The 144,179-nt window shown below is 42.1% G+C and overlaps 2 long non-coding RNA genes across 3 annotated transcripts in view; one reads left to right on the top strand and one right to left on the bottom strand.

Moving 5' to 3' along the window:
• Window positions 1-10,022, bottom strand: part of LOC141569366 (uncharacterized) — a 15,544-nt gene extending 5,522 nt beyond the window's left edge. For both annotated transcript variants that reach the window (XR_012492924.2, XR_012492921.2), the window contains exons 1-2: window positions 9,687-10,022; window positions 7,371-7,482 (exon numbers count right to left, since the gene is read on the bottom strand). This is a non-coding gene — a long non-coding RNA (uncharacterized LOC141569366). The remainder of the gene's footprint in view (window positions 1-7,370; window positions 7,483-9,686) is intronic.
• Window positions 10,023-37,582: 27,560 nt separating this feature from the next.
• On the top strand, window positions 37,583-126,748 carry LOC141568250 (uncharacterized). Its single transcript, XR_012491342.2, has 3 exons — window positions 37,583-37,710; window positions 40,272-40,376; window positions 126,216-126,748. It is a non-coding gene; the product is annotated as an uncharacterized LOC141568250 (long non-coding RNA).
• Window positions 126,749-144,179: the final 17,431 nt, after the last annotated feature.

Below are 144,179 nucleotides of genomic sequence, written 5' to 3'. Positions count from 1 at the left end.
AATCTCTCCAAAGGCCAGGGGTCTCTCAGTCTCAAAGGACTGGAGCCCAGAATCAGGCCGACTGAAGGTTTTCATTGATAGATATACAAATACAAGACAGTAACATTGCTTCTTACATGGTCTGTGAGACTCATACATCATAGTAGCAAAATGTTTATTCCAATCACCCTTTGTTTGTCAACAGCCGAAGCACAAGGTCCCATGATGTCTTAATTAAGGTATGTACCCTCTCAGGGTCAAGTCTCTCATATTGTAACAGTTCCACTGAGATAAGTGGAGAGAACTGATCTTTATTGTTCTCATGACTTCTCTCACAAACAGGTGTAAGAGAAAAGCCAGAGCCAGCAATGGCTTTTCCCAGGCAGGGGGAAGGGGAGGCAAGGCCCCTTCCCATATTTTTCTAAGGCAGCTCATTGGGGGTCCCCACTTGGTTCGGCCTGGCTTAGGTTGTATCTCCCGTGAGATATGTTACCCGTCTTTGGCTGCAAACCATCTTTTGGGGACCAGACAGACAGACATAAGGTGTAAACACAAGGATGGAATAGAGTCCCAGAAAGGCACAGTCTCACAGACTCTTCTTTCCTTAAGGAAAGACACGGGGGGACAGTTGGCTAGGCTGTTGTGTGACTACATCTCCCCCTTTTTTGTTTTTGAAGTATGAGAGACACAGACCTGCACTGGACATGTGATTTGAATGAAAAATAAACCTTGGCTGTCTTAAGCTATCATATTAAGCTATTACGGCTTCTGGGTCATTTTGTTACCAGGCATAACTTAGTCTACCCTGACTCATGCAGTGCTTCTATACAGGCTGTTCCCTCTGCCGACCCCACTCCCCTTCAGCTTCCCGGGGAAGTCCTACTGATTGTTCCAGCCCCATGGTCTTCATTCTGCCAAACTGATCTAACCCATTACCAAGCAGAGTTAATTATTCCCTCCTGTGCTCCCACTGAACCTTGTATATAATGCCAATATCATCCTTATCACCTGTTATCATAATAATTTAATATCCACTGAATCATGGAAGAGTAGACGGTAGGTGCCTTGAGGGCAGAGACTGTGTGTCATTCAGCTATCAAGTTTGTATCTTCAGCACCCCACAGGGTGATTGGCATAAGAGGGTATCCTACCAAATAAATGATGAATGAATAAATAAATGAACTGACTAACCATAATCTGTATAGGCTGTCAGTGGAGGGTGATGGAAAGGGACTGAAGGAACATGAAAACACTGTGTGGGACTCTATGGCTCAAACACATGAGGAGCCAATGATAGCAATTTAGAGCTTATATAGAGTTCAGCGTAATATTGGCCTTTCTAACGTATATTGCCAGGGCTCAAGTAAGTGAGAGGATTACAGAAAGTAAAACTGTCATGCAGGCAGTCAGGAAGGAAAGTTTAAAAGAAAATTCAAAAATTACTTTTAACTCATGAGTGAGTGGACGAGGGTGGAATAAAAGTGTGTCCTGTTAGCAGAAAGTGATGATTTAGGAAATAACAGAGCACATGTATGACACAGCCAGAATGACTATCAAAATTATGTGTAAATGGCACCCTGAAAAAGCATGAAATAGGGATTGTGAATAAAATGCAACTCTCTGTCTCTCTCCCTATAAATAATCTATCTGCCCCATGAGAGCAGTAGGGGCAAATCCAAGTATTGTGGGATCTCCCATTGTCTCTTTAAATTTTATTTGATAGCAGCAGAATCCCTCTACCCCCAATGATGACTTGCGCAAGCCAATGAACTAACTTTCATGTTCAGGCAATAAAAAAAAAATCCTTTGAGTTGCAAAAAAGTAGCGTCACTTCAGAGCTTCACATTCCAAGTCCCAGGTAATAGTTAAAACTCTGAGACTGATTGAGCTTTAAATCTTCTCTCCTTCCTTGGCTCAGATCTGCCTCATCCTGGAAGCCTGCCCTGGGAAAGGGGCATGGTCCTTTTCCTCTTCTCTCCCTCTGCTCACCTCCTCCCCCTTGCTAGCTGCTATTTTCCTCCATGCCTGGAATGAAGCCCAGAAAGAGAGGTAAGGGAATAATATAGTTCTCACGTGGCTGGGTGGCCTAAGCCCTTTGGGCCGGCAGCTGGCCTCCATGGGGTGGCTTGGCAGATGATTAAAGCTGGCCCTGTCATGGGCTCTGCTGAGGCCTCCAGCTGGGCCCCTGTCTCCTGTGGTTGCCTTGACCCAGGCTGAAGGTCTCCATCCCTCTGGGTGGTCTCATGTGACTCTTTCCCCATCTCCTGGGATTCCAGAGGTAGAATGAGCAGCCCTTTCTGCTGAGGTCTTCTGTCCGTGCCTACAGGCCCCAAGACTACCCCACACCTGCTGCCTTTCCCACAGGGCCCACATCGGGTCTTGGGACACTCCACTTGCTCTGCCACCAAAGCGGTATCCATCACTAACATTTCATTGTCACAATGTTCTAGCGCTGTCCTATGCGCTTTACGTTCATGATCTGAATTAATGCTCGCACCACCTACGAGGTAGGTATATCTGGCAGGCCATATCCATGGGGGTTTATTTTAAACCTGCCTTACGTTTTGTTGTCCCAAACACTGTGGGCGCATTTCACTTGTCACTGATTTTCTTACTGCAGACACAGGAATTGTGAGATTGAGGCTTTTTCTTAGCTTGATACTATGAAGCTTAGGGCAAGTCAGCAATATTTCTGGAATGGACTTATCAACACCAAGCTTCCTTCTTAAACGAAAATTCTGTGACTTAAGAAATAATTATAGGATAAGGAATTGCATGTAGGTGTTTAAAGTGGGAGGTGAAAAAGGTTAGTTAGGACCTAGGACATAAAGAAGCCCAGACAGTCCAGCTATAAGTAACCCTTAAAAGTCTTAAGCATCTTTAAACTTTCAAAAAATGACATTTAAAATGCCTCAAAACCTAAGTCTTTATCACTGCTTCTTTTATAATCCTCATGAGCAGTCTTAATAAAAAGAGCGGGGTCAGCACTCTTTCAAGAATCTTAAAAACATTTGTCCCTCTGACTCATTAACTCCACCACCAAAAATAATTTCTAAAAAATAATCAGAAGCCTACACAAAGATTTGTGTATAAGAGGATGAATCACAGTAGTCTTTATAGTAGTAAAAAGTAGGAACGATTCCCTTTGTTCAATTTTTGCTCACATTACACCCCGTCAGAGAGGGTCTCAAACGACACTAAGTAGTGTTCTCTCCCCTTACCTTGCTTTTATTTTTTAAATCTGTAAACAAATCCAAAACTCACTGGAGCCAAAAAACGAGAGACTACTCAGGTAAACAGTTTGCAAAGTGGGGAGACACAACCACCTAAAAGTGTGCTCCTCTGAGACAAAGGAGAGGCTGTTTTTATACAGAAAGTCCCCACCCAGATTCCTGATTAGGTCCATTTTATAAAAAACGAAGTCTCCAAATTAGTATGGTTCTGATTGGTCCAAATTGTGCAATTCTTAGCAGTTGGTATTACGCGTTCTGATTGGTTGTTATGGAGCAGTTCTGATTGGACAGGGCCTGGTGTCAGTCCATTGGCTGAAAGACAAAACCAGGAACTCCTTTATAAAGATGTAAAGGAACAGAACATGGTGTGGAAAACCGAGAGTTCAGTCAGAATTCTTCCTGGTATACAGAATAGAGGAGAAGCATCTGCCAACAGATGGCCACTAGACTCTCATTATTTATAAAATTTGGGCCCTTGGTTGACCATGGGGAGTTCATCTCAGCAGGTCAATTCTTTCTTCAGGTTCCCATCAAATCAGTCTTTCTTCTCGGGGTCTACACATCATAACACATTACCATCTGATGTGGTATATGTTTATTTATTGTTTACTTTCTTTCTCCCAGCTAGGATGTTAGCTCCATGAGAGCAGTAGGGGCAGATCCAAGTCTTGTGGGGCTTAAAGTGCATATAAATCTGAGGTATTTTTAAAGAAAAATAAATAAATAAGAATATAAGATTAGACATGAATATAAATATTGATTTAGAATGAAAAGTAAAGGTCTTTGGAAGGTTCCTCATTAGCATCACAGTGAATCTGTGTTAGAGAGGAAGGGCTTGGTCTGTCTTGTTCAGAGCTACATCTCTGTCTAGGATCTAGAACAGTGACTGGTACATACTGTGTTTCCCCGAAAATAAGGCCTAGCCGGACAATCAGCTCTAATGAGTCTTTTGGAGCAAAAATTAATATAAGACCCGGTCTTATTTTACTATAATATACGACTGGGTCTTATATGACATTATAATATAATAATATAATATAATATAATATAATATAATATAATATAATATAATATAATATAATACCGGCTCTTATATTCATTTTTGTTCCAAAAGATGCATTAGAGCTGATGTCCGGCTAAGTCTTATTTTCAGGGAAACACGGTAGCAGGTCTTCAGGAAATACTTGTGGAGTAAAAGAGCTACTGACAATAGAGAGCTGGTTAAATAAATGAGCAAAAACTTGCCCCCAAGCACAATTAGTAATGGAAAGAAATGGACTTGAACATACTTCTGCTCTCCTCTTCTTTTTGGGTTCCTGGCTGCCCAGCTAGACTCCTTTCCCAGTCTCCTTTGCAACCAAGTGTGACCATGTGATTCATTCATGCAAGTTACATTTGAGCAAAAATCATGGTGCCACTTCTCAACCTGAGCTGTAAGATCATGGGTATGTCTCCCCCATGCTCCCTTCCTTCTACCTGCCAGCTAAAATCTGGATGTGGTGATTCACTTTGATGAGATCCCGAAGGGGATGGCAGAGCAAGAACAGAGAAAGAACCAGGGTTCCCAAAAGACTGTAAAGAACAGAGCTGCTTTACTGACTGGCACAGTCCATATCCAGATTATTAGGTGACAGAGAAATAATCTTTGTTCTGAAAGTCATGGTATTTTGGGACCTCTTTGTTACAGCAGCTTAGACTTACACTAACTGAAACATCTTCTAATACCAGGCTTTTTTCATTGCACTATACTGCCTCCTAGCAACACTATTAGAAATAGGGAGGGTGATTTATTTATAGTTAAGCCTGGGAGATGTTCTGTGGCTTTCTTCTGGTAGTTCTCTCATGCTTCCTTTCCCTGGTACTAATAATAGCTAAGTGTCAGGTACAGTCCTAAGTGCTCTCCATAACATGACTCATTGAATCCTTATCTTTTGAATATATGTTATTATCATCTCCCTTTTTAAAGATGAATAAACCGAGGCACAGAAAGTTTAAGCAACGCAGCCAGTAAGTGTGAGAACTGGGATTTAGACCCATGCAGGCTGGTTCCATCGCTTACTTCCCCAGCCACCGTGCTATGTTCTTCTGACGCTCTTGCCTAGTTTCTTCTGCTCCCTTCCCACCCTTCCAATACATTCAATTATCCCCCATAGCAAATAGGCCAGTAGGTGGTCATAAGTATAAAAAGTTTCTGCCCCTCCCTCGCTGTCAACTGTTCTACATTTATATCTCTTTGGTATCTTCACATGATGTGGTGAACTCTAGCATTTGGGGGATGTCAGGTGGTACAAATCAGGCCAGCATTTTACTAGGTACATTGGGCACATCTGAGAGAGCCCTGAACTGGGAACCAGAGGTTTGGCTCTTCCTGGGTTTCTGAACTGACCTTGACCATGGCGCTCCCCTATATACAATGAGAAACATTGATGGTCTCTAAGATTGTTCATAACTCTGAAATCTATGGTCTGTGATTTTTCCCCCCTTCCTAACCCTCTATCTGTCTGTTGACCTGCCTTTTGGCAGGATGCCAAGGAGTAGGCATCAGCTCCATATTTGGGGTATGGGAGGGGCATCACCTGGCTTGTCTGGATTGAGATGCAAAGGGAGAAAGTGAGGATAAGTCAGACTCTGCGGGTCTTCTAGTTGGTCCTGCTATCCACAGGCGCAATTATCTCTCAGATATGCAGATGTAAATGAAACAGGATTCACGGGTCATAGTGGGGACAGGAATGTTTCCAGGCTTGAAGAGGGAACTTGAACCCAACTGACTGACCAATGAGGTGATGATCCCCAGTCTGGAATTCCAGTTTACCTGCTCATTGTGATAGATTGCCCTCCAAGAGACTAACAGATAAATTTAGCTGTGGCAAGAGAAGTATCCCCTAAAAGAGCAAGGTTGGGCAAGAAGAATAATTTGAGGATGGGTGAAGGAATAAATGAGGGATATAAGAATTCTATTCCTGTGAATGTCGGGCAATCAAACAGAAAAGGCACTGGGCTCCCGCGGATGGCTGATGTGGATCACCCTGTCATCACTCCATATCGAGTGGTCATGGTTGGAACATGCCAGGGTGCAGATGGCCATAGAAAGCCTTTAATTCTGCTAAAATCAAACTTTCTTCTTCCTTATTTTACCACAGTCCCCCGCCTTGGGATTACTTGCACATGGTTGACACAGTATCAGTTATGGGTTAAGACAATGGCAGCCAGGAACCATTTGGTCATACCATGAACATGACAGAAAAAAACATGGAAGAGATAAAACCGTAAGCTGTAAGCAGGGTGTGCCCCTGCCCAATGGAGGATGTCCAGTGCTCTTTTGCTTTCTCAACAATATTATGAGAATGCCTTGATTTGCGTAGCTGAGCAGATGTTCTCTTGGCCACAAATCTATTGGGTCCTTGCCCACTCTGTTGAGTGGGTGGTACAAAAATAAGAGCTGCAAGGAAGGGGCCAGCAGTGACAGGAAAGGATGTGAGGGACCCCTGACAGATCAGGAGTTGAGGGACCATCACCCAGAATTCAGAGGAGAGAGGCATCTGAGGAAGCAACTCTGCTTTGTGTTCAGTTAATTTTTTTCTAACAAGGGTGAAAATTTGTGCAGCCACAGATCATTTGCAATTCAAAGAGCAAGGGCCAAATGGAGTTGAAAACAGTCTGTGTGGGAGGCATTCACAGTATGAATGACCCAATGACGTCCCACTCAAGGGAAGTTGTCCGATACATTTGAGAACTTTTCAATGGCATGGGTCCCTTGTGCCAGACTTTTTGTCAATTCTCCTCTTTCCCCTTCCATACTGGCTGCATGCTTGTCACTTCAACATAGGCTGGCCATCTGGAACCTTCCCTACTAGATAATATTTCCACCTCAAATTAAAAAGGGTCCCTTTCCTGCTTGTTCTGAGCCTGGGATGGGAATGGTTGAGGAAGATTGTTGAAATGGTAGTATGATGTGGAGATTTCCCGGGGATTTCAATTACCCTGCTCCCCCTATTCTTCACGATAAAAATTAATCATGAGGGGGAAGAAAACAACACACAATCTTATGAGAAATGAAGGTTGAGTCAGATGGAACTCACAGAGGCTGGCTGAGATTTCAATTTTCTTACTGTAATGAAAACTGCATTGCCATTAACTGCTGCAGTGGAAATTACTTACCAACGGTCCCCGGTGGCAGCCTTATCCAGCGGGTCCTGTGGTGGACTGGTCCTGCTAGGGATGGTTGTTGAAGCATCTACTCACTATCACCCTCCACACAGTCCTGGGGTTTCTGCAAATGAGCAAAGATGTTGCTTTTGTGCAACTGAAAAAGGAGGTGCCAATATGTAATATCATGGTGACTTAAAATATTTTCTTCTCCTACCCTTTTTCTGTGACTTTTCCTTGCCTGATTTGAATTTATGACTTTCTGCATATGTTTCTCCGGGTGCCAGATTTGGGTCAATAATAAGAAATAGCACACAATGTTATTTTCCAAGAACCTGCTATGTGCCAGGCCGTGAACTAAGTGCTTCACATACATTATCCCTCGCAATTTCAATAACCCTGTGTGCCAGAGATTGTCCTCCAGTATCTGTGCTTTTCTTCTTCCTTAATAATACAGTCCCATGTTTTTAAGCGAGGCACATGACTTCCTGCAATAAGATCACATTGCCCAGCTTCCCCTATGCATGCCCACATGGTCAATGGAATGTAAGCAGAAGTGTTGTGTGTAATTTTCAGGAAACGTCCTTAGCAGGGGGAACATGCCCTTTTTTGTCTATTCCTTTCTATGCTGGCTGGAATGTAGGCATGATGGTTGGACATGAGTAGCCATCTTAAACCATGAGGTAGAAGCCACTTGCTGACAATGGTAAAGCAACAAGACGGAGCTGAAGTCCTTGATGATTGTGAGGGATGAGTTTTTTTGTTACCTGCAGCTGAACCTGTCCTACCAGAAACACCCTGCATGAAGGTAGTAGAATGAGGTTTTAGAAAGTGTGGGCTTTAACCCAGAAAACCTGGGTTAAAATCCTACCTCTCCCACGCTTGCCAGCGTCATGACTTTAGGCAAGTTACTTAACTGTTCTATGTCTGATTCTTCATTGTAAAATCAATATAAATTAAACCTTAATGGATTTTAGGACAAGTTAAATGATATAACACATCTGAAATTTTTAGCATAGTGTTTGATAAGTGGTAGATATTGTTATTCTAACAGTATCGATGAGGAGAATCTCGTCAGACCTCAGAGAACAAACCTAAGAGAAGTAACTTCCCCAAGGCCACACGGATAACTGATTTAGAGAGTTAGACCCAGAAGCCCCAGAGACTTATAATTTTTCCATGATATTGGCCACCATGGATGCCCAAATGTCACCACTAAAAACAAGAAAAAAAGATGGTTAACTCTCATACTTGCTTTTCTCATACTTGCTAGTTAACACACACACACACACACACACACACACACACACACACACACACACACAGAATCAAAGCTGAATTTGAACAGGCACTGCAGACGCCTGCCCTGAGCTGTCCAGTGTCTTCTCCAGATGCTCCACATTCCCACACTAGATTTCTAATCTCCAACGGATTCTGATGTGCGATGAAGTCTTTGAATATCCCCAGCCCCTTTGTTTCTTTAGATAGCTGGCAAGCAAAATTCCAAGAGGAATTTCACTGATAATTTTTGTCTTCACTGATACATGTAAGTATTGTTTGGTAAATTTCCAAATGGCAATTTAGGAGCAGTAGAAAGAAGTTGTACAGTTAAGGCCAATATTTTTCAATTTGAAATATGGAGACTGAAGTAATTGGAGAAGGTGACAGTGTCTGTTTCTGAAGTGATTATTAGGACCAACTATCTGGCATTGAAAAAATGGGAGAAAAGTGAGTAGAAGACTGGCTCTATGGCTAAATATGGTGCCAACACCTAATTTTACAATTGCTGATGCATTTTGCTCATCAACAAAGAATGTATGTTGGCAGGTTTCTCTCCCACCTTCTCAGAGTGGTTATAGCTCTGTGGCCTCTTCACATGTTGCAATGGTTCTGGGTCATTTTCTCAAGTTTGAAACTGTGCATGTTTCAATCGCTGTTTCCAGGCAGAAAACAGTGGAATCCTGAAAAGAGTTGAAGAAACTGTGTTTTTGCACTTTGACCTAACTGAATTAAGAAAGCAGATCCTTTGGGTTTTACCAGCCTCTCATGTTTTACACTATGAGAGTTCTTCTGTGAAAAGAATGTGCTTTCATTATTTCAATTATATCAGAAAACATTCATATTGAATTTTGTGGGTTTTTGTCTTTACATCTTGAAAAGAATGATTTTGAGAATCAAATTTCATATAACCCAATTTTAAGAGTGTAATTCCCATAGGGTAATTAGCTTCTTTCTTCTTCATGTTTTTTTGAACCTACTGAAAAAGAAAAAAAAAAAAAGGCAAGGGAGAAAGGCAGATGGAGACCAAAATGTCTTCACCTTACTTACGGATAAAGCTGAGATGGAAGAAAGAGGAATGTATCTGTGGCAAATGGACCTCCTAATGCTGAGCCCAAGTATTGGTAGGACTTGCCCATTTGCCCATGGGCAGAGTCACCCCCTCTCGCCTCCACACAGGGCGGGCGTGGAGCGGAGCTTTATTGCTATGCTTTCCATGGGTTTGAGAGCCATCTAGAGCATGTTTTCTTGCTGTTTCCTAAGAGGAGACAGGAAGGGGCCAGGCTACACATGCTGTTTCTCCTCAGACTCACCAATCAGGTTAGTCCCTCCACTGTCCTGGGGAGGGGTGAGTGAGGGCTGAAGGGAGACTATTATGCTATCCAGTCTCACACCACAGGGAAGGGAGAAACACAGTGGGAATAAGCACTTGTCTCACATGACAAATTGTATTGTAGTACGCATTTTCTACTCATCAGTTTTGGTTTCTATTCCTCTTCCTCACTGTCCCTTGAACATTCTAATTTGAGCAAGAGAAAAAAACTACACAGTGAAAAGAGCACTGGACTGGGAGTCAGAAGACATGGGTCCTGGTTGGGGCTGGTGGGTTAAGTCATACGGGCTTTCTGGGTCTTGTTTTCCTGTAGTCATTTTGGGCTGCAGTCTGAGGGTGTAGGAGAGGTTGCTCCTCCTTGCTCACGCCAGTTCCGTGGTCTGGGTCCCAGCCCTCTTCCTCTGGGAAACTTGCCCTCTCCTCTTTATACCGTTCTTTTTTTTTTCCCTTACCTGGGTTCCTTCCAAAGGTTTTTAGACACCAACAGGTCTTTCGCACTTAGAGACAATATTCACACTTGTCCCTCACCCTTTCCAGCAACTCCCCTATCTCTGCACCTTCAGTTTTTTAATAGAGAAACTTCTTGAACGTGCTGTCAGAGCGTACTGTCTCTGCTCATCCAACCCACAAAGCAGTCTGGTTTCTAGCCTGCGATAATCCCCAAAGGACTCCACTAGGGTGGCCAATGATCTTTCACAGCTCAGTCCAGTGGACACGTGCGTTCTCCTACTTGACTTCTCAGCATTAATTGATGATGCTGACCCATCCCTGTTTTTCAGAAATCTCATTTCCCTTCATTTTCCTGACACAACATTTTTTCAGTTAGCTTTGAAGGCTCATTTTCTTCTAGTCGGCGATATCTTGGAGTTCTGCAATACCTAGGTCCTCTCTAGTTTTCACTCTATTCTCTCCCAGTGAAAGAATGATTAGACAATTTGTTTATTTATTCAATACATTTTTATTGAACACCTATTTATTGAGCACCTATTATGTGGTAGGCACTCTCCTAGGCATGGAAAATTCAACAATGGAAAAAAAAATCCTTGTTCTGCTGGAGCTTACATTTTAGTGGGAGAAGAGAGTCAATAAATAAATAAGCAAATAATATATCAGGTGGTGATAAGTGCTATAAAGAAAAATAAGTCAGGGTGAGGGAATAAGTGTGTGGGGGGAGGGTCTGGTGGGGGGGAGTGATGCTATTGTTATATAGAAGGGTCTGGGAAGACACAGTCTGGAAAGAAATGAATGACAAATTTTGGTATCGGAGTAATGCTGGCTTCATACAATTAGTTAGAAAGTGTTCCCTCCTCTTCTATTTTTTGGAAGAGTTTAAAAGGAATCATTGTTAATTTTTCTTTAAATGTTTAGTAGAATTCACCTGTGAAGCTATCTGGTCCTGAACTTTTCTTCATGGGGAGGTTTTTGATTACTGATTCCCTCCCTTTACTTGTTACAGGTTGGTTGTGATTTTCTATTTCTTCTTGGGTCAGTTTCGGTATTTTGTATATTCCTAAGAATTTGCTGTTTCATCTACATTACCTAATATGTTGGTGTACAATTGTTCATAGCATTCTCTTCTAATCCATTTTATTTCTTTAAGGATGGTTGTAAGGTCCCCACGTTCATTTCATTTTCTTTCTTTGTCAGCCTGGCTAAAGCTTTTTCAGTGTTTGAAGTGACTGACTGACTGGCCTATGGAGTTATCTGGTGGCACACCATCCCAGTCAGGATGACAGATAATAATACCAGCTCACATTTACTGGGAACTTCCTATGCACCAGACATTTATTCCAAGTGCTTTACCAAGATGGTGAGTGTAGCAATACTTATTAGGTTGGTGCAAAAGTTATTGCAGTTTAAAAGGTGAAAAACAATTGCAAAAACCACAATTACTTTGCACCAACCTAATATTATTCTCATTGTTTAACTGAGGAAACGAGGGCACACAGAGGTGAATGAACTTGCCCGAGAACCCATGGCTTAATGTGGGCAGAGCCACGATTCCAGCCAATAGTCTGACTCCAGGGTCCCTGTCTGCACCTCTGCACGTTTACAGTCTGTGAGTTTAGGAAAAACAATTACTATCATAACTAATATCAGAACAAAGACAATGAAACAAAACCTTATCTCATAGACCTCAGTATAGCATTTTTCTTTTTTAGAAATATACAAGAAATCTGTCATTTCCAGCTTGGAATAACTAACAATACAATCATTTTACCACCTAATTTTACTCTCCAGCTGGTTCCAGGATATTAATAACTAGAGTTGGACCATCCCTGCTACATCTGGCTTTCTAAAAATCTCCAGCTATTTTCTAGTATATTCCATTTTATCAAATATATTTTCCCCAAGTATTTTGTGCTTCCCGGGGAAACAAAAGCATATTTTCACAGCACACAATCCATATGCTTCTGATTTATGTGTTCTCAAATCTCAAAAATGTTGCTTTGTAACAGCTATTTTATTCCTCTTCCAACTCTCTTGAATAAGAATTTCTTAACATTTCCTTCCTCTCGAACACTGAGTGGTATTTTGTTAAGGGAAAGAATATCCTGATATCACCATAACTGGATCGGTTCAAAACCAAAAGCCAGGGCTTCTAAAAGGGACCAGGAAAAGCATGCTGCCTTGTCCACAACGAAAGCATGGAATGATGGAACCTGTAGGCAGCGAATGGCACACGCCAAGGATGATGATGGTTCCAAAGACACAAAGGAGCTGTCAATCATTGGCCATTGCTACACACCTCACAGGGGAGCATTTCTTCCCCCCCCCCCATATATATTTAAAAAGTGGTGAGCAGGAGAAGAAATTTCTCCTGTCAGCTTGAGCTTTAAAAAGAAGGAGGAAGTATGGGGTGAACGAACGCTTTTATGCTCAGGCATATATTAGAGGGGGAGGAAATGAGACTGAGTGAGAAACAAAGTGCTGACTCTCAGGATCCTCCATGGCCTCAGAATGACCCAGAAATCTCACCAGTTCCTGTAACAAATGCCACAAAATATGCCTCATGCTAAGAGCAAACTTTGTCAAGGAAGCATTGGCATTGAGTGAAGTCAGCAGAATTAGGAATGGTGCCAACCAAGGCTCCTCTGTAAGATGGGAACTCAGTTTCTTTTCATCCATCCATCCATCCATCCATCCATCCATCCATCCATCCCAGAAACACTGGGGAAGGCAGGCAGGAAGGATGGAAGGAAATGGAAATTAAATTCTATCGATCACTTGCTATGTCAGTAATGACAAATAGGCTTAATCTCAGGGCAACACTGACTGACTGGTAGTAGCTAGTCCAGGAATGCTGTGTTGAGGAGGATTCTGAAGTCCAGTCTGTCTTCTGTAGCAAAAAGTATTGGAATCAGTTCAGGGATATCAGGAATGGACATGATTGTAGTGAGAGTCAGCAGTCACACACATTCTCAGAAGCAGCATACTGTCGTCCCATGCCCCCAGCACAGGGCTGGTTAGATGGAGGAGACAAAGGAAGGTTTAGCCTGACACCCACCCAAAGTGGGCAGGAGTGAGAAGGACTGGGCATAGTTAGGAGGCAGTGGCAGGATTTGAGGAATGAGGGCTTGGCCTGGGTAGTATATGCAGCTCTGCCAGGAAAAGCACTAACGACTCTAGCATCTGAGAGTCAGGAAGAGAACCTCTTTCTGCTCTGGACCCAGCCGTGTTTTACACGGTGTGGCCTGAGGCCTTAGATCCCTGTCACTGTGCTCAGTAAGTAAAGCTTCCATGTCTCATTTGCCGAAATGCTGGGAACTCCAGATGAAGAGCACAGCTTTGTCAGTCAGACAGTCCTGGAATCCTAACTCCACCACTGAGAAGCTGTTTACACGCCCAGAATCCTTCTGAGCCTGAGTTTTCTCATCTGTAAAACAGAATAAAAACACCTACAGGATTGCAGTGACAATTAAGTGTGACATAAAGGGCCTGGCCAGGAGTAACACTTTCAAATGATTCATATTTTTATAAAGATGCCCTTGGTTTTAGGCTGTCTAGGCTAGTATTAATCAATATTTCTTATACCCAGTAGGTACAAAAGGGAACAGAACGAGATCTAGGGTGATAGATCAGACATATATAGGATAGAAGACCGAGGAATTGGGGACAAGTGGCCTATCTCTACCAGACACCTGCAAGAGGTGGGCCATTTAAACTGAGTGAACATTTGAGGACAAAGAACAGTAAAGTGACTTCCCTTTCCCAGCTATCGATTTGGGCTATTCCTCTCTTTTCCTGTGTGGGCTTTTGTCTTCTTCAGAGAAGGGATCTGCAATTCCGAGGAGTGGACAAGAGGAAGTCCAACTGCTGCTCACAAAACCATGACTCAGAACCCTGAGTCTTTTCTGGATTTACCTACATTAAAACAACAACAAAACCCTATGCCCCACTGAGAAGAGCTACTGAGAGGCAGTGTGAGGGGCTGGGGTGGGGGGTTGAGGGGTGCACCTGGCTAATGACGAAAGCAAGCTGAATATGAGGAAACCCTGCAGGTGAGGCCACACCACCAGAAGGAACCAAAACACCAGGAGAAACCCCATTCACCAGACCTCGGAAAAGGCCTCTTTGTTGTTTGAAACTTTTATCTTGTTTGTGGCAAGTCTAATGATTTAGCACCGACCACAGCTGTGTTCAGGCCTACGGTTTTTCTCAGAGGCTTTCCCCTCACTTTAGAGCAGTAACAAAACCAGCTGGTCAGGCCTCTCTTCCCAGCTAGCTCTCTTTCCAGTTTCTGAAATGTGTTTGGGACAAGCAGAGCTTGGAGCAGCCGTCTGAAGATGTTATCAGACTCTTAGGAATCTAATTCCGGTGGGAGGAAGCAGAGGAAAACTAGCTCTTGAGGTTCACGGACAATACATTTCTGGGCATGAAATTCAGTTCTCTTTATCCTGCTGTTGAAGTGAGTTCTAAAGAGTCAAATGGTTTCTCATTTTTGTCTTCTCCATGGTAATGACAGAGAAACACAGAGAAGATTCAGATTTCCCAGACTCTGACAGGGGGACAATTGGCATCTGTCAGCTACTACTTTCTTGCCTCTGTATTTCCCTGGTCACTATCTCCCTACTTCGAGCATGGGAAGAGGGGACCTTGAGCCGGGGAGCAGAAAAAAGAAGGGAAAGCAAGGCAAAGTGGCATGCTGTCCCAGTAACTGCAAAGTGGCTCGGGGTGGGGGCACTGCATGATCTCAGCACACAGCTGCAGAGTGGCCTGCAGCTGGCCTGGGTGTGGCTCCCAGGGGAGGCCCTACTCAGGTTCAAGCTCACTGACATGCTAGTGTCTGTTGGAGCCTCACTTTCCTCACCTAGGGAATGAAGGCATTATGGGGTGTGGGGGGTTTGTTCATTCATCCATGGATCTGTTTATTTATTCACCCATCTAACCTTTTTTTTTTTCTCACACACTGGCTATGCTAGGTGCTTGGGGCTATAGAAACAAATATGATTGGGTTCCTACCCTCCTGGGCTCGCAGTCTTGTGGCCAAGATAGATCAATGTGCAAATAAATGTAAGAAAGTCATCTGCATGATAACGGGAGTGTGTAAGGTGGCCAGGCCGACCCTGGAAATGTTGAGAAAGCGGATCCTGCAGGATGAGTAAAGGGTGCCAAGGAGGTGGAAGGGTATTCCACAGGGAAGTCTAGCGCTTGTGAAAGAGCTTTGCCTGAGGACAGTGGCAAGGCTGAAGCAGATTTTAAGCAGGGAGTGGAATGCAAAGAAGGTAGTGTGGACGGACCAGTTCTCAACATCCAGCTGAGATTCCAGTCTATGGAGAGAGGCTTGTTTTCCTTCCCCTGGACTCAGAGAAGTGCTGGGGTCTTTGTATCAGCATTGCTCAACATGATTTGTATACCACAGATCAAGCCAGAGATACCTGTTTTCCCAGGCCAGGCAGGGGAAGATAGTTCTCATTGCTATTTCTTGCATAGACCCTTGAAAAAGCCTGAAGACTTTGTAGACTGTTGTGATTCTGACCCTTTATGGGGTCAGGGTGCCTTGAAGAATGGAAAGAAAGCAATAAATCATCTCCCCAGAAAATGCACATAATTTTGCATGAAACTTCAAGGGTTTCCAGAACCCTCTCCACTCCCAAGCCCCTGCATACACTGCAGGTAAAACACTTCCCACATAGGCTGTGGGTCGGAAGACTGGAATGACCCAGCATAGATGCAGAACTTCACGGCACCCTGGCCTGAGGTGCCTGCAGTGTACATTCGGCTCGAAGAGTCTTCAGAAGGCAATGTTACAAGGCAGACCTGCAGCGTGCCCTGGCCAAGGTTAGGTGAGGGCAGGCACTGCTGACAAGGGCCCTTGCTCAGACTTGTGGACCAGTAGACATGGACCTAGCAAAAACAGAAGCAGCTTTTCAGCTTGGCACATTAGTGGCCTGTTCAAGAGCGGTCATCTGCGATGAGATCAGTGATTGGTGCAAGTTTGTTGGTCAGGTTATTCACTAGTTACACTGAAGTGGATACCTGGTTGAGGCATTTTCTTTTGACTTAAGTTGGTGACTCAAGTAGGAGGGGCTGTGGTGATACCACGACCGGCCTCTGATGGGAAAGAGTGAAGGCAGATGTGTGTGGGGAAGCGACAAGAGTTGTGTGTAGCTTACCCATAGACAGACCTTTGAAAGGAAACGATCCTTTTGCAGAGGTGAAGCAAGTGAGGCATTTGCAGTGGGTGTAAAATGTAATGGGGGGGGGCGTGGCAAAAAAACTCAGTAATCAAGATAAATAATATTTTAATGCAATTTTAAAGAGTAAAAGTAAAGGCCAAAATTCATGCTAAATAAAATTTTAACATTTGAAATAAAAACAGGATGCAATCCTGTGCTTGGATGGCTCTGCCTCACTCAACTCACCCTAATTCCAGCCCTAGGATTTGCGGCCAAGAATGCATGTCCCAAACTTGTATTTGAGCAAGGTTTTGAATTCCGGTAAGTTAGTGCTTGGACACTGCTGAGTTATTTCTGTGGCTGTCGAGGAAAGGTCCCCGGCAGAATGAACACTTCTCCTTGTCCATCTCTGTTTTGCTTTAACCAGCCAGGCTGCCCACCGTTGCCCAAGGCATATGTGTTGGCAGTGAACCAAATATTCCACCAGGTGGCACTCTTGCTCCAACCAGGTGCCCCAGAAAAGGGGCATCTTAGGCAAAGTAGAGATTTAAACTTGTTGCTAAATTGTTGCCAGTTGTTTTTTGAAAGACCAGAAAGAATCCTGAGCAGGGTCTGGGGTAAGCAGAGATGAGCTATGAAGAGGATTGGAGGAATTGTCTGGAGAGCCTGGAGCAAGGTAGACTCCGATTAGTAACAACAGGCTGTGCTGCTCTTTAGCAGGTGAAAAAAAATGAGAATCTTAAACTTCCTTTTGTTCTCAGATGCAATATAGACACACATGACAGGGGTGAGAAAGGAGGGATTAATGGGTTTTTGTGAAGCATAGCCTGGTGGGAAGAAGCTTCCCTGACACACTCACCTGCCATCTGGCTCCACCACTTACATCTTGGACAAATGACTGGACTTTGCAAGCCTGAGATTCTTCATCTTTAAATGGGGATTATTGTAGCTGCCCCCTAACCCCCGGCTGTTAAAGGATTAAATAAACTGATGTACATATGGGTATTTATTTGTATGGTGCCTGGCACCATATAAGTGTTCAACAAAGGAAAGGGGATATGATGGGCTTTTCGGCTGAGCACTTAGATTTTGTGGCCTCTCTCGGCTGCTACATTAATTAAGGAGATGACCTCAGAGTGACCCAGAGAAATAACTTGATAATGAACCGTGGTTTCAGCGAAGTCAACCCAAAGAATTTCCCACCTGGATCGAGTTTCACAGGTGTGATTTTTGAACCCGGAAATTAAGCTGGATTCTCCAGCAGAACTGTCTCACCCTCTGTGACTTCTGGGCACACCTGACTACCAGGTGACCAGCCCCACTTAAACTGTGCACGGTTTTGGAAAGTATCTATTTACATGTACGTGTATCAGAACCTTTCCATTCTTACATTCTGTCTCCTTACACTTCTGAAATCCTGAACTCACCAAGATGCACCCAAATGGACTGTTCTTCCACCAGAATTATATTGGTAGGGGTTCCTGTTTATCGAGGCTTACTTTATGTCAATCACTTTAATAAGCACTTTACATACAACGCTGTTTCATTTATGTCTTGAAACCATCTGGAGAGGTAATCAAACCCATTTTACAGATAAGTAAATTTAGTTTCAGGAAAACTTAATACCCTATCAAGGCTCCTTCAGCGAGTAATTTGTATAAACAGATCTATCTGACTTCTAAATTTATCTGTCTATCTATCTATCATCTATCTATCTTCTATTTGATATGTTAAATACAAAATATTCTGATCTATCAATTAAAGCAAGTTCCTTAACGAACTCTAGGGTATAGGCCTCCGTCGAGGTTTCTTTCTTGAAAATAGATCTATGTGTAGCTGTATCTTTGCAGATACACACATACCTTACACATACTTGTGACTTTCTAAGTAGCACGCTCTTAATCAGAGGATCCATGACCCAGGTGATGATCCACCCTTGTGTCTGCCACACGTCTGAGAGTCCCTGGTGAGGGACTTTTGTGCTGTATCCTCTCACTTGGGAGGACGATCAGACAATGTCATGCTCTACTCTCTACTGGGTTCCCTTTGCTGTCACAGGAAAAGCTAGTTGACCAGAATGGTCTCACTTGTCAAGAGGAAGCTCTTGGGCAAGAGAGGAAGTCTCAGAACAAGATCAGTTTGACCTGGCTGCAAGAAGGAGCAGAAGGGCAAATGCTGTCTTCCTAAAGGAAAAACATCACGAGACATCAATGAAGGGAATTTGCTTTTCTTGTTCCCAGCTGGAGAAGAGAACTACCTGTCAAAGGGTGTGGAGTCCATTGGGGAGCCAGTGTGGATGAGTAAGAGTTCCCACTTGTAGTATATTTGTCCTCCACCCCCCAAAAATGTAGTTTATTTCTTCTAAGTTCACATTGTAGCTCAACTTGGATTAATAAAATTTTCTCTATTATAGGAGGTTCATGGAGAATGTACTTTATTAGAATAAGTGGGTTTTAATTAGTCAACTAGAGAATGAGTTCTTCTCCAGGACTTAAACATTGTTTTGTCAAATTATTTCAATGAAAATATGATTGGCTGTATTTATTTAGTAACTTAAAAAAAAGTCACTTCCTGTTTATATTATTAGAAATGGATTCAAGCTTAGATGCCAATGAGGTTTGTGGATTAAGATAGGAAAAGTGTTCTTTGGCACAGGAAATTGTTTATTAAAAGAAAAATGTGGCAAAGGAGGATAATACAATGTGGAATTACTACAATTTCTTAGGGAAATAGAGGTATTGAAAGACGTTCTGCATTCTTCCACAGCTGCACGCGGAGATGCAGAGAGGCTTCGAGGAAGGGACTGAGACTTACTCTTTTCTTCCTCCTTGTCCATAGTGCAGGGCGGGCAGGCGGTCTGCACTCAGCACATTTACTGATTGGAGCTAAAGTGTGGCACAGACTTTCTTTGATTCCCTGAAATGAAAAGGACGAGTCTCCTGATCTTGCGTCCTCTATTAGCACTAGCACCGGCCTCAGAAGACACAGCACAGGAGCCTGGACTCTGAGCCACCTCTGATGGGTGAGGGTCAGAGGTCAGGGTCAGGGGAATAGAGAACACTGGTCCCATCCCCTCTCCTTTTTCATATGGATGGGCCAGGACCTCCACTGAGCTGCAGGCCAGACAAAGTGCAGTCGAGGCGCTTTTCTCAAGCACCTACGTCAGTGTATCAGGAGCTGTGCTTATTATCTATCCGGAGCATATGGGCAGTCTTATTCATTTCTTATTCTCCTACCATAGTATATTTATGATTTCATATCAATTTATATTGTGTACATTTGCTATTTGATCTATTTATAGACTTATTTATTATTCTCCTGATACAGTACATCAGGTGGTGTGTGTGTGTATTGTGCTGCTTTCGCTGGACCCTCACAAGGAGGCTGTGGAGCCACTCATATCACTCATTTCATCTCCAGTCTTGGACGAGGAAACTGAGTCCAACAGAGTCAAATAACCTGCACAAGGGGACCTGGGATTCAAATCTGGGTCTTTAAAATGGAAGCTCTTTGTAAGAGGCCAAACTGCCTGTCAGCAGCAGGGACGCATGCTGCCAGTAGAGGAGGAAGAGCTCCAGTTAGGATGGGACCAGGTGTCTGTGACTTTGTGAACAAGGGCATTTCAAGGGAACTGGAGGACAAGTGATAGATTAGGCAGGCAACTCTCCAGGGACTACAGTGTTTCCCTGAAAATAAGACCTAGCCGGACCATCAACTCTAATGCGTCTTTGGGAGCAAAAATTAATATAAGACCCGGTCTTATATTAGATAAGACCCAGTATTATATTATATTATATTATGTTATGTTATATAAGACCTGGTCTTATATTAAAATAAGACCGGGTCTTATGTTAATTTTTGCTCCAAAAGATGCATTAGAGCTGATGGTCCAGCTAGGTCTTATTTTCAGGGAAACATGGTAGAAAATGAAACTGATTGGGGATTGAACAATCAATTTCATGTCTGAATGTTTCTTTTTTCCTTCAAATGTACCCACTGAAAAGTCCTGTAGTAGGAGGGGACCTGAGAAGAGCTGCCAGGATGGAAGGTACTAATTTCTTTCTTTTGCATTTATTTTAAAGGGCCTTGTTTAAAGCTCCCTCGATCTGCTTATCTCTTATCTAGGAAGATGAAGTGTCTCAAGCTCATCAACTAGCAAACTACTTCCATCAGTCAAAAGAACCAAAGGACTCTGAGGTTCTATTTACATCTTCAAAAAGAAAAATTCATTTCTAAGTTTAACACCCATTCTCCTGTCGCTGATCCTAATTAAACTTCCATTTGTTATCTTTTTATTTGGCTTGTGCGATCCTGAAAACTGCCCCGAATGCCTTGTTAAGATGCTCATTTCCTGCCCCCCTCCTCCCCCCACTGCATCCCACAGAGTCTGTGAGCTGTTATCCTTGTCCCGGTACAGGAGTCAGGTAAGGAAGAACCCTCTCTGTGCCCAAAAAAGGGTGAGGGAGGAGAATTTCATGGAACAGTCATGAAAACAGGGCTATGGTGAGGTGTGAGGGACAGTCCCTCTCCCTCAAGGTACTTAGTGTGTAGTGGGAGATGTACAGGCCTCTGTTGTCTGGTACTCCTGGACACCCCAGGTTCCTCTGCTGGGGGGATTAGGGCCCACTGGAATCTTCCTTTTAGACCCGGAAGCTCTCCTGGTGAATCCAACTCCTGGCCAACTCCTAATTCTAAGGCTTTCCTACTTGCCAGGAGACCTCAGGTTTTTAACTGATCAAAGAGAAAGGCTCCTTTGATGCTAAAAAGGAGAGCATTTAAGTTTCCAGGTGATTTAATGCAATTATCTCTCCTTAGTCTGACAGGCTGAAATGAGCAAGGGGGTGAAAGAAGTGTAGGAGCTTACACAAAACAAGCCAGTTATTTTCTCACCAGCTATCAGCAGATTGGGAATGCTCGTAGAGGAGATTTATGATACTTCCTGGGCGGTGTTAAATGCATCAAAAAAACTCTGAGTTTCCAAATAGTTTCCAACGCTTTCGCTACCTGGAGAGATTCTGTTTTCCATTTTTTGTTTTTTGTTTTAATCTATTTTGGATCTTTGTGTATTGAACTTCTATTTTGTTCCTTTGAGGAATCTCCGCCTATTAGTTTCCTAGGGCTGCCGTCACAAGGTACCACAAACTGGGTGGCATAAACAACAGAAACTTATTGTCTCACAGTTCTGGAAGCTATAAGTCCAGATCAAGGTGTTAGCAGGGTTGATTTCTTCTACGGGTGGTGAGGGGAGGGTCTGCTGCAGGCCTCTCTCCTAGCTTCTAGTGGTTTGGGGGTATCTTTGGCATTCCCTGGCTTATAGAAGCACTACCCTGATTTTTACCTTCATGTTCACATGGCACTCTCCCTGTTTGTGTGACTGTGTTCAAATCCTGCCCCCTCCCCCCTTTTATTTTTTATAAATTTCATTGGGGAATATTGGGGAACAGTGTGTTTCTCCAGCGCCCATCAGCTCCGAGTCGTTGTCTTTCAATCTAGTGGAGGGCGCAGCTCAGCTCCAAGTCCAGTTGCCATTCTCAATCTGTAGTTGCAGGGGGCACAGCCCACCATCCCATGCGGGAATTGAACTGGCAACCTTGTTGTTGAGAGCTCCCGCTCTAACCAACTGAGCTCTGTGGCCGTCCCAAAGGGCCGTGCCCTTCTATAAGGGCACCAGTCATACTGTACTAGGGGACAACTCTACTCCAATATGACCTCATTTTAACTGGTTGCATCTGTAATGACTGAATATCCAAATAAGACCATATTATGAAGTACCAGGGGTTAAGAATTCAACAAAGAGATTCTGGAGGAACACAACTCAACCTCTAAGTTCACCTGAGCCACCTCTCCATTCATTGCTGGCGGAAACCAGAGGCGTGGAAATCCACCTCTTTGCTGTTGGTGCAGGAACCGTGTGCTCTGAAGTCACCTGGGGAGCTTTTGAAAACAACAACAAAACAGGATGCCCACCAGGACTGCTGCCAGCAGACGCAGAGCCTGGGCAAATGTTGTTTGATTGGGCTCCTGTCTATGAACCAAGTTGATTACAAAGTGTATTACAGAATTCATGGGCCCACAATGAGTTACAGTGATTTATTGGAGAAAAATCAGAAGAATGGGTAGAAAAGAGCTACTTACGGATTTATTTTCGAGTATCAAACAAGTTGATTATAAAATGTATTACAAAAATTCATGGGATCACATGAGGTATAGTGATTTACTGAAGAAAAATTAGAGTAATGGGTGGAGAAGAGCTACTTTATGTATTAAGTCAGTGCACACAGATTTTTTGTAGGGTCCAGACACCCTCTCTTCTTGTTCTTTATTGTCCAATGCACCATTCCTTGTTAATTTCACATCTCCCACGGTAAGAAGGAAGCAACATTGTTATTACAAAGCCAGGGCTCCTCAGAGCCAATTTTTCTTGAAACAGAATACAGTAGTGCACCCTTATCCGTGGGGATACGTTCCAAGACCCCCAGTGGATGCCTGAAACTGCGGATAGTACCAACCCTTATATATACTATGTTTTTGTCCTATACATACATAGCTATGATAAACTTTGTAAATTAGGCATAGTAAGACGTTAACAACAACAATAATAAAATGAATAGTATACTGTAATAAAAATAATGTGAATGTGGTCTCTCAGCAAATGCACATGAATTTCTTTTGCCTTCTTCACAATGTTAACGGATGGAAAATTTGTTCTTACTGTAGATGTTACACCCTCAGCATGCAATTGTTTCTCTTTCCTTCACTTGAGAACTTTTCACCTTTTCACTTACAGGAAGCACTTGACAGCATCTCTGCGGCATATCGGAATTGCCGCATCACTACTCTTGGGCTTTGGTAGCATCTAGAGTGTGGATCTGCTGGACAAAGGGATGATTCACATCCGGGGTGGGAAGGAGCAGGACGCTGCGAGATTTCATCATGCTACACAGAACGGCGTGTAATTTAAAACTTATGAATTGTTTATTTCTGGAATTTTCCATTTCATATTTTCAGGGGTAACTGAAACCACAGACAGTGACACTGCAGATAAAGGGGGGACTACTGTAGGCGTTCTCGTGTCAGCTTTTCCCTAACACCATGAGATTGACGTTTGTTGCATCGTTACTGGTGAGCTGCTCATCACTGCTCCAGGGGAAGGTTGGCTCCCCATGACCCTCTCAAAGGCTGTCCTGTACTTCCCACGTAATGATGAGCACTAAATGCCAGTGTGCCCTGGTATGCGAGAAAGTGTGGAGGATAATTCTTTTTTGGCGACGTTAAATGGCTGTTTGAAATTTTCTGCCACAAATGTGGAATTATCGTCCACTGTGTTCCGAACTCATCACGCGGTAATCATTGCCTTCTCAGAATGTGATGTCTTTCGATGTGGACCACACCCTGGCCTTACATGGCCACCACACCAGAGAGGGTGATGGCCTGTGGCAAGAGTGAGAAGAGCAGTCCCATTCCTGAAAAAGCTCCCCCCTCATCAGGCACGGCCGAAGATGTCAAGGACAGCATGGAGTTACGACCAGTGGGAGACGAGAGGACATTGGCTAATAGGATCCTTTGGTATCGAGAAGGAACAGCCTGGAAAGCCACCTGAGAAAACTGCAGTGCCTGCTGCGGGGGTGGATGGCCGTCGTGGGTGTCTGCCAGGGGAAGAACCAGGCCAAGGTCCCCCTCGGTACTGTGGACTTGAATGGTCTGAAAGCTGAGGCACAAGAACCATGCAGGACCCTTGTGTGCGACTCAAGGAGGATAGACGGTGCGTAGCCCAGAGCCTCCAACATGCCTTGTGTTGGATGTGTGTGGTCACCCCAAATCAGGTGTCAGTATCAATGGTGGCCTCGTCGCTCCTGCAAGGAACAGGGTGACAGGCATCAGGAGTGACCCAGGCCACCCTCCAGGAACTGGTTGGGCCAGGTGTCCTGGAGACTTCAAAGGCATGAGTCTCTGAGCTCTGAGAGCACCTGCCTCCTGTCCCTGCTCAGGGCACCCCAGGGCACCACTTTGACAGGTCCTGTGGGTCCAAGTACCCAATGCTGGACTTGAAAAATTTTGAGGAAGGCACCTCAAAGTGCAGCGCTGGGGATGCTGGCTCCCTTCATAGGTCTAAGGGCCATCTGGATGTCAACACCTCAGCGGTGGAGATTCTGGCCCACTGGGCTGGGGGCCAGGCTCCCCCACCATATGTATCCAAACCACCCCAGGGGATTCTAATGTGCAGCCAAGGCTGAGATCCAGGTGAACCAACCCACTGATTCACAAACAGGTGTTAATAAATTCCAACGCCTGAATGCTATTCCCAGACTTTCCCACTTAATTGGTCAGGAGCTGTGACCTGACATTGGGGATTAGGGGGTCATTACCTTTCACCTGAGGTGGCTTTTTAAAATCTCAGGTGGTGTCCTGCGTCTGATTGGCTGTCAACTGCACACTCAGCTTGGAATTGCTCTAAATGCTGGTTTTGTGTGGGGAGTCCACTCGCTACTAATGCTTCATTGGCTCCCAGGGCACCCCCGCCCCCAACCCTTGGTATTTTCCTCATATCAACCAACATGGCAGTGAGGGCTGAAGGGAGGCAGGACAAACTTACTTCCAGAACAGTGTTTGGAAAATACTGCAGCTGTGGTCAAACTCGGTCAACATGCCTAAATAGGAGTCTGAAAAATCACTTGTACATTCAGAGACAAAGCTCTGGCCTCCAACCTTCTTTTAAAGGTTTTCTGGTTCTCATGTTGGATCCAAACTGCCTTTCTCCTACCCAAGGGGTCAACATAGAGCTTCTTTCTCCATGGAGGATCAATTTTATTTGACAATGTATGTTTGGAAAGTCAGATAATCTCACTGACTAGAAATTAAAAACATCATTTTAATATCAAAACATATGCGACTGTTATAAATCATAATGCATAATTTGTACAACTTTTAAAAATGAAAATAAATATCTAAGAAATTTCATGCTACCTAAACTGATAATGTTACATGTTAATAAAAAAATTTTTTTGAAGAAGTTTCATGTTTGTCCTGGATGCTGCAGACCAGCCCTCCATTCACTTTAATCTGCTGTTAGGAAAGTTCGAGACCCATTGAAACTAGTGGATTCAACCTCTTTCTCCATAATTTAAATAACTTTGATTATGCCTGTCCCCTGCTAGGGATGTTCTTTCCTTGCTAGGTTACCCGATGAACTCCTATTTGGGCCTCAAAACCCAATCCACATCCCCCATCTTCCAGCACACCTTTGCTTCCCTACCAGTTAGAGGTTATCATCATTTTCTCTGTACTGCACACAGTACATAACTCTATACTATTCCATGTTACTGTAATTTATTTGTTGATACTTTTTTATTTATTTATAAGACTGTATACTCTTTGAGGGCAGGAATTACTTTGATTCACTTTTCTTCCCAGTGGTTACCAGAGGGCCTGACGTAGAGCAGGTCTCAGTAAGAGTTGGTTGATTAAAAGCAACGTTTCCTTTACTTCTTAAAAAAGTAACTGAAAAATGCCAAGTGCTCCAAGTTGCTGCTACTTGAAATCCAAAAGGAGATTGTTCATGTTTTTTTCTGAGTAAGCTGTATGACTCTGAGTGAGTCCAGAAAACACAGGAGCTGCCCCGGCAGGGGGTTCAGAGAGGGGTTGTCACTAGATCCCAGCCCCTTGGGGGAAGGGAGAGAGAAGGGCATTGAAAGAGGGACAATCCAGCACCTGGCCCAGCTGTAGGGCCTGCCGTCTCCACCCTCCTCTGTCCCCTCGAAGTCTCTTTGAACAGCTCTGTACTTAACAGCCACTTGGACAAGCCCTGGCATTGTCTGCCTCTAGTGTAGGGTCAGAGGCCTTATAGGAATGGCATGATTCTACTTCCTTAAATAGCGGCTTGGGAATGAAATGAGTAACCATGTCTTTAATTAGCCATACCCCAGAGGCCCGGAGGGGCTGGTAAATGGTGGGCTCCCAGCCAAGATCAGCATTGCACGGCTGGTACTCAGTCCAGAGAGACTTGGTGGGATGTTTTATTTGCCTCTCTCCCCCGAGCTGTCCTGTCAGCCCAGCTCCTTTCTGCCATCATTTCAGCGTGATGGGTTGCTCAAGGTTGACAGAAGGAAAAAGGGGAGGAAAAAGCTAATCATCTCTGAGCATCTCTCATGCAACAGGCTCTATGCCAGATACTGGGAACAGCAAAGGGAAGGATCAGAGACGCACAAAAGTGTAACCCACTGAAAGAATAACCCATGTAGTCCAGTCCCAGAGCAGCGACAAAGAGGGTCCCAGTGACCAAGAGCTATTTCAGAATAATGTAAGTCCTTTTCTTGTATTTTCAAACTCTAAATACAATCCTCTTGGACAGTCCATAGCTACCCTTAGTACAACCTCTTCCCTTTCCTACTCACTTCCTCACGGCCTGAGCTGCCCTGGCTCTCTTTCTTCAACCCTCCCTCTCCCCCTGCCTGCCCCGCCCCCCACTGCCCCCAAGCCCCCCACCTCCCACCCCCCCCACGCTCCGGAAAATTGCCCCAATCTATGTAACTTTTCCTTTTCTATCCTAGAGAAAATATCTTTCCGGCCCTGGTCCACGTGCCCCTCATCTTTTCTAAACATCCTTCTTTCCTTCTGTCTCTTCAGTTTTCTCTCCCCTGCTGTTGGTTCTATATCACAGAAGAGAAAAGAAGAATTCTGACAAGGAAGACCTCTATCCCCAGAGAGTGATAGAGTGGTGGGAACCAAGTGGGAAGAGCCTTTCTAGCTGGTGAGGAGAGAGGAGACAGGCTGGGAATAGTTAGCGGTTGACAATTTCTCTCCTGTCACTCGGACTCGTAAACAATATGGGAACATGCACGCAGTACTGCAAAAGCCTGGTGGTCACCTCCCAGAGACAAAATGCCTGAGATGAGTTTTGAAAGACAACTAGGAGTTTACCAAGAAGCCGAGGAAAAAGAGGTTTCAGTTCAGAGGGAACACCATGGATGAAGTCACCTTGGATAAGACAAGAGAAGGCTCAGTCTCTCAGTGGACTGTGTCGGGTCCCCATTCTATTTTCTAGCTCCTGACCTTCAGGCTTTCTAGAAGTGTATGGGATTCCAATGAGGGTCAGGATCCCTTCCTTTCCACTATTTATATTGAAATCCTCGAGTTCAACGAAGACCTTGAGGAGCAATATGTTAAAAAGCTGCTAGAGCAAGGCAGGCAGATGTCCCCATCTTCCCCAGGGAAGAGAATGTAAACGTTACCATGTGCCATGGCCGGGAGTTAAATTTATTCTCTCTCGAGGAAGGAGAGAACCTTGGGCAGGTCTGGGCTGAGCAGGGCAGGGCAGGGCAGGGCCTGTTCTGCTCAGACCAACTTTGGTACTCTTAGGAATGAGGTGGAAAGCCTGACTATAAAGAAGACTTTCTCTGCAAGCCCTTTCTCTGCCAGCTTTCTTTTTATTCAATCCCACTCCCCTACCCCCATCCTGTAGGGGTTTATTCTTAAATTGCCATTCAGCCTGGGCCCACCCTGTCCTAATGTCTTCATTCCCTCTACCTCTTCTTCCCTCACACATATTTGTGCTTCTGGGGTTTTAAATCTCATGTTATGCTGGAATTGTGTTCTGAGCTGCGATTCATAGGAATGGTGCTGCTGACGCTAACACAGCACCAAGGATCCTACAAAGGAATCTCTGAAGACAGAAAGGAGGGTCATGGACCAGGAAGAATCAGCATCACCTGGGAACTTGTTAGAAATGCAAATTCTTGAGCCCTATCCCAGACCTGTGGACCCAGTGGAAGGGCATTACAGGACACAGCAATCAGTGTTTGGACAAGCCCTTTGGGCATACTCAAGTTTCGGGCATGCTCAGTTGTGTCAGAGGGCTGCTTAATGTCATGGGGTTAACCTGTGATGAAGAGAACTGAGCCCCTAGGTTTGTGGAGGTTCCGGTGCATGGAAAACACTGTTTACCTAAGGGCCTCTTCTCAGAATGGATATAAAAGCACTATGCCCTTTTCCACGAACATTGTCACCTTGACAAAATGCCAGACGTTGCATCAGAGGCAGAATTCTGACTTCTCAGCAGGCAAATGAACCTTTGCTTTCCAAGGGTGGGGAGGATTGGGGGCTTCCACTAGGATGTAAATAGGGCTTCCAGGGGCTGCAGGTGACCTCCACTGGAAGTGTTTCAGTTCCGGCTATAATGAATGCCTCTGTCTCTTCCATGCTGGCTCAAGGACAGTCCCCGCCCCTTCCCCTTCTACTTCTCAGAAGCTGCCACACCTCATTCTCCAGCTCCCCGTGGAGCTGAGCAAGGGGAAATGGACTGGAACAGAAGTAGATGAAATTCAATTTCCTATGAGGGACTTTCTGAGGGCAAAGCCTGCAACCGGCCTTTGTGGCAAATTGCACAATCTTTCTTGGACATCTCTCATGGGGGCCGTGGAGTACAGCAGTTACAGCTAGACCCTGAACTGGGTTCAATCCTGGCTTTTCCATGATTCAACTTGGTGATTTTAGGAAAATCACTGAACTTCTCAGTGCCTTTATTTTCTTCATCGTAAGTTGGAAGTCATAATGGCAAGACGTTCATAGATATTTGGGTGGATTAAATTAGATAACATATCCTGAGTAAGCCCTAGCCCAGTATGTGGCTTGTACATGTCCACTAAATATCAGCTATTGGCTATTGGAAATGCCTAACACAGTACAGGCACTCAATACATGCTTGCTGAGAGAAGGACGGGATCCACACTCCCCATCTAGAGCCAGTAGACCACCAAAAATATATTCCACTGCTATTTCAGATCCCCTTACACGACAAACAAATGACCAGCGAGTGGTCGCGCTTCCTAAGGCTTAATGAGACGCTAAGCAGGTATTTTTCACAGCGGTTTCCAATCCTGGAATGTCTTCTCTTTTCGGGTCTGTTGTCATCCAGTAGGCTGTTAGTGGAGAATCAGAGTGACTTAAATTGCTCCCACGGACAGAGGGAGGAAACAATTTAAAAGAAATGGGAAATGAGGCTTCGTGGGTAGAATTATAAGGCTTAACACCAAGTAGCATTTCCTGACAAGACCCAGCTTGGAAGTCTCTTAGCAAGTTGGAAGAGTGATGCTTCTCATCAGCCTGACCCCTCCCTCCCTGCATTCCCAGCAGGAGCTGCTCCTACCTCCTCTTCCTGGGGTCGAACTTAGGTAGGGGCTCCATTTCTTGGCTGGGCTGCTTAGAGGAAAAGAGACTGGGGTTTTTAACTCACACTTACACTCACAGAGAAAGGGACACTCAACAGCACGTCAGACCTGGGACCAAATAACTACCTGGAGCTTTCTATATACCTTTATACCCACTTAACGTAGGTGGTTCCTCCCACCGTGATTCTGGCCATTTTAGAGTGAGGCTGTTGAGGAACTCCAGAGCAGGGGTGAAGGGTGGGGAGCAGGGAGATTTGGAGAGTGCCTTGGGGTCCACTCGCCTGTGGACTCCTCCAGCCTGCTGGGGGACCAGGACTGAAAGCCAGGCAGCAGCAGCCATCTGAAACGCATGCTTCGGATTTCGCCCAAGTTGCCTGATTTCCCCTGTGGGTTTTCCCACTTCCTGCAGTAGCCTCTTCCCATATCACCTCCCCCTGCAGGGACCTCCAGATCACCCTGATGGCTGGACATTCCTCTGTGGCTGCCACTAGAACTTCCGCTTGTGAGGTGAGCTTTTAAGAAAATCCAACATTTAAAAACAGGAACTCACCAAGCAGATAAACTGGGGAAGTGGATGACTCTTTGTATTTGCTATATATAGGAAAGAGTCAGTTTATAACAGAATTATTTTTATGTGCTATTTTTTTCCAGCGCTCAGAACAGCCATCCAATTTCATTATGCCTATAAGCATTTATTTTTATAGCATCTCCTCTCTCCCTCCTGGGGTCAGACATGAGCTCTTCCAGACTCTCTCTTCTACTACTTTTATGACTTCCCCCAGAGCTTGGCATGAGCTCTGCACTCAGAAGTTCCAACAAGTGATCTTGACTGCCGGTTGTTATGCTCAGGCCTGAGCTAGGGGTGCTCTAATACGTGTCTTGGAGCTGTGGTCCACACCTGGTCGTTCCAGGAATGTGCTGCTTGAACAAGCCATCCTTCTTTCTCTCAAGGTGTCCTAGAAACCAAAGAGTAAGGCAGGTATGTTCACGCCACCTGGCCTTCTTCTGCCGTGGCTGGAATAAACTGCAAAGGTGGAAACAGCCTGAGTGTGTTCTGTGTGTGTCTGCATGTGTGAGCCCATGCCTCTGTGACTTGAGTACAGGCAAAGCATGAAGAATAAAAAATCTATGGGCTGTAAAGAAGAGAGCGCTGTACGTTCCTCCCGCCTGACTTTCCTCCTCTTGGGTTAAGTCAGATTTATTGGCTTTGATGGAGTCTTACTCGTATGTCTATATCTAACGGAGATATTTTTAAATGAAGCTTGGACCTCTGAGGATTGTAAGGGTTCAACAGTAAGCAGCGGCTGCTTAGCCATGGGTTCTGTGTTCTCCAGGCTTGGTGCCCATGGTGCCTTCCAGCTTTATCCCAGGAAGTACCCCTCACACCCAGCTCTGCACCTTCTCTCAAACATGACCTCATGCTTCTGGCCCTGGAGACTTTGTCCACACTGTATATCTGAGCAGGAAGCCCTTGCCCTCTGTCCAGGTTGCCAGCCCCTGGAGGGGTTGGAAACTTTCTTTTCTTTATACCTCCTGGATAATGCTTGGCATGAAGAATATACTCAATAGATGCTTACTCAATAAATGGAGGATGAATGGCTGTCTCTCACCACACCTGTCTTGCCTGCCTGGCATTTAGGGAAATTTATTGAGCACCTACTATGTGCCAGGCTGTGTTCTAGGTACTTGGGACACATCAAAGCAGACAAAAAACTCTGCCCTTATGGAAAGAGCATACATTCTAGTGGGAGTGACAGGTAAACAATAAATAGGATAAATTATTCATACATTTTATGGTATACTACAAGGTGATAAGTGCTGTGGGAGAGCAGGAAAAGGGAGACTGGGGAGTGGGGGTTAGGGCAGGTTGTGATATTGAATAGGATGGTCAACACAGGCGTCAGCTGGATTAAATGGGTCTCTTGCCTGGACTCCCATAATAGTTTATCTGGACCTTTCCTCTGCCGTTATTGTTTCTTTGTGTATGTATATAAATATATATAGACTTCTATGCCTGGTTAGTATTTGTATCCTCAGCACCTAACATAGTAGATGTTCAATAAAAAGTGGTCAAATGAATGAGTGCTTAATAATTGATTTACTGAAGAGAATTACACTGACTGATTTTTTTTCCTCATTACAGAAATAATTGTCAGATTGACTGCTTAATACACATCTATAACTTCCTCTCTTTATATTAGGTATCAAATATATTTGGGTATTTTATGAAGCACAATCATCCTTAAATTTGCCTTAAGGGTTGATCTGCATCCGTGGCCTTTAGGAAGAGAATGTCAATACGCAGGGAACACCTGGAGTCTGTGTGTGCGCGCGCGCCGTGCTTTCTGTCTGTAAAGGATCTGCATTTCTGAGCTGCATCAATTCTTTAACCCGGCCAACTAAGCTCTGCTAAGTGTTTTTTCTTCAGGGGACTGGTTAATGATTTGGTGTCCCTAAAGTGTTATTAACATGGTTTTACAAAAGGTGGTGATATATGGACCCTGAGGAAAAGCAATGGGATTAGGGCAGGTACGTCCCTGTTTGGGAGGGAAACCAGGTACAGAGAGATGGGGTGGGGAGCAGAATTATATGGTGTGAGTGCCTGGGTACTGTTTCAGCCTGATTTGGGGTGAAGACCGCCCGGCAAACCCTGAAAGGGGTGAGGTGATGGAGCTTGCTGGTTGTTGAGAAACTTCAAAGAAACTTTCATACCTCAGAATTTCTCTGCACTGTACAGATCCTGTTTGAAATTTCTAAAAAAGAATAAAAATGATGCTATTAATAAAATGGCTTCCACTTATCAATACTTACTATGTGCCAGTCTCCAAGTTACTTTATATTTGATACCTCAATTCTCATAGCTACTCTGGGAGGTAAGGGTCACCCACTGTCCCTTTTTTATGGACAAGGAGACAGACTTCGAGAGGCCAGTTCAACCAAAGTTGCCCAGATAGTAAACATCAAAGGGAGAGTCTGACTTGAAAACATGGCCTCGTAACCACTAAAGGAGAAGAGAATAATTTTTTCTTGAAAAATGTGGGATACCCTTCAAAATGGTAATTGTGGAGACTGCAGAAACATGGGGGACAGGAGGAGCTGCATTTGTGTAGCAAGGTGTGCTACAGTGACAGTTAAGAAGGGACAAAATGTGTGGTGGTTGAAACAAGGGAAGCCACTCATGTATATGAACAAGAAAAAAGATGTGGTAAGAATAAGAACGTTAGGTGACCTTGGTGAGATTATAGAGGGTTTCCCTTTTTGAAATTTTCTTTAATTTTGTTGAGACGTATTTGTAATTAAAACTTGTAGGATACACTGAGACTGCTTCTTATAGGGCATGGAGAATGTCTTATTTTAGCTTAAGGTTTGTCTATATGGAGGCAATATATGGTTAATCAACTCAATGTGTTCCCTTCTTAGCCAGGGGACTTGTGTGGATGTGTTAAGCCCAGATGTGCGACCAAATCTCCAGGTTCCTTCCATTCTCTCCAAGAGTGTCTAAGAAGCCCCACAAAGGTAGGATTCAGTTATGTCTTCTCTCTTCCCTCCTGGGGAAGCTTCAAAGAGGAAGGGACCAGCTCCAGGAGAGGTAGTGCCAGGAGCTGCCTTAGCTGGAGTTCAGGGAGCTCTCTACTGACTTTGGGCTTTAAGGACACTTTTAAAACGTACTCCTGTCCAGGCCACATTGGAAACGATCCCTTACATTCAATGAATGATTTAGCAGCTGCTGTGTTTGGTGTGTGAGGTCCTAGGGAGGACTGCTGCTCAGTGAACTACACAGACTTCCCTGCACCATACATTTGCTACCTTCCTGTGACACCTGTCCTCGCACCTGTGCCCTCATTTACCTGTATTACCAAGACTCATGGGATTGGTTGTAGAGTGGATGTGAGAATGTTTTTCATTTCCTTTCTCCAGTGCACCTGCTTTTTCTTTGAGACTTTTATTTTGCACATTTTTGCACAGCCCTGCTCTCTCCCCCGGATATCCCCCCTGCCACACACACACATATACATGTACAGTATGTTTATCTTCTTCTTCCTTCCATGGTCCAAGGCCAGACCATTGCCGGCCTCCATTGATGTCTGCTGCTCCCCACCCAACCACTCTCCACCAAATTCCTTTCTTGGGTTCATATCTATCCAAGCAAATAAACAGCTTTCTGAACAGTGATTGATGAGCTTCCCCATTCCGTTCTTTCAGATCCTTTTCTTTTGTTTAATCTACTGTTGATTTCCATATACCAATCCTGAAACAAGTAGGCACTCTGAAAGTGTTTGTTTAAACAAGTCCTATCTCACCAAATTATAGATTTACCCTCTTATGTTAGGATTTCAAGTTCATTTTGTTTAATAGCCATAGTTAGTCCATTGATGTACAAATGTCCAAGACAATAAGCCACCTTTCCAAGATCCTCTCCTGTCACTCTCCTCACCCACCGTGCTAAGCTCCAGACAGACAGACTCGTTTCTGTCCCTCCAACCCACTAGATTTTTTCCCATCTCAGGGCCTTTTCAGATACTGTTCCTTATCCTTGAAATGACCTTTCTTCCCTCCATCTCCATTCTGACTCTTCATAGGTCTTACTGCTTCTCATCTTTGGCCCCTCAGCCTGAACATGACCTCCTCAGAGGGGCCTCGCACCGCTTTCTCTACAGTGGGTCCTTGCCCCTTCATTCTTCATCACTACATCTTGTTTCCTTTGTAGCCGATCACTATTTATGTATCCATTTGTCTGGTGCCTTGAGTAGTGTCTGTCTTCTCCCCAGGATGTCATGTTCTTGAGGAAAGGGATGGCTTCTGTTCTCAACACACATACCCAGCACCTGGAAGGGCCTGGCTCAGATAAATGCTCAACAAGTCTCAGTTGAATTGAATGGATTAATGAATGAATAATTGAATGAGTATTGTTCATAACTTTCTTTTCATTTTTGAAAATTATGGTGTATTTTCTCAGTTATTCTTCCGATTATGTAAATAAATGATTTTCCCTTGAATGTGGTTTTTAGAATTTTATCTGTGCATTTTTCTCCTGTAAGGTGTAGGTGTCGTTTTATGTTCTCTGAATCATGATGGCAGATCTGTAGTCTTCTCCCCTTTCCTAGTCAGCTGTCAGTTTGGAGTTCTGTCCCTGGATTAGCATACTGGAATAAAATATCCAGAGGAAACTGGGAAAATCAACATGATTGTAGAGAACACTATGTAGAAGGGAGGAAATTGGGGAGTGGGGCCCTGAAATGGAGGCAGAATATTAAAGAGAAGAAATGCTGCTGTGGGCATGTGTCCCAGACTACGTGCTACGTAGGGTTACCTAGAGGTCAAGAGATGATGTTTTCTTCACACCTATTACAAACCCAGCCTCAAGGTATGTGCAGTCGTGATGGAGGGCTGAAAGTATCTATTCAAATTGTGCTCCGCTGGTCAGCAGCACCAGTAGCACCTGGGAGCTTGTCTGAAATGTAGAACCTTGGGCCTGGCATTGCACCCACTGAATCAGAATCATTATTTTTGACAAGCCACTCAAATCATTTGTATGAGAGTTTTGAGATTTTTTTTTTTTTTTAATTTTGAGGGTCACCAGTCTACTCTAGATACAATTCGTGTTGCTAAAGGCAGAGAAAGCATCTAGGAAATGATTGGCACGTGTTCCTGACAACTTCCTGTGTGAGGAGTGAGGGACACTGCTTGTGTGAGCTCTCTTCTGGACCACAAAGGAGACTGAAGTTGACGTGGGCTGGGACATTCAGGGTGATCCCATTTAACCTGAAGTTCTTAAGAGCCAAGGTGGGGACTTGGGGGATAGTCAAATATTTTAGGCTACAGAGGAACAGATTTCAAAATGTTCAAAGATGAGATTCATGCAAGGTTCTTTAAGGGCAGATGGCACGACAAGATGAGAGCCTTCAAATATAGAACCTCTACTATGTATGAAACTAAAAATGGTGCCAGTAAGGAAGAAACGGAGGTGATGCCTAAAAAGGTAGGTGTGGCCGCCCAAGGTAACTTATAGAATCCAGAGATGCACAGATGGAGGAAGGAAGAATACACGATCAGCATGAATTTAGAAGAGTTGCTTCGATCACTACCAGGGGTAGGAGCAGGTGGTTAACAGAAGAAACAAAATGTAGCTTGTTAAAGTGTGGAAGACAAGAAGAGCTTCTCTGGGCAAGTGTGAATCAAGAAGGACTAGAGACAAACATTTCTACTGTTTGGAAAACAGAAGGTGCCATTGCCTCAACAAGGCCTGCCCTGACCACTGACCCCACTCTGTTTCTCTCTATCACATCACCATTCTGTGTTTATTTCATAGCATTTATTGCTGCTTGGAATTATCTAGTTTATTTATTGTCCTCCTATTCGTGACCTACTTTGACCTCTTCTAGAATGTTGGTAATGACATTCACTTGCCTTGCTAGCTACCAGATTCTCAGGGCCTAGAACAGTGCCTGGCATATGACATGTGCCACATTAACATGAATGACGGAGCCGAAGTCTAAGACAAAGGCAAATGCCTCAGCCTCCATGTTCTGGGGGAGGTCTCCAAACTCTATTCACTTCTGTCTGCTCTGTGCAGATCTGGAGATGAGGCTCTCAGATGGACAAGAAGCTTATAAAGGAAAGGGGAGAGTTACTCACTTTTCTGGGGAACCCATGCTATGTATGCACAAGTGACATAAATTATGCCATTGAATCCACTAACAGGGGATGGTATTCTCACTCCTGATTTACAGTTAAACAAGCAAGCCTCAGAGAAGGTAAGAGACTTACCCTAAGCTAGTCAGCCGGTAAGACGCAGAAGCTAGATATGAATGAAGTCTTTCTGGTTTCAAAGCCCATGCTCTTTCCATTACATTGAGGCTTGGTAGGAACTGGAGTCAAAGAGAAAGGAGCCTATTTCACTGCTTTCAATAAGCTTAAATCTTCAAGTCCTGGACGAGGTAAGCAGAAAGTATTATCACAATAATGCTGCTTAACGAAACCATTCCAAAACCGGTGGACAACAATAAGCACTTATTTCTCATTCACGTGTTTGTGGGCTGGCTGGAGTTTGGCTGATCTAGGCTGAGCTCTGCTGGGCACGACTCCAGGCTGTGGGTTGGGTCCAGGTCTGCTCCAAGAGTGTTTCATTATGCTGGTACCAGAGGGCCTCCCGGGGCATGCCCTTCCTTTGGCAATGGCACAAACACAAAAAAAGATGAGTGGAAATACATAATACATAAGGCCTAGGCTTAGAAGGGACACATTGTTCCTTCTGCCCACATTCCAGTGGCTGAAGCAAGTCACATGCCAGCCAAGCTCAACGCCAATGAGATGGGAGGCACACACTGTCTCTAGAGGTAGAACTGCTGAGTCACAGGGCAAAGGATATTGATCCCCGGAGGAGTGAGTGAACAACGGGCAATAATGAAGCGATCGACCATAGGAGCATGTGTGGAACATGTGTGGCGTGCAGGCTCTGTGCCATGATTTCACTGAAGCCATACAAAGATCCTAGTTAGTAGGGTTACTGTGATACCTATTTTCAATGAGAAAATTTAGGCTCAAAGAGATGCGCTACTTAAGCTCTCACTAAAGGAAAGGGCCTAGCAGGGACATATACTCAGGTCTGGTTGGCACCAAAGCCCACATTCTTTGCCCTGACTCAACTCTATTGAAAGAATTGGCACCTGTGATGTGAGAGGAGCTGCCAGTCGTTTTTGAAAACCTGTGGGTGTTAAGGAAGGGGCTAGAGACTAGACACACACACACACAGATGAATTTTTAAGAAGTGAGAGAAAGTGGGTTCCTGAAACGATATAAGCTTGTGTTTCTTTTTGTGTCCAGGATGGGTGCTTTGTACAATAAACCTCTAGGGAAAAGGCCAGCATTCCTGCGGCTGGACTGATAAATCAGGCTTGACCCTAGTAGGAGGCTGGTGGCATTCCTCTCAGCGTCTTCGTGCTAACCTCTCAGCTCAGGTGGGTAATATTCTGCCACCCCTTTGGGTCTCAGTTTTGGTTTCATACTGTTGTGATGTGCGCTGCTCTTTAATGCTTAACTACCTTAACTCTCAACTTGCCTATACCCCAGACCTTGCATTTGGGTCCTTGCAGGAGTGGCTGGAGGACTGTTTGCCTAAGTGCCCACGTAGGCTCCTCCTGTTCACTCAGATGGCTCTTAGACAAAGCCTGACACCTGACTCATTGCTCTCCTTACCAACCTGGCAGGCTGTCAGGATTCTCCAAAGTCCTATCACCCTGACGAGGGATATCTTCCCTAGAATATTCTAGAACAAATTTAGAACAAGTAACTTGTGAGTATTTCTAAAAGGGATCTATGGGGATTGGGGAGGAGCATGAGTTCAGTAAGTATGAATGTGGTCTAGCACATTGAATGTTTGTTTTTGTTGTTAAAAACCTGGACTGGAAGATGAGGGCAGGGTATTAGAAGAGTGTCCTGGATTTCAAGGGGTTTGACACATCTTTTCATGCTCTCTTTTAGGAGGCTGGGAAACAAACCCAGGCTGATTTAGGACAAATAGCTTAGTTCTTGGCTGATTACAAAATGATGCTGTCATTATCAGTTGTGCTGATTCCTGACAGCGTGAGGGAGGCTGCGGGTATTGAACAATAGAACGCGGTCCTCAGCCAGATCCTGTCCGGGTTGCTCCTTCCCTCCCCTGTCTCCCTTTGAACAACTTGACTGAAGATACGAGAGGCTGGTTTATAAGACGGGTGGGTAGCATCAACAAAAGGGAAGTAGCTAATACAAAAAATGAGAGGGTCAAGATCTATCAAATAATAATTCACATGTATAGCACCTTACAAAGTCCTTCTCTAGAGAATAATCTCATTTAAGTGTCTGAACAACGCTGTGTGGTAGGCATGACCAAGTATTTTCCTTTTAGATGAAGCTCAGGGCTTGCATAAATTCCCTAAGGTCAGTTGAGCTTATTCTACAGAGCTCCCAGGTTTAAATCCTGGTTTTTCTAATTCCAAATTCTATGCCCTTTAAAATGGGCCAAACAAAAAAGAGAAAATTAATAGAAACGTAGTTTTAGAAATATACAAGCACAGGTTGGGAGAGAGACCTGACGTACCAAATGCCATGGGCACCTCCCTCACCATCACCCCCTGGTCCCCAGGTCTGTGACGGCAGCCTACGGCCTCACTCTTTGACAGAGCTGATATGCTCTTCCCAGCCTGGCTTCTTCCTCCAGGCCATTGGTAAGCTCATCCTCCTGGAGCAGAACAAAAACGTGAACTAGACCCCTCCTCTCATAAAGCTGAGGGTACCTGTGGTCTGATGGAAAAGGCAGGAGCTTAGGGGCCCTGCTAATTCGTCGTTTGCCCTTGGGAAAGTAAGCTAAACCCATCCAAGCCTCAGTTTCTTTTGCTGCCAGAGGGAAGACGAATGGTGCAAATCTTAGAGGATATAATGAGAATTACATGAGATGATGCCTCTAAAAAACACTGACACAGCATCTGGCTCATAGAAGATTCTAATAAATTGTAGCTCATCTTCAGAGTTGGGAAGCTGTGGCGGCTGCATGATTATGACCATGATATTCTGAGTACTGTTACTGTGCTCTCACCCTTTCCGGATCAACTCCTAGCTTCAGTAATCCAGAAGATGTGGATTCTTCTAGAGAATGCCCACACATGGTCAGCCATGTTGGTTCTGCTACACTTCATGAGAATCCTCTAATGTTACAGAAAGTGGGAACTTCCCCTTTTTAGAGTCATTCATTCAGGCAGGCAGATGGACTGAGCAACTAACTCATCTCCTTTCCTTTACTTCTTGGGAGGTTTCGTAGAGGGGAGGGGAAGACAGTCAGGGTGGAGGAAGGCACAGAAATTGTCGGGAGCAAATATCTTTGTGAATTTCTTTCTCAGTGTTGCATTTTGTCTTTTCTTAGTTCCTCTATCTTCTGGGTGATACAAGGAAGCCACTGTTTGCCTAGAATTTACTGCTCTCTTCTGTTTGTTTTAATCCTTACTGGGACCAGGTGTTTCTTTTGGTATTTGAAGTTTTCATCAATAGAAGTTTACTCATTTGGCACCATAAAACTGTATGTTAAACAAGACACATGATTTTATACATCATAAAAGTAAAACCAAATTAAGTATTTTCAAAGCAATATATTTTAAACTGTACAAACACCAAGCACGTACCTAGGGCAAGAACTGAACTCTTCTGGAAGAATAGATTGTAAAGCTGATGAATTTATTTTGTACAACAGTAGGTAATAATTGACCAAAGCTTCCTATGGAAGGGATTTCACCCAAAATGATGAGGTGAGGCCAGAAAACCATGATAGTCAGAACCTATGTATCCTCATCTTACCCACAGGTTAAATCCTGGATGGTAAAGCAGATCTGAGCACTCAACATACCGAAAAGCCCCTTTCCTCACACGTACATGTACTTCACACCTTTGGCTCCTCAAGTCCCCCGACCCCCACCAAATTCTTCTTTTCTACTTCCCATATGACTATTTTTCTCCTCTTCTCTACACCTTCTTTTCTCCCATCATGTAGATTAATGGAGCTTCTCTTCGAGCAAGGAAGAATTCTTCCTGGATAGAGGACGGAAACTAGGTTAGCAACCTCAAGATTTATTTTGGTTGGATGAAGGAAAAAAATGTGAGTATGGAGTCTTTTCCCATATCTTATAAAGTGTAAAACACAATGAAAATGTAATCTAGTACTGTGGTCTTTGCATCATCAACATGATTTGTGCTACGACATAAAATCATAGATATGCCTTGTACCCCAAACAAATAAGTTAGCTGCTAAAATAATATCTGGTGCATAATACTGTGTTTTATCCATTTTAGACACATACCCCTTATCTTTTAACACGTCTGAAATAAGAATGTATCTTTCGATGAATGGTGTTTTATAGCCACCATTAGCCATTCCCCTCCCTTTTTAATGTCTCTGAAATCTTAGAATCAGGGGGACTTGAGATGAAATATAGACTATTGATTTCACCTACCTTTGGAACTTGCATAATGAGTGCCACAGGGAGGCTGCAAGTCTGTACCAATGATTAGGATGAGGTCACCATGTGGCAGAAGCAGTGTGGGCAGCTGCCCGTGGAAGTGGGCAGGAGTCTTGGGTGGGGTCGGGTCTGTGGCCATGTGTGCTTGGTGTCTTGATAACTTGCCTGACTTATGAGACCCTGGTGGAAGGGAGGTTCAGGATTCCACATACACCTGAGTGGCAGGCACACATCCATCCCACTTCCCCACTCCTTGCAGGGCCTACAGGATTCCTCACAAACCCATTTGAATATGGGGCCACCTACCCAGAAAACATATACCATGTCTGAAGTCAGTCTTTACAGTCCTGTGACATTCACTCCTGATCAGCTAAATAGCTACCGCAGGGTGCCTTGTGGGGACGGCGTTAGAAGTTAGACGAGACAATTTCTAAATATGCCCTGTGATGGTATATCACGCTGCCAGCGGACTAGCGACGCCGTAAACGTAAAGTAAGATAATATTATGACAAGGAGGTTCAGAAGCTCAGGAAATGAACACAAGACAGCGGCCTCGGGTGGAGATCCAGGACAGACACAACTTCAGAGCCGTCGGGTCTGTTTGTAAAAGCATAGGTTGTCCAAGCAAAAAACAATCGGGGCAGAAACCGAGAGCTGCCCCTCCCAGTCAGCAGCTTGTCCGGAGAAGGGCAGAAAGCTGTCAGAGACTCTTCCACTCGGCCAGGGCCTGTGGCGGAGGCGGCGAGGCTGCTGCGTGCACGGAGGCCGTGTTTGGTCTGGCTGAATCCCCAACAGGGCCAGGTTTCTGGACTCTGAGTAAAGTAAGAGCTCACTTTTCAGAAAATGTATTTCTATCTTCCTTGCTTCCTCTTAGGGACTGTTGATTTAGCACAGACGGTGACCGTTTTTACTTTTGGCCTGGCATTGCGTGGTCGGGGAGTCTGACTATCTGGAGAAGGTTTAGAATTTGGGTCTCTTGTTTAGTGTCCCCTGTAGGTCGCTCGAGGTTAGTCTAACTCCTAGTGGCCTTTGCGTAGGCTTTCCCAGTTCGAGAATGGACTACAGGTGGCCATCATAGTCTCCAAATCTGCAGGTACCCCACGGTGACACCTGCACCCACATCTCTGAAATAGTTGACTTTGCTCCGAGAATACTGTGGAAAGGGTAGCCTGTCACTCCATCCTCCTCCAGCCTAAACCTGAGTTCTGCATCCATCTGCAGTCTGCGCGACAGCAACACTGGGGTGAGACAGGGCCAGCCAGAGTCCAAGGTCGCTGGACTCTATGGGAATGGGGAGCAGGAGGGAAGAAATGGAGCCAGGTAGAATCATTGTCCCTTTGTATCATTTATTGAAAGATTTGTATGTACCAGGTACTAGGTGATTGGTCGTTTACAAACCTTATTTCATGTAATCCTTACAAAAACCCAATGAGGTATTGTATCAGTCAGGGTTCTCTAGAGAAACAGAACCAATCGAGTGTGTGTGTGTGAGTGTGTGTACTATATGTATATATATATAATACATAACACATATAGCATATTTATATCATATCTATATATGTACATATGTATGTGTGGAGAGAGAGAGGGAAGGAGGGAGAGAGAAAGAAATTGAGATTTTAAGGGATTGGCTCATGTGATGGTGGAGGCTGGCAAGTCCAAAATCTGTAGGGTGGGCCTGCAACTGGAGACTCAAGAGGGGTTACAGCTGAAGTCTGAAGGCAGAACTCTCCTGGCAGAAATAACTCTTGCTGGGGAGAGGCAGTCTTTTGTTCTGTCAGGCCTTCACCTGGCTGGATGAGGCCTACTCACGTTATGACGGGCAACCTGCTTTCCTCAAAGTCTATCAATTTAAATATTAATCTCATCCTCACACCCTTCACAGAAGCATCTGGAACAAGGTTTGACACCATGTCCCAGCCAAATTAACACATAAAATGAGCCATCACAGGTATGTGTTATTATATCCATTTTACAGATGAGGCAAAGGACGCTCGGACACTATAAATAACTGGACTGAGATCACAGAGCCAGTAAGTGGCAGCTGTAGGATTTTTTGCCTTTAATTTTTCAAACCCAGGTATTTCTGTATTTTAAAGCTTGGGCTGTTAGCCACTTTGTCCTAATATCACCTGACGTGTGGTAGCTCTGGAGAGGTCTGACGTGTAGGAGTCAGTCAGTGTTCGCAGATGAGTTACCATAAGTGTAAACAGAGCAGAAGTGGCTAAGCGATGTTGGCTGGAGGGGGGCTTTGGTGGGGTTCCGTATGAAAGGAACTTGAGGGATTGGGGCTGGTCAGACCTACCAGACATTGGTGTCTGGGTGGTGAGCTGGATGGTTTAGAATAGTGTGGGTTGGATTAGTGACAGATGAGAAAATGGAGTAGGGAAAGACCAAGAATCCCAACACCTAAGAAGGTGAATGATGGCGAAGCTCACACATTCCAGATAAGGGAACAAGAGGCACATTCTGCTCCTAAAAAAGTGGGTTGTTGGTCAGAGGAGACTTGCCTCGAGACCTTTCCAACAGTCCTGTTGATCTGTTCCAAGAGATGGAGACCGATCGAGAGGCAGACCTTTCAACAGCCAATGCACCATCTTGCTTACTCTAAGCCAAAAAATCAGAATTAGGAGAATCCTGTCTCTGTGAGGAAATCCTAGCTCCAAAATGTATCCCCCCTCAGGATGAGGTAGTCACTTCCTGGATCTGCAGCAAAGCCTCAGAAACGGAGGTACCCCAATACAAAGCTCTAAGAACATTCAGCAAAACTGGAGGGAGGACTGTGAAAGGGTCTCTGAAATTTCTAGGGCAGCAGAACAAACAGGCCGATTCTTAGGATCAGACACCACCAAACGTAAAAGAGACTCCAGGGGTTTACTCAAAAATGATCCACAAGCGTTTAAGAAATTTTGAGCAAAGAAAAAAATCAACAAAATCAACAAACGAAAAACAAAAATCTACGTTGCAGGGCTCTCTTAAAAAAATCAGAAGACTGGCCACACAGAGCTCACCTTCCTATGGTAGCTGAGTTGAGCTGCTGTAGTTGAGTAGAAGTTCCTCACTTCAGAAGGAGCCTGTGCTCCCCAAACCTCTGCAACGCACACCACTGTCTGTTGCCTTCTGCACTAGGACTTTTCTTATGTCAGTCAGCTTCCTTCATTTGCATTTGCTGCCTGGCTCGAGGATCCCTGCTGTAAACCACCGTTACTTTTATCTATAAGGAAACTGAGGGCCAGGTGGAATATAGGATATGTCTTGGGCAAGAGGGATATGTCTTGCCCAAGATGAGATAAACTGGTAAATTCCAGAGCTAAGACTTTAACCCAAGCCCCCCTTCATACCCAACCCAGTCTCTTTTCTCCACACCCAAAACAGGGGCAGTTGTGAAACCATGGTCTCCTGACTCCAGTCTAGGGTGCTTTCCATTGTTTTCCTTGGAATACTGCAAAGACTCTGGGAAATAGCAACCAGGAAGATAATGTGAAGGTGATGGTAGTAGATGGAAGGGTAAGATTTGTTTATTTTTTGTTTTTTGAGCTGTGAGAGACTATGACTTACGACTCAGGGAGAGGAAAAAAACTTCCCTAAACACGAAGATCAAGGAAGCAAAATGTGGAAGAGAAAGAGGAAGGAAATTCAAGCTGTCCCAGAATTTACACTGGTAGAAGTGCCAAAATCCCCCAGAGTTGGGAATCTAATTATTATAGAAAGCCTTGCTTAGTCGAGAGTCTGGGCGCTGTCAAATTTGAGAAATTTTAGAATTGTAAATGTTTTTTAAGGTGAAAAATAAAACATAACTTGGGAGGAGTAAGGGGAAGTTCTATTTTTGAAGTGGACACTGAAATGAAATAAATACTGTTATAAAAATAAGACAATTATACAGGCATACTGTTTTGAAACTTAAGAAGCAATTTTATTTGCATTATCTCATGCATCATGAAAAGGCTTATAATTGTTTTCTGGCCACGGGGGTCTCTTCTCTCAACTTTTTGCTCCCCTAATGGAATCTCATGATCTTGGATAAAGATGCTTAAACTTCAGGAGGGTGCTAGAAACATCAGACCAGATATCCACGAGAACAGACATGTTGCTGGAGAAGTGGTTTTATTTTGCACAAAGTTATTTCTTTGGTTGTTTGTTTCTAGCAACTGTTTGCAGAAATTAACTGCAGAGGTCATGTGTGTGCGTGGCCAGGAGAGGAGCCTTCCACCTTGACTAGTTGTCCTTACTAAGCTCTGTACTATGCAAGGCAGGCTGTGGCAACTGGAAGAATAAGAGCTATGTGGTTCCTGCACTCACAGAGCTGACTTGGTCCTACTGTGTGCTGTGAGTTGCTAAGGCTGATACAGTGTGACATTTCAACAATTTCTAATTAGCCTTTTACTTCCCCCAGTATCAGTCCTTAGTTTACCTGTAACATTGGCAGGGCATGTGGGCCTTTTAGCTGTTACCCTCCAAAAATGCTACGTTGTGTGCAAATGTCTTACAATTAGCAGGACCTAAATTTACATAACATGCAGAAGATATTTTAAAACGTTCTCCCCCTCCAGTTACCTGTTTTTATACAAAGTCAGCGTTGGGTGGGTCCTTGAGAGATTCTCCTTCATGATTCTTTCCCTACTTCCTTGGGCTACATCCCCAGTGTGATGCTGAATACAAGAGCAGTGAAGATTGTCACCATGTCCCTGATCTTGAAGGAAATATTCCTGGCTGTTGAGTTTTGTGCAGTCACCATTTACTATTATGTTTGTGGCAGGCTTTTAAAACAGTGCTTTTTCCTTTTCCTAGTTTAGTCAATTTTTCTTATGATAGATTTTTAATTTTACTGAATGCATTTCTGCATCTGTTAAGATGATCATGAGATGTTTTTGTTTTGATCTGTTCATGTAGTCAATTCATCATTTGTATTGTCTTTTTTATTATTGACTGGTGGATTGAATTTGCTAATGTTCTGTTTAGGATTTTGTATCATTGTTCATGAGTAAAATTGTTTTGTAGTTTTTCTTTCTTAAACTCTCCATGGTTGTTGGTATGGGTTATGCCAGCCTTATAAACTGGAAAAAGCTACTTATTTTTCTATTCTGTGGAAGAATTTGTCTAAGACTGGAGCGATGTTTCCTTTTAGGAGGATTTTAAATTATGGATTCAATTTTAAATTTTTTATAAAATTGTTAGTTTTTTTTCTCTTTTTGATAACATTTTAGTACTTTATATTTTCTAAGAGTTTTTTCCTTTACACCTGTTTATTATTTTTTGTCATAAATCTATTTATAATACCCAATTTTAAGATACCTGTAGAAACCATAGTTATGTTTACTTATTTATTCATAATATTTTTTTAAATGCTGCTCTTTTCTTTTTGATTAACATTCCCAGAAGCTTCTCAACTTTATTACACTTTTCAAAGAACCAATTTCGGATTTACTGATACTCTCTGTTGGATGTTTATATGTAAATGTATTAACTCCTGCTCTTAATATTATTTCCCCTTCTATGGGGTAAATTTGTTTCTAGCTTATACTTACAGTGTTGGTTATTGAGTTTCCAGATCTGCCAGGCAGGGCTCTCTACACTTCTTTTCTTGGATGAGACCTAGCATTTGAGTTCTCACTGTCAAAACAAAAGTTCAGCGACACCAGGGCTTGGCTTAAGCCCACAAGAAAAGAAGATGACTCATCTGAATTCTTATTTTTACTTTATTTCTGGCCTCTGAGGAGTTCTTTTCTTACCAACTCACTGACATATTTACAAAGATACATTTTGAAACGTTTTATTAAGCATGTTAGCTGTTTTCAGTAGGAGGGTTGTTCTATGGGTCTGATCTACTATACTGCAAGAAACAGAAGTCGTTCCAGTTTATTCTTTCCCTTTTTCCCTCCCCATCTCTCCTGTATCTTTTGCTGCTAGGTTTCTGGCTTCATATTCCAGGGTCTGATCCCTGGTTCTCATGGGTTTTTTAAGGTAGCTTCATATACCTCTCCTCATATTCCTTCTTTCTCCCCAAATTCAACTCCCCTATCCTTCCAGAGTAAAGAAACAGAGACAGTGTGAGCATAATATCTGAAGTCAGGTGAGTATAAAACAAAATCCTCTCTCCCTACAAGTCTCCAGACAGAATTTCTGATGCTACGCCGCACACATAGGAGGGGCCCATCTTAGACCAAATTTACAGTTCAGACTTCTTCCTGATGATGAGACAAAGCTGTTCAAAGACCGTCTTTCTCCCCACCCCACCCTCAATTTCCCTTAAAAATTTTTTAAAAAATTATTTTCATTATACATATACACACATATAATTTTTCATAAGTGTGAATAGATCCCATAGTCTCTTTTTCCCTTTATTATTTTGTGCTTGATTCTCTTCTCCTGAGCTCTTCCCTATCTCTCCTTGTTTATCACTCAGCCTCCACTAAGTAGCACATGTTACAGCCCAGGATGCCTACTTCTAGATTTTTCTCCATGCACGTGCAATCACACAAATGAAGATTTACTATTATTAATTCTATGAGAATGGGTTCATGTTATACACACTGGTGTTCTTCATTCAAAAATGCTTCATAGAAATCGCTCTAAGCCAACTGATATAGCTTTAATTCATTCCTTTAATGGTTATAAAATCTCCTTTTATGTGGATATACATAATTTATTGGACCATTCCCCTACTGATGGGCATTATTTCCAGGTTTGCCACTACAAACAAGGCTATAGTAAATATCCTTGTAAACATGTCTTTTTTACTGGTGGCTTTATGTTTATGGGATGGATTCCCAGGAGTGGAATTGAAGGGTGGAAGGGTATGTGATAGTTATTAAATTTTAGTAGACATTTCAGATTGTTTTCCAAAAAGGCTGTGACAATTTACATTTCTACCAGCAGTGTCTGAGAGTATCTTCTCCTCTGCATCTCATAGTTTTCACTCCATCCTGTAGTCACTTGATGCTTTCAATTTAAAAACCTTTTGGCATATAATCAAAGTAAACTGATATCTCATTGTTGCATAAATTTGCATTTTCATGACCATAATTAGTTTAAATAATTTTGCTATTTGGATTACCTCTATTCTGAATTGTCTATGTACTATTTTTACATATTTTTCTGAGTTGTATTTTTTTTTTTTTTTGCCAACTTGTAAATGCTCTTCTTATATTATATAATAAATGTTAATTTGGTCTGTCAGTGTGTTACAAATTTTATCCTGAATCTATTATTTTTTCACAAATGTTATTTATGGTAGTTACTTTCTGGCCCACAAATGTATAAAAATGTTTACATAGTTAAATAAGTTTATTTTTTATTTTCAAACTTCTTCTGGTTTTCAATCTCAATTTGAAAGGTATGTGTCAACTTTAGGATTATGTGTATTCTCCTAAATGATTTTGTAAGATTTTTATTATTTTGTTTTCATATTTGAATCTATTCAATTAGGGATTTTGTTATACATACAGTTTAAGACGGAAGTATAATAATGTTTTTTTTCAAAGGGATAATCAGTTTTGTCAGTATCATATATCCTGGCATACTAAATTATCATATATGCTGGATCTAGTTCTCTTTTTATTTGTTCTGATGTATTTGTCTATGCCTATGCCAATATTTGAATGATTTGAATACATGTGTAATGAATCTGTACTATGTGCTATCAGATGTTATCAGATAAGGCAGGTCCCCTGTTTTTATTTCTCCTTTTCATATTTCTTGGTTTTCCTGCCATTTCTCTTCTTTCATTTATATAATGAGATTGCTTTAAACAATTTCAAGAAAAATTATTTTGAAATTGGATTCAAATCCACATTAAATTTATATGATTATTAATTTTTGCAGGTAATTTTATGATATTAAAATTTTCATGCCAAAATGTAGGCGGTGGATAAGAGCATCGGCACCAGCGCTCAGCCACCTGGTTTTAATCCTGGCTTTGCCATAAGTAGGGCTGTGACCTTGAGCAAACTATCTTTTCTGTACCTAACTGGCTGATTTCTAGGTCAGCTGCATACTCATTTCCTGGACCTTCTTTCTGTTGGACTGCTAGTTTAGTTTTTCTTTTCCATGGTTTTATTTTCTTTTCACTGGAGCACAGTCTTAACTAATTTTCTCAGAAAAGATAGATGGGAGGTAAACTTTTTGAATCCCTGTCTGAAAAGAACAGTATTTTGCCGTCACACTTGAATGATAGTCGGGCTGAGCATAAAATTTTAGACTGAAAATTATTCTTCCTCAAGGCATTTTTTTTAAAAATGCACTGGCATGCACAGACTCTGAGATCCAACTTATCTGGAAAGTTTTGATGCCAAAGACTCTCTCTTTTCCTCTCAGGCATGCATTTTTAATGATTGGTTTTAGTGTGTCCTGATTTTAAATATATTTGTGCATAATAGTTTAATGTTGGCTTCTGAAAGGACATAAAGGGTTTCTTGAGAGAGCAGTCATTTGTGACAATTGGGGGAGATCTTTGGAGTTGGCAAACTTGAATTTGAAAAGGTCCATGATATGCGAAGTTTTAGAAGGAGCTCCAGAAACCAGAAACATGAACTTCATAGGCACCCTGGGAGCAAATGTGAAGTTTGAGACTATGACGGCTAAGAATCCCGCTTCTAGCTGTTTGGTAGCCAGGTTTTTAGGCTTAGGTCATATCAAAGAGGCCCCAGAGTCACTGAGTGGAAGATACTTACACTAAGATCCCCAACCTGAATCATAGATGATGAGAAGAAGGAGCTATGCTTTATGATTGGGTAGACTCAATTCTGACATTGGCTGGTGACTCTGCTTCAGGTGAATGGACCCGTCCAGTAAGAACTGACCAAAGAGTGATGATGTTATACCTGGGACCTGTACCACATCCAGGGAGGACAACTGATGTCATTACAGAATGACCTGGAGCCCAGATAAAGAATTAAATGAGAGGAGGAGACAGATTATGAAGTGCCCTTCCCTTCCTCAGAAGTAGGGTAGGACTTGAGCGATCCAAGTCCAAGTGCTGATAAGAAAATTCAAGCTTAGAGAGGTGTAGGACTGGCCGAAGATCACACGGGTTATTCAGTGGCAGAGCTGGAATTTAAACCATGTGTTCTAACTCAAAGACTTATGTTTTTCCCAGATTCCATATACCTGACTCTTGCAGAATATTGATAGTAATCATAACGGCATCATTGAAAGCTTACTATGTGCCCCACTGTCCAAAGCACTTAGCATGTGATAGCATATTTCATGCTCACAACAGTGTATGAGGTTGCAGCTAATATTTTCCCTGTATTTTTAGAGAAGGAAACTGAGGCACAAAGAAATTAAATACATTATCCAAGATTAGAGGGTTAAAAAGTGGTAGAATGTGACTTCAAACTAAGTCTAGCTCCAAAAACCAATACTATTAACCTCATGGTATACAGCCTTTTGACCTAAGTTCTCTGCCTCTCACTCCATTTTGATTTCTATCCTTTGTAAGGTATCTTTATTAGTATACATAGTTGTTTGTTTGCTTCCTCCCACCCCCCAAGGATGTCATTTTTAAGGTTTTCTGCCACTACAGTGAGTTTGGTTGAATAGAGTTTGTTGGGTGGGCAATTGTCCCTTGGCCAGGCCTTAATTATTGATAAAATAATTGACCTTATGACATGTAGTTGCTGATGTTCTAGATTACAGAAACAAACCAAACCTAAAGGAACAGTTGTGGTGAAAGACAAAGTGAAGACATGGAGACTTTCTGGAATTTGCCACCCATCTCCAAATGGGGTTTACTGGGCTCCTGGAAGTTCTTTCAGACTCTTCTGATTTACCCCAGATTAAGCAGAATTGGTTAGGGTGCTGATCATTAGCTGCGGTGGCTCTCACTCAAGAGTACAGAGGAAAACCTAAAGCAAAACACAGTGTTGACTGAGGTTTCCCCGTTCTCAGTTGGCATGCTCACATTCTTTTCTTCTAGTAAAGTCAACAAATATTTTTAAGCATCGACTACGTGTAAAGGATGATGGCAGGTAAGGCTGGGGACTAAAATATACATTAGTCTTTATCTGTGTTCAATATCCTCAGGGAGGCAGACACATATAAACCGTGACATAAAATTGATTTTGTTAAGTGTCCCACTAGAGGTTGGATCAAAATACAAAGGAGATGTAGGAGAGGGAATTATCAATGGGAGGCATGGGGAAACCATCCTAGGGTGATGGATTAATAAAAAAGTACATATTTGTACTCACTGTAGGAGTTGGAAGGAGGCAATAGAGGATAGTGGTGTCACTCCAGAGTCAGGAAACCTGAGTTCTAGTCTATAATCCTTACTACCATGTTTCCCCGAAAATAAGACCTAGCCAGACAATCAGCTCTAATGCGTCTTTTGGAGCAAAACCTAATATAAGACCCCGTCTTATTTTACTATAATATAAGACTGGGACTTATATAATATAAATATAATTAATATAATATAATATAATATAATATAATATAATATAATATAATACCCGGTCTTAAATTAATGTTTGCTCCAAAAGACACGTCAGAGCTTATTGTCTGGCTAAGTCTTGTTTTTGGGGAAACACAGTAGCTATGTGATTTTAGGCAAGTCACTCCATCTCTCTGAGACTGTTTCTTTCCCTATAATGTGGGGATATTAAAAAGTACCTCCCCAGAAGGTACAAACTTCCAGTTACAAGGTAAATAAGTTCCAGGGATGGAATATACAGCCTGGTGACTATAGCTAACAATACTGTGTTGTATATTTGGAAGTTGCTAAGAGAACAGAGCTTAAAAGTTCTCATCACAAGAAAAAAAATTGCAGCTATATGAGGTAATGGATGTTCACTAAGCTTATTGTGGTGATCATTTCACAGTATATACAAATAGCAGATCATTAAGTTGTGCAGCTTAAACTAATACACTGTTGTATCTCAGTTACACCTCAAAAAGACTGGGGTAAAAAAGTACCTACTTCATAGGTTTATACAATGTACCTGGCACATTGGAGGTTCTTGGTAAATTCTCAAAATGAAGTGTGTGTGTGTGTGTGTGTGTTAGAAGAATGTTTGCTGGTGGTCAGAAAGGCGGGGAGCTGAGAGGTGGGGAGGGCTGTGGGTAACTGTGGGTATGGGTGGGTAGTGTTGACAAAATTGAGGGCAGGGAGATGTAGTGGGAGATAAAACTAGAAAGCTAAATAAGAATAAAAGAGTGGAATATCTTAGATTTTTCTCTGATGGAAACGGGGAGCCAGCAGTGCTTTTTATCCGATGATTAGAAAGTGCCCTTAGGTCCTGGAAGAAACGAGCAGACCCCGTGCTTATAGATGCAAATATTTACTCAGCATCTATTCAGTGCCACAGATTGCACCACTCCCTGAAGTTGTGCCCCAACCCCACCCTGTCTTTTCTTTTCTTTTTTTCGTCTTCTCTTTTTTTTTTTTTTTTTTTTGAAAGGCTGTACTTCCCATGTGTTTTAAGGCCTGGAAGACAAACTTGAGTTGAGTTTTTGAAAAACAACCAAAAAATGATGTCTCACCGAGTTGCAGCCTCCAAACCAGATCTTCCTGAGTTTCCTCCTACAAACTCCAAAAAAAATCATGGGGTGAGGGGGAGAGATTAGTAAGATTAGCAGAAAATATCAAACCACATGAGACTTGAGTTATTTCCACGGAACTGTCTTTTCTTCCCTGGTACAATACCCTGTAAACTTTTACATAAGTTATGGGAGATAATAAATCAATCACAGCAGGGTTCCTGCTGCCAACCCATCCTCTAGAGAATGGAATCCTGAGGGCAGGTTTAGGGAATTGAAATCCGAATCTGTGGAGCTGCCAAAGTGCCCTGCCTTGGCCTGCCAAGTTCAATGTGAACTTCTGTGAACTTTCTTCACAACAGTTAGAATCAGCTGCCTTTGTACAGTGCAATTTCAACTTATGGCATTATTAAATATAAAGTTTTAGGAAAATATACCAGGCCAGCCCATGAACCTTAATTACCAACATTAAATCTATGGCCCTGGCAATCTTTTCTGAATAAAAAGCTGCTGGGAGCTCAATCTGGCACCCTTCTCCTTTTTTACTGTTCTCCAGATGAAAGTCTAAGAACTGAGCCTATCGTGGGCATTAAGATTTCAAGTCAGTGATTAATGGCATGATTACATGTGTTTTCTTTCTGAATTAACCCATGAGACCTACAACAGTTGCACTTCATGTTAACCATTAGACACGTAAATGAGCCCTGTATTTATTTGGGTGGTGGAGTTCCAATACCTGTTGCTTTACTTTGTAGTGAGAGAACTCTGTAGTCAGCAGGCTTTAACCCTCCATCCTCTGATTTGAGGAAGAATTTCTGTTAGCCTCTGTTTGCTCCATGACCCAGGCTTGTCAGAGCTCGGCCTTTCCGTGTGTCATATAAAAGTCCCTTTGATTGTATGGTCTGCCAGAGCGTCGTTAGCCAAATCTAGATCCAGCGCAGGCCCTTTCACACTTCTAGTGGAAACAGGCGTCTTTAAAAATGTCTGCTTGTCTTAGAGCAAATATTATACATTTTTTATTCTTCAAACTGTTTCCATACTTAACGGGGGAAAGAGGCTGTCTGTAGGGGTAGTCTTGTCAAGTTATTCGTTTTAGGTAAAATCAGCTCAAATTTGAGCAAGAAAATGAAAACTCTGATTATCAGTTTCTCTGGAACTCTTCTTCCAGCCAGAAACAATGGTGAGCCTTGCCCCCTCTCTCCCAATTGCTTTCACTGCATTGACTGAAATTGTGTGTGTGTGTGTGTGTGTGTGTGTGTGTGTGTGTGTGTGTGTGTAACTGCTTTTAATGCCTGGGGAAATGGGGAGGCTGGAGGAGGGATGTTTAGGTCATAATCCTCTCTGGCTTTGGAAAGGATCACCTTTATATTATCTGTTCCCTTACTAAGAACTGGGTGGGAATGTCAGGCAGGGGGAGAGAGAGCTGAGAGGGGATAGGATTTAATTTAATGACTTTGTTTTATTTCATTGCTTCAAGTGTTTCATTTGTTTGAAGTGTTGATATTTTATTTTGAGATTTCAAATAGCATTAAATGAGGATGTGGCTTTTTTATGTTTATTGGTAGAAAGCATGAATTTATTTTTATTGAAATATATTTGACATACAACACTGTATAAATTTAAGGTGAACAATCTGTTGATTTCATACATTTATATATTATAACACGATCACCATCACAGGGCTAGTTGTCCTCTCTACCACGTCACACAATAATTTATTTTTTTGTGGTGGGAATAATTAAGATCTAATCTCTTAGCCAGTGTAATGATTATATTAGGTTAGTGCAAAGTAACTGCGTTTTTTGTATTTATTTTTAATCTTTTAATCCGCAATTACTTTTGCACCAACCTAATAATACAATGTTGTTGTCTATATTCACTATACTGAGTATTAGATCTCCAGGGCTTATTTATCTACTCGTTGCAAGTTTGTACCCTAAACATTTTTCTCATTTCCCCACCCTCCATCCAAGAAAGCATGGATTTTAAGAGCCTGGGGAATAGTAAGATAAAGTCTCCTCATATATAAGTTTCCCTCACCTGGATGGCTCTCCTCTCCCTCCATCGTCTCCTGAGGCAAATCCACTCATTTCTCGAAGCCCAGCTCACAGGGACTCCTCTGAGAAGTCTTCCCTGACCTTCTCACCCAGGAATCTTTCCTCTTCTAAAAACCCTACTGAACTTTGAAGCTTCTTTTAAGCAGTGTGTTTCTGTTGCTGTTATTTATATAGATCTCTGAAGTTTATATGTTTGTGTATTTCTACACTGCCTACCACAGGTTTTGTGCAAAGGTATGTCCCCAAAGGTATGTACTAAACAAATATTTATGGTGTAAACAAAAGGATGATTCAAAAATTCTGAAAAAAAAAATAAAAAGAGGTAGTATAGTTAAGATGAATACACAGGAAAAAGATATAAAAAGGACATAAATCTTAGAAGACATCTCAGGTATCTGCCTGCCACAGAGCCACACCCTATGGCTGCAGACGGAAAAAAAAAAGCAAGGTTAGGGCAAACCCAGCTTTGAGTGAAGTACTTCTCTTCAGCTTTTTTGTTTTATTTTCTCAAGAGAGTGGTAAAACCTCAGTGGCTAATCAAGTTAGTATTTTCTTGTAGTAGGTCAATAATTTAGGCCATTGACATATCTGTCTGTGTTTGTAGTATCCTAATGACCTTTTCCAATTTCCGACTATGTCAGGATGAATAACTGTTCTATATTTGAGTTTGGTCAGGCATACAAACACACCTCACTGCTGGCTAGAATCATAATATGACCCGTACACCCCAGTCAAGAAGCTGACAGTCTGTTCTGAGTACTACAAAGAAGGTCCAATGTTCTTAGGGCGTTCCCAACACAGTTTTTGCCTATGGTTTAGGAACTCTGACCTGTATTTCAAATTTTCCAGAACCTCATGTTCTTTAAAACACAACAGCAACAATAATTTTTGAAACCCTTAAAGGTTAGTTCAGAGAACCAGCTACTAAATATCTTATTGGGAAATCTTGGCTGTATAGCGAGACCTAAAAACTGAATGGATTCTGGCTTCATGTTCAGAAGGTGAATTCAACATCCTTGTGTAACTTAGCTTTGTCCCCAAGCCTAAAACTGAAATCACAGCAAAGACTATTTTAAAGCATAAACTCACAAGGACAGGGAGAACAGGAGAGGAGACAACAACGACATCGTTTGGGAAACTGGACAATAGATGGACACATAGTAACTGACTGAGCAGAGTGGAAAAAGCCATAGCTCAAACTGGCATACAGTAAGGGAAGATGCTAACTCACCTGCACAAAAGGCATAGATACTTCTTGTGCATGAAGAGGGAGCTAATACAGGAAGTGGCGTGAAACCTATTTGAGAAATTACTGGATCTAGATCCCCATCCCCCAATCTATGCATCTGGGGGTCTATTTCTTATATACCTGAGGGGTATTTGGAGGTTTACTCTCTGGTAATAGAGAAGGTCTCTTGTTGAGAGATACCAGGTAGATGAGCACCATGGCCAAAATAAGGGGATGAAATCACTGTATGCATATTGAATACTGATGTTACAGATCCCCCCAAAATTGGCAGGAAATACTTCAAGCAAGGCCCTAGTGACAAAGAGAAAATGAGCAAAAATTAGACCTCAGTGAGTGAGACTCTGTAACCAACAGTGTCCTGGGCCTTGACAGAGTTATAGTCACAATGTTTAACAATCAGCAAGGGCACCAGCCAATCAGTAAGATACTAGATATAAACATTTGGTGAAGCCATGCCCTGCCTGCATTGTATGGTAGCGCAGGCTATGCACTGCACAACAACAGGCCTGGCTGTATCAGAGCACATAAGCTGAATATCAGTTCTAGTCTTAGGTGATCTATCCTCACTTCTGTCCTACAGGTAGGGCCTAGGATATCACCAAAATTATGCCTTTTGTGATTGGTTATTTAAAGATTGGGAACACATTCCACAGAGCTGGGTCAGCCTACTGGTCCCAATTTTCTCCCCTGACATTTCACATTAGTCAATTGGCCCTGGACTCATATTTGTTAATGAAATAAGCACAAGAAGAAGTTCCTGCTGGGGAAAGAAAGATAAATATTCCAAGCCTGTCTCCAGATCGGTATAGTTGAAAAATGATGTTAATTGAAAACAGTTTAACTCAGCAAAACTCACAAACACAAAGTTCTTTCTAATGTGTTTGTGAAGTTAATTGATCATTTGAACATTTATCCTGCGTTCTTAAAACAAGACCATTTGCACATGAGTGACCTGACTTGCAACTTCCATTGCTTTATGGGAAGGGAGAGGAAGAGGAAAGAGGTGCGGATCTAGTATTCTGGTGTAATAAGGCATCTAGTTCTTCCCTTCCTGCTTACCTGAGTTCTTACTCGAAACTGCGCATCTGATGGTAATGTGCTTCAAGCTCGCCTGAAAAATTGCAAGCTTTTAATTTAACAGGGCGAATTTCTTCAAAGTATGAATTTAGGCAAAGTTTTTAAAAAGTCGAAGTTATTAACCCACTGCCTGATAAATCTTTTCAGCCTTCTGGAATCTTGCATTTCAACAGAGTTTGCTTAATTTATTGTGGATGAATGATCCAGAAAGTTAATGTGCTCCTTTTTATAAAGAGTCTCACTGTAAATCATTCACAAATTCCCTAACTGATCTTCACCAGTAGAGAGAGAAGGAAATTCTTTCAAGCCCAATGTCCCCTCTCTTCTGTCCAGGTCTTCTCTGTGATCTCCTGGATTTCTAGAGAAGGTTTGCTCCCTTGGGTCTTGCTCCCAACCTGTGCTGAGTGTATGCCTTTGGCACCTGTTGTTTCTTGAGGTGGAGCAGTGGGTGCGGCTGCAAACAAAAATAATTTCATCCTGATGAACCAGATGGTCAGGACTAGTGTCAGCAGGGCGGATCCCTGCTCACTCTTACCTAAGCCCAAGGTAAGAGCCCCAAGTCACACTCTTTATCTGTGTCTCCTGACCCAGGGTCAGTGTGCCCTTAAACCAGTCTGTTTCAGACATGTCTCGTGATATGTCTGGACACTGGACTGTGGAAAGTGGTTCTGAAAAAAAAAAAACCCAGATGTTAGTCATCATTCAACAGTGATAAAGGCACAATTTTCTTTCTTGGAAAAATCAGGAAAGGTTGTGAATTCATTCCTCAGTGGATTAAAAAAGGCTTCCCTGAGACAAAGGACCTTTTGAATACTCAAGTTAGCTTTAGTAGGCCAATATTCTTGATGTGAATTCCCATTACCCCCCCCAGCCAACACTCTAAGTTTCTGTTCAGAGCCAGCTCCTGCCCTGCTCCCAACAGGGAGCTGAACTTGTCTTCTGAAATTGTGTACGTGGCGAAGGCCACTGCTGGACATCCAGCAGGTGTTTGAGGCCTGTCTGCTTGTCTGCAAGTCCCTGTCACTTGTCCAGCTCCTGCTCTTGGCTTTCTTGGGGAAGCTCTCACCTGGCCTGGAATGTGTAACCCTGGTGAAAGAAGTACAGAGCAACTCCCGTAAATTCCCTAAAACCCTCCCTAGAGAATCCAATTCAGTTTCAAACAGAGTTATAGACAAAAAACAAAGGCCCTCCTGTATGTCTCTGCCAAACACCAGCCTGGGGTGAATTTCCTAAGCATCAACCCGTGAAGGAAACTTTCTTTCAAAAGGTTGATCTAGTGAGGGCACTCTAAGTCTTGCTATTCCGGAAACCTGGCTATCAGTTCCATTCATTGCATAAAAGCCTGCTTCTGTAAGAAGGGCTATACACTCAGATCTTAGCCCTTCGACTTCCTAGCTGCGTGATCTTGCAGTAATGACTTAACCTTTCTGAGTTTTGAGTTCTTTACTTATAAAGTGGGGATAATAATGCCTACCCTGTAGGGTTGGGTTGTTGGAAGGATTCAATGAGATAGTATGTCAAGTGCAGGTGAAGTGAAAGCATTTAATACGTGGAAAAGCTGTTGCTATTATTTAACATATGCCATCTATGGACTAGGCATTGGACACAAAGATGAAAAGACATGGCGCCATCCAGGTACAGTGTATGGCCCATTGGGAAGCTGGGCCAATGAACAGATCATTTCCATAGGGTGTGGGAGCAGAAAGCACTTAGATGGCACTAGAGGAACTCCGCTGAGTCCAGCCTGGAACCTGATACTACTTGAATTTCTTCATTTTGTTTTGTAATTGCCCGATAGTGATGTGTTTTCCGGTTGGTTGGAGACATGGGTGTAACTAGGTGGGGTAGGTGAGGCCAGTGGCCAGGTGCAGCCTGGGGAAGAGGTGTGCAGATGTGGGAGGGTGTGGTGTGCAGGGCCCTGCCTGCCATAAACAGCCTTCAGGGATACAACTTCCTAAAGAGAGAGGTGAGACCATTGTCATTGTCAATGGCGGCAGTGAGGTTGAAGACTGTCCATTGCATTACTTACTTCTCCACTCAGCCAGTGCTGACAGTAGTCTAGAACGTCAAAATACCTCCAACTGCACCTGTTGCTGAGAAGTCCTTTCTCCTCTTTCTCCATATACACAACCTGCTTATAGTGCTCCTGCTTTGTTGTCGTCACGGAAACCGTCTTGCTGTCATATTCACTTTTCATCAGCATCTTTTACCTGTAGTTGTTTCTGTGGAGGTTCAAGCTATTAGTGACTAGAAGTTCTCAGAACTATTTGAACTCTGGGCCCAGTGAAGGGTGTGGTCACGATGGATGTGATGGATTTAATTTAGTGCTTGGTCATCCTTGGGTTTGACCATAAAATCACTGGCCTGGCACTGGAAGCGATGGACCTTTTCTCATCTTTCCATTGCATCTCTCCATATTTCATATTCTATTCCATCCAGCTTCCAAGACTTTGTTCCTTCTGTTTGAAATGCTTTCTTTTCTCGACCTCCTCTGATTGGATACAATCCTTCTTTTTTTTTGAATCCATCCTTAGCACTGCTTTCAAAATATTTTACCTGTGTTTTCTTTAATGATAGTTCTATAAGCAGTCATCGTATGCTCTCCACGTGTGGCAAGCTAGTGAGTTGACAATAAGAACCATGCCCTCTCTGCTTTGTATTCTAGCACCGTACATATAGAATGTGTTCCATAAATATTTGTTGAACTAAAGGAAATGAAAAGAACATGATTAGACACCTACAGTGCACCAGATGGTGACTGGAGAGGCCTCTAAAACTGCTGTTCCAGTTTCCATACATCTTCCTGATTTGCCTTGGTCTTGGGTTATAAGCATTAAACTCACTTGGAACCTTAACAATATTTAAACAAGTGCTTGTCCTTGATGTGGCTGATGTTAACTATAGAAATTGATAATGAACGAGAGAAAATAAGATGTCTGTGGGTAGCAGTGATTAACAATATTTTCTGTAGAAGGGCTGGTGTCGGGTATCCGCAGTTTCTGCAGGTGCTTAATATGACATGTACATCAGTAAGTTTTGTTCAGACAGCTTCCCCCACCTGACTAGTAGTAGCCGTGCAAATTCTTTGGATGGGTCAAAGTGAAACTAGTGAAACTCATTACCTACAAGATGACAAAGATTTCATTTCAAAGAGCAAGGAAAACAGCAGAGGGTAGGTTTGGAATATAGTTTTGTATGGGACTGGATTAGACAATTTTATTGTGATAGTGCTGTGTGATAACCTCAAAGTCTTAATGGCCTTCAATAACAAATACTGTTTGTTCATGTCGTTTGTCAGTGGCTGTGAGTTGGTGCTGTTCTTTAGGGTCACCACCACATAGCTTATTATTCTTGGACCCAGGCTGAAGGAACACCCCTTTATTGGCCAGCAATTGGAGGGTTAAGAATTCAAGGCAGCTGTCCAATATTCACAATGCCACTTAAAGTCTTCAATTGAAACTGGCACGTCATCACTTCTACCCACATTTCATTGTCCAAAGTATTTTACATAGCCATTATCCAAATTAATAGGGCAGAGGATGGGGGAGTGAGAGAATAGAGTGAAAATTGCTAAATTATAATCCAGTCTACCACAGGGACACTTAGAATATTTTATTCCTTCTGCTAGTGGAAGTATGGACTCCTGGAAGAGAAAGCCCAATACCTTGCTCTTTGCCTGGCACATTATTGACACTCTATACATGTTTGTTGAATGAATGATTGAACTGTCTTGGCTCAGTTTTACTAGGTGCATGGCCTTCTCTATTTGCATGTTTGTCATGGCACAAGTCATTCCTTTTAGAAACACAGAGCATATAGAGGTTGCATGTCACTGTTAGCTCTACTTCTAGTCCAAGTTGAGTGTTTGCTGCTGTCCTCTGTGTTGGGGTTGTCAGTAGGGCAGAATCTGCAGCCAGAGTTGTCCTTGGGAGGATTTGTGAGTGAGCAGATGTAAAGAGGTGGTTTGGGTGGCTCCCTACCCATTGCCACACCCAGCATGGGACCAGCAGTGGACGGAGATTAAATAAGAGGTTTCACCTGATGAACCTTCCCCACCCAATAAGGAGGATGGGTGTGCCTTGCTGAGGGATGCGCATATATAAAAGTTTAAGTTTACAAAGTGGGGAGCTGGGGAGGGGCTATTTCTGTTGCACAGGCTTGCTCCTTTCAAGAGAAATTAGAGCAGAATTCCTTTAATTAGCGCTGTGGTGAAGGCAAGAAGGCTGGAATTTGGAATTTAGAATCGAGCAGGTGTGTGTGGGAGTCTCAGTTCTACCACTTGCTGGGTGACCTTGGGCAAGTCACCACACCTCTCTCAGCCTCAGTTTCCTCAACTATAATCTGGCAGAATGATAGTACTTACTTCAAGAGTCCCCAAAGGATTAACTCAGGTGATGTGTCTAGAGTTCTCAGTAGAGTGCCTAGTATGAAGAAACCAGTGATTGGAAGCTACTATTATTATTACTGTTATTATTTTCACTATTACCATTATTATTTTAAACACGTTGACTAAATTTCAAATGTTATAACCTTTAATTACATTCAAATCCTCAGGGAAATATTTATTTTTCAAAGCAAGGAACCCCTGTAGCTCTTCTTAGAAAAAGCGGGAGGTGAAAATGTAGAGATGGACAAGGAGAGAAGGCACAAAGGGAGAATAAAGAAGAAAGAGAAGGAGGAGGGCTGGGTTTTTGGACTCCTCTGGAGAAGAGAAGTTAATAAAGGGTTGGCTGGCAAAAGAGCTCTTGGGATTTGGGAGAACGTGGGGAGGAGGAGTGAGTCCAAAGCTCAGGCTGGGAGTTGAGCTTTGAGCCACCAGAAGCAAGAAAGGGCAGTTCCTTAGGGCAGCACGCGATATGGAAAGCCAGAGGGATGAGCTAAATCAGACTCACCAGAAAGAAACAAGGGTCAAAGACCTGGAAGGTTGAAGGGAAGCACCAGGTTATCAGGCCCAGGGATGGTAGTGGTAAAGGCAGCCAAGCCCAAGTTCAGTCTCTAGAAGAAACGGGCTGGGAGTGAGACCATGTCAAGAAGAAGGAAGGGGGTCTGGGGTGATCGCTGTGAGCATCCTGGGACATGCACTCCTTGCGTAACTGGCTGGGGCGGGTCAGGGGTGAGAACGTGACAGGCATGGGAAGAGCAGAGGCAGGACAGACAACATGAAGGTGGCAGCACTGATGCAGCCTTGCCAAGACTGATCGGCCTCACGGGTGTTCAAGGGGAATCCTTGAGAACAAGGAAATTGAGGCTCTCCTGCCTTCCAGAAATTTCCTTTGGCAGGTCTCATTACCTTCCTATCTTCTTGTATTTCCAGGACTGAATTTTTTTTTGGATATCTTGACATGTTGAATGTAAACCCTCGGAAGGAAGAGGCAGGGGTCTTCAAACAGTTGAAAAACATATAACAAAAGGCACCTCTTTTTTGCTGGAAGCATCTCTGTGAAATCTTCAGGGTTACTGGTTCCACGGCTCCAGGTTACTCTCACAGCACTGAGCATGTCTGCTTTGTTCGCAGACATGTGCTTGGTGTCTAGCTCACTGTCTGGCACACAGGAGGTGCTCAGTAAATACTTGCTAAATAAATACATAAATAGAAACTTCTGTAACATCTGAAATAGCTCTTGTTAAAAGAATTTAAAAATGCTTTTATATTTAAAAATGTGAGAACTTTAAAAGAGCTACACATTTATGGATCTGAGAAGAGGATAAGAGGCTGGACTCTGGAAAAAAATTTGGTATCACTGCAGTCTCTGAAAGCAGAGGGGATGGACTCAGACCCTGTCCAGCCCAGCTGCATAGTAGCATTATCCTAGGGTTGGCCATATTACATGGTACATCAGTCAGGTCCCAGGAAAGAACAAATGGCACTCTCACATTGGGTAAGTGAGAGGGGTTTAACAAAGAGATTATTTACAAGTGATGGACAAGGTGTAGGAAAACATAGGGGTGGGTTGGAAGCTGGAGGGTGGTGGTACAACAGGGCTATTACCATGTTTCCCAGGAAATAAGACCTAACTGGAAAATAAGCCCTAGCATGATTTTTCAGGATGACCTCCCCTGAGCATAAGCCCTAATGTGTCTTTTGGAGCAAACCTTAATATAAGACCCGGTCTTATTTTCGGGGAAACACGGTATCACCCCTAAGACTAAAAGGGCAAGGAGAGGGGTAGATGGAGGACTCTGGAGAGAGCTGTGTGAAGAGGGCTCCCTGACAAGGCAATGACTTATGTGGAAGGACTCAGCCATAACACAAGGGAGGGAGCAGAGTGAATGGATACCTGACTTCATGCTGCTGCCTCCTTTCCATCTCCTGCCATTCTCCCTATTGGCTGAACCCGACTGGATACCAGAAGGCTGCGGAATCACCTGAGGCCACTCTTACAGGTCAGCTTCCTGGCATACAGAGCACGCTGAAGAAGGGTTAAGTGTAGAGATAGAAAGGTACACGGAAGATTTCCAGTGCAGGGGGTCATTTAAGAGTCTGGGGAAAATAAAATGTGAGGTAGAGTCTTGAAGCTAAGGTGTGGTCTGACCGTGGAGTCCAGTTTCTCCAGTCAACCTGTGGTCACGTGGGGTGACAATTAGAAAGCACAGAAGTGTCATAAAATACAGGGATGAAACTGACACAGGGTGGAGCACCGGGTGGGGCCAGGGAGGTCAGCTTAGGTGTTGCCCATTTAATCTTTATTAATGATCTATAAGATATAAACACCTTGATGAAATTGGCCAAGGTGACCAAATTATAAGGTGTTATAAACTCTGGCAGAAAGAAACTAATGAATGACTTACCAGTGGAATATGCCCATGGACTTAGAAGGTAGGATCATGCCAAATGAGATTTCGGGATCTGGGGGCAGTATGATTCAGAGCAAGCACATCCACTAGGAGGCAGAAAACTGAAAGGGGAAGACGACCAACAATGTCTAAGTTAGAGTGAAACAGGCTGCAGGAAATGCCACTTGCCTGGGGGCTTTTGGTAGAAGGAAAAATCTGTGTTGGGCAATTCATTTACAGCATATACACACTTGGAGCGTGACAGCTATGATTTCAACAACCAAAATCATTTAATTAACTGAGAACTCGCACAGATCTAAGTCTAAGAAGAGTCATATGTGCTCATGGAGGCCTCTCACAAAATTAAATTAAAAGATTGTCTCTTGTGGAATAAAAATAAAGAATTGTTTTACATTTTTTACATAGCTTTTGACCCAGAATTCTACTTCAAGGAATTTACCTGAAAGAAATAATCAGGACAATTTTTAGGGCTAGAGGTACAAGGATGTTCACTGTAGGATTTGTTATAATACCTCCAATTAGAAACAACCTCTATGTTCAATGGTAGGGGATTGTAGAAATAAATTTTGCTAAATATGAATAGATGTTATAGAAGATTTGTAATGACATTAGAATATGTTCAATATATATAGTTTAGAGAAAAAAGAAGAGACTCTACAACACTTTGATCTAATTTTGATTACACACACACACATAGACTAGAAAGATCTCTGTGAAATGATTAAAAGTGATTAACTCTAAAGAGGATGGAATTCACACTAATTGTATTTTTACTTTTTTCTTATCCAAAATACCTCAGTTTCTACAATAGACATACATTACTTCATGGTATGAATGAAAGCAATTCTTTTTCTCATCTAGTGATATACGGTTTTTCCTCCGAAGAATGTATTAAAAAATGTACAATTTTAAAAGTTTCTCCACCTTCTGCCCTTTCCATATCTCATTTGCAGTGATGACAATCCACTTGGTAATTCATCTGAACAAATTTTCAATATCCTCTTTCATAACCAAATAAATTTCACTAGAATAATAAACTGTCCTTTTTTACGTCTAAACCTCTCAAGTTAATTTTCCAGAATTTCGGAGAATCTCTCATGTTGTATTTTCCATTTAAGGTTGGATATTTATTTATTTTATTTTATTTGTTTAAACACACAGAGGGGACTTTCTTGACTCTTCTGCAGCCCGTTAGCTGTCTGGTGTCATATCCAAATCAGTAAGGTGGGGTAGGGACAGATGTGCAGAGATACTTAGAGGAAGTTGGACAAAGGATTGAGGGAGCATCCTGGGAGCACAAAGAATGTCATCATGTAATTTATTGTGACATTGAGGAGTATATCTGAAAAACAATGGAAAACCATGGGTTACTGAAATATCATTTGGCGTATGCACTATTTACTACTTGGCATTGAATAAAATGATACCCCAGTTAATTGCAGGAGGGGGATGCAGTTGATGTGTGTCTAATAATAGATTGTTAGGACTGAAAAGCATTATAGAAATCATTAGTCAATCATACCAGAGGCTCACTGTTGTATCAGCTATGGAGGCAAAACTTTGGCAAACATCTAAATTTCTAATAAAAGAGGATTTAAAAGTAGTTTTTTAATAAATCCCAACTATGGAATACTACGCATCCCTTAAAATAAGGTTACAGAGGAATATCTCTCAGCCCTTTCACGTGGCTTTTGAGGAACCCCCTCAGGTCTGCAGGATACAATTTGTGAATACTGTGATCCCTGAGCTCTAAAATGCTATGATTTCATGGATCTAGGATTCCTTATTCCCCCAGAGAGCCTAATTTAAGAGAAATGACAGGACTGAAGTGTCATTTGCATTTCAAGAAATAAAGAAGAAATGTTTCCCCCCTCATTTGTAAACATTTATTGAACACTTAGGCCAAGCCTTGTGCTTGGTAATAGAGATAAGACGAAGAAGATATAATCACCTCCTTTGAGTTTACATTCAAGTGGAGGAAACAGATCCAGAAACAGACAATTATAATAAAGTAAGGCAAGTTCTGTGATAAAAGAGTATAGAAAGTAATATGTAACCCCAAAGTATGACTTAAGAAGACTACTTAAACTAAGCCTTGAAAGTCAAGTGAGCTTTTAGCAGTCAGGGAAAGGAATGTGTGTGTGTGCATGGGTGTGTGTGTTCCTGGGGGACAATGCACTCATTGGCAGGACTGAAAAAACATGGCATTTTTTGGTATATCTTCTTTTGTTTTGTAAAGTGTCAAATCTTTTGCCCATTTTTTTAACAGGTTTGTTTATTTTATTACTATTTAGTTTTATAGTTCTTTACACCAGGGGGCCAAAAAAAGTGTACAAATGACTTGCACTCATCTTTTGTTATTGGTATATATTGAGTATTACAATTTTTTTTTAATTTATTGGAATGACAATTGTTAGTGAAATTACATAGATTTCAGGTGTATAATTCTGTATTACATCATCTATAAATCCCATTGTGTGTTCACCACCCAGAGACAGTTCTCCTTCCATCACCATATATTTGAGTATTACAATTTTAATACAGTTTTTTCCTTTTAAAAAATGTGTATACATTTTTTTGGCACCTTCTGTCTATTCCAGAATCAAGTCCTTCATCAGAAATATATATTGCAAATATTTTCTCCGTATTTTTGTCTCCCTTTTTCATTAATGGTGAATTTCAAGAAGCAGAAGTTTTTTGTTTTTATTTTTAATTTTTATTGGGGAATATTGGAGAACAGTGTGCTTCTCCAGGGACCATCAGCTCCAAGTCGCTGTCCCCCAAACCAGCTGTGGAGGGCGCAGCTCAGCTCCAAATCCAGTTGCTGTTTTCAATCTGTAGTTGCAGGTGGTGCAGCCCACCATCCCATGCGGGAATCGAACCGGCAACCTTGCTATTGAGAGCTCGTGCTCTCACCAACTGAGTGAGCCATCCGGCTTCTCCAAGAAGCAAAAGTTTTGCAATCAGTGCTGAGCATTGGGTTGAGGAGGGCGTCTTCCTGGACCCCTGCAGCTTCAGAATGCCTCCATGGACACAGGAGCTTCTCAAGACCCATTTTTATTCTGACAAAAATTGGGGGCAAAAAAAACAAAACAAAACAAAAAATGTCTTGAATTTTGATGAAGTCCAATTTATCAGTTTTTTTTCTTCTGTGATTCATGCTTTTGTGTCCTATCTAAGAAATCTTTGCCTACACTAGGATTGCAAAGCTTTTCTCCTTTGTTTTCTTCTAGAAGTCTTATACTTTTTAGCACCTCTAGTTAATTTGAGGCTGTGGTATGATTACAGGTCAAGGTTCATTTTTTTCTATATGGCTTTTGGCTGTACTAGCATTGTGTGTTTAAAACACTATTCTTTCCAACATAGGAAATTGATTTGTTGAAAATCTGACCATATCTGTATGGGTCTATTTGTGGACCCCCTATTCTGTTGCATTGAACTACATGTCCCTTCTTATGCCAATACCAGGCTCTCTTGATTACTGTAGCTTTACAGTAAGTCTTAAAATCTTGTAGTGTAAGTCTCCAACTTTGTTAAAAAAAAGTCTTAGCTATTCTAGATCTCTTGGATTTCCATATAAATTTTAGAGTTATCTTGTTAATGCCTACTAAAAATTGCTGTTAGTATACTGATTGGCATATTGTTGAATCCATAGATCAGTTTGGAGGGAACTGACAACACTATTGAATCTTTCAGTTCATGAACATGGCATATGTGTACATTTGTTTAGTTTCTCTGATTTTTCTCAGCAAATGTTTACAGGTCTCATTGTACCAGTCTTGCACATATTTTGTTAAAATTATCTCTATGTGATATATTTTGATGCTATTGTAAGGTGATGGCTTTACGTCAATTGCTAATTGTTTTTTGCTGTAAGTATATGGAAATATCATTTTTATATTGAACTTTTACCTGGACTTTGTTAAACTCACTTATTAATTCTAGTAAGTGAATACATATATTTCTTAGGATTTTTTTTTTCCATACAGGATAATATTGTCTGCAAGTAAAGACAATGTTACTTCTTCTTTTTCATTCTTAATGTATTTTTTTCCTTCCTTCCTTCCTTCCTTCCTTCCTTCCTTCCTTCCTTCCTTCCTTCCTTCCTTCTTTCCTTCCTCCCTCCCTCCCTCCCTCCCTCCCTCCCTCCCTCCCTCCCTCCCTCCCTTCCTTCTTTCCTTCCTTCTTTCCATTCTCTCTCTCTCTCAATGACTTAACTTGTTACTTTCTTTTTTTTCCCTTACACACTAGCTAAGATATCCAATACAATGTTGAATAAGTGGTAGAAATGGGTATATTTGCCGATCTTAAAGGGAAAGCATTCAGCAGAATGCCTGGTACATGGAAGCTGCCAGAGAGGGCCCCAGGGCTCCAGGAGAATCACCTGTTTCTCCCTTCCTCACTGCTGATGTTGGTCCACACTATTGTCATCTCCCTCCCAAACCCTCCCAATAGCTTCCTGACTGTCTCCTTCCCACACCCCACCACCCTGCCCCAGCCCCACTCCCAATTCCATTCTCCATACAACCACCACATCATCCTTTAAGATACAAGTCAAACATGGCCACAGGGGCTCTTCCTCCTTCTCCCCTTCACCCCTGCTTTTGCCACACCCCTATGTTAATGCAGTGTCACCAGGAGTGACATGCCTGCTCTTTCCACAAGGACTAGAAGATCGGTGGGTCTCGATTCTCCTCTGAAGCCTGGGATTAGGCTGCTTGGGCCCAGCAGAGCTGCTGACAGAGGCCCTTAGGATCTCTGAATGTCAGCATCCTGGTAGCCAAGTGTAGAAAAGTCCAGGAAGGCTGGTGGGTTTGCCAAGTCTCAGAAGATAGACATTCCCTGGGGCCTCTCACTGAAAATCCTAAGTAATGTGAGTGCTTCCGAAGGTGAGACATAATGACCTTTTATCTTTCTTGCGAGTCTTTAATTAGAGACTCCAACATAGACACATCACATGCAATGGGACGGGAATTCCATCAGAGGAGGGAGAGAGTAGGAAACTCCGTGGCCAGAACAGTGTTCAACAAGCCCGATGTTTGTAATAATGTATTTGCCCCTAAGGACTGTATCCATCATCCCTTAGCTTCTGGTGAAAAGTGTTTCATAAAAAGCGGGAAGGCTTTATCCCATAGGCATTATCAATCACTCAGGCAGCCAGTCAATCAGCAAAAGCTTTCTTGGGCACCTATCTTTCCTTTGAGTTTATGGAAAGCACTTTCATATGCTTCATCTCATTTCTTCCCCCCAGCCACCTTGTGAAACAGATGTCACTCTCATACAGATAGAAAATCTGAGTACCTAGAAGCTGAATGGCATGAGATCATGTGGCTAGACAGTGAAAAAGCTGGGGCTGGAACCCTGGTTTCCTGGTCATCATTTATTCTGTCTGTACCCAGGTGGGGTCTCAAGGTGCCTGATGCTGGCTAAGCTCCCCAGGAGGTGGAGAGAAAGTAGAGACGCTCTGCTATCTGCCATCAGACACTTCTTTACAATGACTTGTGCTTTGACATCCCTGTAGACACTATCTTACAAAGACTTTCTCACTCAACACAAAGTCAACTATGACAGGAAAAGCCTACAGTGTTAAGAGTGACCCCCACCTGCTGCAGAGAGAGGACGGAAGGAGGGAGGGGAAGTCTCAACAGCAGCGGTGGAGGGGTGTGGGGGTAGAAATAAAGGGAGGCCACCTCCAGCACTCTGCTGGCTTCCCAGGCTGCTGGATTCTTCAAGCTGTTAATCTTGGCTCCATTCTAATCACTAAGTTCTCTTTTAAAGAGCTGTTTCCCCTTCTTTTCTCCCCTCTTTCCGCCTTTCTTGGAGAGCCCTATAAAGCAGACCTAAAACTAAATAAACACACAAGTGACACAAGCCAGGGCCGTCTGATGTGAAGGATGCAGCCAGTAAGATCAGGGAGTCCAGCGGTCTTGGGCACTGTGTGTGTGTATGCGTGTGTGTGCGCGTGCGCGCGTGCATGCTGACATGGGGATGAGTGGTTGGGGCCCCCACAGCCCTTTGACTCTTTCTCCTTTGTTCTATTTCCCGGGCTTCTCTCATGACTCTTTTAAGGAACCACTGTCTGCCTTGATAGAAACCTAATGCTCATCTTAATCTTACTTTGTTTTAATTTGTATCTGCCTTCCCAACTTCCTGCTCTCCTTTCTTTCTCCCTCCCTTTTCCATTCCTTTCCTTCCTTTGTTTCTTTTTTCAGTAGAGTAGATCTTTCTATGACCTTAAAAAAAATGCACATTTAGCTGATGGACAGTAGGAAGCACATGGGCCATGGAGCGTGGTTTAAACCTCTCAGAGCTCGGATCCTAGTGTGCAAAATCTGGTTAACTATGGTAACCGCATGGTTTGTTGGGAAGATTAAATGAGCTAACACACAAGAACACTAACAGCAGTGCCTAGCACAAAGTAAGGCCTCAATATTGCTGGACGTTAGCATTCCTTCAGGATTTCCCTTTAACAAGACACTGGGCCAGCAGGAGTGGGCCCTGCTTTGGATCTCTGGACCAGTCTTTATCACAATCCTGTGATACCATTTTCTGTTTTGTTCATTTCTTGCTTATCTAACTCAAAAACCACTGGACTACATAAATGATTTTCACTGGACCCCTAACCTAATGGAGGACAGAAAAGATACCTAGAGAGATTCGAAGCCTAGGTATGGACCTAACTACTATTGGGAGAAGGAAATCAGAAGGAAATGAGAGTCTTTTCACCTCACCCTACGTCAGTAACCACTGGTCTGGTTTTTATCCCTACACAGTATTGTTTTGCCTTTTTCAGATCATCATATGTCTTAGTCCATTCAGGCCTGTATATTGTATACAATAAATGTACCATAAACTGGGTAGCTTACAAGAACAGAAATTTATTTCTCACAATTCAAGGGACTGGGGAGTCCGAGGTCAAGGAGTTGGCAGATTCACTGTCGGTGACAGCCTGCGTCCTGGTTCATAGATGGCCACTGTCTTGCTATGTCCTGGCAAAGGAGCTCTCTGGGGTCTCTTTTATAAGGACACCAAATCCCAAGTACCTCCCAAAGGTCCCACCTCCTAATACTATCACTTTGGGGGTTTGGATTTAATATATGAATGGGGGGGGCACAAACATTCAGTTATGGCATCATATAAATGGAAGATACAGTGTGTAGACTTTGAATCTGGCTTTAGTCACTCAGCATCGTACATTCGAGATTTATTCGTGTTGTTGCCTGTATCAGTAGTTGGTCTCTTTTTATTGGTGAATAATTTTCCATTATACAGATGTATTGCGATTCACTTAAACATATACCAACTAATGGACATTGGGGCTGTTTGAAGTTTTTGACTATTAAAAATAAAGTTGTTATGAATATTCATATATATATATACACACACATATATATATGCTTTCTGCTCTGGGATAAATATCTAAGAGTGAAATTCTTGCATCGTATGGCAAGTAACTTTATAAGGACCTGCCAAACTATTTTCCAAAATGGTGTACCACTTTGCAGTCCTGCCAGGAACATATGAGAGTTTTACTTGCTCTCTGTCCTCACCAGCATTTGAGATTGATAGCTGTTTTATTTTTGCCATTCTAAGAGGTGTGAACTAGTATCTCATTATGGTTTTAATTTTCATTTCCCTTATTATTAATGATGTTGAGCATCTTTTCATGTGCTTATTTGCTATTTGTATGTCCTTTTGGTAAAGTGTGAGTTCGAATCACTTGTCTACTTTTAAAAATTGGGCCTTTGTTTTCTTATTATTGAGTTTTCAGAATCCTTTATATATTTTGGATATAAATCTTTTTTTCACATAAACACTTTGCAAATATTTTTGTCCCACTCTGTGATTTGTCTTTTCATTCTTTTACCAGTGTCTTTTCAACAGCAGAAATTTTAAATTTTGATGAAGTCCAATTTATCAGTTCTTTATCTTTAGTGGATTTTGGTGTTGTGTCTACAAAACCTGTGCCTAACATTTCCAGGTCACAAAGATTTTTCTCCTGTGTTTTCATAACTTTAGGTTTTATACTTAGGTCTGTGATCAATTTTGAGTTAATATTTGTATATTGTGAGAGGTATGGATTGAAGTTTCTTTTTTTGAATAAAGAAAATTTGCATTTGTTGAAAACACTATCCTTTCTCAACTGAATTACTTCTGCACATTTGTCAAAGTCAATCATCCCTATCAATGTGTGTGTCTATTTCTGGACACTCTAATGAATGTGTCTGTTACTGATCTATTCATCTTTTTTTTTTTTTTAAAGATTTTTATAATTGGGGGAAAGGGGAACAGGACTTTTTTGGGGAACAGTGTGTACTTCCAGGACTTTTTCCAGGTCAAGTTGTTGTCCTTTCGATTGTAGTTGTGGAGGGCACAGTTCAGCTCCAGGTCCAGTTGCCATTGTTAGTTGCAGGGGGGCGCAGTCCACCATCCCTTACAGGAGTCAAACCCGCAACCTGTTTGAGAGCGCATTAGCCCATTGGCCCATGTGGGAATCGAACTGGCAGCCTTCGGCGTTAGGAGCATGGAGCTCCAACCGCCTGAGCCACCGGACTGGTCCCCTATTTATCTGCTTTGATGGCAATACCACACTGTCTTGATTACTGCAGCTTTTTAATGAGTCATGAAATCAAGTAACTTAGCCCTCCAACTTTGCTCTTCTTTTTAAAAGTTGTTTGGCTATTCCAGGTTCTTTGCACTTCAATGTGAATTTTAGAATCAGCTTGTCAATTTCTACAGCAAGGTCTGTTGGCATTTTGATTGGTCATATATTGAATCCATAGATCAATCTGAGCAGAATTGACATGTTAACAAAATTGAGTCTTTTGGCCCATCAACACAGTATTATGCTCTACTTATTTAGGAGTGCTCTTTAATTTTTTTCAGCACTATTTGTAATCTTCAGTGTACAGGTCTTGTACCACTTTTGTCAGGCTTATTCCTAAGTATTTCATATTTTGGTGCTATTGTAAATTTTTTTCAATTTCAATTTTGCATTGTTCATTGCTAGTATATAGAAATACCGGGAGTGCCAAAAAATGTATACATGTGACTTGTATTCATCTTTTGTTATCGGTATATATTGAGTATAACAATTTTAATACAGTTTTTTCCTTTCTAAAATGTGTATACATTTGTTTGGCACCCTCTGTATAATTTATTTCTGTATATTGATTTTATATCCTGCAATCTTGCTAAACTCATGTATTAATTCTAATAGTTTTTAATAGATCCCCTCAGATTTTCTACATAGGTGATATTCATGAATAAAAACAGTTTTACTTTTTTCTTTCCAAACCGGATGCCTTTTCTTTCTTTTTCTTGCCTAATTTCACTGGCTAAAACTTTCAGTGGAATGTTGAACAGAAGTACTGAGAGTGAATATTCTTGTCTTGTTCCTAATCTCAGGGAGAAAATATTTGCTATTTTATCATTATGTATGGTGTTAGCTGTAGGTTTTTCATAGCTGCTCTTTATCGAGTTGAGGAGGTTTCTAGTCTCTGAGAGTTTTTGTAAGAAATGGATGCTGGAGTTAATACAATTTTTTTTCTGAGTCTATTGAGATGCTCATATGGTTTTTCTTTTGTTATATAGTGGTTTTCAAATATTAAACCAATCTTGCCTTCTTGGGCTAAGCTCCACTAAGTTATGATGTTTTTATATTGTTGGATTTGATTTGCCAAACGTTTGTTTAGAATTTTTAGATCTATCTTCATGAGGCATATTGGTCTGTAGTTTCTTAAAATATATTTGTCGGGGTTTGGTATCAGAGTAATGTTGGCCTTATAGAACAAGTGTGGAAATATTTCCTGCTCTTCTATTTTTTGCAGGAGTCTGTAGAATTGGCATTTTCCTTCCTTAAATATTCGGTAGAATTCTAGTGAAGCCATATGGACTTGTAGTTTCCTTTGTGAGAAGGTTTTTAAGCTAAAAATTTACTTTCATTAATAGATATAAGGCTATTGAGGTTATATTTAGTGGTTTTTGGTGGTTTGTGTTTTTTTAAGGAATTGGTTCATTTTATCTAAGTTGTCAGATTTATTGGCAGACGGTTTTTCATAATATTCACTTACTTTCCTTTTAATGTCTATAGGATCCATAGAGACATCAACTCTCTTATTCCTGATACTGGTAATTTGTGACTTATCTCTTCTTTCTTGACCTGTCTGGCTAGATGCTTATCAATTTCATTGATCTTTATGAAGAAACAGCTTTTGGTTTTGTTGATTTTTCTCTGGTTTTTCTGTTTTCAATTTCATTGATTTCTGATCTTTATCATTTCCTTCCTTCTGCTTGCTTTGCATTTAATTTGCTCTTCTTTTTACAGTTTCTTAAGGTGAAAATTTAGGTAATTGATTTACATCATTTCTTTTACTTCTAATATAAGCATTTAACCTTATAAATTTCATTCTACTCTCTGCTTTAGGTGCATCCTACAAATTTGTATAAGCTTCATTTTTACTTTTATTCAACTCAAATGTTTTCTAATACCCTTTGTGAAATCTTCTCAGATCTATCAGTTACTTAGAAGTATGTTGTTTAATCTCCAAATATTTGGGTATTTTCCTGATATGTTTCTGATATTGATTTCTAATTGAATTCTATAGCTGTCTTAGAAATCGTTTGCATGATTTCAATTCTCAAAAAATTATTGAAGTGTGTTTTATGGCTAAGTACATTTTTAACCTTGGTAAATGCTCCACGTGTACTTGAAAAGAGTATATATTCTGACATTTTGGAGTTTTCTACAAATGTCAATTAGGTCAAGGTGGTTGATAGTGTTATTCAGTGTTTCTCTAGCCTTACTGATTTTCAGTCTGCTTATTCTGTTGAATACTTGGAGGTATATGCTGAAATTTCCAGCTATCATGGAAGATTTATCCATTTTTCCTTTCTGTTTTATTAATATTTGCTAGATATGTTTTGAAGCTCTGTTGTTAGATGTACACACATTTAGGATGATTATGTCCCCCTGGTAAATTGATCCCTTTTATGATTCTGCATTGCCCCCCTTCACCCTTGCTGGTATTCCTTGATCTAAGTCTGGGCTTCACATAGTTTTTGCAACCAGAAAGCCTTGAGATCCAGGTGAAGGGGGAACAAACAGCAACCCTTCAAACCTTTCTTTCTCTTCCTCTTTCCGTGATGTGGCCTTCCCAAGCATTGTCTGGGCACCGTAAGCCCCCTGACAGAGATGAGCTGGAAAAAAGCCAGCTGAATGTTAAGAGATCCTTTGGTTCTTAAGAGCTCACCTGGAGAGATATTTCAGTAATGGTGGGAGTAGGCCCTGGCATACCTGGAGTGGGAGATGGCACCATGGTGCAGAGAACTGCCAGGTAGGCAAGGCAGTAAGCAGTATGTGGACAAGCAGCAGCCCAGTGTCCTGCGGTTCCCCAAACTAGGCTTTGATCAGTCAACTGCAGACACTAGGGAAGATGTAAGAGACTGGAGTGTCCATCCTCAGCTGGACATCTCCCAGTCTTGGGAAAGTGACGGGATGCCCTTAGGGATTTGAGAGCACTGTGTATGTAGTGGACATGGTGTTTGGAGGGTGAGCTAGAGGAGAAGGATTTGGACACCCAGTCACTAGGGGGAGAAGAACAAGCTAAAACAATCTGCACTCATTTGGCCCCTGTTCTCTATTTCCATGTCTGGAAAATAAGTGCTCATTAAGAATTTATTGGATGAATAAATGCTTAAACTTGATTTTTAAAAAGAACCCTCCCTTAATGTCTTACATATATTAATATATCAATACTGTGATTATGCTCTTTTCTTTGAAGGATATGTATTAGTTAGCTATTGCTGTGATAATAGTGTACAACAAACAACTCTAAAAACGTTAGTGGCTTACAACATCCAGGTCTTTGGGTCATGGGTCTGTGGGTTGACTGGGTGGCTCTATTTTAATTTGAATTCAAGTCTACTGTTTGTCTCTCATTTTAAGATCAGCAGCTACCAGAGGCATATACTGATCATAGTGGATGCAGAAATGTAAGCGGCCAAACCAGGCCATAGTGTACTTGTGAAGCCTCTGCTTGCATCAGATCTGCTAACATTTCATCAGTCCACGCAAGTCATAAAGCCCAAAGTTAGGCAGGGAGAATGTAGTGTATACAGTGTTGTTATACACTCTTATCACAGAAACAGCTGACTAATAATACATGTTCTTCAAAGAAAAGGACATGGTCACAGTATTGACATATACAAGACATAGAGAGAGGGTCCTTTTTAAAATCAAGTTTAGGCACTTATTCATCCAACAAATTATTTTTTAAAGATTTTTATTAAAATATAGCTAACATACAATATTATATTAGTTTCAGGTATACACAATAGTTATTCAACATTTATATATCTGGAGTCAGACGCGCTACCGTTGCGCCACGAGGTCAGCCCATTTATATATCTAAAGAAGTGATCACCATGATAAGTCTAGCAACCATCTAACACCGTACCATGCTATCACAATATTATTGACTATATTCCCTCTGCTGTACATTACATCCCCATGCCTTATTTGTTTTATACCTGGAAATTTGGACCTCTTATTCCCTTTACCGTTTGCTCCCTTTTTCAATTTTTCAATTACAGTGGATATTCAATATTATTTTATATTAATTTCAGGTGTACAGCATAGTGGTTAGACATTTGTGTAATTTAAGAAATGATCCCCCGACTAGTCTAGTAGTCATCTAGCACTATACATAGTTATTACCATATTATTGACTATATTCCCTGTGCTTTACTTTGCATGCCCATGACTATTTTATAACCATCAGTTTGTGCTTCTTAATCCCTTCACCTTTTTCACCTTGTATCCCAAAACCCTCCCATCTGTCACCCAAAAATCTAGTACCCATTTGCACCATACATAGTTATTACAATATTGACTATTTTCCTTATGCTGCATCCTCATGATTACTGTGTAACGACCAATTTGTACTTCTTAATCCATTCCCTTTTTCACTCACCCTCAAACCCCCTCCCATCTGGCAACCATCAACATGTTCTCTCTATCTATGAGTTTGTTGCTGTTTTGTTTGCTTATTTTGTTCTTTAGATTCCACATATAAGCGAAATGTCATTGCATCTGTCTTTCTCTGTCTGAAACTCCGCTCAGCACAGTACCCCCAGATCCATCCATGCCACCACAGATGGCAAGAATCCATTCCCTTTCCTGGTTGAGCAATATTCCATTATACAGTGGTACCTCGGTTTTTTAACATAATCTGTTCTGGAAGACTGTTTGAGTTCTGAAACGTTCGAAAGCCGAGGCACGGTTTCCCCATAGAAAGTAATGCAAAATGGATTAATCCATTCCAGACCTTTAAAATCAACCCCTAAAACTGCAAATTTAGCATGAATTTTACTATCTAATGATACCATTGATCCATAAAATTTATGGCGTTTGTAAACCAAAATGTTCATCAATGGAGACGTCCGAAAACCGAGGGACTACTGCATATATGTATCACCTACTCTATCCATTCTTCCATCGACAGACTCAGGCTGCCTCCACATCTTGGCACATATCCCTTCGAAGTAGCATTTGGTTTTCTTTAGATAAATATCCTGAGGTGGGATTACTGGGTCCCTCTTTGTCTCTTGTTATAGCCTTTGTTTCAAAGTCTATTTTGTCTGGTATAAGTATTGCTACTCCAGATTTTGTTTTGTGTGTGTGTGTGTGTGTGTGTGTGTGTGTGTGTGTGTTTAATTCCATTTTCATGAAATATGTTTTTCCATCCTTTTACTTTCTGTCTGTGTGTGTCCTTCAATCTGAAGTGAGTTTCTTGTAGGCAGCATATGTAAGGATCTTGTTTCTTATCTCTTCAGCCCTCCTATGTCTTTTGAATGGAGCATTTAATCCATTTACATTGAAAGTAATTTTGATATGTAGCTATTGCCATTTTATTATTCATAATTTTGATCTTTATTTTTTCATCTTAAAAAAGTCCCTCTAAGGTTCTTTGTAATACTAGTTTGGTGGTGGTGAACTCCTTTAGTTTTTTTTCTTGTCTGGGAAGCACTCTATCTGTCCTTCAATTCTAAATGATAGCTTTACTGGGTAGACTAGTCTTGGTTGTAGGTCTTTGCTTTTCATCACTTTGAATATTTTGTGCCTATCCTTTCTTGCCCACAAAGTTTCTGTTGAGAAATCAGCTAACAATCTTACAGGAGCTTCCTTATGAGTTACTAGTTGCCTTTCTCTTGCTGCTTTTAGGATTCTTTCTTGGTCATTAACCTTTGTTATTCTAATTATAAATTGTCTTGGTGTGGGCCTGTTTGAGTTCATCTTGTTTGGGACTTTCTGCACTTCCTGGTCTTGTATGCCTATTTCCTTCACCAGGTTAGAAAAGTTTTTAGTCATTATTTCTTCAATTAAGTTCTCAATTCCTTGCTTTCTCTCTTCTCCTTCTGATACCCCTATGATGCAAATGTTGTTACACTAGATATTATCCCAGAAGTCTCTTAAACTATCCTTATTTTTTTGGATACTATTTTTTTTTCCTGTTCTGATTGGGTGGTTTCTGCTACCTTGTCTTCCAAATTGCTAATTCATTCCTCTGCTTCATCTAGTCTGTAGGTAATTCCTTCTACTGCATTCTCCATTTCAGTTATTGTATTCTTCACTTCTGTCTGGTTCTTTTTTATGGTTTCTATGTTTTTTTCATGCTTACTATCTCTTTGTTGAAGTTTTCACTAAGTTCCTTGAGCATGCTTGCAACCAGTGTTTTGAACTCTATATCTGGTAGGTTGCTTGCCTCCATTTTGTTTACTTCTTTTTATGGCGTTTTCTCCTGTTCTTTCATTTGGGATATATTTCTTTGTTTCCTCATTTTGGCTGCCTCTGTTTATTTCTATGTGCTAGGTAGATCTGCTACGTCTCCCAGTCCTGGCCAGGTGGCCTTATGTAGTAAGTGTCTAGGGGGTCCCAGTGGCACAGTCTCTCTGATCATCTGCACCAGGTGCTCTAGGAATGTCCCATGTGTGGGTTGTGGTGTGCCTTTCTGTTGTAGTTGAGCCTCGGTTTCTATTGGAACGTCAGTGAGTGGGATTGACCCTCAGGCTGATTGGCTGTGGGGTTTGGCCACATCCACAGCTTACAGGCTGCTGTGCGGGGGGCTTACCCCACTGAGTGCCATTTGACCCAATGAGTTCTGGTGCCTGTTGAGACCGCCCTTTGGGTGTGCTGCTTATGGGGCTAATTGTGCAGTGCTCTGCTGTAATTTGAAGCCAACCTCAAAGTATGTTGGTTCTGGGGCTTCTTGTGAGGGGCTCCAGTGCAGGCCTGTGATCAGCTGGGGACTACCTGGTAAGAGCTACAAAGCAATCCACAGTTGTTTATTGCCTCTGCTAACGCTGGAGGCATGTGGGAGAGGCCACACTGTGAACCGAGGACATCTCTATCTGTTCTGGGCCTGGGGTAACTCTGCAAAATACCAGGATACCTCGAGGCCTGCTGCCACCTGCCAGCTCCCTTAAGTTTCAGCCACTGATAAAGCCTCCTGTGGTACACAAGTTGGGTGAGGCAGGGACTCGGGGAGTCACTAGAATGAAAAAGGTTGTGGTCACCAGGTTAATGTAAATTCTGGTTTGGTGCCAGTGCTGAGCCTGAAGCTACTCAGCAAACGTCTCAGAGCACACCTAGGCCAGTCGCTACTGTCATGCAGGGATTCAGGCAGGGTTTTAGCTCCCGCTGCCCACATAAGAACGCAGGATATGGTGAAGCCAAAAAGGAACACCCACAGAGCCATAGGTAGGGGAGTCATACCACTATAGTCTCGCTGGAGGCTGGGTTGGAGACACAGGAAGTAGGAGCCACACTACCTGCAACCTGCCGTCCACTTTTCTCTGCCAACCAACATTACTTGCTAGCTGCAATCTGCCGTGCTAACTGCAATCCGCTCCTGCTAGCTCAGCCACCATCTTCTTGCTAACCCCCATTTGCTGCTAGTGTAGCCACAGCAGTCATATTAGTGGCCAATGGCTCACTGGTTACAGCTGATGGCCAACTAGCCACAGCTGATGGCCATCCAATCACAGTTGATGGCCATTTACTACCTGAGTGAGCACCTTTCTACGTGAGGCCGAGAGCCTGGAAACTGCACTCCTGGCTCTGTCTTCACAACTACCTCCCTGGGGTTTGTCAGACTCTGAGAGTTTTCCAAGAAAGAGTGCAATGCAAGTGGGGCTGGCTGCTCTTGGAGAAAGTACCTCTGGCGTTGGGAGAGTGGAGTGGAGTGGGGTCCTAGTGAGTCAGCAGGATGGAGCCCCAGAGCTCACCAGACCAATCAGATTCAGATTTGGCCCTATGGCGGAGGGCTCGACACAGGAAAGATGACACCTGCCTGCCAACTGCATAGGAGGAGGACCTCATCACAGGTAAATGGCAATTCTCCTCTAGCCCTCAACCTGAAGCAACACAACTCAGTCTGCCCCTGTACATCTCTGACACACCCTCCGAGTACTGTCCCATCTCTGCAGCTCAAGGTAAGTGCCTGAGAGTGAGTCTGTGTGCGGGCCCTTTAAGAGGACACCTGGGTTTCCCACCACCTTCCATCCGGAATCCCCACTGTTTTTCGCAGCCAGATGTTGTGGGGGCTCCTTTTCCTGGAATTAGTACCCTGGGCTGGGGAGACCAGTCTGGGGCTGGGATTCATTGCTCCTTTGGGAGGAACCTCTGTGGCCGAGATATCCCTCCTGGTTCTCAACCCCACACAGGTGTTTGGGGTTAGCCAGTTCTGCATCTCAACCCTTCCTACCACTCTTGACGTGGCTTCTTTATATCCTTAGCTATAAAACTTCCATTCAGCCAGACTTCAGATGGTTCTCCAGGTTGATTGTTCTATAATTTAGTCGTAATTTTAATTTGTTCATGGAAGGAAGCAGGCACAGTATTTATCTTCTGTGCCATTTTGGATCTCCTCCCATTGAACAAATTCTTAATGAGCACTTATTATGTTCCAGACGTGAACACACACATACACACATTCTCTTTTGCATTGTTCTCACAGCTACTCTGGGAGACGCAGCAAGACACATGACAGAATGTGGACACATATGTAATTCCATTATAGGGAAAGAGTGAAGTGCTCTGAACACTCATCCAATCTGCCACAGGTACCTTCAGTAATAATTGCTGACACATACACACATATGTATGCCAGGCCCTGTTCTAATCACTTTATACATACGAACACGTTACAATTAATAACACCTTTTTTTGATGACCTTAGGGATGGACAGAAATATTAAAGTTCAAATTGGTTTTTGCTTATACTCATAGGGTTACAAAGGAAACTGAAAGTTATGTATGTGATAATGTTGCAAAATGCACTAACATTTTAAAATGCCATGTTAAAAATGTCATCGTAGAAGAGGTTCAAATATTTTGTATTGTTATTCTAGGAGCTGTCTGAGACTATTTCAGTCATTTAAAAAATCTTCTAAAAGCAGTATATGCCCTTGGTGTTTATGTCAGTACATGTCAATCACTAAGTATTTATTGCATTCTTATTGCATACAAGACATTACTGTGCTGTACTGTGGGGGTTCCTTGGGGAACTTGGGGAACTTAAGATTTAGTCAGAAGGAAGAAGTCATTTCCATGAGGACGACTACTTGTAACTCAAGGCAGTAAATGCCAAGTGCTAATGGCAGCCTTGAGGACAGCAGAGTTCCAAGGAAGACCTGACCCATGCTTTTGCCTTCCTACGAAAATAGTTCAAGTCCTGTCATTAAAGGGACCATAAAGAGGACTCATTATAAAGTCCTGGATCCCTCCCCACACCTATTTATTTGGTTCCTGTCTTGTCTGTCTAAAGATTTCTTTGTTTGACATTCAGAAGAAATGTGAATTGTACATTGTGTCACTTCCTAAGACTCCAAAAGTTTCCTAGAGAAACGGGGAGCAAACTGGGCTACACTTTATTGATTTGGTGTCACTGGTATTTGACGTCACTGATCTTTCCCTTCCTGTATCCCCCACTCTTGATTTCTAAGTATCAAAAAAGAGTGCAGCCCAATAAAAGTAGGAGACATTTGTTCAAAGCCTTGACCCTAATGCTCATGAAACCCCTTGCCGCCTTTTACTTTAGTGTGTTGATTTCTTTGTTTGCCCAGGAGTCCTGAGGTAGTCTCTGTTTGCACATGGGGCATGCATGGAATGGAAAGAGACTTTGGAAGATAATTTCCTTTCAAAGCTGTAAGTTTTTTACCAATCCCGATTCTGAGACAAAAATATGTGATTCCTGAAATGTGAGTGCTGTGAAAATTTATGATTGACCTCAAGTTTTTGTCTTTAAATAATATCATAAGGATAAGGATTTTTGTTTTTCATTTTGATTTTACTCTCAGCCAGTTTATTATTGATTTCCAGTATTTTTGTTCAGACACATTATACTTTTCATGTTTTTTTTTTTTTTTTTTATTGGCCCCTAACTCATATGAAACACTATGTAAAATAGAGGTCATTGTAAGACCTTGAATTCTTGCAAGTCATAAAACACTTGTGAAGTGGCTATGGTCTTATTTGATCCATGAAATAAGATACCTATCCAAACAGTCCCTTACCCTGGAAAAGAGGCTATACCATCCAGTGTTTTAACTAACTTCCACAGTCAAAGTCTTGGATTGAGAGTGATGAAATATGCCCTTTGTATTTCCTCATTTCCACAGAGCAATTCCTATTTTACTTAAAGTTTGAGCCACAAGAGGAAAAAATGTGTGCTCATCTCATTTTTGAAGAGTGGCTGTGAAGTATGTGGGTTTAATAATCCTCTTAACCACAAGGCTGCCATTTGCATCTTTCTGTGATTTTTATGCACGTTTGCTCATCTACCTCCCTTATGTCCTGAGTACCCCATTGTGCAGACACTCTCAGAAGGAGCTGGCCTTTCACACACCTTTATCTTGCACTGCCCTCTGCACACCTCTTAGGTCTTCCTTGGCTAGGGAAGGAAGGGAAGGAGGGATGGAGGGATGGAGAGATGGAGAGATGGAGGGATAGAGGAAGGAAGGAAGGAAGGAAGGAAGGAAGGAAGGAAGGAAGGAAGGAAGGAAGGAAGGAAGGAAAGAAGGAAGGAAGTTAGAGAATGAAGGAAAGAGTGAAAAAAGAAAAATGTTTTGTTTTTTCTGAATAAATATAAAAGTAAGGACATTCACAGAAACCATAAAAATGGTTAATTTCACTTCATCAAAATTAAAAACCTCTTCCCTTCAAAAGGTATGGTAAACATGGAAAAATAGGGCACCCTTTAGGAGGAAGTATTTGCAGACATATATCTGATTAAAGACCTAAATATGAAACCTAAAGCTATAAAACTCGAAGAAAACCGGAGAACATTGTTGTGACCTTGGGTTAGGCAAAGATTTCTTAGATGTAACACAAAAGCACAATTCATAAAAAATTGGTAAGTTGGATTTCATCAAAGTTAAGAACTTCTGTTCTTTGAAAAATACTATTCAGAGATAAGCCACAGATTGGGAGAAAATAGTTACTAATCACATATTGATAAGTGATGTGTATCTAGAACAAATAAAGAACTAACTCAGTGATAAGAAAACAATCCCTCCAAAAATGGGTGAAAATTTTGAATAGATTTTTTTCACCAAAGAAGAGATACAGATGCAAGTAAGTATACGAAAAGATGCCCAATACCATTAGTCATTAAAGCAATGCAAATTAAAACCACATGATACCACTATATGCCTAGCAGAATAGCTTTAAAAAATAAAAAACAAACAAACAAAATGTCTGGCAATCCCAAATGCTGGCAAGGTGTGGAATGATATAGGCACTTTAACACATTGGCTATTCTCTTACAAACATACAATTACCATATGACTCAGCAATCCCACTTCTAAGTATTTATGAAACACATATGAAATGAAAACATATGACCACACCAAGACATGTACGAGAGTATATATAGCACCTTTATTCATAATAGCCCCAAACTAAAAACAACCCAAATGTCCATCAACTTATGAATGGATATATAAATTGTGGCATATCCATACCATGAACTGCTGATTCTTCTAGGAGTATGAATTAATTTAAGAAGTGTATTGCAAAGTTAAAGGAACAAGACTCAAAAGACTCCACGCTATATGATTCCATATATATATATATATATATATATATATATATATATATATATATGAGAAAATAGATCAGTGATTGCCATGGGCCTGATTGAGAGTACAGAGTGGGTTAATTACAGAGAGACTCAAGGGAATTTTTTTGTGATAATAGAAAATCTCTATCTTGATTGTGTCATATACGTTTGTGAAAACTTACAGGACTACATATTAAAAGGCAATTTTTTTCTGTATCTATAGGATACACCTTAAACCCGATTAAAAAGAATTATCCAGCTTTACCATAATATTTGAAAAATGTTAAATTTAAAAAAAAAAGGAGACAACCAAATGAAATTCAGTGTAGATATTTTAGAAGATACATAATACGTAAAAAAAGAAACTAATCACCCATAATTACAGCACCCGCAGGTGGTTAGTCTTAAGAACATTATGTATATACACTTTTTTATATAAAGTTTTATAGCTCAAAATTACCATTTTCTCCTACACCATCACTGCCCATGGCCACATGGCATTCCACTGTATTAATGTACCACAGATTATTTAACAAATTCCCTATTATTGGACAGTTAGGTTATTTATAATTTGTCACTTTCATATATAGTGCTGTAATATGTATATGCATATTTGTGGATAACCATGGTTTATGTCTTTAGGGTAAATTCCTAGGTATGACATTGCTGTTTCCAAGGAAAGGCACATTTTTAGGGACATTGACAGAGGTGTCATTAAATTGCCCAGCTGAGAGTTTGTACCAATTTCTATTTAAGCTCTCTCTACTTAAGTTTATCCCCCTTTCACAACCTTTCTTCGAAATTCATCTTCCCTCTCTTAACAGAAAAATTCTAGCCAAGAAACAAAGCAGAAGAGGACTTTAGGAAGGGCTGCATATAGAGGAAGGAGATCGTATAACAGAATCATATCATAGTTTGCAGGCCTCTCCTCTCTCCCCCTGCCTGCCTCATTTCCCATGTGTTTAGGCTTATATTTTACCATCCAAACTCCTAATTTATTAGTTAATAATTCATTTTTCTCACAGATAATTTTAGTTACCAAGCTAAAAGGACTGAAGTTCAATGGTAAAAAAGATCAACCTCATATTTAATTTATCACGCAGACTTACACTAATGTGTGATTTCAGATACACATTTTGTGCACTGAAAAGTCCTTGTGGAGGCCTCATCCCGATTTCAAGGACATTAGAAGTTTGAGAACCCGAACTTGGCTCACGGGTCTGGTGGAAATAACATGTGACCAGGAGCAAGGGACCCAGGTTGTAGGGTCAGTCCTGCCACCGGCCAGTTCTGAACTCCAGTCTTACCCATTCATCTTCCTGTGGCCTCCTGTGTTCGCTGATTGCTCTTAGTGAGGCATAGTAATGCCCTTTCTACCTGTTGTTGCAAGGATAAAATTAGACAATGCTTCGGAAAGCACCTCAAAAGCATCAACTGTGATTCAAATGTGCATTGAATAGTTACTGTGTTTTATTCTTGTTGTGATAACGTGGAGAACATCTCGACAGGACCAGTTTCGGGATCTCCAGTATACTCGATGCCACTCCCCTATGGAGATGAGTGAGATCAGCCCTTCCTTTGCTGAGAGTCCAGTCTTACCTAGGTGGTGCAGTGAGAAAGGTCCTCTCTGACCTCCTCTCAGGTATATTCCTGTTATTTTTCATCCCTGCAGAGTTTGGTCTTTGTTCTGTAGACATCAAGGAACTGTTCTGATTACATTTAGGGGAGCTGGGGGCGTAATAGGATCACATCTGCAGTTTAGAAGGAAGACGGGTCCAGGAGGAAGGTAGCTCTGCAAACACCTAGATTTCAGCCAGTGAGACCCACTTTAGTGTTCTGACCTCCACAATTATGTGTCTGGACAGTGACAGATGGGGAAAAAATCTTCAGTGACCAGAATCTGTGTCAACAACCTTGGGGCCCAAAACAATCTAGAAAAGAGGGCCACTGGCTTTCCCAACCTCCTTGCAGCTGATCACATTCTACCTACTTGAGAAAACAGGAGAGCACACGAGGAGCTGTCTCTCACTAGCCTGGTTACTACTGTGTCCTTCCTATGACATTGTGCTGTGAAGGTATGATGTTTGGCGCTGTGGCAGCCACCTTGACAGTCGTAAGGAAGAGGCCAGAACAGCACAGAGTGGTTGACCCCAGGCCCTGGATGAATCAGATCTGGAAGCACCTGCACTTGGACTTCTCACTATGTGTGGTAACTGAATGCCTGTGTTATTCCAATACATTCAATTCAATAATGAGAGAAAGAGAGAGAGAGAGAGAGAGAGAGAGAGAGAGAGAGAGAGAGAGAGAGAGAAGGAGAGAAAGAAAAGGAAAGGAAAGGAAAGGACAGGAAGGAAGAAAGATTGGTGGCAGCAGTGTATGGCTAGAATCAGGGGTGCCTGTAGGTTGCCTGCTTGCTCCCATCCCCACTCCCCACCCTCCTGGCCCTGCACTGTGTTATAAGGAACTACATTTCCCAGACTCTCTTGCCAATTGGTAGGTGGGCCCTTTGGGAGGCACAGGCAGAAGCCTGGTGGGAGGGAATGGGAGAGAAGCCAGGGTATTTTAAACTCCTGCCTCTGGCATCATCTCCTCTAGAGGCTGCATTTCACCATTTCCTCTCTTGGAGAGTCCCTCCCCCCACCAGCCCTGTTCCTGCCGGCAGCTCCTGCTGTGTTTCAGCCCGGCCACAGGGCCCAGCCTCTGGGTGCTGGCAGCTCCACTTCCTCCCTGCCCTAGGAGTGACAGCAGCTTTCTGCAGATGCTAATCTTTACATTGCCTAAGACTTCCTATTAGCCTCTCAGTAGTTCTATCAATTGCAAACTATTTCCCTGTGTTCCATTCCCACTTTTGGAAACACCTAGAATAGCTTCTGTTTCCCTGATTGGACTCTGATGGATACAGAGGGGAGCAACAGTAGATAGCAGTTCAGTTCAACAGGCATTTATGAAAAGCTCAGGAACAGGCCCTGTCCCCTGGGGAAGACAGGCATGTTCATGGATGATTTCCATATACTGTGGCTCAGGGCACGGGGATAAAGGAAGACCAATAATGAGGCAATTGTCATCGCAATGGTGCAGACAAGGCACCGTGTGCAAAGGCAGTGGTGGGTGATCAGAGAAAGAACTTGATCAATTGAATGTGAAAGATGAGGGAAAAGAGGAGCTGAAAACAATCCCCAGGTGGCCGATTTTCCTATCATCACTTCTAGAAGGTGAAATTCTCTCCATCCTTCAAAATCTAGTTCCAAAGCTACCTCAACCATGATTTTTGCTGCTGATGTCTCCCAATGGAAATCCTTTTTCCTGCCTCTGTTCCCTTGTAGTACTTTGTCACTGTTTAGCATCTATCCCACTTCTCTAACAACCCAATAAATTGCCTGTGGTAAGAGCTAACCCTTACAAAGTGTTAGCTAGAGAAATATTAACTAGTTCATCTTTTTGTTCTTGCATCATCCCTACGAGGCGGGGGCTCTTCTCTGTTTTGCAGATGAGGAAACTGAGTCAGGGGGCGGTTTCATGATTTGCACAAGGACACACAGCTAGTGAATGGCAGAGTCAGGAATGAATATGTCTTCCGAGTTTATGCTCTTAACCATCACACCCCACAACTCCCTTTAATAATATCTCTACACACGACATTTTGACTGGTTTCCTACATAGGAACATCAAGCTTCTCTGCAAGCCATTATAGTTTTGGATAGTAAGAATCACATACTAACTCATTTCAGTTCTTGAACACTCCAGGCCTTTGCACATGCTGTTCCTTCAGCTGAGATCACTTTCCCCGACCTTTGCACAGTGACTTCAGGTAATTCTGCAGTGCAGGCTTAAATACCACCTCCCGAGCGAGAGCCTTCCTGCCACTCCTAATAAATCGGAACCCTCTCCTCTGCACTGTTGTTCTCTAGCCCTGAACCCTGTTCATTTCCTTCAGAGCACGTTGTTCATATTAGGTACTTGTTGATTAACTGGAGTTGTTTCTGCATCCCTGAACTAGACTAAAAAGGCTAAGAGAGAACACACATCTGTTTTACCCACCACTGGTTGCTCAGGGCTCATCAGGGCACCTAGCATAGAGCTGAAGCTCAAGAGATAAGGAGGGATGGCATCTTCTCACGGAAGTTCATAGAACACGTTCTCACCCTCATATGACAGTTCTTAAGAAATAATTCTGACTATGAATTAAATGGAAGGAGCAATGAGGTAGTCGTTAAGAACCGGGAGTTTTTAAAATGACCCCAAATGTCCCACAGGGACAAAAAGTGTGATATTAACAGGAGATTCTCGAAGAGAATAGTTTCGGTGAGCCAGTCAATGGAATATATAATTTCCCTTCAAAACATGACCAGCTCGGCTTGGCCTGAATTTAGCTTATGTTTTGTTACCACTTTCATGTCTGAGATGAACCCAGCCCACATGTTGGTTTGCTTGAGCCGGGGGTGCTTTCTCAAAAATTCGCACTCTGACTCAGGCTCTGGGTGAAATATGGAAAACCAAGATGTCAAAAAACAAGCAGTGAATTTCATAGTTAGTCAGGAAACCCCTGCATTTAACATCTGTTTGATGGCAAGTATAAAGTTTGCAATTTGGAAGTGAATGATACGCTGTTTAATATGAAAGCTAATTATAGGAACAAGGCTGTGTGGTAGTGAATGCTTGTCATTTAGTTATAAAATCAGCATCCACAGGCCCCCGCTTGTATTCATGAATTATAACATATCTCAGTAAGTCAGTTAACCTCCAAAATTACAAGATACCAACAGTTTTTAAATTTTTAGCTGAAGAACTTTAATATTTTGAATAATTCAGTTGCTTTGTACAATATAGTCTACTGTAGGAGCTGTCATCTATAGCTAATGATGGTACAAAACCTGAAGTAGGAAAGGGATTTAAGAAAAAAAAATTTTAAGTGAAGAAAATACTGACAAGATACAGGAAAAGCAATTTGGCAAGTCTCCTTACACACACACACACACACACACACACACACACACAATGTTAATTAATCAGCAAGTATTTGGTCAGTAGTGTGATTAAGGTCAAAATATGTTACAAATAAATCCATATTCAGGTTTTTTCCAATCCTTGGAAGCCCATCTTACAGATGAGAAAGCTAAGGCATAGAGAAGCTCAGTACTTCAGGTGATTTAGTTAGTACCTTGCTCTCTGAGTAATCCTTGGACCAGTAGCATTACCTGGGAGCTTTGAGGAAATGCAGACTCTCAGTGCCCCTCACTGAAGACCTACTGAATCAGAATCTATATTTAAATAAGATCTTCAGGTGATCTGGATACTCATTCAAGTCTGAGAAGCAGCAATCTGGTGAGCCATGCTGGAGATGGGATTGCCATCCTTACGTTTTGGCTTGGATAGACTGTCCCACCTTGGGTGTTGGCTGAGATGTCACCTCCTCAGGGAAGGAGGTGACCTTCTTCCTCCCATGACCTTCCTATTCCATTAGTTGTCCTCGCCATGAGATTTCAGAGCACCTGACACGTTTGCAGTCATAGAAACTATCACATTTTATAGCCAAGCAGGGCAGACAGGAAATTCAATGGGCAATTACAGTAAAGTCAGTGAGGGCCAGTGCCATGTATGCCTGTATTCTGGTGCTCAGTGCCTACTAGATGCAGCAAAGAGGGCCATGCATTCATGGAGATCTGCTTTCCAAAAATGGTTTCATTGCAAAAGCACCAAGCACATCTCTGAATTTAAGATGACCGTTTGGACCTAGTCTTTGAAAGGCATCCACTTAAATGCTTCAGGGCAGTCTGTAATATTCCCTTTTCTATTTAGAGCCCTAGCCTGCCATTTATGAGGTCTATTTAATGAACTTCAACAGATGGTAATAACCACACCTCAAGTATCATCCCAATAAAATCCAGTAATTAGGGTAGCACCTTTCCTATCATTTTCAGTCTAGAGGGCCCCACCCTGTCCCTTAATTACCACAGTCCACAGGGCACAGCCCCAGGAAACAAACAAGGAAGCCCTTCTCTGCCAGCTCTTCCTCAATCTCCTGCCAGTTTAGAGAGTGGCCCTGTCCCTTCCTGCTATTTAAACTGTGTTGTGGTTTGGGAATAAATGTTGCCTCTTTTAGATGATGTTTAAAGTTCTGGGTATGGTAGTATTTGCAGTCATCAGAGGTCACCTCGCCTGTTGGGCAACTCATGGGATGTTACAGGGGGTGCAGTCCTGAGGAAGCAAGCAGTTTGCAAATGTTACACACACACACACACACATACACACAACCACATACAACCAGTCATGGAAAATGTGTGACTGTCTTTGGAGGCTTTCTAGCGCTTCTAAACAAAATACTTCTTCTCCAGCTGATTTTTAAGGTTTTCCTGGGATTAAGGCACTACAGGACCTAAATTAAATTTATTTCCAGTCTCCTTCCCCTGTTAGTCTCGTACCAACATAACACTTTCTCGAAGACTGGAAGAAAGGAGATACAAATGATGGCTGGAAAGGAAATGGAGAATGCCATGGTATGAAGTAAAAGTATACTATCTCAGGGAACATGGATTGGGGATGGGGATGAAGCTGAGATTGTAGGTGAAAAATCTGTGTTGAAATGTAGAGAGAAGAGCTTGAACATAAGAGCTGAAGATAAAATTTCAGTGGCTCTAGAACATGTTACCTAGGTAGGTTCTGGGACTACTTTTCTAAAGATTCCTTTAGAAAAGAGAGTGTTCTATGGACTGGTTTAAGTTTTCATTTTCTCTAGATGCAACAGAATGGATGGCATAACCTTTATGTGGCCACTTTGATTTTATTTCAATTCTCTGATTTTCTCCCTCTGGCAGTACCTGAAAGGGTTATAATTTCTATTGGCCCCCTCCTTTTTATTAGTCAAAAGCCTTTAAAAGTCTTACCTTCGCCATAAAACTTTTACAAACAAACTAAAAATAAATTTCAGAGCCTATTATTTTCTGAAGGAAGAGAAGGGAACTGACATTTAATGAGGGCCTCCAAAGTGCCAGCTCGCTGAGGCTCCTTTGTTTTTCTGATTTTATCGAATCTTGAGAACAGCTGTGCCCATCTACCTATGTATTCAGTATATTTCATTTATTTTATTTATTTTTGAGATGAGGAAATCTTAAAAGATGAACCCATTTACCTACAGTCGTGCAAATTACCCAAATAACTCTAAAACTCATACTGTTTTCCTTATTCCATGCTGCTTCCAAACTTGCCCCCTCCCTTTTGTTTTCCATGAACATAGACAGACATACAGACAGACATAAAACCTGGCCTCAACACTAAGCAAAAGAAAACGATTTTTATTTATACCTACATTAGATGTCTATACTATTTGTAATAACCATTTTTAAGCTTTATATGATTGGGCTCAAATGTTGAGAGCATATATTTTCTTTCAATGGTACTGTAAATTTCTCAAGGGAAGGGATCAACATTTTCATTCATTTCTATTTCTCCTCGCTCCATGCCCCCGGCTCTAGCACGTATAGTGCTTGTATTCAATAGACATTAGTATGTGATTGATAACCAAATAGGGCAAGGGACTTATCTACTGAATTTACTCTTTCATTAGGCTTCAAAAATCCTGGCAAGGAAGCACATGAGAAGGTGTCCCATTTGTAAAGGAGATCTCAGTGCAGATGGCTTTTGTTAGTCTGGCATCTGGGATCAAAGCTGCTCTTCAAAAAATTAAGTTTCCTAACTGGTGTTCCAACTTAGAAATCTGAATATCCTAAAAAAAGTACTGGAAGTCTTTTGTGAACGGCTAGGGATATGGTTTGACACTCATGGACGTGACCTTGTCAAAGCCTTTTTGAGTCTATGGATAGTAATGCACGATGAGTCAGGACAGGATCTAATGGCTCAGTGACCTCAGGCTGAGCCATTTCAGGGATCTAAATGTTACACTGGCAGTCTATGCTCTGTTTTGCATCTCCTGCAGGATTCGAACAGCAATTGGCTGTTAACTAAATATTAAAATATTTTCCTTATGTTACCCTATTGGACGTTTTTGTTAGCCCCTTATTGATTTAAAGAAGTATATTCATCAGGGTTCTAGCAGGAAAAATGGGGTATATGCAAATGGAATAATTGAGAAGAGTGTTTTCAAGAGGCATGGGCGGAGTTAAGGGAAACTGACCAGGGATGAAACTGGAACCTGGGATTAGCCACCCTGAGGAGAATGTACCAACCATTCGTTGCCTGAAGGGGCAAGAGGAAGAACTGGTTCCTATAACCTGGAGGGAATAACTGTATATAGAGGGTCACTGTGGCCATCAAGTAGCAACAGGCAGCAATCTTGAAAGGAATGAGCTGGGGAAGTAATACCTTGACCTCATGCTCTGGGAAAAGATACTATCCTTGTATCTCTTCCCATTGGTTGGACCCAATAGAAGTCAAAGGCAAGAGGCTCCAGATGCTGTTCGGACAAGCATCTAGACAGCACAGGCAGCAAGAAGAAGGGTGAGAATAGACCTGTGGACAAACAGAAATGTCCAGGGAAGCAGCATTCCCCAAATATTCTTGTTTGGAAACTACCTCCATTGGATGGTACAAAGTATTCTTCGGGAATAAAAAAGAGGGTTGTATGAGAGGATAAGTTGGAAAACCCTAGGTTAAATAAAGTTCAACTGATCTCTTAGCTTCAGGACTTCTTTAGAGCTCTGAAAGGCTAATGTACATTGTGGTTCTCTAATGGAAATGGTCTATTTCCCAAACTTGGTTGGCCGTGGCCACAATACTTGAAGAAGCATCTCATAGCACTAGCATCACCAAGAACTTGCTTTGGTGTAAAACCTATTGATTGAAGACGAAAACAAACAAATAAAAAGACTGAAGTAATAATAAAGAAATCAGGAAATCTTGGAAACTGGTGTTGCCCAGTTACAGGCAACAATAAAATTTTTTAGCAGTCACTGAAAAGGAACCCCAAACCAAAAGAGAACATCACCTTCTATTTTTCTAGGCTGTGTTTGGCTTTGCCATGAGGAATGAGAGGCTTCATGTGAACAAGGCCTGGCCAGCTCCCATGATGTCAGCACCCACATGAGTCCAGCCAGTGATGCTGTCTGTCACTCTCTTCTTTTTTTCTAAAACTGTGAAAAATGCCAGTTGCCTTTCAAGACCTCCCACAGTTGCCCCCATCACCTCCTGCCTGTGGGTGGTCTGACTGCACCTGGCAAAAAGATAGCCTGAGTCTCATACCAATAGAGACTGAACTGGCCATTTAGTCAACTCATTCTTGTTTTCCTTATCACTCAACTGTATGAAGCAGAGTGTGGGAAAACCAACCAACCAGCCAGCCAACCAACCAACTGCATTTATTGATTGATCACCAACTGCATAAATAATAGTTTGCTGGCTCCCAATACTAACAATTCTCTATTTACCTATAGTCTTTACCTCTCTTATAGATTCTTATTTAAGCATCACAGCAACTCTGTGAGACAAAATTGTGGCTCTATACCAGTAGGGAAACCGAGTCTCAGGAAAGTAAAGTCAAGGTTACTTGACAACATTAGGATTTGAAACTGGGTAGTTTGGTCCCTAAGTTGATGCTTTCCGTACCTTGTTGGCCACATAATGTGAGCACTAGAATTGCTATTTAAAACCCAAAGCATCTTAAGGATACTGCATAAATTCAGACAGGGACTCTGCCTCTAAAGTGCTTTCTTTCTCTTGCAGAGATTAGAGGAGAAATAGAAAAGTCACATTTCAAAGCCTATTTTTAGTTCTTTATTGATGCTAGGAGGATAGGACCTGGAGTGGAATGCCCAGGGTTTGGCAGGGCAAATAATGAATCTTCAGTTATGCAATGATAGATCCAGAACCACATAGGGGAGGTAAAGAGGAATTCGTCTGCATTACAAAGCGAGGGAAATTGAGTTTAGACGTGAGAGGACACCAAAGGGTGATGGTGGGGAAACGGGAATTGTAAAGGGAGGTTGAGGGGATGATGACACAAAGCAGAAGATGCACTGTTAATGTGACTGAAAGGACTTCTAAGAATAGCAAGGTCCATTGTTCAACTTGAAGATGTTTCATTTTGGTGCCATAATTATTTTATGAGCCTCAGATTTGAGCCTTGTGTAGGAGGTATTTTTGGAGGAAATCAAGGAAATCATGCCCTAACATGGGCAGCCCGTGGACGACAGCAAGGCTTGTTCACAGGACTAATTTGGGGGAAACGAGCTCAGAGAAGAAAGTGGTGGGGAAGATGAGAAGACCCAGGGACCCCTTTCCTAACCCTGCAATATCCAGGGGACTCGGAGGCTCAGGTGCTACCACTACGTGTAGGATGGAGTGGAACAATTTTATTGGCTCCCCAAACAAATACTTTGTCTGACATTTAGGTTATTGCTGTATCTGTCACAACTGTCCCATCACAGTGGTTTGATTGTCACAGAAGAATTTTGGGCTCCCAGGCCCCTACTTTCCAAGCCTCGAGTATTCAGATTCTCTCTTCAGATTTCTGTCAGCCACCAGGCAACTGCAAGAAAACCCCAGTTTCTGCTTCACTCTCTTAACTCCAAGAGCCCTTTATGTTGTTAGACCTGCAGTTACAGGGAGGTGGCTTTTTTTTGTTTGTCCTGTTTTTGTTTTCAACTGCTCAGGCTCAGCTGAGCTGGACAGGACTCCCAAACACCTGATGGGAGTCGGCCTTGCATGACCACCACACTTACCAGCAGCCCCATTTCTGCTGCTTCCCAGGAAGTACTGACTGCACCCAGGATGTGAACCCAGGATTCCACACTGCTCCAGGTCCTCCACCCTGTTACATGCTAACTTTTCCCACTATTCATTTCTTCCATTTCGTTGAGACCTTGGCAGCATGTGGGAACACACAGTACTCTGCAACATGTGAGCAACGTGGTGGAAAGATCTACCTGTGGGAGGTGAAACATGGCCCCCCAAAGATGTCCATGTCCTAATCCCTGGAACCTGGGACTGTGTTCCCTTGCGTGGTAAACGGGACTTTGCAGATGTAACCGTGTGAAGGCTCTTGAGATGGGAGGTTTAGCTTGGATCATCCAAGTGGACTCAGTGTAACCACAAGGGTCCTTATAAGAGTGAGGCAGGAAGGGCAGAGTCACAGAAGGCGTTGTGACAACAGAAGCTGAGGCAGTGAGGGAGATGTAACATTACACTGCTGGCTTTGAGGATGGAGGAAGGGGACAGAGCCAAGGAATGTGGGCAGCCGGAGAAGCTGGAAAAGGCAAGGAAACAAATTCTCCCCTAGAGCTTCCAGGAGGAATGTAGGCCTGCTGACACCTTGACTTTAGCCCAGTGAAACTTTTGACCTCCAAAACTGTAAGACAATAAATATGTGTAGCTGTAAGCCACAACATGTGTGGCGTTTTGTCACATGGCAGTAGAAAATATACTAGCTCAACAGAAAATGGAATCCTGAAGAAACAAAACAAGGGTCAGAAAATTTTTTTCTGGACCTGGACTGGGTGTTTACGTTTTGTACCAGTAACTTAACATTGAAGAGCAAACTGCAAAGCCAGAATCAAATTTACCCAAATCCCGTCACCCCGAGACAATCACTGTCATTTGACTCTTCCCTTCCAATATGTGGCCCTATGTATTTTTTAAATGTAGTTAGAATACATGTAAAATTTTGTGATTCCTTAATTAATCATAAACATACTTCTGAATTGCTACCAAGTCTTCAAAAGCATCACCTTAGATATTCCACAAACCTCCTCTGAGAGAATCTGCCATAATTTACCAAATGTTTCCATGGCTGTTACACATTCCAGCTGAAACCAATATTTTGCTATAATAGCAAATGAGTTAAATGAGCGTGTTTCATAGGTGAGCATAACCTCTGGTGGCTAAGTAGCTGAATGGTCTTGGGAAAAGTATTTCATGCCTTTGGGGCCTCAGTGAAAAGTGAGACCAATAGCTACTATCTGCGGGGTTGCTGTGGGGATTAAATGAGATACTGAATGTCTGGTGCCTTGCATGATGCTGAGCACATAGTAGATGTTCAATAAATAATAACGTGCATTATTTCTTTTTTCAAATGGTAATAGTAACTTGATAATAATTCTTTATCATCTAGGGTCCCAATTTTCCCAGTGGTTTCATAGTCATCATTATTATTGAAGTTGGTTCATAAATCTTTAAAGTCTCTTTTAATCTATAGATTCCACTTCCATCTTCTGTTGCTACATTTTGTTTTCCTTTGCAACATATTCTTTTGAAAAACCAAGGTCATCTGTTTTAAAAAAAATTTTTTTCAGTTACAGTTGACATTAAATATTATTTTTTATTATTTTCAGGTGTACAGCATAGTGGTTAGATATTTACATAATTTATGCAGTGATTCCCCCACTTAGCCGAGTACCCCTCAGCACTATATGTAGTTGTTGCAACATTATTGACTAGATTCGCTATGCTGCTTTACAGGGTCATCTATTCTGAGAGTGTCGCTCAGTCTGGTTTTGCTGATTGACTCTCTAGGATGTCGTTTGACATATTCCTGTTTCCCCTGTATTTTCTATAAATTGGTAATTAGAGCTAGAGACTCTATCCGATACAGATTCAATTCTTTTGGTAAGAATACTCCACAGATAGTGTTGTGAACTTCCATTAGGAGGCACGTGATGTCTGGTTGTCTCTCTTTTTGTGGTGTCAGCCCCGCTCGTAATTTGTGTCTAGATCCATTCATTTGTTAGGAGTTTTAAAATAATATTTTAATAATTTTTTCTTGTATTAGCTGACATAATTTTATAAACTTCCTCTCATCAACTATTTGGTACCCTGAATAGGGTACATTTTATAAGCCAAGGCAAGATAAATGCTTCAGGGCCGGCCTGGTGGCTCAGGCGGTTAGAGCTCCATGCTCCTAACTCCAAAGGCTGCTGGTTCGATTCCCACATGGGCCAGTGGGCTCTCAACCACAAGGTTGCTGGTTTGACTCCCGCAAGGGATGGTGGGCTGTGCCCCCTGCAACTAGCAATGGCAACTGGACCTGGAGCTGAGCGTCACCCTCCACAACTAAGATTGAAAGGACAACAACTTGACTTGAAAAAAAGTCCTGGCAGTTCACACTGTTCCCCAATAAAGTCCTGTTCCCCTTCCCCAATAAAAATCTTAAAAAAAAAGAAAAAAGAAATAATGATAGTTACACTTGAAACTAAAAGAAAAAAAAAGAAAAATGCTTCATTCTTTATCTTTAGTTACCAACTATTTTTTAAATGAGTTGGTGTCCTAGTTCCTGCTAATAGGAAGAATGACTTTTCAAAATTCATTATCACTATGAACTCATAAATTTAGTTTATTGCAGTAAAAATCCTCACTGATATTCCAATGTTGTCAGCGTTGACAAGTGGGATCCTCCTCTGATTGGTTCCTGTGCACATTGACGTGACACATGCAATCTGACAGCTTCCCTGTTTTTCTGATATGATATGATGTTAGACTTTCCTCAGACAGTTCTTGTCTGTCGTTTCTTCAAGGAGTCCTTTTGGTAGAAAGCAGTATGCGGAGTCCACAATCTGACCACTAAGGATGCTCACTGCTGTTGGGTGAGTCACTATTGTAAGGCCTTTTTAGTAGTCTGAGCTAAGAGTCTCCTTTTTTTTTATTTTATTAAAGATAAAATACATCAAAAGTTCATATTAATACTTGCAATTCAATTGCAGGATTATGTGCTTTTAACTTAACCTCAATGATCTTATGTCTGCAACTTCTTCTTTTCTGGTCCTGAGCAACTCCAATATACTTACTCATCCAGAGGCTTTATCCCGTAATACGTACACAACGGTCTCAAAATAACTAGGCCAGCACTGCCATCAACAATGTGATTACTAAATCAATTTAGGAGTTTTCCCAGCTTTTCCTTTTTTTTTCTTTTTGGTCTTGGTTTATATCCTGCTTGGGTGTCCAGTCAACTTATTATGCTTTAAAGTCATTTGAAATGGCTCCTGTGTGGTCATTTAGGCCACCAATTTTTCACACTGTTCAGTGCTTCCGTTTCATTTTGGTTTTTATCTTTAGAGATTTAAAACATCTTTATGTCATGATTGTGTGAAATATTTACGTGGTCCCTAAGTCAAATCTACAAACCATGGGACACTTAGAGAAGCCCAGCTTCTGTTTCTATCGTATGTGCTCTATTTTAGTCCCCTGCTCCTATGCATAACTATTTAATAATTATTTTGTTCTTTCTTGCATTTCAAACCAAAAGCAAATACATATATTGGCTATCCTCCCCTTTTCTCGTTAAGCTATGCATACTTTTTTAAAAAGACTTTTTATAGAGCAATTTTTAGGTTCACAGAAAAATCCAGGGGAAAGTACAGTTCCCATTTATCCACCTCTCCCCACACGTGCATAGCCTTCCTCACTGTGAATCCTCCACCAGTATGGTGTATTTGTTACAATTAATGAACCTACATTAACAATTATTATCACCCAAAGTGCATAGTTTATATTAGTGTTCATTCTCGGTGTTGTACCTTCTGTGGATTTTGGCAAATGTATAATGACTTGTATCTACCACTATAGCAGAGTGGTTCCACTGCTCTAAAAATCCTCTGTGCCATGCCTATTCATCCTCCCTTCTCCCAACCCAAATATATATATATACTCCTTCAATATTGGTTTCCTCCCCCCCACCAATATCCTGGAGATTACTGCAGAGTGATGAGACATTCTTTGTTTCTTTTTATACCTACAAAGTACTCTGCAATGTGGCTGTCGTATACGCTACTCAGTCCTTGTGTATTTAATGGCTACACTATAAAATTGCATTGTATGGATACATCAAGATTTATTGAACCAATCCCCTATTACTGGTTGTTTTTACAAAAATTATTTTGCTATTATAATTAACACCAAAATGAGCTTTTCTACATGTAGACACTTTGTTGGAAATTTCTGACTGTGTTACTGGAATGAATATAAAGCTATGGCAAAACAAACTAGCCCAAAACTTGTGATTTAAAAACAACCCTCATTTGTTTAGCTCATGAATTTGGGGTCAGCAATTTGGGTTGGCTCCATCTAGGTGTTTCTTATTATCTAGAATGGCCTGAATCCTGCATCTGTAGTTATCTGTTAGATGGCAGGGCCCGCTCGCCTAAGATGCCGTCAGCTAGGACAGCTTGTTTGTGCTCCATGTGGTCTCATCCTCAAACAGGCCAGCCCCAGCTTGTCATGTGATGGCTGCACAGGATTCCGAAAGAGCAGAGCGTGCAAGACTTGAAATTGGTCCACCATCACTTCTGGTACAGTCTGTCGGCCACAACCAGTCACAACGGCAGCCCAGATTCAAGGAGTGGAGAAATAGACTCCGCCCTTGATGGGAGCAGCTGTAAAGTCACTTTGCCAAAGAGGTGGATACAGGAAGGGGCCGAGAATTGGGGGCCATGTTTGCAAGCAATCTACAAGTCTGTGTCAAAGGATATAGACCTTTAAAAACTCCTAGGACATTCTGGAGGGTCTCATTCTTTTAATTCTGTTTTCTCCCATATGACTGCAGTTCATTCAGTATAAATAGGCGGTCCTCCATTTCTACCTGGGCATGAATCCCCAGGAGTAATCATGAGTAAAATTATAGGAAATATGTATTTGCAGCCTCATTTGAGTGCAGTGCCTGTGAGATGAATCCATGCTATCCATGTCACAATAAATTCAACCTAGCTACCTCACATGGGTCTGAGAACTCCATTTTGCTTAGGGTCCAACCCAGTAGACTAGATTTAGGGGAGGCTGGTATCAGTACTCAGATTTGATTGGGATCCCCACAATTACTCTGGAGTTACTCTAGGGTATAACTCCAAATCCCTGCCTCCAAGTTCCCTAGAAACTTCTGGATTCTCATGGGCTGCTCCAGATCAGAGTGTAGGTCCTCCCCAGCTGGTGCAGTAGAGGGAGTAGTGCTCTGGAAGACAAAAGAGATGGGTTCAAGCACTGTCTCAGTTATTTACTAGTTTTGGGTCATTGGACAATCATCATCTTTCTGAGCCTCAGTTTCCCACTCTGTAGAATGGGGAGAGTAATACCCACCTCATAGAGTCAAGGTGAGCGTTCAATGTAATATGGTTTAATGTAGCACATGGTACCTCTTTGCTGTACTCTCAGCTTTACTATTTGAGGACTGCTTCTAGCTGACAGAGGAGTGGGGATGTGGAGTAAACGCTCCATGAGCCCACAAATAAATACCTTAGACCTCTCAAGGCACAGGAATCAGGGCATGTCTCTGAGCATCTGGCTTGAGGCATCGAACATTTTACAAGTGTAAGTAGTTACTGTAAGGAGGGTCGGCAATTATACAATTCCATCAAAGCGTTAACAAATATGGGGGCCATGCCAGTGCTAATACTATGAGCGGCGATACCACCTCCTTGATTTGGATGAACTTGGTCTGCCAGTGTCTGCACGAGCCCCACCCGCACCACTGAGCACTGAAGCAGGTGTTGAGAAGCACAAGTAGAACAAACCTGTTTGCTTTAATGTCTGACTCATCACTCACTCAGCTTCATAGACTTCTGAGCTTGTTTCAGACTTGAAAAAAAAAAAAAAGCAGTGAAGGGTGGAGTGGAAATAGAATCCTTTTATTATAGAACACTTTCCTGAGGGGTTATTTTCTTGAATGTTAATCCAGACCCAGGTTATTTTAAAGGTGCCTGGAACTAAAACCAGTTTGGGGCTTGACTGTTAACCCATTACTGACCTACTTAGTGATGGCAACCCAGTGATTTGTGTGAGGGCTGAGAAGCTTGAAGAGCTGCCTATTGGGAGCTAAGAACCCTGGTTTTTCTCTGCAGTCTGAGGCCCACTTTAATCATTTTCCTTAAGACCAGGAATCCCTGGTTTGAGTAGGAAGGAGCTCTAGGATCCCATACAATATCCTTGCATCTGGCCACCATCTGGCAATGGGTTTGTTCTGGAATTAGGGTTGAACCAACATTGGAAGCCATTGGCATGGTATGGAAGGTGGCTACGGAGTGCCAAATAAAGTTTGAAAGCAAAAATGCTGGCCCTGGTAGTGGGGGTCAGTGGATATGATTAAGCAAGGATTGGCAAATTATGGCCAGAAGATCAAATCCAGTCTGCTGCCTAGTTTGGTTTTGTTTTATAATTAATACACTTTATTTTTTAGAGCAGTTTTTGGTTCATAGCAAAATTGAGTAGAAGATACAGAGATTTCCCACAGATTACCCCCCACAGACACAACCTCTCCCACTATCTACAACCCCCCACCAGAGTGGTGCATTTATTAGAATCAATTAACTTATACTGACACATCGTTGTCACCCAAAGTCCATAGTTTACATTAGGGTTCACTCTTGGTGTTGTACGTTCTGTGGCTTTGTACCAATGTGTAATGATAGTATTTATGATTGTGGTATCATACAGGATAGTTTCACCATCCTAAGAATCTTCTGTGAGCTACCTGTTTCCTGCCTCCCAGCCACCCACCACACGCAACCACTAATCTTTTTACTGCCTCCAAAGTTTGGCTTTTTCCAGAATGTCATATAGCTGAAATCATACAGTACGAGTTCGTATGTAGCATTTTCAGATCGTCTTCTTTCCTTTAACAATATGCATTTAAGTTTCCTTCATGTCTTTTCATCGCTTGATAGTTCATTTCTTTTTCAGTGCCAAATAATATTCCATTGTCTGGAGGTACTGGTTTATTCATCCATTTACCTATTGAAGGACATCTCGATGACTTCCAAGTTTGGCAATCAAGCATAAACCTGCGATAAACACCCAGGTGCAGGTTTTTGTGTAGACACAAGTTTTCGATTCATTTGGGTTGATACCAAGCAGTGCTTTTGCATTTGAGCAGCAAGCTGTCAAGGTCTCCTCAGAGACCACCACCTCACTCATGTTCTCTTCTGCATTTAGACCTCCAGGCCAAGGCTTTCAAAATCTGGTGAAACATCAGCACCAGCTGGGTGCATTTCAACAAGGGTGGACTGCACCCCAGGCATGCACAGTCAGGAAACTGAACATACATCAGCTGCCTGAATTCTGTGGCAGCTGGTTCGTGCACAGGTGTTTGAAAACAATTGCTTGAAACCACAAAAGCAAATACCTCAACAAATCACCTCTACCTCCATTCTGATTTTGCAAGGATTCAGTGCCATTGTTGGAAACACAAAATGTTTTCTTCTTCGTCTTGCTGAGACCTCGGGCATTCCAAAGTTTGGACCAAAGTGCTCTGAGAGGGTGACTTAGGCCAAGACATAGGCCACGGCTGCCGAGAGAAACTTAGCACAGGGCCCTAGAGCTCCCCACTACAAGGATAGGGACAGGCTAGCTCCATCCCCTCCTTGCTCTCTGACCCCATGCACTTATCTTCTGGCAGATATTATTAGTGTAAATTCCACCACCCCTTGCCAGCGAGGGCTCAAGGGCAGCAGCCTGCAGGTACAATTTATTCACCCTGTGTGGTTGTAAAACACTGCAAATGAAACTTCAAAGGTCTTAGGTAGGCACTGCCCATGGATCCACCTTTCTCCAGAGCCTTCGTTACTGGCCTGTGCAGCCTTTTCTGTGGTGACCTCAGCTCCCTTCCCTACCCCACCCTCCATCAGGCCTCCCATTAAGAAAGCAGCTTTTATGACATCAGCGGTGATTAAGCTGACCTAATTTCTCCCAGGCTGGCAGAGTCAAGCGCCCTAGTCAATACCGAAAACCATTCTATGTGCTTAAGCTAAGCCACCTGAGGAAAAATAGAGCTGCAACTTGTTCTGGAGCAAAAGAAAGCTGGTGTGCGGCCACAGTTACCCCAGGTGATCCAGACTCCCAAAGGCATGGAGAGACCCAGCCATTCCCAGAGCCTCTCTCTTTGCTTGGGGCTGGAGTTCCGGAAATGCCCGGTCCTCTTGTTAAGTAGAGTTGGTATAGTCAATGTTCGTTCCCTTGGGGATAGTGGCAGCTTCCTTCCCTGTCATCCTGTTTGCTGTGCTTACTTGGGCATGTGCTGCCTCATTTTTCTCATCTGTGGTGTCTCGGACCCAACCGAGCTACTTCTGGCCTCGTTGTCCGTAGTTTTCCCCATACCTAGAGTAGCCTGCCTTTGGTCTGGCCTGTCTGATGAACTTCTATGCATCCCTCAAAACTCTGCTCAGGCTTTAATTCTTCCCAAAATCCTTCCTCCCCACCAGTCAGAATTAATTCCATGCATATGATTTGATTCCATCAGGGGTTCTCAACGTGTGGTCCCCATGGACTGGCTTTAGCTCAGCGGTTCCTTCAAGTCAAGCCCTATCTAAGTGTGGTCCCCGGACCGCAAGCCTCAGCATCATCTAGAAACTGATTAGAAATGCAAATTCTCAGGCCTCACCTCTAACCCCCAAAGTATGAAAACCGAACTAGGGGTGGGGCCCCGTGGTCTTTGTTTTATCAAGCATTCCAGGGGATTCTGATGCTTGCTAAAGTATTGAATTAGTTCATGTATCTTGCTGTAAGTAAGTGTTTTCATCTACATCCAAGAGTGGTCTATGATTTCCCGGGGGCTGATATAGTATTATATTCATCTTTGTATCCATCATCCCTAATCCCAAACTAGGCACAGGCATTTTGAAGAAATGTTAATTTTGAAGGAAACATCTGAGAGGTCAAGCCTACCCCCTCCGCCCTCTGTGAAGCCATCAGTGGCTCCCCACTGCTCCTTACCATGACCCAAATGACCCTGTGAGCCTGGCTTCTGACTCCCTTTCTTCCCCTGGCTCACTATTTTATGGCCATACCCCCTTCTTTCTGTCCCTCAAACGTGCCCAATGTCTCCCCATTTTAGAACCAAGGCCAAGCTGCCCCCAGTACTTTGCCTGCCTACTAACCTACTAATGTTCTTACTCAAGTACAATTTCCACTTACAAGCCTCTGGTAATCTTCCCCCACAAATACGCAAGGTGAGGACCCTTCTGAGACACCCACCCCCAGAACATCCTGTGCTTTCCCTCTGTGACCCGCCCCCAGAGCATCCTGTGCTTTCCCTCTGTGACACTGGTCAAAATTGTCATTATCTGATTCTTGGTGTACCGTCTGTCTACCTGCAGACTGTAAGTTCCACAGAGGAGGGGCTCTCCCTCCCTGACCCCCTCCTCCTTTGTTCAGGCGTCTTCACGCTGGAGGTTGCCAATGTTCAGGTTCTACTCATGGTTCCTTTCCACAGGCCTGGAGAGTCCCAGGCAACAGGGCTTCTGGCAGGCTGACTTGACTTGACAGAACTCCTGACCTGGCCTGCCTGGTAAATAATAAAAAAGCTGCTGGGGGAATTTCCAAGTGGCTCTTTGATAAATGTGTCTCTGTTGCACAATTTCCATTTGACTGCCCCCTGTTTCTTCTGGTTCCCTGGCACATAGCAAGTATTTCATTCCTGACTTTAGGTTTTCTGACACTATCCTGTCAGAACAGGGGAATTCTTCATGATAATGTGCTGATTCATTTTGCAAAGTAGTGCCTGAGCACCTCCTGGGTGCCAGGGGCCCCCTGCCCTCCACCCAGGTGCTGAGAACAGAGGGGCAAACAAGACAGAGAAACCTCAGCCTCATGAGGCTGGCGTCCCAATGAACATCTTTACGTTTGTGCTAAAAGAACAGAATGACGTGTTCCCAACATCTTGCTAGATATTAGAAAACCGTGTTCCCTGTGAAGGTGTGTTATGGGTTTAGGGTGATTTGAATGATGTGGCTGTGTCTTTGAAAGATTGTCTCAGTTTCCCTTAGGGCTTCAGGAGTCTATTCTCGAGGCTGTAATACTCATGCTGAGGATTCAGCCAGTCTCTAGCTTCTAGGGTGTGGTATTCACGATTGTGACAGACTTGATTATAAGAGCATATTCTATATTTGAGAGTTCATCTGGGAATGGAAAACGAAGCCGAGAGCAAGCTTCCTTATCCTCCAGTGTAATCCACCTGGTGCTTGCTCTCATAGCAGCCGGTGTTTTCTCTTCAAAGCACTCCATTTTTATGATGATCTCTCTCTCTCTCTCTCTCTCTCTCTCTCTCTCTCTCTCTCTCTCTCCTCCCCTCTCCCCCCCCCCTTTTCCTTCTCCCTCCCGTTGCTGACCTGTGAGCTCATCAAGGGCAGGGCTTCCTCCGCCTTACTCACTGCTTATCTCTAGAAGTCAATTATGTGCCCACACTGGTGGCACTTTTAAGATTGGGGTGGGGGGTAGGGGGAAGAATCCTGAAATCTTTCTTAGTCCTGCAATGCTTGTGCATTTGACGTTTTTATTTTAGAGCAGATGAGTTTTATTTTGAGTTATGGCCCAATGTAGCCCTTCCCAATATTTTTAACACTCTTCTTTTAAGTTTTTGATTCAGTCTGTTTCACGACATTGAATCGCTGACTTTTTCAGTTTTCCCCAGAGCATGAAATTTGTATTCTGCTTCTGGCTCTGCCTCTAATTTACTTAAGTAATCTTAAGTAAGTGCCTTTGTCTCCCTAGCCTCACCAGCACCCTCATAAAAGCCGTTGACTGGTCTGGATGATTTCTCTACATCTAAAAGCCGTCCCTGTTCAGCCAGACCTAGCGTTTCTCCAGCATCTCTGCCAGGACATGAGTGAGCAGTGGGACTTTTCCAGGAGTTTCCTTCCTGGATTAGAGGATGATAAGTAGCCACAAGGTGTCACCTGTACCTACCTGCATTGCTCCCCTGCTCTCCCCGATGATGTCGGAAGTCCCACCAACCCCACAAGCCTTACCCCTGCTAATTCTGCTGATGGGCAGGTGGTCAAGATCGTGTTCCAGGCCTGCTGAGATGTTAATCCTCCTGCTTACAAGTCGGCCAGTAAGATATCTTGAGACTCTTGATTCCTCTTTGATGCACTACCAACTGACTTGCTAGAACCTCCTTTTAGGTGCTGTGTGTCTAGATCTCTTCTAGACCTCAACTCTTCTGGAGGGGTGACAGTGATTAATGAACCACGCATACTTGCTGTCTAGTTTTAGAGCTGGGCTCACAACATCCCGCTCGTAGACCCCGACCCGGGCCTCGCCTGCTCCCTGCAGACCTGACAGCAAACAATCATCAGGATTTACTTCCCCCTGGACTTGCATTTTAACATTTTTGCTGCGATGTTCATCTATAGTCAAATGATATTTCCATGCCGCTGACTGCAGCATTCAACTTTATCCCACGAGCTCAGTGTTCCAGAAAGGAAGTTTAGGAAAGCAGATGTGCATTTTTTCTGTATTTTTGTGTTTTTCAAGAATGGATAACAATAGGAAATTGTAATACTTTATAGTTATCATTTATTTTAATAAAATGTAACACCTTAACTGTATTTACTTAAAAATATAAATACTGTCATTTTCTGTGGATGTTTGTTTGACACATTTTTGGAGAACAAACGTGAAATCAATTAACGCAGTGAAAAGGTTAACTCAGCTATTCATTGATGTTGAACAACATGCTACTTAACCACCCTTCATGTCAGGGTTTTCTCACCTGAAAAACAGGAATTAAAGACACATCTGGGCTTAGATTTTCTGTGAAACAGCGATTTGCTACAAAAGTGCTTCATCACAGAGAAGTCACACTGGATGGAGCTTCTCTTTCTCTTCGCCTTCCCCTTCTCCCTTTCCTCTACTCTCTCCTCCCCACTCTTGCTCCTCCTCATTCCTTTTTTGTCCTCTTCTTTATGACATTAAACACACACACACACACACACACACACAGGAAAGTGCTCAAAACCCAAGAAAACCTTAATACATTTTTGTAAAATGAATACCTGTATAATTACCACCCAGGTCAAGAAACAAAATATTACCAGCTCCAGAAACTTCCCAGATGCCCTTTCTAACAATAAATTCTCCATCTTCCTAGTCGTAACCACTAACCTGATTTTTCAAATTGTTTTCACTTGTGCAAAAGCCAGACACAGATTTCTTTACTGTTTCTGTAGACTCCTTTATTCACTAATAATAATAGCAGCTACCCAATGCTTCCTGTGTGCCAGGCATTGTTTAAAGTGCTTTACAAATACAACTCTTTCCATTCCTGTACCATTATCAAGTGGTCATTAGGATTGTTATCCCAGTTGTACAGATGGGGAAACTGAGGCACAGAAGATGAAGGAACTTGTCTGAGGTCATACAGCTAGTAAGGAGCCTGAATTTGGGCCCAGGTAGTCTGGATTCTGAGACCACCCTAGTACTGACTGTACTACTTTTCATTAAATAAGATCTGGAAGCTGCACTGAAAAAAAACTTGTCGTATCTGTGAAATGCCTTGCACAGATATGTAAGACGAAATCCGAATAATTATAGCAGCAATAGTATAGTCTCAGGATTGAGGCAACCCAACCATGCTTCTATCTTTGCAGTGTAATCAATTTAACTCTGTGTGTGTGTGTGTGTGTGTGTGTGTGTGTGTGTGTGTGTGTTTGTATCTGTGTCCTCGTCCTTTCTGGACATTATGGTCATTTCAAGGTTCAGTTGCTTAGCATCACCTTTGGGGAGCTCTTCCAATATAGATGGGCCAAATTTCCGGGTGCCCAAGCTATTTCAGGTTCTACTGGCCTCTGAGAGTGACTGTCATTTCCAGAATGGCATAACTCAGCTCTTCACACACGTTTTGCCATGAAGAACTGCTTTTCATTATTCCTCGGCCTTAACTGAGTAAAAATAAAAGCCCCCTTTCCCTCCCATGTTGTATTATTCAAAAACATCTGCCAAACACTGTTTCTGATTACCAGGAGATAAATAACTGGAACTGGCCCACCTCAGCTCTTAGCTGGGTCAACCTAGGCAAGGCATTTAACCTCCATGTGCCTCAGTTTCCTCATCTAAGACAGGGGAATCATGTCATCTCCCTTATCACGTTGTTTTGAGTGCCAGAGGAGACCATGAGAGCAAAGGGCCTAACACAGAAAAAGTGAATAGTTGTTGTTTTTATTAAGTTGAAGGTAATGGTAGTTATTTCATAAGAGTTTATCTTAAACTCCAGCCCAAAGATATTTGGACATTTATATTATGCTGTTCATTTTTACTTAAGATATGTGAATTATGCTAGATTTGTTAAAATCTTTAAATTAATTTCTGATTGCTCCTTGCTTTGTTTTCTTGTGGAAATCCAGATATCATGGGACTTCAGATAAGAAACAACTGGGGACCTAAATTTTAGCCACCGTGGGTTTGGGATATTTACAAATTCTGCCTTCATTGGCTTTTTACCCCAATTACATAATCAGCCCTTGATTACTTGGGGACTGCAGTCCAGTTGTAGGCGAGTCCTTGGCTGCTCCCATGTTCTTGGTCAGTCCAGCTTATGTCTTGTTGGCCCCTTTCACCAAAGTTCAAGAGTGATTTTGAATAGCAGAGGATAGGAACAGAATCAGTTTATCAGTTGTTGTTAATTAAGGTTGAAAGCAGAGAGTGGAACTACGGGCCAATAAGCGTTTGAGATTTTAATCATCCATGTCATTCCTGTTGCTGTGGGAAATTAAGATTTGCCCATACTTTAGCTGCTGGGCATTTGGGCAGACAATGCTGTTGTAGGAGAAAAGCACAGTGTTCTGGTCAGCTCCAGGTTCAAGGTGCCATCTCTGCTTATCACCTGTGATCTTGACCAAGTCTCTCTAAGCCACAGTCCCCTTATCTGCAACATGGCAATAACGCCATCTCACTGTGAATATTAAATACAATAATGTATGTAATACATTATTGGGCATCCAGCAAGTACTCAATAAAAGGTAACTTCTTTCTTCTGACTCTTCACAGTGGGTCTGTGAAAACAAGGTGATGAGTCAATTTGCTGATAAATAAGGGCAAGAAGTGGGTGATCTGGCTCCATTTAGCCAAGTAATTTATTCACTGACTATATGATCATCATTTTACCAGTGTTCTGAAATTGTTTAGAGACAGCTTAAGTGTTACAGCATCCTCACAACATTTTGAAGGCAAAAAAACAAATGGAGAAAGAGCTGTAAAGGCATGGAGACCTGGCCGGGCTCCTCCACCTCTGCCACACTCCTTGCATTTCTGAGATGATGATGCTGGTGATCACCGTCACTGTCATCGTCGTATCATCCTTTTACAACGTTCCTACATATGCGTTGTCTCATTTGATTCTCAGTCATGAGGACTCTGTGGGAGGCTGGATTACAGGTTGTTATCTCCATTTGCTGGTGAGGAAATTGAAACTCTCGGAGGTCAAATGACTAGTCCAAATGCATAACTTCTAATCAGTGGATAGAAAAAGATCCAAGCACATCTCGTGACTCTAGATCCAGAGAGTCTTTTTACCATGTTGCTGGGCTTAAAATGATGATTCTGTCTTATTTATTTCTGAGTATTTGGCTTATATTTAAACCTGCTGTTAACTTTACCTTCCTTACACAAGATCTACTTCTCTCAATGAAGTATTTTAAACCTCGACTCTATCATATTCATTTATTTTATTATAGATCAAATTCTTTGGTAACAAGGTTATCAGAAATCTGTGTGTGTGTGTGTGTGTGTGTGTGTCCTTCAGAAGCTATCCAATAGCCCAGTTAAAAAGAAAAATACATTGAATTTAAATTCCCAAGTGAACTTGGACAATTTTTTTGAGTTTGTTGTGATGAAATTTAATTTCTATGCTATTTGGGACTCATATGACTTCTTGGATGACAGTTTTCCAGTAGAGTAAGTGACCACTTCCAAGAACAATAGAAATGGAAGAAAACAAACAAACAAACAAATAGACACTTGAAAAGAAAGGCATTATAAACAGATTGGTTCACTTAAAACTGTTGGGATGTAGATTCATAAAATAATAAATAAAATTTTAAAATAATGAATAAATGGCTATGTATCGTAATAGCCTTCTGAGAGTGGCTCTAACTTTAAATATATATATATACACACATACATACATATATATATGTATTTGTGACTCATAAAATTCTCTTACTACAACTGAAATGGGCAAAGAAAATGTAGCTTCTTTTACTTTAAAACTGGTCATAGCTCCTCATAAATCTCATCCCTCACGGTATCCACGAAAATTCAGACAAAATAAACAATATTCCAGTCTCTTCTGGTTTAAACAGTCTCCTTCCTCTCCAGTTAAACAGTCTATTCCAAGTTTAGTTGGGCATCATGGAGAGTGGTATAAAAAGTCTCTTTAGCATAAATCTGTCCTTTCGGATAAATAGCCTTTTGGAGTGTGTCCTTCCCTTTTTCTTCCCCAAGATGGTGTCTTTATAGCATGTGGGGAAGTGGGAGCCTGTCTGGCTTCGTGGTATGCCTGGACAGACCACCTCCCTGGACTGGTGACTACTGAGTGGGGTTCTCTCTGGCTTCCCAATTCTACTGCGCTGACCCCTTTGCTGGGGCCCGTAGCGCGATCGTTTGTCCCTGCACACTGCAACCTCTCCTGACAACTCTAGGCCTTTGCCAGTCCCCTTATCTACTTAGAAACTGGGTGCTCTCTCAGGGGCACAGGGCTTCTCTGGGTGTGAGGAATCAGGCCTTGAACTCCTGGTGATGAGCTGCCTTCCCTCACCTCCACATCAATGTCCCTGCATGTTAGACGTGGTCCCAACCATGAGCTCCTTACATCAGGCCTGGACAAGTTACCATCTACCTTCTCCTACAACATCCCCAAGATGGTCTGGATGCTTCTAAAGCATCTCACCCTTGTCCTGAGTTATCTTTCCTGAACTGTTGGCTCTGACCTATTTTCTCTTCCACCATCTCTCTTTTTTATCACCTCATCTTGATGCATACGTGGAAAGAGTATTTTCCCTGCATTGGGGAAAAAACTATAGAGTCTTCCAAGCTTGAACCTGATATGTATGCGAGTTAAAGGAATTCAGACTGGCTTTAAAGTGTATTGTCTTAGCCATTGCATTTCTTTTGAATGTCAAAATCTGCATCCTCTTTCTTGAGTTCATGCTGCAATAATCCTAAACCTTCTTGGGACAAATAAATGTCTATGTCACAACTGGGAGAGAGATTAGTATACTAATGAAATTTCTTCAAAAGCCATTATTTAAAAACTGTTGTATTAAATTAGAAATATAAAAATACATTCTCATTATAAATATTCAACAATGCAAAATATATAGTAAAAAGAAAAAGTCCATCTTGCCTTATATCACATACTACCATCCCACTTTCCTCTCCATCATTAACAGTTTAGGTTAGGTCCTTCCAGAACATTTCCTGTATGTTTATATACATATATATGTAAAGGCACAAATGTATATATTTTACTTTTATTAAAAGTAAAGACGATTATGGCATAGTCTTCTTTTACTTAACGAACTTATAAATCATTTTATATCAGTACCTATAGGTCAATCTCACTTTCAAAAATTGATAAGTAGAAAGCCATAGTATGGATGAACCACTATTTAGTCAACCATTTTCATGATGTACACTTAGATTATTGCATGATTCTTTGCTCTTATAAGCAGTGCCACAGACCATATCCTCTTTACATCTCCTGTACAGCATTTCATGAACCTAACATGGAAAGTGGTGACATTCCATATCTACCCTCTGGCTACCTAGAAACATGACAAGCAATGGAGTTAGGAGCCCCATTTCCAGATGCTAAGCCTCTGCTTTAATTTGGGTCATTATTCTTCATTTTTACCACTCAACCTGTTGCACTGAACTGGTGCAGTCTTCAATTTGTTTTTCTCTCTACCAAAAAAGTACCACAGTATCAATCAGTGGAATAATGCAAATCCAATGTATTGGTTAACATGTATTTTTAGTATTATTATTTCAGAGAAAAAACCCACAGCTCTTCATTCTAATAAGTGCAGAGGGGCGGAGTTTTGCCTGGCAGTGGAGTCCTGGCCAGGGGTTCTCACCGTGATGGCTGCACACTGCAGCAGCTTGCTTGCCCCCCACCCCCGGCCCCTTGGCCATCACTATGAAGACTTGAAATGCTTGGCTCCCATTCAGTGCACAGAGGCGTCAGTGGAGCACTGGCTTACTATTCAGGATGCAGTAACCTGTTCTCTTGTCACATGCTACTCACTCTAGTGGTTCACTACTGTGGTGACTTCTCTGCTTCCATCATTCCTGCTCCTAGCGACTACATCATTTTCTCTCTCTCAGCCAAACTACTCTCCAACTCAGTGCATGTTCAGTGCTTCCACTGGGCAAAGCTCCTGTGCCAGGTTCTCTCTTTCCTCAATGGATAGCTGAGTTTCTTTGGGTCAGGTGCTCATCCCTGGTCCTCCCAGACGTGACCAGGGAAGCATGACCACATGATTCAAGGCTTGCAAACTAAGGAATTTCAAAGTAGGGGCTGTGATGGACATTCAGAGGCATCTCAGAAGGGGACAGAATAACTGGCAGGCACTTTGCATGCCTGTCTGGTGTATTTGCAACGGGCATCCTGCTACAACTTTTGTCAGGAAGATCCTTGTCAGTATTTTCAGCCTGCAGGAGCAACAGAGGGAGCCACTTAGATTCCATCTGATTATAATGTGTTTCTCAGAGAAACAAATAGCCCAAACTCAAGCACACTTCCGGTTGTCAATTTTTTACAAGCACCCTGGAGCTCAAAGACAGTGCTGGAAGATCGATATGGTCCTCTGACAGTGAATTGATTGTTCCAGCAGAGATCTTTAATGAGATTGTCCACCGTATGAAGGAACCGCCGTCTTCAGCATATTATAATGACAATGGTGGGATCCTGTGAATACAGAAAGCCGAAACAACTTTCCTGCTCATTTCTTTTTAAAAGCAGCGAGCCCTTCTTGTTAATTAGTTGTTAATGACTGAGACAGCTCGTGAAATGTTTATTAAGGAGCTGGCCCACTAGCAAAGAAAAGAACTCAAGAAAGAGACTGAATTGAAGCGCAATTAAAGGAACGAGCAAGATTTACAGAGTTGACTGGCACCAAGGCAATTCTAGCAACTTACCCTTCTGGTATGAAATGAGAGGTACTGTAGAAATGCATAGTAAACAGACTAGAATGGATGGAAATATAATAGATGCATAGAGCTGGAAGGAATCTGAGTAATCATTTTCCCTCATGTTACAGATTGGGAAACACATGTAGCAGAACATAAATGAATGGCCCAAGGTCACACTTCTAGTTAGTGTCCCAAGAATCCGTTCAGCCCAGAGAACTCATTACTACCAGCCCTGTTGAAAGGCAAGAGTTGGGGCGTTTGGCTTGGACCTCCCATTCACAAGGGGCCTCTATTCTAGTGTCTTTTCTTTACCCTCAAATGAAGTTATAACTTATATAGTCAAAGCGAACACACTGACAGATTTAGAATTGTTCTTCATATAACTTTAAACCTGTGTTCTGTTACTGTATAACTAGACCATGCTACTTTTGATGCATTATAGATTAATACTTTTAAAATAAATTGTCTGAACAATTATATTGTGTCACTCATTTGTTACATGTGTATATTTAAAATATACTACAGTTTTGTAACCTTGTTTTGGCATTTAAAATTTTTTAAATTGTTTCTTTTTTATTGTAAATATAATTTATTTTTATGGCAGTATAATTGACATATAACATTGTAGTAGTTTCAAGTGTACAACATAATGATTTGATATTTGTGTATATTGAGAAATGATCACGACATGTCTAGTTAACCTCCATCACATGCACAGTTAGGAAAAAATTATTTTCTTGTAATGAAGTGGCCCAGGCCTCGGAAAGCCTCTTTGAGGTCTTGTTCATGGCTCCACACTCTTTGTTTGTAGAACATCACTTCTCTACGTGATTTAAGTTTATTCTGAGTCAGGTTGTAGTTTTCTTAAAAAGAGAGTGTCTTAGTCCACTCAGGCTGCTATAGCAGAATACCATAAACTGGTGGCTTATAAACAACACACATTTATTTCTCACAGTTCTGGAGCCTGGGAAGTCCAAGATCCAAGCGCTGGCAGATTCCGTGTCTAGTGAGGGCTTCCTTCCTAGTTCATAAATGGCTCTTTTCTCACTGCGTCCTCACATGGTGGAAGGGGGAAGAGGGCTCTCTGTGGTCTCTTTTATAAGAGTGCTAATCCCCTTCATGAGGGTCTCACCCTCACAATCGAATCACCTTCCAAAGGCCCCACCTCTAAATGCCACCATATTGGGCGTTAAGATTTAATATATTAATTTTAGGGAATCATAAGCATTTAGTCTATAGCACAGGGCATTCTGTGTTGCACATCTATAAGGTTACCACATGGAATTCAGAACATGGCTATCCATCTCCTGGTAGCTGTAGACTATGCCACTCCATAAATTCTTAGGAAAGAGCAGTTTCTAATTCCATTCTCTGTATTAGCCCTTGTGATCTTTTTGGGGTAGCTCTGTAATGTGCCTTTCAGCCTATTCCCCTGCACAGCAGGAGTAAAGGAAGAATGTTGTTAAATACACTTTTATCTCCCCTTAAAAAGCTGATGTAAAATGTTGTCTTTTTATCCTTGCCTTCTGTTTTAAGAAGCTGTTTGGAACACACTGCTAGATTATATCAAATTTATAATGAAGCTTTATGGAGTTTCTATGTAGCACATGAGAATTGAAAGAAAAGATGCATCCTGTTCTTGAGAAAGCCCCTAAGTCCCCTACACTGACCCTGTTAGGTGGTGCCAGGTGCCAGCCCCACCTGACTCAACCAATATTTCTCTCCTTGTCTCATTCCTCTTCTCATTTTTACTGCGTGGACTCAGTTGTCAAACTTCAGGCTGCCTAAAGCCCACCCGCAGGATTGGTGTAAAATACAGACCCAGCCTTGCTTTCAAAGATTCTGATTCATTAGGTCTGGGGTGACCCCCAGGACTCTGCATTTTTAAGAAACACTGTAGGAATTTTTGTGGCAGGCACCCTAGGACCGTACTTGAGAAACCTTGATCTCCCCTCATTTTCTCAGGTCACTTGAAGGGTTGCATGTCTTTGTCTCCCTGAGTTGTTGGCTTTCTCTCTCCAATAGGATGAGTCACTTGTGAAATCTCTTCATTGATGGCCCTCTTCACTCAGCCTAACTCCCAGCATGCCCCTCCCCTCCCCCTGCCTCTGCAAGGAAGGTGAGGTGAGCTTGGGGAAGAGCAGACCCCTGTCAGAATCTCCTCACTGGAGGAACCTCTCTTCCAGGCTCACTTGCATTGCCTATGGACATTCTTTGGAATGGATTAGGAAAAAGTCCAGGCCATTTGGGACCAGTTCTGGAGAACTGAGTTTAGGATCAAGTGGAGAATTACTGTTCAGAATCAAAGCTGCGCCTACCTATAGTATATTAATATATCACAACTGACAACGTGCCTTGAGTTATGAATGCATCTAAGGCACCAAATGGAAAGTTTCAAAAACATTCTCTGCAACGATGGTAGATATCACAGCTAGGCTGTCCCAAAAATAGACGCATGGGGCTGCTTAGAACCTCCTGCTGTTCTAATTGATTGGGCAGCTATTTTTATTGGTTGAGTATCTCTTTTGACTGGGAGGTACCTTTGCTATGCCAATTGTGAACTACTTGCCCTACTGGAATCAGCATCGATTTTTTCTCTTGAAACACAAAACTCCACTGACTATCTCCATTCTGAGTGTTTCTGAAAAATCCAATCTTGTGAATTAGTACTCACACTTTGTAAGTGATGTAAATAAGTCACATGAATCACATTCTAAGTGAAGGGCTACCCTCAGCCAGGTTAATATTTGTCCTATAACATTTTTTCCAGACGTTAATCATGATGAGCTCAAAGCATGAACCTCTCCACGGTGTCGTGCCTATGGTTACAGGCATTACTTTGCAGAGTACGCTTAAGGTTGGTACTTTAATACCCCAAATACTCCAGCAAAAGATGCCTTTAACTTTCTTGGCCGCATCCTTAGCTTGGTTTCCTACAGATGGTACTCTGCTGATTCATTTCGTGAAGGTGTACTCAAGTTGATTGTTTTAGTCTTTCGAAGAATGTTATAAATTGCACAGTTTGCTTAGGGTTGGGTCATAATGGGGGTGGGGGCTGGGGTTTACAGTTGAGAACGAGTACTTTGGTTTATAATAAGAAGCATATGATGTAGGTTCATTGAATAAGGTTGAGGAAATATTTATAAATAATTATATGTCTTGGTATGTGTGTTATGTGTATAGTTACATTTATTTTTAACCATGCATAGAATTTAAATTAAATATAAAAATATTCATATGCATGGTAATGCAAAAGCCACTATGTCATTTTTTTAAAAAATGTTTACTTAAGTTTCAATTTGGGAAATAAAAAAGAGTGGTCAATTCTTAGTCCTTATCTTACCTGACTTATTAGTGGAGCACCTGACAAAAATGACTCCTTCCTTAATTTTGCTTCCAGAATTTCACATTAGATTGGTTTCCTTCCTACCTCACTGGCTGTACCATCTGTTAGTCACCTTTGCTTCTTCTTCCTCTTCTCACCTCTTATCATTGGGGTGATTAGGATTTAATCTTTGGACCTCACCTCTAGCTATACTTACTCCCCCCCAAATTCCAGACTTTTATATCTAATGTTCTAGTCAACATTTCCACTTGTCTAATAGGCACCTCAAAATGAATTTGTCCAAGACAGAACTTTTAATTTACAACTGCTTCCCAATCTACTTCTGTTATTTTTCCCATTTTAGTAAAAGGTAACTCCGTTATTCTCTTTGCTCAGGCCAAGACCTGAAACTCATAACTGACTCCTTTTTTTTTCTCATACTTCATATTGAATTCATCAGCAAATCCCACTGGCTCGTCCTACAAAATATAATCTGCCAACCTCACAATCTCCATCACCTTTCTGGTCCAATCTTTCTGTAATCTCTCTACTTTGTTATCGTCATGGCTTAATTTATGGGATTCCCTATCTTTGGTTCCCTCTTAGTCTTTTCTCAGCACAGCAACCAGAGTGATCCTGTTAATACTTATTTACAATCATGTCACTTTTTTTCCCTCAAAACTCTCCAGTGGTTCCCCAAATCACTCAGCACAAAAGCCAAAGCCCTTTCATTTCCCTATAAAGCCTTATCCTCCCTTACCATCTCTAACCTCATCGTTACTGCTCTTACACTTGCTCACTCTTCTCTAGGCCCACAGGCTCCTCTGCTGTTCTTCCGACACTCCAAAGATTACTAATACACATAAAGCCTATAAATTCAGCCACATCTTTGAAAACTTAGATCAAGACATCACTGACCATTCTTAGAATATTAACTTTAACTGTGATCCAGGCTGACTGTCCATGTATGGCTTATCAGATGATTGTTTTGTCAAGGGAAGGTTATTTCGGTTTCCATTATTCTTAACATATTTTACTTGTAAACTTTCAACAAAGATAATGGATGTACAGTATAATTGTAAGTTCACCAGGTCAAGAAATGTATCAGTTAATTATTGCTGTGTAACAATGGCCTGAAAATTCAGTGTTCAGTAAAGTGATTTTTGACAAAAGTTCTGAGATCATTCAATGGGGAAAGAGTAGTCTCTTCAACAAATAATGTTAAGGCAGCTAGATATCCACATGCAAAGGATGAAATTGATCCCCTACCTCACACCATATACAAAAATTGTTGCAAATTAGATCAAAAACCTAATATGAAAGCTAAAACTATAAGTCTTAGAAGAAAACACAGGAGTAAATCTTCATTACCTTGGATTTGGCAATATTTTCTTTGATATAATAACAAAGAACAAGCAACACAAGAAAAAAATATTTAAATTGGACCATCACAATTAAAACTTTTGTGCATCAAAAGACACTATCAAGAAAGTGAAAAGACAACCCACCAACCTACGCAATGGCAGAAAATATTTACAAATCTTATGTCTGATAAGATATCCAGACTTTATGAAGGACACTTCCTACTCAACACTAGAAAGAAAATCAAATTTTTAAAATGGGCAGAGCACTTGAATAAACAAAGATATTCCTCCAAAGATATACAAATAGCCAACAAGCAAATAGACGATACACGATTCATTAGTCATTAAGGAAGTAAAAATGAAAAGCATGATAAGATACCACCACTTCACACCCATGTGGATGGCTATGGGGAGAGAGAGAGAGAGAGAGAGAGAGAGAGAGAGAGAGAGAGAGAGAGAGTTGTCAAGGATGTGAAGAGAGGATATGGCAAAATTGGAACGTTTGTACATTGCCAGGAGAAATGTAAAATGATGTGGCTGCTGTGGAAACCCATTTGGTGATTCCTCAATAAATTAAACATAGACTTACATATGACTCAGCAAATCCAGTCCTAGATATATTCCCAAAAGAATTGAAAACAATTGAAAAATAGTGTTCAAATGAAAATTTATACATAAATATTCATAGCAGCACTATTCCCAATAGCTAAAAGGTAGAAATAATCCAAATGTCCATTAACTAATGAATGGATAAACAAAATGTGGTATACCCATTCAACGAAATATTATTTGGCCATAAAAAGTAATGAGCTACTGATATATGCTACCACATGGATGAACCTTGAAAACATCATGCTAAATGAGAGAAGCCAGACACAAAATGCCACATACTGTATGATTCCCTTTATACGAAATATCCAGAATAGGAAAATCCATAGAGACAGCAGAAAAGATGAGTTGTTTTCAGGGACTAGAGGGAAGGAGTAATGGAGCGTGACTGCTTAATGGGTATGAGGTTTCCTTTGGTGTGAGGAAAATATTCTCAAACTAGATAGTAGTACAACATTGTGAATATGCTAAATACCACTGAATTGTACACTTTAACATGGTTAATATGGTAAATTTTATGTTATATAAAAACAACGACAAAAAACTTAGTGACTTGAAACAATAGTTTATGAATCATCCTTGGCTTTTATTGTGTTGATTCCATCTGGACTTACCCATGTGTCTTCATTCAACTGGAAGGTCAGAAGTTGGATAGATAAAAAGTCCAAGCTAGCCTTGCTCACATGCATGACAGTGGTTCTCCATGTGGCCCCTCAAATTTTTATAGTCTAGACTGGTTTTCTTACATGACAATCTCAGGGCAGCATTCCAAGAAAGCTACAAGACATTTTGAGGCTTTGGCCTGGAACTCACACAGCATCACTTTCATCACATTCTACTAATCTAAGCAACTTGCAAGGCCAGCCTGATTAAAGGAGGGAAAAATATATGTCACCTCTTAATTGGAGGAGTAGCAAAGTCACCGTGAAAAGATACCATACAAAGAGAAATTGTTGCAGTCATTTTTGAAAACAATCACTACAAGTAGCATTTATCTCATTCTCATCTTCTAATGTATATTTTATCAGATTTTTATTTTTTAGACTAAGACAAATGATAGATTGAAAGAGCTGAGTTTAATATAGATAGCATTTGAGGACCATATTTGTGATAAATGTACCACTTTTTCTAGGCTTTGGCTTAAAGCAACTTATATTTTTGTGGATTCTATTGGATTTTTTCTGTCCTCTAGATTCCTAAGAAATATTCTGTGCTCTTATAACTTTAGATTGCCTCTAATTGGATTTCTGTATTGCAGGAACTCTCTCTCTCTCTCTCTCTCTCTCTCTCTCTCTCTCTCTCTCTTTCTCTCTCTCTTTCTCTCTCTCTCACACACACACACATAAACACACATGCTTACTATAATTGTATATGTAGAGTCCTATGAGAATAGCAATAATTTAATTTCAATAGTGTCTGATTGCATAATTACCACCAGGGTAATCTTTCTTTTTCGATCCCTAAACAACTGTCCAGTGAACAAATGAATTCAATGCTAGGTAAATATTTGTGGGTTAGAGTTATTTTGAATAACGCCAGCAGGTTTTCAGTTCATAAAAGAGTGATGTGCTAACAATGAAAAGAACGATAGAATAAAAGAATAATAGAATAATGATTGAGGAGGTTTCTTCGGAGGAAGCTGCTATGTGTTTTATTTTCCAGTTGACTTTGCTATTGGGTAGACCTTTGATATAACTCGGAAATATTCGCGATTAAATGTGAATGTTATCTGTGAATGACATCAGCATATTTAAGGAGTCTGAGGACAAGATTCTTTCAGTTTGGTTTGCACAATTTATATGTGGTGGGACTTTTCTGAAAGCATTCCAGGCCCAGACATCTAGAAGCATAGGGTGAAGTGCTGAGAAATGGGACAGAAGGGGATCCTAGCTACAATTTTGCACCCTTACTTTAAAACACTCGCAGTCACTATAATGAGATGAGCTTAGTTACAAATCTACCCACGAAGTGCCCCTATGGTCAAATCTCTGAGTCAGAGGAGAGATGTGGAATGCCCCCATTGTGATAAAAACAGATCTGTCTTGTAACTTTGGCTTCCCCATCTGTCAAATGATGAAAATGAATGCAGCAGCATCTACACACCTCTCTCACTTCCTCTCTCCTGTTCAAGGAGGACTGTGAGAATTCACAGTTGATCAGAGAGCAAAGTAACAGTCGTATGCCACTGAGGAGTGAACTTGTAGTGAGATCTGTGAAACTTGGCAGAACACAGGAAGTGTCCAATTCAGCAAGATTGGCTTGGTGTTAGGGCAGTTCACATCTTCAGAGCTAGAGGTTGTCTTGAATCCTTTGTTACTAAGGAATGCCAATGACAAGGGGAATCCCTGTCTTACTATTTGCATGTAGATTTAGAAAGAAATGCAGATTTGCTCATTTGGTTTCTGTGTAACTTTATGGTCAAACTGAAACTAGGATGTGAATATTAGAGTGTGTGAACCTTCTTAGTATGAAGTCTGACTGCTGTGGCACTTAGGAAATCATGCCGTGTAATAGCAGCACTCACTGTATTTGCCACAAGTGACCAGTGATGCTCAGTCTCTAGTGTGCTGTTGAATCCAGCATATCTTGTTTGCATACAACAATATTCATTGTGCATTTTGTTTGTGTGTGATTCTAGTCTGCTGTGAATGGATTCATTTTTTTTTTAAGTCATTTTAAAGTTATGGAGTGTTGATGTTTTTTTCCTTTGGTGAACAGGAGTTATGATACCTCCATTGTTGACCATTACAACAAATTGGGATAAAGGAAGACTACACTAGGCAAACACAACCACTGCTGACTTGTTCTCTAATTGAGTTCCACCAAAGAAACCACCAGGTTAATTTATGCACTCTCCACTCTCTCTGTAAAGGGTATGTCTGATGCCTGTCTGCAAGGTTAACAGGGGCCAGTGGCATTTTCACACTGCATCTGGGCCCTTCTTCCACAAGTTGTGTTGTCTGCTTACCAAGGGTCAGTTTGCTTGTTCCCAACCGTATTTAAAAAGGTTGCAACTGAAAATTTGTAATGTAATTACATAAATGGATGAAAATTTAGTGCAGAAAGAACACTCTTTAAAAAAAAAACAAGTTGTTTTCAAAAGACTTGATAAAGATGAACCACACCAAACCAAAACAATAACCACAACACACATACACACACACAACTGTTAGATTAGGTATGGACAAGCAACTATAAAAGACTGAAAGTAAATAATTAAAATCTAGCAGGATTTGCCCTCAGATTGCTTCAAATGTCTTTTGGGTCTTGCTCCACTTTAAAGAAACTGGAAACTTGTAGCTGATGTGTTAAGGGTGCAAGACTGAGAGGTTGGGTATTGTGGTATTGTGATATATAATAAGAAATATATAGTGTTCATCTGAGTTTCTGGCACAGAGCTCCTAAAACACTTGTAATTTCCTACTGATAGAGGTATCTTTTGTTATGTTAATGAGGTGCCTTTGGGGAAGCCCCTAGGTCACCTAAGCATGGGAGTTGGTTGGGAGGACCAACCTTGTGATTTGAGGGTTAGAACTTTCAGTCCCACCCCTAATCTCTGGGGAGGGGCAAGGGGCTAGAGATTGAGTTCAATCATCACTGGCTGATGATTCAATAATCATGTCTATGTAAAGAAGCCTCAATAAAAACCCAAAAAGAGGGGATTTGGAGAACTTCTGGGTTGGTAAACATGTGGAGATTTGGGGGAGGTGCTCAGAGGAGGCATGAAAGTACTGCACACTTTCTCCATAGCTTGTCCTGTGCATCATTTCCATCTGGCTGTTCCTGAGTCACATCCTTTTTTAATAAGCTGGTGATATAGTATGTAAAATGTTTCTCTGAGTTCTACGAGCTGCTCTAGAAAATTAATTGAACCCAAGGATGGGGTTGTTGGAACCTCTGATCAATAAGTGGTGGGTCAGAAGCACAGGTGACAACCTAGGCTTGTGACTAGTGTTTGAAGGGGGGTTGAGGCAGTCTTGTAGGACTGAGCCCTTATCCTGGGAGATCTGACACTGTCTCCAGGGAGATAGTGTCAGAACTGAGTTGAATGATAGGCCACCCAGCTGGTACTGGAGAATTAATTGCTTGGATGTGTGGGAAGAAAATCCACATGTTGGAATTGATACCAGAATCATTAGTTGGTGTCAGAATCAGAAGTGGGATCATACGTATGAATGTAAAATGAGTGGAGACACTTTAATCAGGGGACTTATGTCCAAAGACAAAAGAAAGAAAGAAAGAAAGAAAGAAAGAAAGAAAGAAAGAAAGAAAGAAAGAAAGAAAGAAAGAAAGAAAGAAAGAAAGAAAGAAAGAAAGAAGGAAACCCAATAAAAATAGTAAATTTGAAAACTGCTTAATATAGGACATGCTCTATGGATTATTCTAGACAATGATAAATTTTATTCATTTTATTGTCATAATAACTCAGTGACATAGTAAGTAGGTTGTATTGTTATCCCCATTTTACAAATAAGGAAACTGAAATAGAGTGACATGAAGTTTCTTCCTCTAGATTGTCCAACTATTAGCCAATGGAGCTGGCATTTAAATGCAGGCAGTCTGGCCCTTAGTCCATGCCTTCAGCCACTGCCTTACACTAGTCCTCAATTCTACAGCAAGAGATTTAAATGTTCTAAAAAGAACAAAATTAAGCTATGCTTGTGCCATTAACATTTTTAAATTATGAAATAGTAAAGCCTGTATAAGAGCAGAGAGAAGAGTATAAGAGCCCCGTGTATCCATCACTCAGCTTCACCAAAGATGAATTGATGGCCAATCTTTAGTGCATCGATCCACCATTCGCTTCCCATTTGCTCTTGGGATATATTAAAGTGAGTCTTAGAAATCATGTATTTTCTTCCATAAATATATCAGAAAACATCTTTAAAAGACAAAGAGTTCTTTTAAAAAGTATAACTGCTATCCCATCATCTCACCTGAAAACAATGTACGCGAATCCCGTAACGTAATCAGATATCCAGGCAGTATTTGAATTTCGCTGATTGTCTCAAAAAATGTTTTGAGAGATTTTCCTCTAAATAGAATCCAAATAAGATCATTACAATTAGATTTTTAATCTATAAGTCCCCTGCCCCCTTTTCTCCCTGCAAGTTATGTGTTGGAGAAACCAGGTCCTATAGTTTTCTGCAGTCGGCATTGTACTGATGTAATTCCCCATGGTGTCACTTAAAACATGTCTCTGTCTCTCCATTATCTTAAAAATTGGGAATCCCATGTAGATGTATAATCTGATGACTCCATCAGGAAGCACATACTGTCTCGCTATGTCTTTTCCTTTCATGTAATGGAATTGCCCAATCCATTATTTTATCAAGGGTTAAAAATGGCACTCTTGGGCCGGCCCGGTGGTGCAGGCGGTTAGAGCTCCGTGCTCCTAACTCCAAAGGCTGCCGGTTCGATTCCCACATGGGCCAGTGGGCTCTCAACCACAAGGTTGCCAGTTCAATTCCTCGACTCCCGCAAGGGATGGTGGGCTGTGCCCCCTGCAACTAGCAACGGCAACTGGGCCTGGAGCTGAGCTGCGCCCTCCACAACTAAGACTGAAAGGACAACTTGAAGCTGAATGGTACCCTCCACAACTAAGATTGAAAGGACAACAACTTGACTTGGAAAAAAGGCCTGGAAGTACACACTGTTCCCCAATAAAGTCCTGTTCCCCTTCCCCCAATAAAATCTTAAAAAAAAAAAAAAAAAAAAAAATGGCACTCTTCTATTAGTCTTGCCTCTTTCATGATCTGAAATATTTCCATAAAAAGAAATTTGCCCTCATCAACAATTTAGTTACCCTAAGTTCTGTACAGTATAAGTGGGATAAATGCTTGATTCTTTCCCTCTCTTTGCCAGTTTTCAAAATAATGAGTTATTGCCTAGCTTCTCTAAAGGTGACCAATGAGGGTTTTTTCCCCAAATAATTTTAAACCTATAGGTTTAAAAATCTTGATGTGTTTCAATCCACTGCAATGATTGATTCTCAGATTTATTTTCTTTAGCAGAGGGGAGCTCTTGAGTCTTTTTGACATCATTCCTCTTGTCTTTGATAGTTTTCTTGCTTTTTATGCTATAGACCAGATAGATGTTCCAGGATCACTCTCTTGTATGTAACATTTTAAATGGTGTCTCTCTATAGTGTCCTCTTTCTATTTTTCAGTTAGCTGATCAATACCGAGGTGGCGTGGTTGTTAAGGCTTCCTGGATTCATCTCCCAGCTTTTACCTTATTTTCTATGTGACTTGGGCAATGTTGCTCTGCCTTAGTTCCTTCATCTGCAAAATTGGAATTATAATAATTGTACTTATCTCAAGGTGTTGCTGCTACAAGCATAAACTGAGTTAATGTACGTAAGTCACTTAGAACAGTACCCAGCACATAGTAAAAACTCAACAAATGTTAGTTTTTATTCATTAGGCACAATAACACTTCTTTTAGTATATCACCTTGTTGAATTTTTAAAAGCACGTTGGACACAGTTGTAATCATACTCTATATTTATTTGTTTTCTGATGTTTTTCCCCATAACCTAACATCGTAGGCATTTCGTATGAGCTGACAAACACAAATTTTTAAAACTGTAAAACTATTAGGTGATATGTACCATAATTTACCAACTTACATGCTTTCCCATAAAGCACAGCTTATTTCCCCTTTTCCCCCATTATAAATAATATAGCAGCAAATATCTTTGTGAATAGAAGTGTTGGGTTTTTTTTGTGTGTGTGTGTGTGTGTGTGTTTGTATGTGTTTAGCATTTCTTTACTATAAATTTCCAAAGGTGGAGTGAGTGTAAGTTATGATCAAATTTATTTACTGATGGTTTATATTGATTCCTATTTACCTTGAGTTTTTAACCTGGTTTAAAAAAATGTCTATAAAATGCCAGTTATTTTTCATGTTTATTTACAAAACCCAATAATAAAAATAAGCCATTTAAGTTGATCAGCTTATAGACAGAATAATATGGTCACATTCTCTGGGCTGCCCATGTACACTAATGTCAGCCTGGCCTCCTAAGTCAAACCAGTGAGGTTGGGGAAGACTTGGCTGCTACAGTCTTGAATATGGTGAAAAAACAACAACAACCAAAAAAACAAAAAAAAACAAAAAAGAAAGAAAGAAAGAAAAAGAAAACCAGCACTTTGAGTAATCTAGTAATTGAGTTCTACTCTCTTCTGAGCTGACATGAGACCACAATCACATGAAACAACCACCAAAAGATGGTAATAACTCAGCAAGAGTGACTTGGGCTTCATAAGTGCAAAGCGTGTTGGGTGGGGAAAGAAGATTGCCTCTTACAGGACCCCACTGCCAACTTTCTTGCATGGCTGCAGGCATGAAAGGGCTGAAATCTGATCCCCTACTGGCCCAAGCAGTAAGCCCTATTGCAGATATCGCCCTTGCAGAAGGGGCCTCCCACAGGGGAGTGCTTTTGCAATTTATCCACCCACAAGAGGTGTCACTTTCGAATTCACACTAAGGCTTTGTGGTGCCAGATGTGACCCTGATAATTCTTCCCACTTAGGAGCCTTGAACTTGACAGAGAGGGAGCGGGGGAGTGCTTGACTGTTGTTTCTCCACAGCCAGCTTTTTGTGGAACCTTTCCCTCGGATCCACCTGTGAAATTCACTTAATGGACTGGTCCCCACAGGCTGGGGATCTCAATGTGCATTACCTGAGCCCCTCCTAAACCCCACTAAAACTCCCTTCTAAATTTCTACCCCCTTCAAATAGCTATCTTAATTTAGCTGACCTTGTAACCTAATGGTTAAGCCACAAACACTAAATGAGAAAAATGTGGATTTGAATGCTGCCTTCACTGATTGTATCTGTGTGATCTTATTTTCCTCCTCATCTGCAGAGGCAGATAAAAGCACCTGCCTTGTACCTCGCCAGGCTGTTGTATTAAATGAGATACTGCATATGCAGCACCTAGCATGTTTTAAGTGTTCAATAAATGTGGACTTGCGTTGCTATTGGGTATTTGAGCCATCTTTCCTCCTATCCCCGTGCGCTCTAGTCCAATTTTGGGTAAGGGGTGGGTTTCTTCCCCTTGTGATGGGAATAGTTTTATTTACCTGTGTCATAGAGTCTTGCTTCGACATTTGCATGCTCAGTGTAGCAGGAATGGGAGGGAGGAACTGCCCACTTCTGAAACACCAGAATGGTTGCCCCCTCCACTGGCTGTTCCTTTCCTATTTCCCCAGTAGAATTCTCTGCACCTTCTTAGGCATTAGCACTGCTAGCGTGCACACACCTCTTTCCCTCCCAATTAAAATGAGTAAGTCCAAAGGATGAAATGTTCCTGTCAGCGCTCACTCAGGTAAATTCGTTCTCAATATTTGAAAGGAGAGAGAGGGGCTAATAATAATGTTCTGTGCCAGAATTCTGGCTTAAGTGTTTCCAGCCCTCTGGCAAAAGCAGAAGGTGCATAGCCCCACCCAGTTTGGGGGACACCCCTCCCTCCCACCATCTGTTTAAAATTAAAATATTGCCATATGGCAAAGAAGGGTTTGAACATGCTCACTGTTTCTCTCTTGGCTTGTCTCACAGAAGAAGGTAGAAGAGGTAAGAAGATTAAATAACAGCCAAACTATCCTTCCGTTCCAAGGAGAAAATTCTAGATTCAAATCCTGTGATGGAGAGGAAGAGTGGGGCCGGGGGAGCTGGAGTTGGAAGACTGAGTTCCAGTTCTGGTTCTGTCCTTCATCAGCTTTATGAGCTTGACCGAGAGCCTTCATCTTGTGGAAGAAAGTCGGCTTAGCACAAGAGCCTTGTCTGTGTACTGCCTGTGATGTATCGTTGCCCAAACAATTAAGTGTGAATCCCATCAAACTACTGGATCTAACTACCAGTTTATAGGAAATACAGGGGATGGAGGAACATGGTAAATGACACCACATGGATATAATCAGCAAAATCCAAAATGTGACAAATTTGACAGGGTAAATGACACTGTTTCTTCAACAAATGAGTGGCAGGAGGAGAAGGAAACCGTATGTATTAGAGATTTAAGAGACTTAGCAACAAAATGCAATGTGTGAATTGTTTTTGATTCAAATTCAAATAAACCAACTGTAAAAATACATTTATGGGACAACCTGAGATATTTGAACAGTGTTTTGACATTTGATGATAGTAGGAAATTGTTTTCTTTAGCGGTAACACAGGTGTTAAAATTATGTTAAGAAAGTCCTTTCTTGGAGAAATATTAAAGTACGTACAGCTAATGACAAGATGAGACGATACAGAAATAATATATAATTATTATATGTAGTATATTATATATAATATGCAATAAATATGTAAAATCTTATTACATATTATTATAAAATAATATGGAGTAAATGACTTACTTCAAAATAATCTAGTAGTGAGACAGTTGGTGGGGACAGATGATGAAACAAGATATGTCTTATGTGGATCATTATTGCAACTGGTGACTAGATTTATGGGGGTTTATTATAATATTCTCTCTAATTTTGTGTATGTTTGGAAGGGTCCATCATAAAAAGTTAAAGAGCACAAAAGCATGTGAGCTTTAGAGAGAGGCAGACTGCCTGAATCTACCTTTTATTCAGCCAATTAACCTTTGATTCAGTTTCCCCATGAAGACAAAAATAGCACCTGCCTCATAGGCACCAGGAAAGCAGTTAGCACAGTGCCTGGCACATACAAGTGCCCAATCCATGGTAGTTCTCCTTATTAGTAAAGTAAGAGGTTTGGACCAGTTCATCTCTATGGCTCTTTCCAGCTGAAAGACTAATTCCAACCTGTTTCTATCATATTTTAGCCCTCTTTATTTTCATTCCTACGCCATGTCCACCTTTCTGGAAACTCTAACTTCCTCTAATATTCCCCTCTCTTTGCCTGCGGCATCTGGACACTTTACCTGGGTGGCCAGGTGTCAGTTCCATAAGGCGTGTTAGACTGATTCCTGGATTGGCAGGTGCAGGTTTCTGATTTCTTCACCTGCTCACTCACTATCTGGCTCTTTTTCTAGTAGCTTCCTGTCACCTGAAATAAGAGCTGGAAGCCTGAGGAGGGAGGTAGAAACTTGGGGTGGAGAAGGGCGAGGAGGATGCGGTTACATCCTGACTCCACCACTGCTCCGCCGCCTCCCCGCCCACGACACCAGGAGTGGTGAAGAGTCAGGATGGAAGGTGCCTCCTTCAGCTCGCGGCCTCCCTGGCAGTGTGAGGTGGGGCAAGTCACTTGACTTCAGTGTCCTCAGTTTCCTCATTTGTAAAATAGTTTTGTTAATAGCAGTGAAAGAGTGCCAACTCCAGAGCTGGACCGCCAGAGTTAAAATCTTGGCTCTGCCTTGTATTAACTGTGTGGTCTTGGACCTCTCAGTGACAGTTTCCTCACTGGGAAAACGGGAAGATTAGTACTACCTACCTCGTAGGATTGTGGTGAGGGTTAAACTGGATACCTGGCACACAGAAGGCTTTCAGCAAATGCTGGCTGCTGTTACATTGCCATAATTTTGTACAGTGCACTTTGAGAGCTCACTTGTGTGCCTGGCAGCTCACTTCAGACTTTCTATTAGACCTACTGAATTGTCATGCCAGCCCTGGGGTCCACCCACCAGGAGCTCGGGCCAGAACCGTGTCCAGTGGATGTGTCATCGACCAAGGTCATGCAAGGGAATACACTGAGTTACACCCTTCCTCATATCAGATTTTTCCTTCACCCCAAAGCCATTTTGGACTAAAATACTTCCAAAGATTAACCTGAGTGGAATGGGAGAGGGGAGGAGAAAGGAAGGAAAGCAACAGCCTATAAGGTATCACACTCTGTATGTGAAGTCAGAGACTCCCAGGAAGACCAACAATGGAGGTTTAGCTGCGAACATCCTTGCTTCTCCCAGTTCTGCCAAAGAAAACAAGTCACCTCACCCTGGCTACCCCTTGCTACTCCTTTAGGCACCTTGAGGCTATGAGCCTGTGGGTCAGGTAAGGGGACCCTGTTTGGTGCCTGGAGTGGTGACTCCCCTCATTGGAGTGGCAGCTTAACGCCTCAAAGCTTCTGGCTCTGAATTATTACTCAGCATTGGATTGAGCCCAAAAACGTGGAAAACAAGGATGGAACACAGGAAATCTGGAAAATAAGAATGATGGGAAGCCATAAGAGACCAGAATCACAAAGGCAATCGCCCTACGGATACAAACAGGTCCTTGGTGTGAGCCTGGTGGAAGGGTTTGATGTAGGCACCCAGGAGCTGGGGTCACCCAGTTCTAAATATCATCTCTCAGAATCACAGGGCATGCTATTGGGTTACCGGGTCCTCTAAATCGTCAGATCTACTTCCTGACTTGAGACTCCACACAAATAAATATACATTTCTACCTCCACCCTGCTCCCAGACTATAGGATTGCAGGCGGAGAAACTTGTAAAAACAAACAGCCCTGTGCTCCCTCCTCTGGGTGTTGAGAAAGATCTGGAATGGAATTAACTTTGTGGGGATTTCCAGGTGCCGAATAGCTTGAGCATGTTTGAACTGAGCTTGGCTGTTTTCACCTGCCTGAGAAGGGGTAGGCCAAGCCACACCTGGTCATGCCAAGTCATGGGTCCAATGTGTTTGTCACATCTTCTCAGCAAAGACGTCAGGCCAGATTTAACAGAAACAAAGGTAAAATGATTGACAACCACAACACCAAAAGCTCAGCTATAGTGATATACCTTTTAGCTTAGTATATCTTCCAAAGTTTAGGTTAAGAAAAATTTTACTTCTGAGTTAAAAAAGCAGGTGATTTTGTACAATGTGGGCACCAGGCTCTTAACTCCAATGGTCGTGTATGTGTAGGAAGAAGGAAGGGGTGATGAGGTTTATAGCACAATAGTTGGAGAGACTTTCTGCCTTCGACTTTATAAAGACAAAGAGGGATTTATTGAAACTGACAGGGCCCACTCTCCATAGTGAGAACCATGTTAGGTTTAGAATACATGTAGTACATGTGCAACAAATTATAAAGTGGGAGTTTCAAACTGCCTCCCACTTTCCATAATATGCCCAAATAATATGATACGTCCACAGACTCTGTGTGGCTTTGTTCTTGATAGTGGAATGGGAATATGAGGCTAGCACTTCTGGAAATGGGGAGCACATCTGAAAAGGGATGTTGTGGGTTAACCTTCAAAAAAGGTATGTTGGAATCCTAGAAGTGGTTTATACCCAAAATATATAGAGAACCCCTAAAACTCCAAAATAACCCAATTCAAAAGTGGGTAAAAGACTTGAGTAGACATTTCACCAAAGTAAATATACAATTGGACGATAAGCATGTGAAAAGACGCTCATCACTAATCATCAGGGAACTCCAAATCAAAACTCAATGCAATACTACTTCATACGCATCGAGGTGGCTATTACCAAAAGCACAGAAAATAACAAATGTTGGTGTGTATGAGGAGAAACTGGAACTCTTGTGTGCTGTTGGTAGGAATATAAAATGATACGGCATGGTTTAGCCACTGGGAAAACAGTGTGGTCATTCTTCAAAAAATTAAAAATAGGATTACCTATTTAAAATAGGATTCAGCAAGTTCATTTCTGGGTATATACCCAAAAGAATTGAAAGCAGGGTCCCAAAGAGATATTTGTACACCATATTCATTATGGCATTATTTACAATAGTTAAAATATGGAAGTAACCTAAATGTCTATCAACAGAAAAAAGAATAAGCAAAATGTAATAAATGTATACACATAGACACACACAGGAATATTATTCAGCCTCAAAAAGGAAGGAAATTCTGCTACAACGTGGATGAAACTTTAGGATATTATGCTAATTGAAATAAGCCAGTCACAAAAAGATAAATACTGTATGTCCACTTATGTGAGGCACCTAGAGTAGTAATAATCATAGAGACAGAAAGTAGAATGGTGGTTGTCAGGGGCTGAGCCATGGGGGTTTAATGGGTATAGAGTTTCAGTTTTACAAAATGGAGTTCTGGAAATGGAAGGTGGTGATAGTTGCATAAGAATATGAATGTATTTAATACCATCAAACTGTACACTTAAAAAATGGGTGCAATGGTTAAGTTTTATATTATGTGTATTTTACCACAATAAAAAATACTGGGGAAAAAAAGAAAAGTTGCCTCTAAAATTTTATGGTCCCAGGTAAATAACATGAGAATAAAAAAATGGAGAATATAGAGGACTTTTCAAATTGCTCACATTCAATTCAGAAAGCTTTATTAATAAATAGTAAGTGATGTTATGAAAATAATAACAAGCCTCGAAAATCTTGGCTTTTGGTATTTTCATTTAAAAAGTTTAAAATTACTAGTGGTATGTGCTTAATGCTGACAGTAAGCGGCAAGTTTTAATTTAAGTAAATTCTTTAAACATCTAAAAAAAAAAGTGATGTTGGGGTTCTAACACCTTTCACCTCTGAATGTGACCTTATTTGCAGATAGGGTCTTTTCCAAGGTAATCAAATTAAAATGAGATTGTTAGGATGGGCTCTAATCCAGTCTGGCTGGTTCCTCATAAAAAGGGGAAAGTTAGACAGAGACCCACATAGAGGAAAGATAATGTGAAGAGGAGACAGAGGGAGAAGATGACCACCACATGCCGAGGAGAGAGGGCTGAAACCGACCCTTCCCTCACCGCCTTCAGAAGGAACCGACACTGCTAATACCTTGATCCTGGACTCCTAGCCTCAATTACCATGAGACAATAAAATCCTGTTGTCTAGGCAACCCAGTTTGTGGTACCTTGTTATGGCAGCCCTCGAAAAAATGAACACGAGGGACAACAGGTGATTCTGAGATGCATCTCTCAGCCGTCTGCTCAGGACCTGCCTTGTCAGCAGCGTGGGGAACCTGGAGGGTCCCAGCTCCTCTCCAGTCTCTCTTTGTGAAGAACCACTGTAAATCCAAAGCTAGCAGGGCTAGGGAGACAGTCTCTGCATCTGTTGGTCTAATCTGTGTCCTTTCCTGAGTTGTGGCCCAGATAATCTGAGGTACATTTTTTTTCAGTCTGGACCTTGCCTTTCTTGTCTCTCAGCCTGGTGTTTCTGCTCACAGATAGCCCCTGGTCTTCCTCTCCTTGGAATGGCCTGGGTTTGATTTCCTTTGATCTTCTGTGTTCCTTCAGTACACAGTGATGATGGAAAGAACGTGAAAGCCCCTTGGGTGGAAGAATCCTACTTGGAGAATGCATTGAAGATGCAGAGAGGAGAATACATTGAAGAGAATGCAGAGGAAGACTCCTCTGTCTGTAAGAGACTGGGACACTTTCTGGGAATCGTACTAACCATCCTCTGAGCAACACAGACCGTTACTGCTTAAATGTTTGCCCTACCTACATGAGGGTTTTACTTGGACATCTAGACAGGTTGCTTTCTCCCTGTGAAACTGCTAGCTGACCTGGTCAGTGATTGACATAGAACCCCAGGCTTGACTTGCAGTGGCCATGGGGGGCTCTGGTTTAGAGAGGGACCCAGGTTTATGGGGCAAACCTATCCGATTGAAGCCACTATAGTTTTAACTCTTTGGGATTCTTGTGCTATTTGCTGATCAGTGCCTGTGATCCCTGGGACTCTCAAGCAAGAGCAGGATGGTTTGGCAAAGACTATCACCACTTCCAGAAAATTAATTCATAATGCACTATGTATGCTCTCTTTTTTGTAAGACTACAAATACACATTTGTATTTATCTGTATTTTCATAAAGAAATATAGGTGGGATAAAAAAGTAAAAATAATTACCAACAATGGAGAGAAGGAAGTGGAGAAATGGGGTGAGGGGGCAGGAGGAGGCAGCAAGACTTCTCAGCTGTACCACGCTTTAGAGTTGCGACCTTTGGATCACGTAAATGAATTATCCATTAAAAATAAATTTCCATTTAAAAAATGTACTATCTATTGAAACGGGCCTCAGAGTCCCATTTTTGTTTATGACTACACCCTATGCTATTTGTAAAAAGTTATCTTACTTTTTAAATGCATGCATTACCCTATGTTTAAAAATGGTGACAGTTTGTTTGGCATAAATGAGAGCCTGTGAAACCTGTTGGTAATAATCCCAGAATGGGCATTTAATGCTAGAGTAAGATTTGGAAGGCCTTGATCTCTTAGTTTTGGCTTCAGAGGGAACCAGCTGAGTGGCCTTGGACTAATGGCTTTACCTTTCTGTTCACCTGATCATCTGTAACTCCAGCTTAATGCCACATTTTCACTGTGCTCCCATGGTTGTATGAGGCTCAGATGTAAAAACATTTTGAAAGGTGCCATTTTTAAAGTACCATCATCATCCTGACAGTATAGTTTCCTATTGAACACGTACAGTTGGAGGCCCCTGTAGAGTTGGAGGCCATCACAAAACATGCAAAGCCTAAAGTGAGACATGGTACAGTCTTTAGAATATTTGTATTTGTCTCTATGGTACTGTCCATAGCCTGGAGTCATTGAAAGGATGAATGTGGGTCTCCTTACTTTCTGACTCTCACTTGTACTAAGCGTTTTGCTAAAGGTTGGTGGGTCGTGTAATAAAAAATGGTGTAGGCAATGGAAGCAAAAACTCTTCTCTTCATCTGGGCCGGAAAAGGAACTCTGGTTCTGCACACAAATGACAAGTTTTGGGAATGCTTGGTGATGACTTAAAATTCTTAGTCTTCTAATCCAATCCTCTCCTTTCCCTATCCTAAAAGCACACAAAATTAAGGAAGAGACAAGAAAAGTGGTAAGATTATTGAAAGAAGTTTTAAGAATGAGACAGAAAAAACAAGAAAATAAACAGCACAATGTGTCCTGACATGTTGATATGTTCTCCTTGAGTTCCCCCGTTCCCCCCACCCTTGCCCCCAGAAAAATATCTAGGATATCGGCTCCTCTTAACAGAAATTTGGAAGGAAAGGTTTACATAATCCTCAGAACTGTAAAACTTCTTTGTGTGCCTGTCACTGAAGTGCTTTTCTTACATTCGTTCCCTCAAGAAGCCAACCTACAAAGTGGCAAGTTTGTGAAGCCAGGAAGGGAGGTGGTAATCTGAGAGGAGCTGCAGGGCGGCTCCCCCAGGCGCAGGCGAGGCGGGGCGAGCTCCTCCCTGCCTCTAGCTCCTGCTCGGCCCCTCCTGTTGCCACAGGGGAAAAGGAGGAGAGACCTACATTTAAAAAGGCAGGAACCTACCCACAGCAGATTCTACAATGCCCAGTGAGAATTCCCACTGGTGAGGTCAAATCTAGGTCAAAAGGATTACCTAATCATCTCTGAAAACCCCCTAACTTAGGGGGTCAAGCCGTCTTGGCAACACCCCAAATCATTAACTAAATCTAACTTGATCTTTAAAAACTTAACCTAGAATTTTTTTTTTTTTTGCTTTTGCCGGAGCCATTTTTTTTTCTGGTGGCATTTCTGTTACTTCCTGTTTGTGACTGAGCTTTCCTTGCTCTACTTCCTTTTTCGGGGTTTAGGTTGCCTCGACAGACTACCATTTCCACTCTGATATATGGAAAAGGGGTTGTGTGTGTGTTTGTGTTGGATTGGAAGGGAAAGAAATAATAACTCACATGAAACTTTTATAAGACTTTTCTCAAAAATTCATATCTTTTCATTTACTTTCCACAACACCAGGAGTTAAGCAATATCATTTACTTAATCTTAGGGGGAAATCCAAATTACAGGTAAAGAAACTGAGGCTTAAAAAGTTCAGTGTCTGAGGTCACTCATAAAATAAAGGAACGAAACCTGACTCCGAGTCCCTGATTCTGAATCCAAATCTGAAGTTCTTTTCATTTATTTAACTCTTAAGTGGAAATCTAATTTATTTGGTAAAACTCTATTCAGGGAGGATTTATCTATTCAGTCTTTATTATGGAGTTTATTCCTGAAATGTAAAGAAAAGGCTTAGCTTGGGCCCTTCACCAGAGCAATAGAAGAATTCTTAAGGATCTTCTGTTTCATTTTTTTGGCATCTCCTCGACAGTCATTCAACATGGCTGTTCCAGGGCCAGGCTGGGTGGTCCTGGTTCCCCAAAACCCAGGGGTGCGTTGTCAGCGTCAGGCAGTAGGGGGAGCATGTGTGCAAGAGGAGAAAAGCTGCTCAGACTTAGGCAGGAAGTGTCTGAGACCATGTGCCCTTAACAGGCCTGGGGTGGAAAAGCATTTTTGTTCGCTGCCCCAGAGTGCTTAGAACCCCAGGCTTCTCTGCAAGGATATGTGCTTACTGACTAGGAGGGTGGGAAAAACCAGCCTCAGGGAGGTGTGGAAAGAGGTCACCGATGCCCTCTGAGTTAAAGGAAGTAAAATCCTCCATATTGCCTATGAGGAAGGACCCCAGGATCTGAGCCTCCACAGGTCAGAGAAGGCCCTTGAAGTTTTGCATGGGGGAGGGCAGGAGAGAAGACACAGAGGCGCAGACAATGGGCCATCCTAGGTCCAAGGATGGCACCACCTCTGCCAAAACCTGCCTGAGAGGATAGGAATTTGTGCGTTTGGTAATAAGAGAATTAAATGTACACTGCAGAAGGAGAGAGAGAGATGATTTTGTCTGTTTTTTCACTGTATCTCTGCCTTCCAGAACAGTGCAGGTGGTTGGCTTTGCTCTTAGGGTGCCTCTACAAGGACCTGTTAATTTATGCTGCCTTTTGTCAAGGGCCTTGAATTCAGATGGAAAAGAAACAAATACCTTTGGTATTAGATGACCCTAAGCCCAAAGTAAGACTGGGGAGAAGCTTCTGAGGCATGCACAAGTTCTGGAATAACGCTGAGTGCTGACAGGTCACTTTTACTCTGAGGTGTAACATTCTCTCATTTTTCCTTTCCGGACCAAAACGGTAATTTCTTAACCTGGGAAAGAAAAGTTGCAGCAGGGGAGCTATCCTGAGAGCTGACTGGCAACAATTTCCATCCCAGTGAAACAGAGAAGAAGTAAAGTTGATGTTTGCCTACACTTTGGATTTGTATATAGAAAATAAATGATTTTATCTTTTTAATGGTGGTTATTTACAGAAAACATTGTTTTAGTCTTGGTTCCAATTCACATGAATTTTGTACCCTAATGCATCTGCTCCTGTAATTTTTTTTTTTTAAATATTGACTTCCTAGGGTATTTTCTAGACCAGTAGACAAGACATTAACCAAAATTTCCTGTAAGAGTACCCTGTAGACAGCTCTGCCTTCATGCTGTTCTGGAGGGTAAAAACTCCCTTCACTGTGAATAAGTTAAAAGGACATAATCGGGGTAACCAAAATGGAAATGGATAAAATAGTGACCCTCTAAGAGTCGATGACAATAATGTTATTTGGATCCCCAGTCTTCTCAGGATTTCCTCTAATACAAACGGACACCTGTGTATCATTTATATTTACTATCATAAGGATACCTGTGTATCGATCTACAATATAAGATGATGCCTATATGTTGAGTTGGTATATTTTATAAGGCACTTAAGTAATCTTCTGGAATGTTTCTCATTATTCACGGCCCAAAACTCCATCGGAAAATTTACTTTACATATGCAAACACTCTAGCTTGAGTAGTTCTTTTATTTAATTACTCTTGATCGAGTGCTCTCCATGTGCTAGCATAGGAAGCAGAGATGAAGACCCATCCTCGAATAACACAGTCTGGTGAGACCTCACATTTCGTTACATGTGCGTTTACATAGGTCAGTGACAGGAAGTGTGTTCTGAGAGCATGGAGGTAGGAATTCCATCTGGATGAAGCAGTACTTGCAGGGGTTAGGCACCCCGGGACTGGAGTCAGGCTGCTGGGATGAATTCCTGGCTCTACCATTTACTAGATGTGCGACTGGGCAGGTTTCTGAGCCTGCGTGAGCCCCAGCTTCAATATCTATATTATATGGGAAGAATAATGGTAGCTACATCATACGTGTGTGTGTGTGTGTGTTGGTGAGGACTCAATGGGATGCAACATGGTAAGAACTCAAAAGTGTATTGGTGATGGTGGAGGTGGAGTGAGGATGAGGGAGAGGAGATAGAGGAGGCTTCACTGAGACCTATAGGGTCAGGAATTCAACAGATAAAGGAGGGAAATGTGGAAGGGTGAAGAACCTTCCAGATGGGGCCCAGCATTATGTATTAACAAGCTCTCTAGGGGATTCTGATGCTCTCTGAATTTGAAGAACCACTGAGCCATGGTAAGGGGGCGGGGGTTGGGGATTTTAAGTAAGGGAATGACATGCTTAGATTTTCATTTTGGGACAGAACAGATTGGTGGCTCTGTGCAGGATGGATTGGAGGGGGACAAGAGGCAGGACAATGGGTTAGGAGCCTGCTGAGTCCATGAGAGATGACCGGGGCTTGAGCTCGGATCATAGCAGTGGGAATATGTAGAAAGAGAAAAATGTGTGATATGTGATAATGGTAAAATACAGGTCGTGGTAAAGGCCATACCTAGGAGACATTAAAGTGTAGATTTAGTAATTGGATTTAGAAGCAAGGAAGAGGAGGAGGCAAGGGTGAGTCCACGAATACAGAACACAGGGCTTTTAATACTTTTAAACTATGACTAAATGGTGCCTCTGTGGTCTTGCTGAGACAGTTCATCTGCCCCCTCCCTCTCTCTCTTCATCGCTGCCAAGGTGACTGACAGCACAGATTGGCATCTGTGCAGGAGGTCTGGCTCCCCTCTGGAATGCACTGCTCTCTCCAACCACAGCCATCACCTCCCCCATCGCCCCCCACAGCCAAGGGCGTCATTCCACCAGCCGTGGTTACTGCCACATAGGCTGATGAGTCACTCTCCCAGAACAGCTGGTGGCCAATATACTTCTCTCTTCCACAGTTTGGGAGCACTTCCAGGACCTTCCCACACCCCTTGCCCCCGCCCCCACAAAAAAAAGCATTTTGATCTACCCTTTAGTATAAACTCTCTTAGCAGAGCTGGCCACCCACTTCTCCAGAATCAGAGGATCTCTGCTCTCCAAAATTATATTCAAATTATTGCAGTATCTACATTTAACTCAGATTATTAGCTCATTCTTAGTTCATTATTACCATGTCTAAAGTAGGAAGATTGTAAAGGGGAAGGTAGTAGCAGCTCCTGTAAGAAGACACACGTCTTTCCTTTAAAGCTGTGTTTCTCAAAGTGTAGTCCAAGTACCTCCTCTTGCATCAAAATCACTTGAAGTTTTGGTAAAAATACAGATTCCTGGGTCCTACCATAGACCTACTGAATCACTGGGTTAGAAACCAGGGAATTTATATTTTTAATAAGCACCCCCATCTGAGTCTTAAATTGCCTACTAAAAAGCAATAGTGATGGCACTAGAATTTGCTCTTGTAGTAGTTCTGACTCACTGTGCAGCTCGAGTGACCTCACAGTTCTGTGGGCCTTTCTAGCTAGCTTGGCAGTGCCTCCATTCCTGGGGGACAACAGCCATGGCAGAGGTGACCAGGTCAGCGCGATTGCTGTTCTGTTCACTTCCTTGAGGCATTGGGGGCAGCATGCAAACTAAGCAATGCACATAGAACAAGTCCAACACATCTGTTTAAAAAGACAAATGAAATCCATTCCCATATTCACAATAATAGTGTTACAATATTCCTCTTTCAGAAGATATCTTAAATGTGCTCCAAAATACCAAATAGTGGTATTGACTCACTACCCATAAAACATTTTTTCTTTGCTTTTCTTTGTGTGTGTGGTTGGAGTGATGGATTCCTGCTAAATGAAATTGCCTCTCACCTTTTCCCTTGATGCCCAGTGACTGACCGGTCAGCAAAGCTACCGGTGCAACTGGACCTAAGCTTGATGCTGTGGAAGGTAACTGAACCCCTGATGACATTACAGGAAAGCACCATTGTCAAAGTGTTTTGAACTCTGGGGAACTTTGAAAAGCAATAGGTACATTAGGTGTTCAAAAAGGATTCTGGAAAATAAATTAGTTAGAGGGTTCTGGATAATCACATGTGATCTCCTTGTTCAGCAAGTCTTTACTGAGGCCTGAACATAGCTAGCACCGAGTTAAAGGCTGAAGGGAAATAAAGAGAGAAAAGGCACAATCCACACCCTTGCAGAGCGTACAGCGTGGCTGGCAAGATGAGACATGACTGCAAGAGTAAATACCGATACAAAGCAGTAAATGTTAACGAGTGGTTGGATATCGAATGCTGGCACCGTTCAGAGAAGAGGGAGAGAGATCACCCAGGGCTAGAAGTCAAGAAGGGCCTACAGCTGCCCTGGAAATTTGCGAAAGGTAAGGAGAGACCGAGAGAAGCAATAGAGCTCTAGGCAGCGGACCTTGTGAGCAAAAGGCACAGCACTGGGAAAAGATAGGCCATCCTGGGCACAGTTAGTGAACGGGTCTAGAGGAAGCCTGGGGCTAGGGGTGGGAATGATAAAAGATGAAGGTTTCATTTCTAAACATTTACCAAATACTTGTAATACGTCAGGCACTGTGTTCAGACCTTGACTGACAGGTGTTTAAGTCCTACACCAATACTGCGTGGTTAGTATTATCCCACGTTCCGTTTTAACATGAAGAGACTGGGAGTCAGACAGGATAGTAACTAGCCCAATGTCACACAGCCAGTAGGTGGAGAAGCCAGGGGGCTCACGCAGGTCTACTTACCTCCCAAGTTTGCATGTTTCATGGGGGCTCTTTTTGTTCTGTTTCCCCTTCTCCAGACCGTATTGCTGGTTGCGGGACAGGCTTAGAAGAAATAACGAGAGGCCCGGAGGCTGGGGGCTCCCTCCTGTCCTCATGGGCCACAGCCTCTGCCTGGCAAAGGCTATTTCTTGTCCCGGTCACATAGCCCTGGGACTGGAACTGAGGCCAGGAAGGGATGGGCCAGTATTCCCTCTTGGTCCTTTTGCATTATGTCTATGTTTTTGAAATCTTTGATTTGCATTTCTTAAAAAGCAGAAGATCTTACCTACACTATGCTACACACAGTACATGTTGTAGAGACCTATTTAGATTTAGGTTCAACAATGAGTAACCAAAAACTCCCTCCAAATGGAATGTTTTCAAAAGTTAGTTCATTCCTCTTGCTTGTAATGAATCCAGAGACAGGCAGTTTAAGGGCTGTATAGTGGCTCCCCCAAACTCCATAGGAATCCTGCCTTCTTCCTTCTTGCTCGTCAATTAGGGTTGGTGCAAAAGTAATTGCGGTTTCAAAGGTTAAAAATAATTGCAAAAACCGCAGTGACATTTGCCCCAACCTAGTACTATGCTTAGTGTGCTACCTCCTGGACCAAGAGGGCTGCTGGAGCTCTAGCCATCACTTCCACACTCTATCCAGGCAGCAAAGAAGTGGGCAAGAAGGCATTTCTTTTTTAGTGTGAGGACCTTCCCTCAAAGGTGACCACTGCATTGACCAGAATTTAGTCAAATGGAACCAATTGCTTCAGGGATACTCAGGAATGTAGTCTTTACTTCAGGCTGCCATGTGCCCAGGTGCAAATCCATTTACTAAAGAGAAAGAGGAAATAGATAGTTAGGTAGACATGTAGCCGTCTTTGCCACGATCTTACCAACTTCTTTGATCCTTAGTATCATGCCATCCTGTGAGTTGGATGTGAGTAATAGCCTCATTTTATGGATGGGGAAACTGAGGCTTAGTGAGGTTTACTTGTCTAAGGTCACACAGCTGTTGGCAGAGGACTGCATGCTGCTCTGCTGACTCCTAAGCCTGAAAGCCCCCTGACAGAGAATGGAGAAATTGGACTGTACATTCTTCGTGCCTAGGCTATAAATGCTATTTTTTTCTCTGTATTTTTCCTTGTTAAAATGTATGCATACTCTTTATATCTTAATTCAGCTAACAAAGAGTTAACATTTTTCAAAATCAGTGTGGCTAGGAAACCAAGGAGAAAAAGAAACCACAAGGTAATGAAATGGCTGGACTTAGAAGCACAGATTTAATGTCCTGAGATAAGCCAGGCCCAGCCAAGGACTGGCTGGGCTGGGATAGCACAGAGGACGTGCAGGCTCCACTGAAAGGGCACACTTGCCTGGCCTTCGAACAGTTGTCCTCGAACTTGCCTGAGAGGTATTCATCAGCTAGAGGTTCCCTCGAGCATGAGGAGATATGTGGCTTTGATCTAGGCTAGTGGGTGGGCCTCCCCTCACTGCCATCTTGTGCCCTGGCCCTGATTCACTGAAAGCCACTACCTCTACCTGTTTCTAAGCCTGGGGTCCTGGTGATCCACCACCAGCCCTGTGTCAGGGCCAAGGGGAAATTTCTGGCTGGCACCTAATTAGCATAGCAAAGATGACTGACGCGCCCTGGCCTACGGATTGTTCTAGACACAATCAAAGCCTTTTCCCCTCTCAGGTTACCGAACCTGCTTATTTCTCCAGGTGCTCTCTGCAGACTCTTGAGGCATTCCACCTCCAACCTGGGGAATGATTAACCAGAGAGAAGATGATCTTAGTGTATGCAGTAACAATGAACTCAACAAAAGGCGGGCTCTTACAAAGGCTGAGAGCACCGTGGTTTCTCAATGATTTTCCCTCTCTCTATTTCTATCTCTCTATCTCTCTCTGTTTTTCTCTCTTTCTCTCTCCTTCCCGCCTCTCCTCTTTATCTTCCTCTCCCCTCCCCTCCTCTTCCTTTCCTTTCTCTCTATCTCTCTCTTTATGTCTCTTTCCCTTCCTCTCTTTTCCTCTCCTCTCCCCTTGATTCCAACCTCCCTTCCTTCCTGCTTTCCTTTCCTTTTTTCTTTTTTTTCTCTCTCCCTCCCTTTTTTTTCTTGAAAGTCTTCTCTTTTTTCTCTCTTTCATGCAGTCTCTCTCTCTCTCTCTCTCTCTCTCTCTCTCTCTCTCTCTCTCTCTCGGAGAGCAGACATAGTGGCTGCACACAGCCTAGGGTGGGATTGTTGTATTGGTTGTGACACCCAGAAGGAGTTCTTTCCTGGTCTAGGAGAAACGGGCATGTTCAGAAAAGGCTCCCTGGAGGATGCGGCCCTGGAGCCCCCAAACTAGCAGGTATAGAGACAAGAAAAGTCTTCTGAAAACTGAATTATTACTTCTCGGGCTTTTCCTGCAAACTGCCAGTCTCTTTCCCCATGTCTAGGAGTCGCCACCCTTTCACAAAGAAATAAACAGCTACTTTAAGGCTAGGAAAGCCATCTCAAGAAGATAGTGAGATCTGGTTCTCTCAAACCTGCCCCACCCTCCCCGAGCTGTAAGATTCATGGTTTGTTTGAGAAATGAATGATTTAGGATTGCATGCAGCTGTTTTTCTCTCTGTAAAAGTTTTAGGCTTTTGTGAGGAGGAAATGTTCTGGAATGAACTGAGTCCTTCCACGTTCCCATTCAGGCCTTTTGGACTGGGAAGATCTTGGCCGGGACTGTGCACCTTCCAAACTTAGACACAAATCACTTTATCAGGCCCAGCCCCACATAACCCTCAATGTGAAACAAGAAAGCACGGCTGACTTCCTCCTCCTCCTGTGTACACAGCCGTTACCCAGATTGGGTGGCTATCTATATGTTGTGTTAAAAACAATAGGTGCTTTGTTCTCCCCTCCGTTTTGGAACAACTTTTATCCACAGTGACTTGTGAAGGCCCAGGACACGTGGGGCCTTGTTCACGTCCAGGATTTATATTAGAGTTCTGAATTTAACACCCAGAAGAGATGTCAACCATTGTGTAAGAGCAGTCAAAAATCTTTTCTCCTTATGAAGTGTATCATGAAACAAAAACAGCAACAAAAAGCTAGTGTCTACTGGATGTCTGGGAAAAGCCACAAATGTGTCACTCACCCACCAAATTTGGCTTCTTTCTGGAAGAGATGGTACGTTCTCACATCCTATTACCCAGTCACTAAGGTTTGTCAGCTGGTAAAAGAATGAATGACATGGATTCCCCCCCCCCCCCCCCCAGCATCCAGATAAACTCATTAAAATAAACTCATTTTAAAATAACTTAAAAAGATGTTTTGAACCACAATTTCAAGACAAAATCTGACCACCACAAAGAGTTTCATGTTAGGTCAGTAGAAGTTAATTATTCCACTGAGCCACAATGATCATAAGTAGTATTTTTTATTTAACATCCTTATTAAGCATATATCATATACATAGATTTATGATACTCTCTGTTGGGAATAATAACATACACAAGACCTCGACCTTGGCCCTAGAACCTAACAGTCTGGTAATCACGATGGCTACCAATCACCGGGCAGCGCTTTTGTGCCAAGCACTTCAGCTGTCCTCACCACACCTGGAAACCCCATCTTAATACCAGCAAACCAAGGCTGGAGGCAGCTAGGTAGCTGTTCCACCTCAAAGAGCCAGCAGATCCCAAGAGCCAGAATTCAAATCCAGGTGCAGGTGACTGTAGGCTCATGCCACATCCCCCTGCTCTATACTGCCTGTCAGTTTAGCCCAGGAGACTTCTCAGGGTGGTGGATGAAAAAGGGGTTCTATGGAAAGTAACCTCACAGGATGATCTAATCATAAATTCCTAAATGGGCAGGTCATGGTGGATAGTCACGCCCCAGGCATATCGCTTCTTTAGTAAAAGGCTTATCTTTGCCTTAAGCAAGCTCTGTCCATTGTTCCTGTGCATCTAGGTAATGCACCTTTGAAATGCCTCTTTTCAGGCCCCTCAGAAGCAAAACCACCTAGGTTACCTTTGATGTGCTTCTTTCAGACCCCTCAGATGCTAAACCACCCTCAAGAGAGCAAACATGAATTATGAATTATCCTGTAATCCAATGAATTATCCTGTAATCCGATACCGGCCTTGCTTTCTCCCTCCTTCACGTAATCTTCCTTACTTTCCCTCCTTGATTCCAAATGCATAAAAGAAGCTGCAAACTGTCATTCTGAGAAGCATTTTTTCGCAGTCTGTTGAGATCTTGCTTCCAGGCATATCCTCTGTTTGGCTCAAGTGAATTTTTATAAAAATTCTCTACAGGTTTGGATACTCTTATGTCGACAGGGTGGTATCAGGAGACAGAAACCAGACCTCGCATTTGAAGCTATTCACTAGGTAACTGAAAGGGTAAAAAGGGAAGTCTTACAGTATCATGCAGGTAGCAACTGCAGGAAGCAGCCACTACCCCAGGGCTGTGGAAACAAAGGGAAGAGGTTGCAATTATTAAAACGTGGAAACTGAGAAGGCAGGCCCCATGGAACTGAAACTTGGGCCTCTGAGGAGTGGATGCTGCTTGCTGACCTCAGAGAAGTCTGGGGCCCTGAAGCTGAGGGGCCTGGTGCTGGTGTCTTACAGGATGATGGGGTCTAAGTGTTTGGAAAACTGCAAGCTGGATCCAGATACTGCTATGGGAAGTGACTGTCACTGCTGGGGTGACACTCGCAGGACTAGGAAACAGACAGGAAGAGCAAGTCTCTTCTTCCTCCCTCGACCTCACAGCCCCCTCAGCCCTCATTTTGGCAGAATCTAACATGGCGCCAGATGGCTAAGTAGAAATATGGTTTGCAGGAACCCAGCTGCAGCATCACAAAACACAGTAGAGAAGGATGGGCTTCAAACTGAAAGATAATTACTTAATAACTGGCCCAGGAGGCAAGATAGGGATATAAGAAAACATCATCGTAGATATGATATGACCGT

This window comes from Rhinolophus sinicus, chromosome 1, assembly GCF_057876585.1.
Source record: "Rhinolophus sinicus isolate RSI-liver-muscle chromosome 1, RSI-T2T, whole genome shotgun sequence".
NCBI lineage: Eukaryota > Metazoa > Chordata > Mammalia > Chiroptera > Rhinolophidae > Rhinolophus > Rhinolophus sinicus.
Note: the sequence above shows the minus strand (reverse complement) of the source record. Positions and strands in the feature narration are given on the sequence as shown.